Raw genomic sequence first — 144,179 nt, forward strand, 5'->3', positions numbered from 1 at the left:
TACCAACAACACAGCATCACCACTCCTTCACGGAATGGAGTCAGTCAAGAGTACCGCAAGAGTTCCAGTACCTTCTAGACTTGGTGGTCACAGAAGAACTGGAATCCCCATTACTTGGGCCATGGTATCAAGCAAGACTCAATGCTCGGATTCACCAATGACACTGGGCCATTTGCCACCAGCACCCCAGTCAGTACCTCCCTTACCCAGTGACGAATCAGATAGTGACCAGTTATTTCCCTGGCCTCTCACCAGGGTCTGCTGTCACAATATTGGGGACCTCCCAAACTCCACCAAAATGACGACTCAAACCTGATATGGGCCTCCTTGGGCACCTGCACCACCCATGCTATCCCACTCCAGTGGTTCTGTTGGGATCCCTGGGCAATTTACAGATACCACACTTCCCAGGCATCCAGTATGTCTCAAAGAGAGTCTGCCAGATGCTTTCCTCTGACTTCAGTATCCTGAGCCCCTGAACCTGAGGAGGAAACTTCTGAGGGGCAGGAGGAAAGCCCAAAAATTGAGGCTACTCTACCAACAAACCTCTACTTCTCATCATCAGATGAGTCTGTGATGCCCCCCCATCTCTAGCAGATGATTTTAGACATTTTAAGGATCCTACTAAGAGGGTGGTGGATGCACTTCAACCCCTAAAGGAGGTAGCAGATACACATCTCAAACTGGTTGATATTCTGCATACTTCCTCCTCGTTCAGAATTGCCCTCCCAAATAACAAGGCACTTCTAGATCTTGCCAAAGTCATCTGGCGGACACCAGCCTCCATCGCACCAACATTCAAGAAAGCCAATAAGAAATACTATGTCCCAACCAAAGAGGCAGACTTTCTTTTTCAGCATCCTCAACCCAACTTGATTGTAGTAGATTCAGTCAATGCATGTGGCAAGCAACATCATGTCAAGTCAACCTCATACAATCAAGATTGGAAAAGGCTAGATCTCTTTGGAAGGAAAGCATACTTGCCAGCGATGTTGCAGTTCAGAGGTATGAACTACTAGGCTGTAATAATGGCCAAATACGATTTTATTAACTATGGGAAACTTGATGCGTTCATTAGACATTTACCAAAGGTGCAAAAAGAGCAGTTCCAGGCTATTGTCAAGGAAGGCCAGTTAGTAGCCAGAACTGTGCTATAGACAGCATTGGACACAGCAGATACGGCTGCCCACTCAATCTCCATGGCAGTTGTGTAACCAGGACTCCTGTTGCAATACCTTTCTGGGTTGCCCAAAGAACTTCATACAACAGATGAGGCTCGCCCATTTAAAGGGCTCAGGCTCTTCACCAATAAGACTGATGCCTCTCTTCACACTCTGAAGGATTCTGGTGCCAAATTATGCTCCCTGGAATTTATATGGCTGGGCAAAAGAGAAAATATGGCTCTGAACCATAGCACAGGTCATGACCACCTTAATACCCACTGTCACAGTGCTATTATGAGCCACAATGTAAGAGACCCAGGGTGCAAAAATGCAAGCATTCAGTCCAATCCATGACCTCTCAACCCTACTCCTCTAAGCACTTTTGACAGGTTAACTGAGGGCCCAAATAGCTATCCCTTTCAACATCAGCTGCCATCTGTGCACCTGTCACATCCCTTCTGAACTTGCCTGACCCTCTGTGATGGGATAGACTAGGTCAAGAGGCCCGGTGCTGGAGGCCTCAGGGTCCTGCCACACCGGTCCCAGGAAACGAGTAGTGGAGCTAAGTCCTCCAAGCAGCTTAGAGAGGCTGCGTGAGAATCAGTCAATCAGGAGGGGAGCCTGCAAGGGGCTAGCCAATCAGAGGGGTGCAGGCTAGTATAAAAGGAGCTGCAGTGCAGACCAGAGTCAGTTGCTGCTTGGAGCCTGAGGCGTGAAGGCAGTGCTCCTAGTAGGCTGAAAGACTGCAGCACCACAGATAGCTCAGTGCTGGCAGGGACCAGGGGAGCAAGAAAGCGCTCTTGGCTGGCTGCTGGGCCTCAATTTAGAAGAGCCGTGAGATAAGGTGAAGCTTTGGAAAAGGCTGGGGCTGTGGGGAACTGGACCAAGGAACTGAAATGCAGTTAGTTATAGGGAAATGACACATGGCTGCAACTTATATGTTCCCTGAATTAGGGCCTGGAATAGTGTGCAGGCCTGGGTTCCTCACAACAGCCACTGGGGAGAGGCCCAGGGAAGGGACTGTACATGAAACCCCAATTTTGGATCCTCCACCTCCAGGCTCAACTCCTTCTTGGTTCCAGAACTTAGAGGTAGAATACTCTGATGAGGTGAAAGACGTTATTACACAGCAGAAAATCGACCACTTAGCACACTTCCCTGCAAAAATGAAAACTATTCCAAATTTGGTGTTATTCTAAGCACATAGACAGAACATCATCCTCCCTCCCTCTGATTTTAGAATATATTTTTGGACCATAAAAAATCAGGACTCCCTTTCTCAGCTCCCTTAAAATACATCTAAGTGGCCATAATGGCCTTCCACTGTCAAGTAGACAGATACTTGGTGTTCGCTCACTGGCTGACATGTAGATTTCTTAAAGACATTGGAAACCTCTTCCCACATGTGAAACCACCAGCTCTAACCTGGTATCTTAAGCTAGTTCTCAGAACTTTGACTAGCCCTCTCTTTGAGCCTATGGCAACTTGATTTTTCTTACACCTGTCCATAAAGACAGCATTCCTGCTGGCCATCACCTTAGCTAGGCGCATAGGAGAAATAGTGGTCCTGATGGTACATGTGCCATTCACAGTCTTTTTAAAGACAAAGTAACACTGAGGCCACATCCCAAGTTTCTCCCTAAAGTAGCCTCCACTTTTCATTTGAATCAATAAATCCATCTTCCTGTTTTCTTCCCAAAACCACATACTGTTAGGAGAGCATTAGCATTTTACTTGAACAGGACTAAGGATTTTACAAAGTCTGCTACACTCCTCCTTTAGTTTGCAGAAAGATCCATAGGTGCCGCAATATTGGCTCAGAGACTATCCATATCTGGTTGTATTACTCACTGTTACCAAGGACACAACCTCTTGCCTCTGTCCAGAATCCACACACACTCCTCAAGGTCACTTTCTACCTTTATTGCATTCCTTAAAGATGTCCCCATCTCATAAATTTGCAGAGCTGCAACTTGGGCCTCTGCCCAAACTTTTCTGGGACACTATGCGATCACTGGAGACTCGGCCTCTGACACTATCTTTGGCTCCACACTACTCTCCATAATAATGGACTCTACTCTCAAGCCTCAGAGCCCTCCATGGGGAATACTGCTGTGAAGTCACCTACAGTGCAGTACCCATAGTGACACTACTCAAAGAAGATGAAGTTACTCACCTTGTGCAGTAATGATGGATCTTTGAGATGTGTCCTCCATGGGTGTTCCACAACCTCCCCTCCACCCCTCTACTATTAGATAGCCTCAAGGCAAACCATGAGTGAGGGAGAGCGCATATGCAGGCCGAACAGATGCTGCTACCTAAAATCTCTGATTAGAAGCATGGGCACAAATATACCAACACCCATAGGGATACACATCTCAAAGAACCATCATTACTGCACAAGGTGAGTAACTTTGTTTTCTCCCAGGCTTTTGTTAATGGTAGCTGCTGGGTGAGTGGTTCATTGCTACGTTCACTGGGAAGTCAGTAAAATGACGTTCAGTGACCAATTGATGACATTGGTATGTTGATGGATTTTCACAAAACACAGAGCACAAAAAACACCAGCACTTAACTGAAGCACCATGTGAAGGTTGTCGTCTTGCTCCCAATCATCCTCCAGATTGGCCTGGAAGTGCCTCTTCTGTGGTCTGTGCCAAAGCTGCATTGGAATTTCCACAAGGCTGACTTGTCCACCTACACATCAGAAACAGAATCTCAGATCCCAATACCTAGAAACTTCGGTCATCCTAAAATTTACCACTAAGAAGTACATCCCTCATGGTCACTGCAAGGCTTTCACCCCCTGCTGGACAAAAGAATCTGAGTCTCTCCAGAGGGAATATGAAAAGAGCGGCAACCCAGATAAAGCCATTGCACTGCTTGAATCCTTGAATTTGGCGCACCTGGAAAGGTGGAAAGAGACCATTGAAAGCCTCGATTTCACCCATTCGAGGCGTAAGACATGGACTTTTCTGCGGCAATTTGGAGGATCCCAGCCAGTAATTCAATGGTCAGCAAAGGTGACAGCAAATGCTGTTGCCTCTCCTCTTCTTTCTAACAGGAAGATGCCGACAGAGAAGATTACATGCCAGGAGGTCCAGTGGGAACTCCACAGAAAACTTCAACAATGCCTGGAAGAATCCCCACTCTCTTCCCCATATTCTGTGAAGGAGATCAATGTTGTGCTGTTGGAAACCAAAAGCCAGAAAGTTTCAGGGGTTGAAGGCATTCCACCAGAGTTTCTCAAGAATCTGGGGAGATGGGGATAGGAATGGCTGGTGGTGCTTTTTACTGTCATGCATAGAACCGGAGAAGTGCCAACAAGCTGGTGACAGACAACAGTGGTTGCCCTACTGAAGCCTGGGAAACCCTCAGAAGACGCAGCCAGTTACCGCCCCATCTTTCTCCTCTCAACCACCAGCAAGCTCATGGAATGGGTGCTGCTTCACCATCTGTCTGATATTATTGAAGACATCCTCCCAGTGGAGTAGGCAGGATTTTACTTGAAGAGGAACTGTTGTGACCAAGTAGCTTCACTTACCAGCCCCATTGAGGCAGGATTCCAACGTAAGTTGAAGACAGGAATTGACCTTGTTGATCTGTCCTCAGCATATAACACTGTCTGGAGACAGGGCCTCCTCCTCAAGGTCTCCCACATCATTCACTGCTGGCAAACGATCCGCCTCTTGGCGGCAATGACAGGGGACTGCCGCTATAAGGTACATCTTAATGGCCAGATCAGTAGACCAAGAATTCTTAACTCGGGCATCCCTCAGGGCTCTGTTCTGGCCCAAATACTTTTTAATCTATACACCACAGCTATACCAGCAACGGAGTCAAGGAAATTCATGTATGTGGATGATATTGCCCTAGCTGTTCAGCATACAAGTCTCCATACCATCAGCTGCACCCTAACCTGAGATCTTAGCACAATGGCTGATTATTTCCAATGCTGGAAACTTAGGACTAATCCAAAAAAAACATGGTAATTCCTTTCCACCTGAACAATAAAATGGCTAATACCAAACTTGATGTGCAGTTCTGCGGTGAGAGCGTCAGCCACTAAGCTAATCCAAAGTATCTTGGCGTTACACTGGACTGGAGTTTGACCTTTCGACAACACCTTGAGAACACCCGCGATAAAGTCAGGTGTCGTGTCACACTTATCAGAAAATTGGCTGGAACATCCTGGGGCTCCAGTCCACAGACCTTACGAACTGCAACAATTGCCTTGGTATATTCTGCAGCTGAATATTGTGCACCAGTGTGGTCTCATAGCAGTGACACTAAACTCCTTGACAATCAACTCAATAATGTTATGCTCATAGTGTCGGGGATGCTCAAATCTACTCCAGTTGACTGGCTCCCGGTCCTATTGCACATCTAGCCTCTGCAGATTAAGAAAGCAAGATGTCTGACCAGCTCTTCTAATCATGTCAATGAAAATACGAGGCTCCCTCTTCACCATGACCTGCAGAACCTGCCAAAAATGAGATTAAAATCCTGCTACCCTCTATGAAACTGTATCAAGATCCCTACATCCAACTTTGATGCTGAGGCTCAATGGAGAGTCACATGGAGCACTTCAACTGCTCAAAACAAACAGTTCATCATTGTTCCTGTTGAAGAACCAACCTGTTTTGATTTATGTCAGAAAGCCTGGTGCAGATTGAATCGCATCAGGACATCTCATGGGAGATGTGGACAAACCCTCCATAAATGGAAAATGATGCAAACACCTGTATGCAACTGTGGTCACCAGGCACAAATGATAGAGCACATCGTATCTGAATGTCCCCTTCGTTCTTTTGCTGGGAGCCTGAAGAACATTCACCAGCTCACTGCTGCAGCAATGTGCTGGCTATCAAACTTAGATTTACATTTGTAGTTGTTGCTACCTACCCAAGCCATACGAAAGAAGAAGAAGAAGGTGAGTGGTTAACTAGGGGAATGTGGCAGGGAATACCTTGTTCTGAGGTTAGAGAGGTGTTTGATTGATCCAAATTTGCATATCCAAAGTTCTTATGTTTATTTTAAACTTGGTCTGTACCTAGGAAATAACTAACCCTTGTGCAGAGTGCTGACACAAGCTTTACATACTTACTTCAGCCCTGTAAGTACACTACATATACATTATGCTAATCCTCTGCTCGGGGATGAATTTCACCCCTAGAATGTTACTGATAGGAATAATGAATAAATCTACATGTCAGATTGAAACAATATCTACTGTAAACTTATTCTGTTTTTTTTTTCCATTTTAGTACGAATTACTCAGAAAAAGGAATGTATTTTATGTTATAAATTAAAGTAGGGAACATTTTTCACAGCTTAGATGTACTGAATTATATGGAAGGTTTTGAAAGTGCTCTTATCCACTTTATTCATCTTTAGAAACACTAAAAATCAGAAATGATCACCAGAGCTGCACAGTTTCAATAAAAAGAAAATATAGCAATTAAGAATGCCAATAACCCACTAACAAAACTGTATTCATTATTCCATCCATGACTCAGACCCAGTTTCCCTATTTTTTCAGTCAGATATCTATTGTTGATATTCATGTAGATAACTTTGAAATCCATATGTATAAGCATGTACTAAAGAACAGAGCCATGGCAAAACATGAATTCAGCTTCATGGCAAATATTGTAAATGGAAACAGAAAATGCTTCAAATATAACAGAGTCTCATGAGAATTTAAATATTATAATCTTTTGGTTGTCCTCAGACATACATATTTAATAAATGGTGCTCTACCATTAAATAAGAATATTAAAAAAATTGGGAAAACAAAGGTTAACCCAAACATCTCATTAGTACATGGAGTTTATTTATAAGTTAACCTGACTAGTAATTTAACTTGAACCTACAGTATTTGTGTCATAGTTCTCTTTCTATAAGCTTCAATCATTGTGGTGCTTTTGCTGACATTCAATGTAAATGTTGAGCTGTGATTGGGGTCTATAAACCCCATCACACAGACTCACACTAAGGTAAAGGAGTGGTAGAACAGTATTGGACCATGAAGGTCGCACCCCTCATCAGTTGCTGGGCATGATTTCTATGGAGGACCTGCTTAAAGGGAGCTCTGGCTGGGGGAAGAGTTGGGTGCAAGAAGGTGGACAGCTGGTAACTGCTGGAGTAGGGTAATCTGGAGGGGGAAGACTGGGTCTGTGAGTAAGACTCAGACCTGCCTCTTTTCCCCCCTTCTTCCTGATAGGGGAAGCAATTGGACTCTGGGAGTGATCTGGGAAGGTCCCCCTCCCAGCTGGGGCTCTGAATTGTTGAGACTGTGCAAGGAGAAGGCTGGGGCAACACCACAAACTGAAGGAGAGCCAAGGAAGGCAGGAAGTGGCCCAGGGGAGGTTGATCTGGAGTGGCAGCCACAAGAGACTGAGCCCCTCCTTGTTCTCTTCCCTTGAGCCCTGGGCTAGAAGCTGGTGGAAAGGGAAGACCTGGTCCCTCTATCCTTCTCCCTGGATGCCTGAGAGATCCTGGAGGACTTGTGGGGTAAGAGAAAGATGACCTGTGTGCTTGGCTGCTAGCACCCACAGACTGCCTGGAAGAGCTGTCCCAAGACTTGGAGAGACTGGTTGGATATGGATTGACCTCTAGGCCTGCTGTCCCCAGAATGAAGCCTGCTACAGTTTGTTACTAGATTGAAGAGCACATTGTGATAAATCAGTTTAAAGATACCTTTTAAGTTACCAATCATTACAGCTGGCTGACTAATGTACTTGATTAACTTAGCCATTTATTACTAGGAGAATACAATTTTCTCACATTTATTCTTCATTCAGAGTTCCTCAAGAAATATTTAGTTATATTTTCCATGTATGGGATTATTGAACAGTTTGCATACAGAATTCAAAAGTCAATACTCTAAATTCAAACTGGTTAGTTAGTAAGTTGTGACTGGTTTCATAAGCAGCATTGGCAACCTCAAATTTTCAAATACTGTGAATTGGACCCCAATCCAAGAGATTTCTTAACAAAAACATATTGGACTCTTCATTTTCCTTCTGGTTTTGGGGGCATTAAGATTCACATTTTCAAGTTTCTCTCTGTAACCATGAGGGCTATAAACTTCTCTTTTTCAAATGAAAGCTGAGAGACTCATATAATTGCAGGATTCCAGGAGCTGGGGCTTTAAGAAGGACATCAAAGGTGAAATCCTGGCCCCACTGAAGTCAACATCAAAGCTTGTATTAACTTCAGAAAAGCCAGGATTTAAACTCAGATAGTCTGAGACTTGTGATAAAACCACCAGACTTGATTAAATCTCATAGAATCGTTTTTGCTTCCTGACTGGATGGTAATATAACCAGGAGGAGGACTTGAAGCAGCCACTGTGTCTTTGAAGATCTGAAAGAGGAGAAAAGATTTAGGGAGAGGTATTAGGTAAACTGGAGTAATATTTAGAAAATAGCTAGACTCATAGAATTTAAGGCCAGAAAGGATCATCAGATCATCTAGTCTGACCTCCTGTATATCACAACTACCAACATCACTCAGTGCCAGCGTTCTAAACCCACCACCAAAATTTGGCCAAAATATTACAGCCTACAGGAGACACAACTATTATGTGCCACACCTCTTCCTGCCCCTGCCCCACCTCTTTCCCTCCCTGAGCGCGCTATGCCCTCACTCCTCCCCCTCCCCCCAGTGCCTCCAGACGCTGGAGGCTAAGCGACTCAGGGGAGCTAACGAATAGGGGACCACAAACATGGGAGTTTGTAGGAGGGAGTTGTAATATAATCGCTATGGTTAGGAAGGGCCACATCACCAGTCCCAACGCTGCTTCTGTCTCCTCCACCTGCGCCTGTATCCAAACAGAGAACCTAACCATGGGTGCCTCTACCCAGATCCTGGTGTAGATTTGCAGAGACTGTGGCCTGCATTTCCCACTCACAGAAAGCCAGGCTGGAGGGACCATCCAGTGTGAAAGGTGCCTGCTGGTAGAATCTCTCAGGAAACAGGTGGGAGAGCTACAGGAGGAGGTGGCTAGGCTGATGAGCATCCGTGCCCATGAGGAATTCCTCAAGAGTATTCATATGGAGACATCCAAGGCTGAGGAAGCTATCCAGCTACAGAGGATTGCTGTCATGCCAGCGGGGGAGGAGGATATGGCTCTGTCAAAGGGAGGACACTGGCAGTTGGTTATTTCTGGCAGCAGGCAGTGCTTCACCCCTACTCCCAATCCACCCACCTGGTGATGGAAAACTCATATGCTGCCCTGGCAACAAGTGATGAGGAATCACCCCCAGAGGAGGAGGAGAAGCCATGTACTCCCAAGGCTGGGAGGATCACAGCCACCACTCCCAGGAGTAAACACAGGGTAGTGGTGGTTGGTGACTCTCTTCTGAGCAGGACAGAGTCACCCATCTGTCACCCTGATATGGCATCCCGGGCGGTGTGCTGCCTGCCAGGGGCCCATGTATGAGACATTACAGAGGGATTATCGAGGATCATCCAGCCCTCTGACTACTACCCGATGCTAATCAACCATGTGGGCACTAATGATACTGCGAAGTATGATCCTCAGCAGATCAGAAGTGACTACAGGGCTCTGGGAGTACGGGTGAAGGAGCTGGGAGTGTGGGTGGTGTTCTCTTCAATCCTTCTGTCAAGGGTAGGGGACCAGGCAGAGACAGATGCATCCTGGAGGTGAATGCCTGGTTGCGAAGATAGTGTCGCCAGGAGGGCTTCAGCTTCCTTGACCACGGGAAGCTGTTCCAGGAAGAAGGATTGCTAAGCAGAGATGGGGTCTACCTATCGAGGAAGGGGAAGAGCATATTTGGATACAGACTGGCTAACCTAGTGAGGAGGGCTTTCAACTAGGTTCGAAGGGGGCAGGTGACCAAAGCCCACAGATAAGTCAAGAACATGGAGACCTGGGAGAAGGTTCAGAATTTGGGGGGAGCATGGGCTGTTATAGCAGGGATAAAGGAGAGAGATAAAGACAGAACTGGGGGAGCGGGAATCAAATCAGTATCTTAGATGTCTGTATACTAATGAAAGAAGCAGACATGCCAAAATCGTGGGGGGGAAAGCAGAAATTGGGCATGTTTTTGGCTTAATTGGCTTGTGAGTTACTTGTTGGCTAGTTTTTGGCTTGTAGCTTGTTGCTTGTTTGGCTTGTAGCTTGTTGCTTGTTGTAGCTTGTTGCTTTTTTTTTTTTATCGGCTCCTGCCAAGCTGGGCCAAGGGGGAGGGGGCAAGCAGAGGTAAGGAGCAGGGGCAAGGGGGGGAGAGAGTCAGGGGTGCACAGCGGGCCCACCAAAGTCCCACACTGCACGTCGGGGGGGATCTAGTCTCATAGAGTGTTGGGGTTGTTAGGGATTGGCTTGTTTTGGCTTTGTTTTGAACTGGGATTAGCTTGATTTTTGGCTTATTGTGAAAGTTGGGGTGCTTATTTACCACATGAAAGTTGGCAACAGTGTCAAGAAGTATGGGGAATAAGCAGGAAGAACTCAAAATGCTAGTAAATAAACACAACTATGACATAGTTGGCATCACAGAGACCTGGTGGGATAGTACACATGACTGGAATATTGGTATAGAAGGGTACAGCTTGCTCAGGAAGGACAGGCAGGGCAAAAAGGGAGGAGGTGTTGCCTTATATATTAAAAATGTATATATTTGGACTGAGGTTGAGATGGAAATAGGAGACAGACTTGTTGAAAGTCTCTGAGTAAGGATAAAAGGGATAAAAAACAAGAGCAATGTCATGGTAGGGATCTACTACAGACCACCTAACCAGGAAGAAGAGGTGGCTGAGGCTTTTTTTAAACAACTAACAAAATCATCCAAAGCACAGGACTTGGTGGTGAAGGGGGACTTCAACTACTTAGACATCTGTTGGGAAAACAACACAGCAGGGCACAGATTATCCAGCAAGTTCTTGGAATGTATTGGAGACAATTTTTATTTCAGAAAGTGGAGAAAGCTACTAGGGGACAGGCTGTTCTAGTTTTGATTTTGACAAATAGGGAGCAACTGGTTGAGAATTTGAAAGTGGAAGGCAGCTTGGGTGAAAGTGATCATGAAATGATAGAATTCATGGTTTTAAGGAATGGTAGGAGGGACAACAGCAAAATAAAGATAATGGATTTCAAAAAGGCAGACTTTAGCAAAGCCACGGAGTTGGTAGGTAAGATCCCATGGGAAGCAAATCTAAGGGGAAAAACAATTGAAGACAGTTGGCAATTTTTCAAACAGACATTATTAAGAGCACAAGAGCAAACTACCCACTGCATAGGAAAGACAGGAAGTATGGCAAGAGACCACGCTGGCTTAACCAGGAGATCTTCAATGATCTAAAAATCAAAAAAGAGACCTACAAAAAGTGGAAACAAGGTCAAATTACAAAGGATGAATATAAACAAATAATACAAGTATGTAGAGACAAAATTAGAAAGGCCAAGGCACAAAATGAGACCAAACTAGCTAGAGACATAAAGGGTAACAAGAAAACATTCTGAAAATACATTAGAAGCAAGAGGAAGACCAAGGGCAGGGTAGGACCATTACTCAATGAGGGGGAAACACAATAACAGAAAATGTTTCGGTTTTCATCAAGAAGGTTGGTGTTGATTGGACATCTGACATAGTGAATACCAGTGAAAATGAGGTAGGATCAGAAGAGGCTAAAATAGGGAAAGAACAAGTTAAAAAATACTTAGACAAATTAGATGTGTTCAAGTCACCAGGGCCTGATGAAATGCATCCTAGAATACTCAAGGAGCTGACTGAGGAGATATCTGAGCCATTAGCAATTATCTTTGAAAAGTCATGGAAGACGGGAGAGATTCTAGAAGACTGGAAAAGGGCAAATATAGTGCCCATCTAAGAAAAGGGAAATAAGAACTACCCAGAGAATTACAGACTAGTCAGCTTATCTTCTGTACCCAGAAAGATAATGGAGCAAATAATTAAGCAATCAATTTGCAAACATCTAAAAGATAATAAGGTGATAAGTAACAGTCAGCATGGATTTGTCAAGAACAAATCATGTCAAACCAACCTGAATGCTTTCTTTGACAGGGTAACAAGCATTGTGGTTAGGGGGGAAGCGGTAGACATGGTATATCTTGACTTTAGTAAAGCTTTTGATACAGTCTCGCATTACCTTCTTATAAACAAACTAGAGAAATGCAAGCTAGATGGAGCTACTGTAAGGTGGGTGCAAAACTGGTTGGAAAACCATTCCCAGAGAGTAGTTATCAGTGGTTCACAGTCATGCTGGAAGGACATAACGAGTGGGGTCCCGCAGGGATCAGTTCTGGGTGAGGTTCTATTCAATATCTTCATCGATGATTTAGATAATGGCATAGAGAATACATTTATAAAGTTTGCGGTTGATACCAAGCTGGGAGGGGTTGCAAGTGCTTTGGAGGATAGGATTAAAATTCAAAATGATCTACACAAACTGGAGAAATGGTCTGAAGTAAATAGGATGAAATTCAATAAGGACAAATGCAAAGTACTCCATTTAGGAAGGAACAATCAGTTGCACACATACAAAATGGGAAATTACTGCCTAGGAAGGAGCACTGCGGAAAGGGATCTGGGGGTCATAGTGGACTACAGGCTAAATATGAGTCAACAGTGTAATGCGGTTGCAAAAAAAGTGAACATCATTCTGGGATGTATTAGCTGGAGTGTGTAAGCAAGACACGAGAAGTAATTCTTTCACCCTACTCTGCGCTGATTAGGCCTCAACTGGAGTATTGTGTCCAGTTCTGGGTGCCACATTTCAGGAAGGATGTGAAAAAATTGGAGAGAGTACAGAGAAGAGCAACAAAAATGATTAAAGGTCTATAAAACATGACCTATGAGGGAAGATTGAAGATATTTGGTTTGTTTAATCTGGAAAAGAGAAGACTGAGCGCGGACATGATAACAGTTTTCAAGCACATAAAAGGTTGTTACAAGGAGGAGGGAGAGAAATTGTTTTTCTTAACCTCTGAGGATAGGACAAGAAGCAAAACTTGCAACAAGGGAGGTTTAGGTTGGAAAATAGGAAAAACTTCCTAACTGTGAGGGTGGTTAAGCACTGGAATAAATTGCCTAGGGATGTTGCGGAATCTCCATCATTGGAGATTTTTAAGAGAAGATTAGACAAACACCCATCAGGAATGGTCTAGATCATACTTAGTCCTGCTATGAGTGCAGGGGACTGGACTAGATGACCACTCAAGGTCCCTTCCAGTCCTATGATTCTATGAAACAGCTGATCTGCGGTAGGCGCTGGGAGGTAGGGGGAGGCGCTGATCGGCAGGGCCCGCCGGCGGGCAAGAGGTGCTGGGGGGGAGAGAGGAATTGATAGGGGGGCTGCCGATGGGTGCTAAGCACCCATCATTTTTTCCCCATGGGTGCTCAAGCCCTGGAGCACCCACAGAGTCGGCACCTATGAGTGTAATATACCCAGCTGATCCTGGCCGGTGACCTGCACTCCGTGCTCCAGAAGAAGGTGCAAATCCCCCAAGGACACTGCCAGTTTGACCTGGGGGGGGGGGGGGAGGGAGATTTCTTCCCAATGCCACATATGGTGATCAGTTAGACCCTGAACATGTGAGCAAGAGATAGGAAGCTTAATATGTGAAAGAGAGAATGCTTGGTGCCACCTCAGAGCCCATCCTCTCCAGTGTCCTGTCTCCAGCTGTGTCCACTCCTGATGTGTCAGAGGAAGGAGACCAAAAAACACACCAGAATACAAAGGTGAAAAATATCCCTTACTGACCCCTACTGGTGACTGTCTGTCTGAAGCCCTGAAACATGAGCTTTAGGGACATAAGATGTAAACCAGAAGGGCTCACCAGGGCTGCGAGCCCTGCCCCCCACCATCACAAGATACCCCATCATACAAGCACAGTCATAAATGTGGCCAGTTCTTCCTTAAAACTAAGATGTTTGCCTCCACATTCCTATTAAAAGGCTGTTCCAGAACCTCACCCCTCTGATAGTTAAACCTTCTTCTAGTTTCCAGCCTGAATTTGTTCATGGTTAAAGCTTTTCCCTTCTAGGTCACACAGGCCGTGCCTGAGGCAGTATTGCTAGAAAAAAATAGGCTTCAGTAATATTTATTGGCTGGGTGCACAGTTTAAATGCAATGTGTCACATTGCCATGAAGTAGTTGTGTGTGAATGCTTAGTTCTAGTTGTGAAGGATGCAATCAGACCCTTGTCTGGCTTGTTTAATTGCCTCTAAGTCAAGACTCTGAGGGATTTGGGGAATCTTGCTATTCCCAACAGTGTCTCATCCCATATAAATTATACTCAAGCGTGCGAGTTTAACAATCACTTTCCTTAAGCATTTGTACAACTCAAATTCAATTACTTGAATGTTTACAGAAGGCCAACTTAAAAGGGGTGTGAACTTGTTTGTCTGAAGTGAATTCCTTTTTAAATTCACATGAACACTCATGAGAATTTGTTGTTATATTCATCCAGCTCTAGAAATCACTCATCCAAGAGTTTATTGGAAGGGGTGGAGGAGGGATTGCTCTTCAGTTATGAGTATTTCAGTTCAAGGATGACTGCTAATACAATAGTATCATTACTGTGCTTCCTAGTTTAAGCAGTAATTTCTTAGAGGATTAAAAAGGATTTAGCATATTGCATACTGTATATGCAGAAAATCTAATGACAAGAAGTGAATCTTAGGGTTATGCAATATAAACTTTGTCTGTTAGTAATGAAGTGAGACTTGCTTAAGTATAAGGATTCATGCTGAGGAACTAGCTATACCTCATTCGTAAGCATTATAATCAGAGTCTGTGAGGTTGTTCAGAGACCTATTTGTGGCAAATAATTTCACTATTAGCACTCTAGTAGAGCAGGCTACTCCTCACTCTGGAGGTGTTTATCTTGAGTAAATTCTTCCCCTTGCCTCTAGAGGCATTTTTTTCTTTACAAAAATAAAATGTCCCTCTCACAGGTCTTGCCGGCATTAGAAAATGTTATCCTGTTTGCACATGATTTAGGATGCTTGAGTTAGATGACACAATGCTGATTATGACTGTGCAGTCAATGTAACCAAGACTAGCTGACATACATGCTCAGTAGTCTACTTGTTTTAGTCTTCAATGACTGCAGAATTGTGGCCAGAATGATGTTTTCTAATTCAAATGTTCCCAACTGTATTTAAACATATCTAAAGTGCATAAAAATTGCCCATTCTGTGCATGTGTGTATTTCCCTGAGATATGTCTATTTTTTGACAAATTAACCATTTTCTGTAATATAGATACTTATAAAGAAAAAATGGCTACTTTGTAAAAATTAATTGGTTTCGGTTTTTTTACCTGAACCCCAAAAAATTAATAGAGAAAATATGATAAACAAAACAAAAAAACCCAGCGGACTCTAACACTAACATTTTCTAATACAAACCCTAGGATGTTTTAGTACTGTCAGTGGTCATTTCAGTTTGTCTATGACTGAACAAGAAGTTTTGTATTAATGGAAGAAAATCTTGGTCCCATTGAAGTCAATAGGAGTTTTGCCATTGATTTCAAGGGGGCCAAGATTTCCCTCATAGAGTTTAGGAGGGAAACTTTTGTTTATTGAATAGGTCTGAAGTTTTCAATGGCTTCTACAGTGAAAGACCTGGGGGAGGGGCAGGGCCGGCTCCAGGCACCAGCCGAGCAAGCTGGTGCTTGGGGCGGCAGCTTGTAGGAGGCGGCATTCCGCCCAATCCTAGGGCGGCACGGCCGCTTTTGTTGTTGTTGTTGTTGTTGTTATTGTTCCGCTCCGGCCGCCCTGTAGGAGGCAGCGGCGTGGAGGACGGGAGCGCCCTGCAGCAAGCCTGGCAGGGCAGCCCGCATCCTTCCCTCCCCGCTGACCGGAGTGGTGTGGAGCCCTCCCGGCAGGGGGCACGGCGGGAGGGGACGCATGGCAGCACCCTGCTGAAGCCCTGGCCGCCCCCCTTCTCTCTCTCCCCCCGCTCCCTCCTCCTCCCCCCGCTTGCCGGGGCACATCTGCAGGGCAGGGAGTCCCCCTGCACCCTGGCTCTGGCCGCGCCGCAGGTTTTTTTTGTTTTGTTTTTTGTTTTGCCTTGCTGTTCTGGCCGCCGCGGTTTTTTATTTATTTATTTATTTATTTATTGCTTGGGGCGGCCAGAAAGCCAGAGCTGGCCCTGGGGAGGGGGAAGATGAAACACTTAAAAATATTTTAAAGAGCTTTTGTTTTCTGATTTTTTTTCTTCTTCTTAGCGAATTAAGAGCTCTTTTGGCTGGGATTGTATATGGTCCTCCATAGTTTTACCATTTTGAAACATTAGAATCTCTACTTTGCTGAAGGGGATTTTGTCCGTTCGAGGCTGAATTCTATTAAATATCATTGAGCTGCCATAAGAAACTCCCTTTTTTCAGGCCTGGTAGTTTTTTAAAGCTCCAGGTCTGTATATTACTTGTGTTGTCTAGTTGCAGTGGGTACAGTTTTCATTGTAAGCCATATCACACAACCTTGGACACACAACATTGATATTTCAGTTTTTCCAGTAGCATTTGTGTTAATATGTTCTGTTTCTTAGTAAAATTCTTTTTTTCCAGGCTCCTCCATAAGACATGACTTTGTAACAAATATTAGTTTAAATCCATGATGTAAAGGAGAAAATTATAAAAACAGAACAGCAACAGCAAAAGCCATTCACAAGTACTGGCAGTACTTCTGCTACTGTTAGAGATAGGGAGGTTACAGTTTCTTCTGTTCTCAATGCCTTATTCTTATCAAAGGTACTGCCCAGACCACAGGCATCGACTTTCCAAGTGTTGGGGGGTGCTCGTCCCCCAGCTCTGCCCCAGGCCGCACCCCCACTACACCCAAGGCCCCATCCCACCCCCACTCTTCCCGCCCCTGCTCCACCCCACCCTGAGCATGTGCTGTGTCCCCGCTCCTCCCCTTCCCATCCCCCGCCCCGCCACCTGCATACTGCGAAACAGTTACTCGCAGGCAAGAGGCACTGGGGGGGAGGGGAGGAGCTGACAGGGGGGTTGCCGGTGGGTGCTCAGCACCCACCATTTTTTTGCCCGTGGGTGCTCCTGCCCCAGAGCACCCACAGAGTCAGCACCTATGTTGAGGACTTTTTAAAAACACCATAATAGAGCTAAATATATAACCCCAATCAGAAAAGATAATAAAAGGACCAAAAGAATGCCACCATGGCTAAACAGGAGAGTAGTGGAGGTCATTAGAGGCTGTCAAGGCTGCTTCCCCACTCTGAACTTTAGGGTACAAATGTGGGGGCCTGCATGAAAACTTCTAAGCTTAACTACCAGCTTAGATCTGGTCCGCTGCCACCATTCCCAAAGCTAATTCCCTTCCCTGGGAAGCCTTGAGAAACCTTTCACCAATTCCCTGGTGAATACAGATCCAAACCCCTTGGATCTTAAGACAAGGAGAAATTAACCATCCCCCTCCTTTCTCCCACCAACTCCTGGTGAATACAGATCCAAACCCCTTGGATCTAAAACAAGGAAAAATCAATCAGGTTCTTAAAAAGAAGGCTTTTAATTAAAGAAAAAGGTAAAAATCGTCTCTGTAAAATCAGTATGGAAAATAACTTTACAGGGTAATCAAACTTAAAGAGCTCAGAGGACCCCCCTCTAGTCTCAGGTTCAAAGTACAGCAAACAAAGATAAACACTCTAGTAAAAGGTACATTTACAAGTTGAGAAAACAAAGATAAAAACTAACACTCCTTGCCTGGCTGTTTACTTACAAGTTTGAAATATGAGAGACTTGTTTAGAAAGATGTGGAGAACCTGGATTGATGTCTGGTCCCTCTCAGTCCCAAGAGCGAACAACCACCAAAACAAAGAGCACAAACAAAAGCCTTTCCCCCCCCAAGATTTGAAAGTATCTTGTCCCCTTATTGGTCCTTTGGGTCAGGTGTCAGCCAGGTTACCCGAGCTTCTTAACCCTTTACAGGTAAAAGGATTTTGGAGTCTCTGGCCAGGAGGGATTTGATAGTACTGTACACAGGAGAGCTGTTACCCTTCCCTTTATAGTTATGACAGAGGCAAAAAGGCATCCTTTAAAATTTGGAAGTAAAATCCTTATGAGGATAATAGGAAGGTGCACAAACTCTGGCAGGTATAAAAGTATAATGAGGCAGGCCAGGAAAGAAGTCAAGGTGCAAAACTCATAGACGTTAAGGTGAGAAGGGACCATCATGCTCACCTAGTCAGACCTCCTGCACATTGCACAGAATGTTTTTTAGTTTATCAGGAGCAGGAAGCCTGTCAAAAAGTCAGTGGGGCCACTAGATTATCCAGGTGTTAGAGAAGACAAAGCCATTGCAGAAAAGCTAACTGAATTTGCATATATAACCTTTCTGTCAGGTGGAGTTGGTGGCAATGAGGGCCAGGTTCAATATCCAGGTGTTCCTTTTAACAATGCAAAACAGAACTGGCTTGAGTCCCCACCCAGTAATCTGGGCAAACTCAACACTACCCTGGGATGCCTCTAAGAGGCAATACTTGCCCACTTGTAAGCGCTGAGTCTGTGTAGAACAAAAGAAAACTTTTAGTAAAAGGAAAAGGAAACCCAGCATTAATTTGGGAAAACACCAGAACCATGATTCAAAAGCATGTAACTATAAGCAAAGACCCACCCCACAGTACGTGGGGCAGTGTCCTTTACCTCATTTTCCCACCTGGTGCTGTGAAAGTTTGATGAATGAATGCCCCTTTTACAAGCCACTCCCATTTCCCTCCACTGCATCCTACTCACAGATGGCTGTCCTTAGTGTAAACCAGGAGTTCAGAGGTTCATTCGTATGGGTCTACCTCCTATCCCTGAAAAAAGGGAGGGAGGCATCGAGCAATACCTCTGCTACTGTTGTCACATCTGCAAATGGCTTGCTGTCGCTGCTGCTGCTCACTGCTCACTGCCATGTCTGTGATGCCACATTTTGAGGTTCCCCCACTTAGGCCAGCATTTAGTGATTTCAGATCTATTGATTTCTGTCGGTAGAAGGGGACTTCTTTGCTGATGCCTTTTCATTGTCTTTCACTCAACAGTGTTCCCATACCAGATCTAAGGCTTAACCCCTGCAGCAGCTCATCAGTGATTTCAGCTCTAGTAATCACTGAACAGAAACAAGGACTCTGAGTCCAGTCAACTCCTGTCTTTAAGCACTAGAACAGAGAGAGTCAAAGGGTGTCTAGGACTCTTAATGCAAAGTCCACATCAGCAGGCGGGAACACCTGTTCTAACCCCCTTTCAGTGGGATCTGACATGCCTGCCCCCTTCTTGGCAACTGAGGTTCAGTTTAGGGTGACACCCTCAATCAGAGCATGCTAAGTATAGTTCTGCTGCCCTTTACTCATTCAATAAGGGTAAGAATATTTAATTCCCCTGCATTCAATCCAAAACCAGCCAAAGTTGACCACTTTGGTAAAGCAGGTCTGTCGGCTGAACACTTATACAGAGTAGGTGTGTCTATGAAAATGCAGTCTGCTCCTGAAGTCTCTTCCCCAGTGTGTTGCTACCCGTCAGGGGAGAGCTTATTTAGACCCAACTTACACATCTGTTTTCACTGCAGAGGATGTGGGAGAGATACCCACATCAGAGTTTTATTTTTTGGGAGACAAATCTAAAGTACTATCCCACACTGATGAGTCAATAGAGGTTTTGTAACAAATTGATAAATTAAGCAGTAATAAATCACCAGAACCAGATGGTATTCATCCATGAGTTCTGAAGGCACTCATATATGGAGTTGCAGAACTACTAACTGTGATATGTTTCAGAGTGGTAGCCGTGTTAGTCTGTATCAGCAAAAACAACAAGGAGTCCTTGTGGCACCTTAGAAACTATTCAGTTTGGCCAATGTACATGGCAGAGGGGCATTTACCATGTATATTGGCCAAACCGGACAGTCTCTACACAAAAGAATAAATGGACACAAATCTGACATCAGGAATTATAACATTCAAAAACCAGTAGGAGAATACTTCCATCTCCCTGGTCACTCAATAACAGACTTAAAAGTGGCAATTCTTCAACAAAAATCTTCAATAACAGACTCTAATGTGATACTGCAGAACTGGAATGAATTTGCAAACTGGACACCATCAAATTAGGCCTGAATAAAGACTGGGAGTGGATGGGTCATTCAAAAACTAATTTCCTTATACTAATTTCCCCCTACTGTTACTCACACCTTCTTGTCAACTGTTTGAAATGGGCCACCCTCATTACCACTACAAAAGTGATTTTTCCTCCCTTGGTATTCTACTGTTAATTGAATTGTCTCATTAGACTGATCCCCCACTTGGTAAGGCAACTCCCATCTTTTTATGTAGATATACCTGCTACTGTATTTTCCACTCCATACATCTGATGAAGTGGGTTCTAGCCCATGAAAGCTTATGCCCAAATAAATGTGTTAGTCTCTAAGGTGCCATAGGGACTCCTCGTTGTTTTAACTGTGACATATTGCTGAAACAAGCCTCTGTATGAGATGACTGTAAAATAGGTAATGTAACAGTGGTTTTTAAAAATGGCTCCTGGTGATCCTGGCAATTACAGATTGATGAATCTAAATTCAGTACTGGGCAACTTGGTAAAAACTAAAGAACAGAATGATCAGACACATAGATAAACACAATATGTTATGGAAAAGTCAACAGCTTTTTGTAAGGGGAAGTCATGCCTCACCAATATATTAGAATTCTTTGAGGGTATCAAAAAGCATGTGGATAAGGGTGATCGAGTTGGTATAGTTTACTTGCATTTTCAGAAAGCCTTTGACAAGGTGCCTCACCAAAGGCTCTTAAGGAATGTAAGTCATCATAGGCTAACAGGGAAGGTCCTCTCAGGGCCGGCTCTAGGCACCAGCAAAACAAGCAGGTGCTTGGGGTGGCACATTTCTAGGGGCGGTATTCTGGCGCCGGCCATCATAGGCACCGACTCCGTGGTATGGAGAAAAAGTGCCCCCGCCGCCCCAGCTCGCCTCCGCTCTGCCTCTGCCTGGTCCCCTGAATGCGCCGCTGCCGCTGCCGCTCTGCTTCTCCCCCCTCCCTCCCAGGCTTGCTGGGCGCAAAACCACTGTTTCACGCAGCAAGGCTGGGAGGGAGGAGATGCCGAGCGGCGGGGCGCTCGGGGGAGGCAGCGGTGGTGGAGCAGAGGTGAGCTGGAGCGGGGAGCGGTTCCTCTACCCGCTTCTCCCCCGTCCCTCACCTGAGAGGGAGGGGGGAGAAGCGGAGCGGCGGCGCGCCTGGGGGAGCAGGCGGAGCGGAGGTGAGCTAGGGAAGGAGGTCATGGGGGAGCCACAGGAAGCAATGGGGGGAAATGCGGCACCCCCGGGGGAGGAGGTGGGGCCGGGGATTTGGGGAAGGGGTTCAGAAGGGGCGGAGTTGGGGCGGAGCTGGGGGCAGGGGGGGCATGAAAAAAAGGGGGGGAGGCCAAACATTTTTTTGCTTGGGGTGGCAAAAATCCTAGAGCCGGCCCTGGGTCCTCTCATGGCTTAGTAATTGGTTAAAAGATAGGAAACAAAGGGTAGGAATAAATAGTCAGTTTTCAGAGTGGAGACTGGTACTCCCCTATGGATCTACATTGGGACCTGTGCTGTTCAACGTATCACTAATGATTTAGAAAATTGAGTGAACAGTGAAGTGGCAAAGTTTGCAATAAAACAAAATTTTCCAAAGCTGACTGCAAAGAGTTACAGAGGGATCTCATAAAACTGGGTGACTGGGCAACAAAATGGCAGATGAAATTCAATATTGATAACTGCAAAGTAATGCACATGGGAAAACATAATCCCAACTACACATATATAACGATGGGGTCTAATTTAGTTTTAACCATTCAAGAAAGAGATCGTGGAGTCACTGTGGACAGTTCTCTGAAAAATTCAGCTCAATTCACAGCTAACAGAATGTTTGGAACTATTAGGAAATGATTCCCATGTCACAGGCATCCACACCTTGAATTCTTTGCCCAGTTCTTGTCACTCCATCTTGAAAAGGATATAGTGGAACCAGAAAAGGTTCAGAAAATGGCAACAAGGACGATCAAGGGTATGGAACAGCTTCCATACAAGGAGAGACTAAAAAGATTAGGGCTATTCATCTTACAAAAGAGATGACTATGGTGGGATATGATGGAGGACTACAAAATAATGAATGGTGTGAAAAAAGTGAATAGAGAAGTGTTATATACCCTCTCCTACAATACAAAAACCAGTGGCCACCTGCTGAAATTAATAGGCAGCAAGTTTAATACAAACAAGATAAAGTACTTTTTCTCAACACATATATAACCTGTGGAAGTCATTGCCATGATATGCTGTGATGGCCAATAGCATAACTGGGTTCAAAAAATAATTAGGGGAGCTCATGAAGGGAAAGTCCATAAATGGCTGTTAGCCAAGATTATCAGAAATGCTACACACGGGGGTGACCCTAAACCTCTGACTGCCAGAAGCCAGGAAGGGAAGCCAGGATGGATTACTCCAATTGCCCTGTTCTGTACACTCACTCTGAACTTCTGGTACTGGTCACTGTCAGAGGCAGGATAGTGTGCTAGATGGACCATTGATCTGACTCAGTATGACCATTCTTATTTTCTTAATATGTTCTGAGGAATAGTATAATGTCATGCATACTGGCATCTGGGCAGAACTGCTCATATAGTATGTAATGACACCAATGGATAACTTGACCTTTTCCCTCCTCCATTCAATGAACCAATAGATGGCCATTGTAGCAATGTGAAATTAAGAATTTGAAAGATGAGCTATCTATGATAGCAGCAGCAGTAATTCTCATGATAGTTCAGAAACAATTTTTCAGGCATATAACCACCTATACTTGGGCCAAGGAGTAATTTCATCCTGTTCATTCTATGGCATTTGCTCTCTATGCTGTTTACATGTGTAGCCTTTGAACATATTGACATAGGTGCAGGTGTTTTTCCCCCCCCTCTCCTCACTACCAGGGGCGTTAAGTAATTTATCCTGCTATTTCTGGAGATTAGCATGAAGTACAAGTTGTGTTAATTTCACATTAAGTCATTTGTGTGATAGTGATGAAAATATGAGAGATGTATTAACATCCTTTTTGCGTCCAAGTCATTACCGCTTTAAGGTTATGAGTCAGACACAACCCAAGAGGCCTATTTAAACCATTAAGGAATTAAACTAAAGTAGAAGTACACAATACACTATACTGGTGGCATCTCTAGGTGCCCTACCGCCAAAAAAAAAAAAAATGTAATGGGTGAAATCCTATCTCCATTGATTTCAGTTGGGTCAGGATTTTACCCAATGTATTTTCACAAACTTATGCATAGTAGTATCTGTGCATCTTATGCCAATATTGTGATAAGGTTTATAGATACAGCATTTAGTTAATCTGGATTCAGGAAACACTTTAATATAATGCATTTTACATGATGCAAATAACTATATTTAAAAAGCTAAATAGTATCTAAAAAAAAAGTGAAAATAATGTTATTTCCTAGTAGTTCCAGAACACAATACTCAGAAGGGATTCTGCCAGATGTTTTGGTTATCAGTTCACAGTGTATTATTTGGAAAAGAAATAGGTTTATGAGAAGATCTGAATTTATTCATCCAAGAAATTTGATCTCAGTGTTTTTTGTCAGGACTACTCTATTTATTAGAATGGACTCCATGCTGATGATTCCAGAACTTCAAATGTGTTTTAATTTTGATTAAACTAACCTTATAAGATTTCATTGATTAACAAAATGTATTTTGTATGCATATCTTCAAAAAAAAATCTACAGAAATAGCCTTCAGACAAGGTAGCGAAAATTGCAGATACTTCTGTATGAGGAGAAATGTAAAAGACTGAGACTCTTGTTTGGAGAGGAAAGGTGACATTCAATGAAATTGAAAGGCAGCAAATTTAAAATGGACAGAAATACTTTTTTACATAATGTATGCTAAACCTGTAGAATTCGTTACCACAAGATATCAATGAGGGCAAGAGCTTAGTAGGATTCAAAAAGATTAGCTATTAATATAGACCACCCACCATTAAACGAGTAATTTTTTATCATTATTATTTTGATGAAGGATATAGTCCTCATTACTTCTGGACATAAGACAGCCCCAAATTAATGGGGATTAGAAAGAGATTTCTTCCAAGGCAGTTTATTCCATTCAGTTGAGGTTTTCTTGCACCTTAGTCTAAAGCATCTGGTGCTCACCACTGTGACAGACAGCATATTGGACTAGATGGACCCACTGGTCTGCTCTGGTTTGCCAGTTTCTCTAGTCATTATGACACATTACCCATAATCACCCAAGAATGAATTATTGTTGCATGACTGTGGAGTGCACTGCTCATCTAAATCACTTTATTAGGTTTTTTTTAAAAAAACAACGCTCCAAAGCTCATTGCGATAAAGGGTTCTACAGGGCTAACAGTTCACATACTAGTGCTATCAGGAAGCATATTATGGAAGTGCTTAGATGTGAATCAGTTCCTCAGGCTAAAAGTCAGATTGTACAGGGTAAACTAGGACTAGAAATGACTATTTGAATTATTTCATAAACATTTTTTTGGCATGGGAGAAATACAGATTCAACAGCTTCCTGCAACAGATATGAAATCAGTTTGTATAATAGGCTAAACTGGAACTGAACTCTGACAAGCGCAGATTTTGTCTGAGACTATCTTGGCTGACAGTATGGATATAACAGATTAGTGCTAAAAGAAAAGATATTCTTGAATGATTTAAGCTTTGAATTTTTACATGCTTCTTTTGGGATTTTATTCTTATCAACCTGAAAGATGCTCGCATATTATACTTTAGTGAGGGGCAACCCGTGAGAACCTGAATAGACGGCAATTCATTTGAGGACAGAAGTGTGCCAGAATTTTATACCAAGAGACAATTTGTATTGTGGTCTTATCTACATACTCACCCACATCCTAGCATTTTCAGGAACATTACATTATAAAAACAGCACTTCTGAAAAGGAAGGAACTTTGCCATCTTACCAAATGACATCCCTTAATGTTTTGAAATACACTTCACTCTGGGTGGCAAACTATCAGCTAAGATTTTTCCAGTAAATGAGGTAGATTCTTGAGTCTGAGGACTTAGCCCTGCATTTGTCAAGGACCATTTGTCAACCACATTTTCAGAAACCATGACATTTTGATAACCGTGTGGATAACATTTTCACAAAACTCCAAAAAAACTTGGCTGTAGGAGGATGGAAAACTAGTGAGTCTGCCAGACCTGGGGCTATTGACTTAATTTTGCGGGATAGCCCTGCATAGAAGGAGATCTCAGTGTCAATGCAGGACAGAGAAGAGGAACCTGCCACAGTGGCTGGCTCTCACAGTATCAGCCTGGAGGGGGTCTATAAAGTCACCTTCTTCTCTCCTTAGATGGAGTTGTAGGTCATCTATGAAAAACAAAGGAAAAATTTGAAAGATGTAGACTTCCCGGGTGCTGCTCTCCCTGTCCTACAGATGTGATGTTTTCCTTGATACTCCCACTCTTCCCTTGTTGCTTCCAAGCTGCCTCTCAGATGTCATAGAGGCATGGTGAGTGAGGTAATAGCTTTTATTGGACCAACTTCTGTTGGTGAGAGAGACAAGATTTCGAGCTGCACAGAGCTCTTCCTCAGGTCTGGGGAAGGTACTAAGAATGTCACAGCTAAATACAAGGTCAAACAGATAGTTCAGCATAAGTAGTTAGCACATATTCTAAGGTGAAGTGGCCTGTTAATACCCCTGTAGTCATAGGACAAAAAGTGGGTTAGTGAGTTACAGGTTGTTGTAATAAGTCATAAATTCAGTGTCTTTATTAAGACCATGATTTTTAGAGTCTAGCAAAATTATGAATTTAAGCTACCAGGCTCATTTCTTGAAGGTGTTATGCAGGTTTCCTTTGAGGATGAGGACTGATAGGTCAGATATAGAGTGATTTCTTTGTGAAAAGTGTTCAACCACAGGTGAAAGTGTGTTTCTCTATTTTATCATTTTCCTGTGAGTTCATTCAAGAGTGTTGTGATTGTCTGGATTTACCCACATAGTTGTTATTGGGGTTTTAGTGCACTGGATGAGGTACACCACATGTTGTGATCAGAATGTGCAGGATCCATGGATCTTGAAAGGTGTGTTGAGGGGGGTCATTGTAGCAGTAGAGATATAGCTGCAGATTTTGCATCTGTTGTTCTCCCATGGTCTGGTGTGCTTTGAGTTGGTGTGTCCTGGTCAGGGGTGTTAATGGGCCCTTTCACTTTGAATGGTCACTTAGAAAATGTGCTAACTACTTATGCTAAATGATCTGTTCAATCTTGTTTTTAGCTGTGACACTTAGTACCTTTCCCAGACCTGAAGAAAAGCTCCATGTAGCTTGAAAGCTTGTCTCTCTCACCAACAGAAGTTGGTCCAATGCAAGATATTACCTCACACACCTTGTATCTCTTACATCCTGGGACCGAGATGGCAACAACAACACTGCATACATCTCAGATGTCATAGCAGATTTGGAGCTTATTCCTTTTTTGGAAAGGGGACCTTGAGGTGCTGCTAACATTTCATCTACTCTTCCCTAGGGAAAATATAAAATATGTCACACCCACATTGGGCAATTATTGACTTTTTTTTTTACAAACTGAAGGTTAGCATAATTTAAGAATCAGACTTTTCAATTAATAATGAAGAACCAAAACCATAGGGACTAGATTTGCAAAAGGATTTAGATACATAAGTGCCACTTTAGGTGCCTAAATCCCCAAATCAGGCCCCACTGGGATCAACAAAACCCTCGATTAACTATTGCCAAACTCTGTAGGTGCCTAAACTTACTCAGTCCTAAATTTTTGCAGTAAAAATTTGCTCTCCAATTGGGCTCAGTGGAACAGTCCTGGACCTTACAAAAGAAGAGCTACCATGAGCAGAAGTCTCCTGCAGAATACCCCAGACCGGCAGAAGGTTTTGGTCTTGAAAACTAGAACCACAATGCTGAGCTCCAGCTAGGAAGGGCTGGGAGTGGTGGCTTCATGAAGATTAGACTGAGCCAGAAAAGCTCTGGGTGTGGTGGTAGATGACAGAGCTCAGTATGGATTTTTGTGTTGTGGTGATGGACTTTATTTCGAGGATTGTTGAACTGTTTCTGTTATTACATCAACCTGAGGTGGGGGTGATGTTAGCCCCAGGAAAGACTGTATGGAGTCCTTAAGGGGCCCTGAAGAGGGGATACAGAGGCAGGGCACTTCAGGAGCCATCCTTGGCTATGAGTCAGTGACCACCCTGCTACCCTTCCTTTCTCCTTCTTTTGTCTACTTTTTCTCTTCAGATTGTAACCTCTTTTGAGACAGGTAAATCAACATAGTGAACAAAAGTTGGTAGAAAGGAAGTATCCCCATTTTACAAACGGGGAGCTGAGACTCAGAGATTAAGTGACAGGTTTCAGAGTGGTAGCTGTGTTAGTCTGTATCAGCAAAAAGAATGGGAGGAGTACTGGTGGCACCTTAGACACTAACAAATTTATTTGGGCATAAGCTTTTGTGGGCTAAAACCCACTTCATCAAATGTATGCAGTGGAAAATACAGTAGGAAGATATATATACACAGAGAACATGAAAAAATGGGTGTTACCATACCAACTCTAACAAGACTAATCAATTAAGGTGGGCTATTATCAGCAGGAAAAAAAAACTTTTGTAGTGATAATCAGGATGGCCCATTTCCAACAGTTGACAAGAAGGTGTGAGTAACAGTAAGGGAAAATTAGTCTGGGGAAATAGTTTTTACTTTGTGTAATGACCCATCCACTCCCAGTCTTATTCAAGCCTAATTTAATGGTGTCCAGTTTGCAAATTAATTCCAATTCTGCAGTTTCTCATTGGAGTCTGTTTTTGAAGTTTTTGTTGTTGGAGAATTGCGAATTTTAGGTCTGTAATTGAGTGACCAGGGAGGTTGAAGTGTTTTCTGACTGGTTTTTGAATGTTATAATTCTTGACGTCTGATTTGTGTCCATTTATTCTTTTGCGTAGAGACTGTCCGGTTTGGCCAATGTATATGGCAGAGGGGCATTGCTGGCACATGAATGGCATATATCACATTGGTAGATGTGCAGGTGAATGAGCCTCTGATGGTGTGGCTGATGTGATTAGGTCCTATGATGGTGTCACTTAAATAGATATGTGGACAGAGTTGACAATCCAGAAGTCACCTACTCCAGTACAGGTTCAACAAAGAAAGTAACAGAACGCCACTAGCCGTCACCTTCAGCCCCCAACCAAAACCTCTCAAGCGCATCATCAAGGATCTACAACCTATCCTGAAGGACGATCCCTCACTCTCACAGATCTTGGGAGACAGACCAGTCCTCGCTTACAGACAGCCCTCTAACTTGAAGCAAATACTCACTAGCAACCACACACCACACATCAAAAACACTAACACAGGAACCTATCCTTGCAACAAAGCCTGTTGCCAATTCTGTCCACATTCTTCTATTCAAGGGACACCATCATAGGATTAGCCTAGGTTGCTAGTCACATAGGAAGTTGTTAGATCCATATCTACTGAATACAACTATAATACTTTAGGCATAGTTTATACTTAAAGATTTACGAACATAGCTATAGCGGCAAAAAAAGCCCTTTTTCTGGTATAGCTTGTTATGTTCAGGGAACTGGAATAAGCTGTACCAGCAAAAGAACTCCTTAGCTGGATATAAAGTGGCCATCAGTAAGTTTAGACTTGAAATTAGAGGAGTGAAGTTCTGGAACAGCCTTCCAAGGGGAGCAGTGGGGGCAAAAGACATATCTGGCTTCAAGACTAAGCTTGATAAGTTTATGGAGGGGATGGTATGATGGGATAGCCTAATTTTGGCAATTAATTGACCTTTGACAATAGCAGTAAATATGCCCAATGGCCTGTGATAGGATGTTAGAAGGGGTGGGATCTGAGTCACTACAGAGAATTCTTTCTTGGGTGTCTGGCTGGTGAGCCTTGCCCACATGCTCAGGGTTTAGCTGATTGCCATATTTGGAGTCGGTAAGGAATTTTCCTCCAGGGCAGATTGGCAGAGGCCCTGGGGGTTTTTCACCTTCCTCTGCAGTGTGGGGCAAGGGTCACTTGCTGGAGGATTCTCTGCACCTTGAAGTCTTTAAACCACAATTTGAGGACTTCAATAGCTCAGACATAGGTTAGGGGTTTGATACAGGAGTGGGTGGGTGAGATTCTGTGGCCTGCGTTGTGCAGGAGGTCAGACTAGATGATCATAATGGTCCCTTCTGACCTTAAAGTCTATGATTCTATGAACTATGTCTGAGCTAGGACTATTTGCTGGTTAATAGCTTTGCCAATATAGTTGTACTGACAAATCCTTTCTAGTGTAGATAAGTCCTCAATCACATTACTATTCTTCCTGCCAAAAGAAGCAGAAGGCTGCTATAACATTTGAGGTTTGCAAACATATTTAACTTCTGTAAATAATATTAAAGAAAGCATTGATGGTTTATATTTATGTCTTGGCACTATTTGAAATAATTCATTATTTTCCATTGATACTAATTAACTTAAAGTTCACCAAACCTAATGATGTTTGTTATTTCTATGAACTAATGTGTTGTGAGGTTAAACAGCTGTGTCACATTAATAGTCCCTGAGATGGTTACCATGTCAGCTTTTCCATAGACAAAAGCTTCTTCACTAGCATTTGACATTGCAGCTAAGCCTAGTGTCTCTCCTTTTGTTGTTACTGGTTTGCAATTCTGCATTCTCCAAACTTTGAGATAATATTAATATGTTATTTTTAATGCCCTTTTCCTCCTTTCAGAGGGGTAGCCGTGTTAGTCTGAATCTGTAAAAAGCAACAGAGGGTCCTGTGGCACCTTTAAGACTAACAGAAGTATTGGGAGCATAAACTTTCGTGGGTAAGAACCTCACTTCTTCAGATGCAAGTAATGGAAATTTCCAGAGGCAAGTATAAATCAGTATGGAGATAACGAGGTTAGTTCAATCAGGGAGTAGTTGGATAGCCATTCACAGTCTTTGTTTAATCCTGATCTGATGGTGTCAAATTGAATGGCTATCCAACTACAGAAGCAGTTTCTTCTCCCTTGGTGTTCACACCTCAACTGCTAGCAGAGCACCTCACCCTCCCTGATTGAACTAACCTCGTTATCTCCATACTGATTTATACCTGCCTCTGGAAATTTCCATTACTTGCATCTGAAGAAGTGAGGTTCTTACCCACGAAAGCTTATGCTCCCAATACTTCTGTTAGTCTTAAAGGTGCCACAGGACCCTCTGTTGCTTTTTCCTCCTTTGTCATTTTGGAGCACTTGGGACATAAGCAGAGTAATAAACAATTTACAAACTCTTAAAGTTCAAACAAATAATGTATCTAGTAGACAGGTCTGATACAGAGACAAGAGGAACAAGTGTGTCTCAGAGATAAATGGGGAGACAATCATAGGCACCGGCAGCCCCCTTTCAGTTCCCCACCCCCAACCCAGTGCCTCCTGCCTGCTGGTAGGCCCACGGATCAGCCCCTCCCCCTCCCTTCCCGTGCCTCCTGGCCACCACAATCACCTGTTTTGAAAATGGAATAAAAAGTCATTTTGGAGACCGTCCTGTTTGTCTGTTTATATTTTTCTTACTACTTCATAGGGTCTAATTAGCAAAATCTTACTTTCTTTTGTTCAACAAAAACAGATATAATTTCTTCAGAAACAAAAATTGGAAATTCTAGAAAGCGTGTATATATAAGCACATAACAAATAACTCCACTCATTAATTGACATGTTATATATTTTCCATATTTAATCATTGTCAGGAAATGTATTATGCCAATAGATGCATTATGGTTGGAAAGAATGGTTTACATTTAAATGGAATGCTACTCAAGTGTATTTCTTATATTTTCATTTTTAAAAGCTTGGGAGTGGAGAATGGAACATTAAGTTGTTTGAGCTCACTTGGGCTTCCTGCATTGAGAGGCTGCATTTAGTTGAAATAAGTGTCTTCCTCTTTTTATTTTCTTAATTTGACCGGCTTATATGTGACATTAAGTATCTTGCGCAATATGAAACTTCTGGTTTAATGATGCCACTTTCCAAAAATGACCTTTAAACTGTATCCTTGAAAAAGACGGGTGGATTTGTAGCTTCAAACTTAAGAATCTTGAGATCTTTTTCTGAACTGTCTGGAAACATCAGTAAATTATAATTGCTAAGGACCTGATTTTGATCCCAATGAAATCAGTGATAAAACTCCAGATTTCACAGTAATTAAAATGTTAAATAAGATTGGTCCCAAGACTGATCCTGAGGAACTCCACTCATAGCCTCCCTCCAGCCTGACAGTTCACCTTTCAGAATGTCCCTGTTGTAGTCTCCCCTTTAACAAGTTCCTCATCCACCTTTCAATTCTCATATTAATCCCCATCTTCTCCAATTTAATGAGTAATTTCCCATGTAGAACTGTATCAAATGCCTTACTGAAATCCAGGTAGATTAGATGAACTGAATTTTCTTTGTCTAAAAAAATTAGTTATCTTCTCAAAGAAAGAGATCAGGTTGGTCTGGCATGATCTGCCTTTTGTAAAACCATGTTGTATTTTATTACAATTACCATTCACCTCTATGTCCTTAGTTACTTTACCTTTCAAAATTTATTCCAGTTGAGGTCAAATTAACAGTCCTATAGTTTCCTGGATCACTCCCCCCCCCCTTAAAAATAAGAACTATATTAGGAATTCTCCAGTCATAGGGTACGACCCCTGAGTTTACAGATTCAATAAAAATCCTTGCTATTGTGACCATTCCTTTAATATAATCCATGCCTCCTGATTTAGTCCCATTAAACTGTTTTGAGTTTGACTTCTACCTTGGATGTGGTAATTTCTATATCCTCGTTGCCATTAGCCACCCTGCCACTACCCCTAAGCTCTTCGTTAGTCTCATTAAAACCTGAGGAAAAGTATTGTTTAGGTGTTAGACCACGCTTATATTATCTTTAATCTCCACCCCATCCTCAATGCTTAGTGGTCACACTTCTTTTCTTTTTATTCATATGGCTATAGAGGCTTTCCAAGGTCCAACTCTGCTTGTTTTTTGTCGGGTCTGACTTTATCCCTGCACTTTCTGACCTCCAAGAGGTAACTTTCCTTGCTGATCCTTTCCTTATAGGCTTTCTGCTTTCTCTTAATAACCTGTTTGAGATGCTTGATCATCCAGTTTGGTCTGCTACCCTTCCCTACAATTTTTTTTCCTTGCTTGGGCTTCAGATAGCTTCTGCAACTTTCACTTAAAGTAATTCCAAGCCTCCTCCACATTCAGATCCTTGAGTTCTTCAGTACAGTCCATGTCCCTAACTAATTCCCTTATTTTTTTAAAGTTAGCTCTTTTGAGATCTTGTTGCAAATCTATTTTTGTTTGTTCTTCCATTTAGTTTAAACTGAATTAGCTCATGATGACTTGAACCAAGGTTGTCCTCTAAAACCAGTTCTTCTATGAGGTCCTCACTTCTCACCGATACCAAATCTAAAATGGCATCACATCTTGTTGGTTCAGCAACTATTTGGTGAAGAAATTTGTCATCTATCACATCTGAGAAAATCTGGTCCCTACTATGATTAGTAACACTTGACCTCCAATCTATATCTGGGAAGTTAGTTTCCCATAATCACACAATTCCATTAAAGAGGTCTTGATCCATATCCAGAGCGAATTCTGGTGGTCTGTAGCACACCCCAACCATTATATCAGGGGTATCTCTGGTAGCTTTCTTTCCCAAAGTGATTTTGGCCCAAACAGATTCTGTCTTATCCATTCCATTACTTCTAATTTCTTTACAGTCTACCTCATCATTAATATATAAGGCTACTCTACCACCTTTGCCTTTATTTCCGTCTTTCCTGAACAGCACATACCCTTCAATACCTTTACTGCAGTCATGACTATTATTCCACCATGTGTCTATTATCCCTATAATAGCTGGTTTCACCTCCTGCACTGATAGTTCCTCCATTTTGTTACCCAGGCTCCTTGCATTTGTACAAACATGTTGATTGTTGCTGTTTGGCTTTGCCCACATTCCTTGCCCGATTGGGTACAGTTATTTTACTGCCAGTATTGCCTATCTGACTGGTATCAGCACTATCCTTCCTCTTAATGTCCATTCTCCTACCTTCTGCTGTTCCTTTCACATTCCTGCATCTTTTCTCACTTGATTTTCCTCCCTCTCAATGTTAAAATCAGGTATGGAAATTACATGAGCATCTCACAACCATATCCCCTGAGTTCCTATTTTAAAGCTCTTTAAATAAGTTGTGCCAACCTCCATCCCAGAACTCTATTTCTCTCCCTACACAGATGGAGTCCATCCCACAAGAACTTTCCACTGGCCATTAATGTGTCACAGTGGTCAAACATCTCAAAGCCCTCCTTATAGCACCTGCCTGAGCCATCTGTTGATCATCGTGATCTTGTCTCGCCTTCGCTCTCCTCCTCTAGGGACAGGCAGAATCCCACTGAAGATCACCTGAGCCTTCATTTCCTTAAGCATCTTCCCCAGCCTGGCACAGTCTCCCTTGATACATTCCAGTGAGAATCTGGCTGTGTCATTTGTTCCCACATGAAGGACAATAAGTGGATTCTTTCCTGCTCTCATTAGGATCCTCTTTAGCCGTAGGTCCAGATCCCATATCTTAGGTCCCAGCAGACAGCACACCCTTCTGTTCTCCAAACCAGCTCTAGTGACAGACCTGTCTGTCCTTCTTAGCAGGGGGTCCCCAATCATATATACCTGCCTTTTCTTGGTGATGGTATGATTCTCCATCCTTCCTTCTGTTATTTCTGGTTGCACGCCCTCTTGTCTTTTATTCACCCTTTCAATCTTCTGCAAGTCATCCTTTATCCTCCTGGGGCTTTGAGCTCTGGGTATCTCCATTGGCTCTTCTTCTCTTCTTACAGGTCTAGCTGCTCTTCTTTTCTTCTTTGCCCTTCCTCCTTCAGTTACAGCCTGCTGTACCCCTTCTTCATTTTCCAACTCAGGAAACCTGTTCATGAACTGTATTTCTCCTTCACTATCTGGTCTTTTCCTCTGCCTCATTCTCATAATCACATGCTTCCACTGACTGTTTCCTCATCCAGCAGCCTCCCCTTGGAGTTCTTCAGTCCAGCTTTCACCTGCAAGTCTAGACTTGTCCCTTCAGCCTCCGCCTGCCTTTGCTCTGTCATCTGCTTGAATCCCCTTTGAAACTCAGCCATAGTTTACACCTGCATCTCCAAGCCTTGGAGGTTTAGCAGGTGGCACTTCATACAAACAATGTTCTTTTCAAGTACCCATTCTAGGATCATGTACATCCTGCAGCTTCAACATCTGGTCATCTTTATTGTCTCTTCCATTTCTTGGGTCACTACTACTGCTGCCTCTGTATCTGTCGTAGCCTTCCAGCCTAAACTCCTGTCACGGAAAAAGAAAAACCCAAACAAAAGCCAAAAAGAAAACATCCAAAAATCCAAAACAAAACCAAAACACCACACACTCCTTCCCCACACTCCCTTTCAAACTCCCCTGTTCACAGCTCTGTTTGCTGGCTCCTGTGCTGCTGGCTAACAGTTTGTCTGTCTTTATAGGCCCCCTAATTATGGAAGCTGTGCCTGCTAATCAGGGCTCTCCTTCTCTCACACTGCACTGCCCCCTATAAGCCTTCACAAACTGAACAAAGGGGGAAAAAAACATACAAAACAGAAAAAAACACACAGATCATCCACAAAAAGATCCCTCACTGCCCCTAAAGACCAGTCTCCTCCCTTCTCTTCCAACAGAACTCCCACTCAAGCTCCCCTGCTTACGGATCTATTCGCTGACTCCTGTGCAGCTGCACCTGTTGCCTGAGGCCCAGCTTTGTAAAGCACTTGGCGCGGTCCAGATTAAATCAACAAGATGAAGTTCAATAAAGGCAAGTGTATAGTACTGCACTTAAGAAGGAAAAATCAAATGCATGAACATAAAATGGGAAATAACTAGCGAGGCAGTAGCACTGCAGAAAAGGATCTGCAGGTATAGTGGATCACAAATGGAATATGCGCCATTATTATGATGCAGTTGTGAAAAGCAAGAATTCTGGCGCATATTAACAGGAGTGTCCTATATGACACAGGAGGCAATTATTCCCCTGTACTTGGCTCTGCTGAGGCATTAGATATAATATAGACTCCAGTTTTGGACACCACACTTTAGGAAGGATGTGGACAGGTTGGAGAAAATCTAGAGGAGACCAACGAAAATGATAAAAGGTTTAGAAAACCTGACTTTTGAGAAAAGGTTAAACTGGGAATGTTTTGTCTTGATGAAAGAAGACTGAAGGGGGACCTTCTGCATTCTCCAAACTTTGAGATAATATCAATATGTTATTTTTAATGCCCTTTTCCTCTTTTGTCATTTTGGAGCACTTGGGACATAAGCAGAGTAATAAACAATTTACAAACTCTTAAAGTTCAAACAAATAATGTATCTAGTAGACAGGTCTGATACAGAGACAAGAGGAACAAGTGTGTCTCAGAGATAAATGGGGAGACAATCATAGGCACCGGCAGCCCCCTTTCATTTCCCCACCCCCAACCCAGTGCCTCCTGCCTGCTTGTAGGCCCACGGATCAGCGCCTCCCCCTCCCTTCCCGTGCCTCCTGGCCACCACAATCAGCTGTTTTGTAGTGTGCAGGAGGCTGGGAGGGAGGGGGAGGAGCGAGGATGTGGTGTGCTCAGGGGAGCGGGCGGAACTGGGCGGGAAGGGGTGGAGCAGGGGTAGGAAGAGGCGGAGCAGGGATGGGGCCTTGGAGAAAGGGGTGGAGTGGGGGTGGGGCCTGGGACAGAGCTGGGGGTCATGTACCCCAGACACTTTGAAAAGTTGGAGCCTGTGAAGACAATTGTGGTCAGACTAGAAAATAATCTGACAGAAGGAAAGAGAGATGAAAAGCCATGCAAATGGAATCAGAATGAGCGACAGGATAAATTGGAATATTTATTTTAATTGAGTGAAACTAGAGGAGCAAAAGATGTTTTTCTTCCATTATGTTATTCAGTTTCTTTTACTTTTATGAGACTTTAATATAATATACTGATATATATTGTGTATGTGTATAACTATATATAGTGATAGACCCAGGCCAGTTGGGTACAGCAGAGTAGTCGAAGGCAGATATACTGGCCACTGGATAAGCAGTTTTCGGTTCCCTGACTGACCAGAGCAGGGACTGCTCCAGGCTAGGGTGGACACCTGACTCCAATTAACCTGCAAAGAGTCAGGTGAGTCCGTTAAGCTAATGTGAACACCTGACTCTAATTAAGGCCCCTCTGATACTGTAAAAGGGCTCACTGTGGTCAGTCCAGGGAAAGCCAAGGAGCCAGAGGAGAGGAAATACTGCTGAAGGGCTGGGTAATGAAGATACACTCAAACCACTGGAGAGGGAGCCCTAAGGTAAGGGTGAAGAAGGCGTTAAGAGAGAGAAGCGGGAGAGCTGTGGGGGATGATAAAAGAAGACTGAAGGGGGACCCGATAAGTCTTTAAATAGGTCAAGAGCTGTTATAAAGATGACTGTGATCAACTGTTCTCCATGTATACTGAATGTAGGACAAGAAGTAAAGGACTTAAACTGAAGCAAGGAAGATTTAGGTTAGAAATTAGGAAAATTTTCTAACTATAAATATAGGTAAGCACAGGAATGGATTACCAAGGGAAGTCGTGAAATCTCTATCGTTGGAGGTTTTTAAGAACAGGTTAGAAAAACATCTATCAGGGATGGTCTAGGTATACTTGGACCTGCCTCAGTATGTGGAGGGTGACCTAGATGATCTCTCGAGGTCCCTTCCAGCCTTACATTTCTAAGATTATATGAAAATGGTAAAAGCTAAGATTTTTTTTATTGTGAAAATTTGGAAATACGTTTTGATATATCAGAAATGCATGATAGAATGTTTACTTACAGAAATGTTTATTTCCAATGAATACTGATGTCTTACCACTATTATCTAATTGGTAACTGAAGCTCCATAGAATGGGAGCAGAAATCTAAGAAAGATACATGTGAATCAGGGCAGGGGATCATAGAGCTACATGATTCTATTTAAAAGGTACATGTCTGGCTATAGAAGAGATGATAAACATATCTAAAAAGCCCATTAGAAATAATCTATCCTGATGACAGCAATAGCTGAGGGATGTGCAGTCCACAGCATGTAAATGTGAAGGTACTGCAGGAGCATGCAATTTTAGCACTTCTGTGTTTGGAGAATCAGAATCTCACTTAACTGCATGAACTAATAATGGTGGTAGGCATTCCCTGTGTGCTCAGGAATCAGATGAATTTTGTCACAAATATCAAAACTATGATAAGGAGCCCAAAGGTTATAGATTATAAGGCCAGAAGGCACCACTGGGAGTATGTAGTCTGACCTCCTGGCTAACACAGACCGTAGGACAGGGACCGGCAACCTTTGGCACGCGGCCCATCAGGGAAATCCGCTGGCGGGCCGGGACGGTTTGTTTACCTGCCACATCCGCAGGTTCGGCCAATCGCAGCTCCCATTGGCTGCTGTTCGCCATTCCAGGCCAATGGGGGCTGCGGGAAGCGGTGGCCAGCACATCCCTCGGCCCGTGCCGCTTCCCGCAGCCCACATTGGCCTGGAGCGGCGAACCGCAACCAGTGGGAGCCGCGATCAGCTGAACCTGTGGATGCTGCAGGTAAACAAACTGTCCTGGCCTGCCAGCGGATTTCCCTGATGGGCCACATGCCAAAGATTGCCGATCCCTGCCGTAGGACTTCCCTGAATTAATTCCTGTTCGAACCAGTGGAATCTTTTAGGAAAAAACATCCAATCTTGATTTTAAAATTGCCAGTGATGGAGAATCCATCACAATGCTTGGTAAATTGTTTCCAAAATTAATTACTTTCTATTTTAAAAAGCTTAATCTTATTTCCAGTCTGAATCTGTCTAGCTTTAACTTCCAGCTCCAGAGCATCAGAAAAACCTTGCCACAGGGCAATAGAATTTGGGCTGGTATGCTGCCACTTTTTTTTAACCACACTCACTTCTGCTATGTGTGCTACTCCCATGCTGCATCCTGCATCTTGAAGACCTCTGAGAGAAAGACCCTCATTGTGGGATCATGCCATCGAGGCAGTGGCGCTAAATGCATTTCTAACCATTTCTGTAGTAACTTGCTACAAACTGCTGTCGTCCTCCACTAGGCATGGAGAGAAGCATATGACCTTATATTAATCACTGATATCAAATTTGGGCTTTTTTATTGTATTTGGATTACTGAAATGACGTAGGATTTGGTTTTGAATGTTAAGGAGCTAGATAATTGAAGTAATTTCAAAAGACTTCTTTTGAAGTAAAACATTACAGAACAATTTGTTTCAACAAAAGGTTACATATAAACACAAAGAGCAAATAGATTTAATTTAATAAAAATAAGTTTTAAAATAAAAATCTTCATAACATTTCATAAAAATAATTTGTAAAATACGACTGCCATAGTCAGTCTTTAATGTATATACACTACTTTGAAAATGTAAAGTGCTATTTTATTACATATAACTTCAGACTCCTGGTTAAATTTTGACATTGATTTTAATATTGGTGTAACTTAATAGAAATAAAGTAAGTGCACATGTTTCACCAGAAGTAATCATATCAGATAAGAACACTCACTAATCACGTCTGCCCCTGAATACTGAAAACAAGAAACCCTTGGTAATATTTGTTATTTAACTAATTATTTTTTAACAATGGTAGTTCATGCTTAAATTGTCATCTCAGAAAAAAAAAGGAAAAGGTGTATCAATTTTAAGGCATTGAGTCAATAGTTGAAAGGAAATGGATATGAGAAAATTGCAATATGAAGAAATCAGGTGAAAAGAGCAAGATATAAGAAGATTGTGTTTGAAAAGTTGACAGATTTAACATGAATAACCTTCCCTCTCACTATCAAAAATCATTTTTTCTTTAAAGAATGTGTACAGAGTGGAGATTCAGAAGTGGTATGGGGCTAAAGGGGATGGATATCAGTTGGGGAACACGAATCCCTCCAACACCTCCAGGAATTATTTTATTCCCTCCAAACACCTAAAAGTCCTAACATAGCAGTGCTGACAATGAAAGATGATCCAAATCATGGCTCTCCCTCAAGTTCTAGTTATAGCTATTTTAACTTACTTCCAACTCCCACTAAATGTATTGGGCTCTTTGTGGACCCGGATTCCCAGTTGCCTGGGTCTAGGCTTCCTCTACTGTTATAAAGCAGATGTATTTCATTCAGATAAGGGTCCCTGTATCTAGAACATTAATTGCTACACATACAGACGCTCCCCGGGTTACACAAGACCCGACTAATGCAAATTTGCACTTACAGAAAAAGTTCCATAAACCAGAAATAGGATTTTCGAGTTGCGGAAATTTTTGCGTAATGTACGGGTATATGTTTCCGACTTATGCAAAATTTGAGTTACGCAAGGCTTTCTGGAATGGAACGATTGCGTAAGTCGGGGGCGTCTGTATTCAGAATCTGTTAATGACAGTACAGAACAACTTTTACAGCAATCTCCTAAAACAAATTTCTCCATCAATGTGAAAAGTATGACAAACACCGTAATACGATCAATCTGATAAGTGTGAAAGCAGTCCTGACAGACCAAAAAATCAATATCAATATATTGTTAATATGGGTGTTCATTCAAAACTAAGAACTCCTGGAAACTTACATCTGATTTCCAACTATATTTGAAGTCTGAACTCTAAAAAGTTGACTTAAAAATGTTAAACTTAAGTAAAACTAGGGACTGTAACAAAAGTACACATGTCTTTAATATATGATATGATGGAGTATGAAAAGCAGACTGATATAAAACTTTATTTTTTATATATATTTTCAATCATGGTGACTTATTTCAGATTCCAGCAAAAAATAAATAATAAGTCTCCAGAAGACAGATATCACAGTAACTTGCTTTGTATTCCACATCTGAAATGAAACAAAATGGGAATTGCCTTTATTGAAAGATGCAGAAATAATGAGAACATTTCCTTTCAACTATCTAGGTAAGCACAACAATTTGCAAGATATAATGGGCTGAATTCAACCCCAGTGTAACTCCATTGACCTAACTGGAGATGCACTAGGGATAAATTGGGTGCTAAAATCCAAATAAAAGCCCAAGTCCATATTCAGCACTGCAAGCACAGTGAGAACTAGTACTGCGTCACTTCCAGATCTGAGTAACCTCAGACTTGCACTGGTTTGTTTGAGATCACTATCTGATCCTATGGGTTGATTGCTAGAATCAAAATGTTATATTATTATGTCAAAAGTTGGGCATATTGAATGTTGTATTGCCTTCTAGATTTTAAAGCCTGGGCTATACAATTTGAATTCTATGTATGCTATTGAAGCTGATCTTCTGTAGTAGATTGAGATTGGGATAAAAGAAGAGTGCTTCTTAATCTTAGCCCAAAAATCAAACCACATCCCAACTCAAATATTTTGAGGTGCAAAATAGTTAACTTTTTTTCTTCATTATTTTCCAATTTTGCCTGCTACCGCTCCCTGCAGCCACCAGATGCAAAATTAGAGAAATTTCACATAGATGTTCTTTCGATATTTCTACCCCAAATAGAAGGAAGACAATAAGTTCAGAGTTAGTATGCACACTTTAGAATTGTTTATCTGAACCAAAACACTGAACCATTTGATGTTCACCCATCATTAGTCAATCTACACATTGGACCTGTTAATAAGAGATTATACAGGAAAAAAATTACAAATGAAATTAGAAACCGAGGTTTCCATCTCCCTAGGCAAATTCCACCTCACCTCACTGAAAAAACAGTGACAATTCTTGAAATTGATATAAGTTCACATACCAATTTAAACACTAACACAGAGATCTAATTGCTTTCATATGGTTAACTAAGTTAAGAATTCAGTAAATACTAACCAGTAGTCTTGATTAATGGCTGTAATTGATGTTGAATGCTGTAATAATTCCAGTTATCTGATACACTATATTAACATTAAGTTGGAGAACAGTAGTTTGAAGTATTTTTTGCAAATCTCTGAATGTTCATTGCATTGCAATGAATATCACATGGTATAGTTTTGGCCATATCTGAGTTTACAAGCTCAATTTGCTTCAAGTGCTCTAATAACATGCTTGGTAAAGTGTATTTTTACAGTTTGTCTAGCTCCTGTAGACCAGCTATTCTATTATTCTACTGTCAAACTACATTTAAAGTCTTCTGTGCTTCAGCTTCTTTTACTTCCTGGTAAATTCCTGCTGAGCATGAGAGACTGATTTTCCCTGGGAAAGGACTACCAAGCACTGGGAAAACTAGAAAATATTCTGTGACAGGTGAATTATGTATATTTTTGTTTAATTTAACAGTTGGGTAGACCCTATCACCAAGACAAACCCTTCCTGAAACTTTGTTTTCACACCTAATCCGTTCCTCCCAGTTACCACCTATGACCCAGTTCTCATGCTTCAATGTATTTCTAGAGTTCCTTCACACCCCTTCCAAATAATAGTGTTTTGTGTCTTCACTAAGGGCCCAATCCAACCTCTTTGACTTGAGTGGAAACTGGAACAGAGCCTAAATTTCTCATACTCTACATCCTTCCCATCCTAACCACACCCATCCTGAAGGCTGACACACATAGCTAGGGTGACAAGATGTTCTGATTTTAAAGGGACAGTCCTGATATTTGGGGCTTTTTCTCATATAGGCGCCTGTCCCGATTTTTCACACATGCTATCTGGTCACCCTACACTTAGCTGTGAGGTTGACACATTCAATATAATATCAATATATTTGATGTTACTTCTGATTGGTGTATTGCTATATTTGGTGCAGAAATTAAGCCAGACCTTATACAGAGTACACATTATCTTGAGTGGAAATAATTAATGCTTTTATTCTAGAAGGGGCTCTAGAAAGCTACAAATGCAAGGTGGGTATAATGGGGCAAATCCAGATAATCATAATTTAAAGAGTCATCATGAGAAATCTTCAAAACGTTCAAGTTGAAGACCTTTCTGACATCAAGGCACTCATTTTCAGAAATTTCTTCCCATGTTTTAATTTCTGGGGAGACTTTCTTGAAAATAAAAGTTTGTTATTCAGAGTCTGCTCCTGCCCGCTTTCATTTGCTGCTTCCTAATCCTGTCTTTGTGGCAACACAATTTGCTTGTTGAGAAGTTGTTAAAATGTTACAAACCTAGAATGATTTCAGGTGAGGGATAACTAACAGGAACATATCAATTATTAACAAAAATCCTATTCCAAGCACAGAATGTAAGATACCTACAGATCAGTATGTACACTTCTTCCAAATAATATTTTTCATGTTTTCCTCCATAAAGTACCATTGGTTCTTTAAAGCTGATTATCTTTACAGTCCATATACTCTTTTTATTATTCACATCAGAGACTATATGCAATAAACTTGATGAATTTTGAGGAAGAACCAAATACTTTACAGAACAAGGTATGGGTTTAATTTACCTGGACATATGAAAAGCTTTTGATTTCATGATGCACAAGAGACTAATTTGCAAGTAGGAATTTCAGGGGTGAGCTACTTCAGAGGATAAAAAAAATGGCTTGTCCTTTATATTGAAATTAGAGAGTACTGTGCTTATGAGTGAAATCAATTTGGGACTAAGGAAAATGACTAATGGAGTGCCAAGGAAGATTGGTGTTAGGTAGGGATGGGTGAATTCATTTTGTCTAGTTTTGAACCCATGTGAAAATCTTGGGCTTGAAATGTTAGCTCAAGTTTGAATTATTGGCTTTGTGGTCCTCTAAGGAAATCCTGTGATAAAAGGAGCAGAGCGATAAAAAGCTGGTGTGTGTGTGCGAGTGAATATAGTGAAAAACAAAAGAGTGGGGACACCGTAAAATAATAGTAATGATGTACAGAGACTGCAAAACAGGAGTCAGAGATAAGAGGAAAAAATTCTGGTGAAAACAGTATTCATGATGAAAGGACTCAATTTCCTCCTAAATCAAAGTTGAAGCTAGCTTCCCATTATATGCCTGACTTGAACCCCCATCCTAGCTTTCCTGGAACCTGAATTAGCCTGCCTGAAATTCCAGATACATGATCTTAGGCCATGGTATTTCTTTTTGGACAGACTTGTGAAAGCATTTGGGTGATGGATTTAGTTGGAAATTCAGATAGTGTTCACTTTCCTAAATGTATTTAATCTTATCATTATTGTCTCCAAGATGGCTTGATCAAATGTGTTAGGCTTGGCAAGGAGCATGGGTTTTTGGAAGGGAATTACTGAAAGACTCAGAGCTGTTTTCACATGCACAGTGAAGTCCTTCAGCTTAGCGCATAAACTAGTGTGTGCATTACAATCTTTTTGTTAAACCGGAAACACCGATTGAAAGGTTTGCAAACCTTGAGCTTCATGACATTCTTCCACTCTTTATACTGGGGCTAATTTTATATCTAACTTGTATGGAGCACTGGCTACAGCTATGTCTTAGGTTGTGTCTATATTTCTACAATGTTGTCTTTTCTGTAATTCATGACAGTTTCACCTTTCTGTATGAAATATTTTAGGTCTGGTTTCTGCACAGTCACCTATGTGGCTCCCTGAGCCTGGTACACCAAGGCACAATTGGGAGTAGCCCAAGGGGTTGTTCTGGCAGACAGGGATCATCAGAAAACAGGGATGTTCTGGCCACCTCTCCTCCTCCTCCATGCCCTCCCCCTCCAGACATTCCCTCTGTGCTGGGATGTAGGTGGGAGAATGGGGAAGGAGAGTCCTCAGCCATAGTAAGGTGAAGGATCTGACCCATGGAGTCAAAGTGAGGGAGGTGCTTAGCAGTCATGTAAGGAGGCAAGGTTTGCCCCAAAGGGATTATAATATAAATAGGCAAAATGGATAGAGGGGAGGGCTGCAATATAAAAGTGAAGTGATATTTGGCATTAAATCTTGTCACTTCCATAATGTTTCTATGTGTTTCCACATAGTTTTTTAGCTGTGAGCTACTATAGATTTTGATGATTGTCGTCTTCTTTTTTTTCAGGAGCAGAGACACAGGGACTCGGATGTTCCACACCACATGCTGTGCTGCCCTGAATCGTCTGTGAATCTTACCATGCTGGCCCCCAGCTATTGTCAAATGGATTTGGTCTTTCTTAGGCAAGATGCTAAAACAACTATCTAAGCTGGTGTGAAATGCAAGAACTTGAGGGCACTGACTTGCGCTACAAAATGATGGCTACTGAAGGAGTTCAGGCAGGGGTTATGCATCGAGAGCATAGCTAGTACAAAGAACAGTTGCCTTTGTGTTTTGCTACATATAATCACAGCAGGTACAATACATTTTGCCTCTATTTGCAAGGGGAAATAGACAACTATGTGGAGGGTCCAACTGTTCAATATAAACCGAGCACCAGATCATCTCCCTGTCACCTTCTAATTTCAAATTTCCTACATTTCTGTAAAACTGTTTTCCTTATTTATGTTGATTTAAGAAAGCCAAGAAGACACACTGGAGAAATAAACAACATACTTCCACATTTTGGTGGTAACATTGCTTTTGTCAGCTGTTATTTTTTTGGGGGGAAGGAGGTTAGGCATGTCTCAGACTCAAAGCACGGTGGTTGTTTCAATCTGATATGTTGTGTTTAATTTGCCTAGTATGTTATCTGAAAACAGCTTTAAATCTTAATGTCCTTAGGCTTTTTGTCCCCTATCAAAATCCTCCTCCCTTGGCCCTGTAGGCTGTCCCTTATTCCTTCCTCGTGACCTGAGCCTGCTGATATAACTTCATACTCCCTAGCCACCTTAACTTCCCCATCTATCAGATTTCAAGGAATCATTTTGTGGCTCAATGACTATACTAACTCCCCTCATTCTTCCATTGCCCAATGCATTCTTTTGACGGCTTCTTATTGTGAATAGTTGAGGTTTTGGTTTGGTGGCTGAACTGAAAAATGGGGCTGGGGGGGAGGATCTTGGGTTTACCTGAAAATGAAACTTCAGTTTTTCTCACCAAAATGAAAAAACAAAGTAATTGGTTCAGGTAAGAACATAAGAACAGCCATACTGCATCAGATCAATGGCTCATCCAGCCTAGTATCCTGTCCCCTGCCAGTGGCCAGTGCCAGATGCTCCACAGGGAATGAGCAGAACAGGGCAATTATCAAATGATCCATCCCTGGTTGTCCAGGCCCTGCTTCTGTCAGTCAGAGGCTTGGGATTGCATCCCTGACAATCTTGGTTAATAGCTGTTGATGGACCTATCTTCCAGGAAGTTATCTTGTTCTTTTTTTTTGAACCCAGTTATAATTTTGGCCTTCGCATTATTCCATGGTAACAAGATCTACAAGTTGACTGCGTATTGTGTGAAGAAGTACTTCCTCATGTTTGTCTGCTACCTATTAATTTCATTGGGTGACCCCTGGTTCTTGTGTTATGTGAAAGGTTAAATAACACTTCATTTTCACTTTTAGGAGGCCTATCCTGCAGTCATAAACCTTCCCTTCTTTCCAGCACAACACCCCAGCTGGCCTTTTTCAAACTGTTAGGCACTAGCTAAATTTGAAGGGTTAAAACCTCTTGTGAATGGCTACTATCCTAACACTGACCAGTTAAGACACACACATGAGATATTTGTAATTTCAGTGTATGACAATGTAAATTTTGCAATGAAAAGTTTGGGCTGGAAAGTAACTCTGTTTCTGAAAAAAACTCCAAAAAAACCCTTTATATGAAGGGGAAAAAAACCACCTTCAATGCTTATGAATCAGTGTCCTAACAAATGAAGTACTAAATGGAGTATTAGTTGGTGTATGCAACAGAATACCAAATAACACAAGGAAACAGGTTGACTGGGTTCTTATGTACCTATCTGTAATTTTAGGGGGAAATAGCTGTGTAATCATGGGGGACTTCAAGCTGAGTGACATATGGGGGTAGTCTCAGGAGGCCAGAATTAAAACACCCTTTGAATTTCTAAATATGATAACTGGCAATTTCCTAACTCAAAAAGTGTTGCATCGAACATGCATCCAACATCCAATATTAGACCTTGTCTTGACAATAAAGAGGAATTGATCACAGAACTAAAAATTAATGGTAGCTTAGGTACAAGTGATCATGACTTGATCACATTTATAATGAGCAAACAGAATAAAGTGCTGACCAGTGATATAGAAGAAATTGACAAGGTAAGCAAGAGAAATCTATAGCCAGCAGAGTTTAACACAATAAGGAGGAGGGCTTTTAAAGCTTATTAGGGAAAAAAAGAATCTTAACCATGGTATTGGTCCAATATTATCCATAATAATGCATAAAATGCAGAAGTGTTCAATAAATATTTGTTCTGTAGTTGGAGGGAAAAACAGATGATAGTTATATCATGATAACACTCTATTCTATTAGTATCTCAGGAGCATGTTAAACAGCAGTTACTAAAGTTAGATATTTTAAAATCAGCAGGTATGTATCACTTGCATTTAAGAGTTTTAAAATAACTGGCTGAGGTGCTACTAGACCATTGATTTTCAATAAGTTTGGGAACACTGGGGAAGTTCCAGAAGGTTGGAAGAAAGCTAATATTTTAAAAAGGGTAAACAATGACCCAAGTAATTATAGGCCTGTCAGTCTAGCGTCAATCTCAGTAAAAATAATAAAGCAGCTGGTATGGGACTTGATTAATAAAGAATTAAAGGATTGTAATATAATGAATGCCAATCAACACAGGTTTATGAAAAATAGATCCTTTCAAACTACCTTGATTTTTTTAATAAGATTACAAGTTTGGCTGATAAATGTAATAGGGTTGACACAATATACTTATACTTCTGTAAAGTATTTGACATGGTACTTCATGACATTTTGATTAAAAAACTAGAATATAACATTAACATGGCACACATTAAATGGATTAAAAACTGGCTGAATGATAAGTCTCAAAATGTATTTGTAAATGGGGAATCATCATAGAACATGTGTTTTTCTAGAGGGGTCCCACTGGGATTGGTTCTTGGCCCTACTCTATTTAACATTTTTATTAATGATCTGGAAGAAAACATAAAGTCAGCACTTATAAAATTTACAGATGACCCAAAAACTGGGCGAGTGGTAAATAATGAACAGGACACGTCACTGATACAGGGTGATCTGGATTGCTTGATAAGATGGGTGCAAGCAATAATATGCCTTTTAAAATGGCTAAATGGAAATGTATACATCAAGGAACAAAGAATGTAGGCCATACTCACAGGATGTGGGGTGGGCTCTATCCTGGGAAGGAGTAATTCTGAAAAAGATGGGGGGTTGTGGTGGACAATCAGCTGAACATGAGCTCCCAATGTGATGCTGAACTGAAAAATGGGGCTGGGGAGGAGGATTCTTGGGTTTACTGAAAATGAAACTTCAGTTTTTCTCACCAAAATGAAAAAACAAAGTAATTGGTTCAGGTAAGAACATAAGAACAGCCATACTGCATCAGATCAATGGCTCATCCAGCCTAGTATCCTGTCCCCTGCCAGTGGCCAGTGCCAGATGCTCCACAGGGAATGAGCAGAACAGGGCAATTATCAAATGATCCATCCCTGGTTGTCCAGGCCCTGCTTCTGTCAGTCAGAGGCTTGGGATTGCATCCCTGACAATTAGCCAAAGGGCTAATTCAGTCCTTGGATGCATATACGTGGGAATCTTGAGTAGGAGTAGAGAGATTATTTTACTGTATTTGGTACAGGTACGACCACAGCTGGAAGACTGTGTTCAGCTCTCGTGTTCACAATCCAAGAAGGATATTGATAAATTAGAGAGAGTCCCGAGAAGAGCCATGAGAATGGTTAAAGGATTGGAAAGCGTGTCTTATAGTGATAAGCTAAATACATTTAGCTCTTTGAGTCTACAAAGAGAAAGTTAAGGGCGTGACTTAATTAGTCTATAAGTATGTACATGGGGAACAAATATTTAATAATGGGCTCTTCATCTAGCAGAAAAAGGTATAACATGGTCCAATGGCTGGAAATTAAAGCTAGACAAATCCAGATTGTTAAAAATGTATGTCTTGTTACCTATGGGAGTAATTAACCATTGGAACAGCATACCAAGGGTCATGGTGGATTCTCCTTCCTTCATTGACCATTTTAAAATCAAGATTGGATATTTTTCTAAAGGATCTATCTATCTATCTATCTTTAGAAAAAAATATATATATAAGATATCCTAGGAATTATTTTGGGGACGTTCTATGGCCTGTGTTATACAGGAGGTCAGACTACATGGTCCCATCTGGCCTTAGAATCTATAAATCTCTGAAAAGTTTTGTATAAAAAGAGCTTAGGTAGTAAAAAGAATTATATACTAGAAATAGTGATTTTTCAGCTCTTTATTGAAAATATTTAATTTACATTAATGGAGCAAAAACAGTTGTTGTATTTGTGAACTTTCCCTATCTTCATAATGAAGCATTGAAGCTGCCATTGACACTGCTTGCTTAAGTGTTTTCTATGAAATCATCAATACCTGTTAGAACCAGCCTGGGATTAAGCTCATAACATCTGGCCAACAAATATAGTGTAAGATTGTTGAGAAACTACTAATCTAGAGCAATGTTTGTTTTCATAAGGCATCTGATGCACAGCTATAACATCAAGAAAAATGTGTATTATAATACCAGAACTTGGATATTACTAAGTTTTGTTTACTTAAACCTGCATTTGATTATAATGGAAACATAAATATTAGATATGGAAGGGAACCAGTTAAAGTGGGTGTCATTAAAAATTTAACCTTCATTCCCTCAGGAGCCACAGGATTTTTTGTAAAACTTACAATATACTTCACATTATGTAAAACATTATGTAAAACAAAATAAAGGACTGTCTTTCAGTGTTTGTTTTTATTGTTACATACAGACTAGAGATGGGCCCAAATCATGATGTTTGGATCACAATTTTGATATAAATCTGAAGTCAGTAGGAGTCTTTTCATTGACTTCAGTGTGCCCGGGGACTGGTACTTTATAGAGGTTGACCAAGCTAGAAAGGTTTGAATCTGGATTTGAACTTCCTCATAGGGCAGCAGGGCTTGGACCTGGTGTTCAAAAGAGGTGGTGTTATAAAAATGACAAAACAATGATTGAACATTATTAATAGGGATAGTCAGACTGGTTAAAATAAGAATTAGCACAACTCTTTTTGGCATTTTGATTTTAAGTTTTGAAAAATGTGGGTAACTTGCTTCCTCTTATAGAATAGTTTGTTGTATGTTTTTACACTGCCTCATTCTAGGCAGGACTGAAACAGAAGTGCTGAAGTACATAATCTTGTGAGACTTCCAGCCCAGCTGTGCAGAATCATGTACTTTTTGACAGTTGAGATATAATTCAGAAGAGCATCCACAGTTTTTGTTGCTTATCCAAGCATTGTACCTTTTTGTGGTTTGCCTATCGCTCTTTATAATGCACTGGAAAGTAAACACTTTCTGTCAATGAATAAAAGTGATATGAAAGTAAATGTGATCCTGCAATCCTCTTGCATGCATGATTCTGATTTATTTCAATGGTAGTTACATATATGGAATGGCTGCAGGATTAGGCATCTGCACTGTGAACTAGATAATTTGTAGTAATGTGTGTTTTCTCTCTGGAATCAATTAATAGTGAGAAAAGAAAACGGACTATAATAACTTTCCCATGGATTCAGACTTTATGGCCTCTGCAATTCATCTATAAAATAGTTTTATTTTGTATAGTTAAGTCATTGCAGAGGGAGATAGAAATTAGGAGGTATAGGCAAGAGAGAAAGCAATGTTTTCAGCCAATATTAGAAATGAAATGGAGAGTTGATGAGGCAGAGAAATAGAAATGCTTGGTTTACACAATAGGGGCTGCAAAGAAGTCTCTTCCCATTAGTCCCAGCATTGTCTGGAGGGGCAGATAGGAATCCTCTCTGAGTCAGATGGGAAATTCCACTGTGTGTGTTTGTGACACTGAGACAGTGAGGGTTAAGCAACTAGTGGGCCAAGTGACCTAAAATCAACCTTTAAGGACATATTAGAAAAGTATTGAAATGGTAATCAGGGCCATTCCTTGTTGATAATTATCAAAGCCATGTTAAATTGATTAGAGTTCTGTATTGTTAGAGAATTAGAGGTAAATACTAATTGTATTTGTCTGTGTTTACCTATATCTTGTTAAAAGATTCACAATGTGATCTCATTAGCTTGTAGATGATAAAATTCTGTTCCTGTCTGTTACTATATTCTATTGCTGCAGAGATCAAAAGGAAATATTAACATTTAGATGAAATTTGTGGCATAATAATATCATTGTCTTTATTTCTCTTTGAAGTTTGTAGTAAACTATGAACTGCTTGAATGGTTAATTATCTTATGCTAATGAATAAATTTAATCAAAGTAACAATATATATTACCTATTGTTCATCCAAGAAATGCTTGCTGTGATGTCTGCTGTCAAGAGGATATTATAGAAACTATAAAAAAGGCCTCAGGCCTGATCCTTACCATCTCAGATCTGCTTAAACTTTGTCAGGGGAAGTTCAAGCCGCAAGACTGACGTCTCCAGGTCTGTCTGGATCAGCCCTGCAATTTCTCATGGAAGAATTTAAACAAATGCACATGGACTGCCTATTGAATTGTTTCTGGAAGAACTTTAACAAAATCAGCTGCTCACCATCTCTGCTATGAAACTGACTTAAGAACTTTATTCATGTATGTATAATAATCTTTTAACCACAGTAACTCTCTTTTCTTTTTAAATAAATCTTGGTGTTAGTTAATAAGTATTGGCTGTAGGCCTGTATTGGGCTAAAATGTGAAATATTCATTGACCTGGTGTGTAATGTATCCGGTCTCTTTGGATTGGTAGAATTTTCTATATGGTGAATAAGATTTTAAGTAACCCTCTGTTTGACTTGGCTGTCTGGGTGGGAGCCCAAGGCTGGATTGCTTTAGGGGAGCTGTATTTTTGGGCTTCTTGGTAACCAGGAAGGTATTACAGAAGCTGGTTTGTGACTGGTTTGGTGCAGCTAATTATGAGAATAAACCACTAGTTTGGGGGGATCATCTGCCCCATTCTTTGCAGCTTGCCCTGATTGAGCAGTCTCAGTGTGGCCCCTCCAACAGCGACGCTCACAGTGTAATAAACAATGGGACAGACTTACCTAAATCGGTACAATGAAGTCTAAGGCTATGTCTTCACTACCCGCCGATACGGCGGGTAGCAATCGGTCTATCGGGGATCGACTTACCGCGTCTACTGAAGACGCGGTAAAATCGATCCCTGATCGCTCTGCCGTCGACTCCGGAAATCCACCTCGGCAAGAGGCGGCAGCGGTCGACTTTCCCGCGTCCTCACCGCCAGGTAAGCCGATCTAAAATACGCAACTTCAGCTACGGTATTCACGTAGCTGAAGTTGCGTATCTTAGGTCGGACCCCCGCTGCAGTGTAGACCTAGCCTAAATGTACATCTCTCAGAGACAGCCTGACCCTTTGTGTATTATGCGGATTCACCACCATCTGTTCCCCATTAGGGGGTGACTGCCTGGGAAGGACATCTTTGAGTTGCAGCCAGGACTCCACAAGAACCCTGCCAATGGTGGCTGAATGTCCATAGGAGTTGCACCAACAGAAGTTGCCACAGGGATCTGCTAAATTAGAGCATCCCCTGGCCATCCTACCCGTGTACCCATTGCTTTGGGCAGTGCTAACGCACCACAGGTTCCCAGTGGAGGAGAAGTTTTCTATTTTCCATCACTGCATGCAGACCCTCAGTGGACTTTCCACCATTTCAGGACTCACTGGGATTTATGCGGGCTGAAAGTTATACAGATACTTGGATGAATATGGGTCAGGGAAGACAATTTTGAACTGTATCCTGAAATAAATAGGGAGCTAATAAGGTTTTGGTGAATGTTGTCATGCCTCCTTGTACATGAGAGAAAGTGAGCAACTATTTATGCTGGAGTCAATAGAGCTTAGACTTGGGGATACCAGGGAGAAGCATATTGGAATAGTCAGGACTAAAGAAGGCATGAAAGAGGATTCCAGGAGAGGTGGAGGCAAGATAGTGGTATACACAGGAAATGTTGTGGAAGTGATTATGCACAGCTATGTGAATTATGGGAAGAGGAGTGTTCAAAGTCAAGAATGACTAGAAGGTAGTCCAGTGCCTCATTATGTACTTAATCCTGCACTAAACAAAATCCACAATTCGTATACATAGCCACATATTTGGTTTTGTAAAGAGATATCTGACTGGGCCATAGAGAGTGTACAGATCCCCTTCATAAAGTGCCTTTTGCACCAGTCATACAGTCCAGGACTGGTGGTAGCTGTGTCATTTCCTTGTTGTGGGAGACATAATCTACTTTTCTATTTACATGGACATTTGCTTTGTGATAGTGTAAAGAGCAGGCAACAAAAAGCAGTGGCATTTGAGATTTTAAAATAATATGAAACTGCATGTAATTTAGACAATAGCATTTGGAATATTAACATAGCAAATGTACATGTGAAAATACATCAGCTGTCTTTAGAGTCCCATAAGAAGTTACTGCATAGGGAAAATTACTGTTGGTCTGGACTAGTTACTCTACCCAGGAAAAGAGATGCATAGTTACTATTGTTGTAGTAGCATAGCTTACCCACACATCTATTTGTACTTGATACACACTTTTGTCATGTCAACCATTTCCTGTCCACTGTTCTGAAGATAGTTACCCAGACAACCCAGGGGATGCAGCCTTAGCACAAAGCTATGTAAAATATGAAGTCAATACTGCTGCAATGCCTGGCCTGCTTGCACATTGGAAGTGAAGTGTAAACCGATGTGCTACATGTAATATACACTAGATAGTAGTGCATATCTTGTTTCTACTAACTCTTAGGCCCAGTACTTTACTATTTGAACACAGAGGGCAATTGCCCGTATCTTAGTAAATATAAAAGTATTTCATATCATGCAGATGACATTTTAAACCATTTAATGGGGTTTATTATCAAAAGTAATTAAAATATATCAGTTTAAAAAATAATTTAATCTGTCAGCTAAATAAAGTCCAGTTCACAGCTGGAACTATTTTGTTCTTTGAAATACTGCTAACCACACTGCTGGAGAAAGCATGAAGTGAAATTCTTGAAAACTTTTTTTGCTATATAATTTATTTTTCTTTCTATTCCAGACATTTTCCTAATTAATAGTTTTCCCTTTTGTGAGGCGCTTGGAATGACTTTTCCTTAGATAGTGCTAAAACATAACTAAGGTCAGAATTTAAACTCAGATAATTTGGCCCTTGGCAGTAGTTTATATTGAAACCAAACCCCAGTACAATACCAAATGTATTTCCACTTAATAATGCTATCCTGAATGCACATTATTACTTATGTTTGGAACAAAAGAGGGAAAATGTTAAATGCTGCTCATGAAATTATTTCAATTTTATAAATCACACAGGTTTGTTTGTTTTTTTCATTTTAAATCATCAGTGTCAAAGGCCACGTAGATTTAGCACTGACTGTTTAAGACCTGCCAGTAGAACAAAGAAAAAAAATAAAGAGAGAGTGTTTCACACAGAAACTTTCACTGCTAGATTTTCATCATCTATTACTAGTCAGATGAAACCAAATCGATAAATAGATCAGGACACTAAGCCCGAAGAAAAAAAATGATTGTGGCAGAATGAATTTTTTACACTCTGTTAATGTACTCTACTGGGTCCACCAATCATAGTGTATGGCACTGTGGAAAAATTTACAGTCTGAAGGTCTTATTTCTGAATCCACTGATTATCCTTAGATTGAATATCTATGAAGTATTTATAGGTCTGACATTAACTATTAACCTGGCACATCAGTGTAAGTGGTATGGCACATAAAACTGACTCATCCTGTTTAAAACATTTCAGAGATACACTAGAGTTTGTTTTACAGGTTAAGTAATCACAGCTTGGAAAGCTCTGTGGGTAATGCTATGATGATAGTCAACCAGCTGGATAGAGCAGTAAATTATAACACTATTCGGTGCTGACAGTTGTGATGACCCCACTTTCTGGCTGTTATATCTTTCTGAGAGCTGAGTTGTCCTTGCTCTGCCTTTCACTTAAATAATTCCAAATCTCCAGGCTTGTGTAATCCAAAGAAGGTTTAGGTCAGGAAAAGTAAGTATTGCATGTCTGGTCACATTTTTTGTTTTTTACACTTTCCTAATGTGCTGTCAGAAAAGTGACTCTGTAAACATTGAACCTTCTTACTCTGTTCCCTGTGTGTATTTCTGTGTATCTACTTACCTTGCCTCTTTTTGCTGAAGAAAAAAGGCAGGAAGGGGAGAATGAGCTGTATTCTATTCTGGCTCATACATCAACAGAATTGTTAACAAAATTCCAATTGCAGACTCTTTACATTGAGTTCTACACCTCAACTACTTCTATATAGTAATTAGTTAGTTCAGGTTTACTAGTGATTTTGCATGAGTCGGAGAACCCAGCTTGTCTTTCAGATCCCAGACTGAGTTGCAGGGCAGATTTTGTAAAAAAAAATTGTCAACTGGAAAAAACAAATGGTTTGGAAGCCATTCAGAAATCCTAAACATGGAAACCAACAATTAGGACTGTGTGAATATTAAAGTTGGGTACAGGTATAAAAAAAACAGATTTTTTTTTTTTTGATCAGCCCAAAATGAAAAGTTTTGAAGTTTTCAGTAAACCAAAATGTCAAATAAAAAAAAATCCTTTGTTTTGTGTTGACTGAAATGTTTCAGTTGAACCAAAATGAAATTGTTTTGATTTTTGAGTTTTTAGACACATTTATATAATTGTTTTTTAAATAAAAATAAGGGACATTCTATACAAAATGTCTTCTTGAAATGAAGTTAAAACGCTTAGTTTCAGAAATGCCAAAATGAAGCATTACAATATTTCCAAATTTTATTTTTTTCAACCAAAACAATTCCTTGAAATGAATCAGAATTTGTCAATTGTTTCAGTTGACCCAAATCTGCATTTTTCAGTGAAAAATATTTTGCATTGAAAATTTCACCCAGTTCTACCTAAAATGCCATTGTTATGGGTTGTTTTTCAGAGCTGAGCTCTGCTTCTGGATCTGGATGTGTTTAGATAATGTCACAGTAAGAGCTGACCATATGCTATGCCAAAAAACAAAGAAACAAAACAAAAAGCAAACCCTTGTGAATGTATGTTTGCATTAGATGTGAATCAGTTTTGCAACTCCTTTTATTCATTTTTGCAAATATATAGTTGAGTAAAATTTGGTGTTAAGTAGTGTTTGCTGAAACAGATAATGAATGCAATATACATATAAATATCTATCTAAGGTACTTACGACACTCATTATCATAGGATATGACTGTCTCATAATTCTTTTAATGTACGTATCCTCACAACAACCCTGTGAGGTAGGCAAGTGCTATTATCCCCATTTTACAGATGGGGAACTGAAGGAGAGAGAGACTAGGTGACTTTTGCAAGGTAATCCAGGAAACCTGCTGTGGGGAAGGGAATTGAACCCAGGTGTCTTAAGTCCTATATTAGCACCCTATCCACTGGTCCATCATTGCACTCTCATGGAGATATGAATGAAGGTATGCATTCATCTTTGGGTATTACATGTAAATGTTTGTACAGCTCTCTTGAAAATTGTGGGCTTGGGAATCATTCAGTCACAAAGCAGAAGTGGTATCATGTGATTCAGGTAACCAGTCATTCACAATGAATAACAAATTACAAATAGTGAATACTCCAAGCAACAGTTGAGGCAAATAGTACACATGGAAAATAAACTGTTTAAATTAACAAACATGCCCCTAAAAATCTGTTTGTGGATAATCTGTGAATAGAAAAAGAGGCAAAATTTCTCAAATTGTTGCCTGCAAATAATTTGTCAGTTCTTAACCAAATACCCCTCATTTTACCTTTTGACCTCTTCCCCCTCAACATTCCCTTCACTGTTTACCCTTTTCCATCTGAGTACACCCTTAGCTTTTCTTACCGTAAAGAATTTCTCTCAGACTGTGGTGGCAGGAGAGTAGTCACATAACAGGCTGTTTAAAAATAAATAAATAAATAAACAAAGCAAGATTCAGTTCATTTTAACAGTCTCATAGGATTAAAAGCTCACAAGTCTGGAAACTGGTCAGAAAATGAGTTAGAAGAGGAAACAGCACAAAGTAACCCAGTGGATTTATCTAAACAGCTTTCCTCCTTTGGAAAGATTTTAATTTTTACTCTGAACATAAATGAAAAGTGTTTGAGAGATCCAAATTCCCATGGGAGCAGCGAAACGACAAAATAAAACTAACATATAAGGGATACCATTGGCAGTGTCTGCTAGGACAATGTCAGGAATGATTATACTTGGATCAACCTTTCACCACAGGAAAGCCTTATTGAGTTTATTGGTATTGCACTGTTGAGGAGTTGCAACTGTAAACTATAACAGCATATCACACTTAGCCAAGGAATGAAGTAAGGCATTTCTTCTAACAGCATTAGCCCATCTTCTTTCACTTAAACCAAATGCAATTGATTAAAATTAAATTAAAGCAAAAGAAATTAACTCAGCTAGGAACAGTACAGGAAACAAAAAAATTGAAATTAGATGGAAAATATTAAAGTAGACAATTAATTAGTATATTATTTACCTTCATTTAACTTTCAAGGCTGACTGATACCCCTAGCCTTACTTTCAATTAAAGTGCAGGTCATGTTGGGTAATAGATGGGCTTGTACCATTTTTTTTCTGAACAGAAAGAGAAGGAATTGCCCATAAAGATCCTCATGCAGAATTCCACAGCCTACCCAGAAGGCCACAACTTTCTGAAGCTCTTTCAGCCCCGGTCACATCTCCCCATCCCGTTATCCCCAGCAGGCAGCTCGATTGGATTTGAGCTACCAGGAATTCCCCTGAGAAAAGCCCCCCATGGAGGCTCTGAAGAAAAAAAAAACCCTCATTGATTTTTTTGGCAAAATTATTTCTTTATTTTTCAACCAGCTCTAGGGAGAAGGTTGATGGTGCTGCAGAGTTGGCTCCTCCCTCCTCCTTTTTACATGCAGAAGATTCTCCTGAGTACATGGATCTGGGGTGGAGGCACACAGAGCTTCTGTCAGCAGTAGGACTGGGATAGCAGCAGGAAGAGACAGCTAATGCTGCCTAAACTCTAGCAATGTCTGAATCCATCAGCAGGAAAAACAGCTGATAAGAGTGGGGTTCTGAGGAGAGCAGCATTTGTAGTGCTAGAGGAGGGGATGTCAGTGAAGCACCCTAAATCCTTCAGACAGTGGGAATTTCTGAATAAGGCTAGGTATTAGCAACTGTGACTGGATAGGAAAACAGGAAGCAAGGAAGATGTTGCTGGTCTCTCTAGGATAGGGGTTCCCAAATTTGGTTCATGGATTGTTCAAGGTAAGCCCCTGGCGGGCCACGAGACGCTTTGTTTACCTGAGCATCTGCAATTTCAGCCACTTGCAGCTCCCAGTGGCCGTGGTTCGCCGTTCCCAGCCAATGGAAGCTGCGGGAAGCGGTGGCCCGGCCCGCGCTGCTTCCTGCAGCTCCCATTGGCCGGGAATGGTGAACTGCGGCCACTGGGAGCTTGCGAGCAGCCATACCTGCGGACACTCAGGTAAACAAAGCATCTCACGGTCCGCTAGGGGCTTACCCTGAACAAGCCGCGAACCAAGTTTGGGAACCCCTGGTGTAGACTAAGCCAAGAAAACATAAATTTTAAAAAGACTCTGCCGGCTCATATGAGAGGAGCACAAATATACAGAGAGCATGTAAGAGTGAGACTAGAATAAGGGCAGGAGAGCCACAACTTTACTGAGATAAGAACATCGACAAAGCAAACTGTATAAAATATTTAATCTTCAGAGTGTGCTGGTAGCTTTTTTATTGTTACTGTGTTTTATTGCTCTTGTAGTACTAGGACTGTTTGTTCTGAGGTGTGAAATTAAAAAATAGCGAATAGTTTCTACCCTGAATGTTTTTTAAAGTTTTTTTTTTAAATCTAATTTTTCTGCTTTTAAAGATATCATTAAAATGGATAAGACTTAACACAAAACCTCATGTCATTGCAAAAGATATTTTTACCTGGTCCTCAGCAACAACATAAGAATTTAGTTTTCAGTAGATATGTAGTGTTTGGATAGTCAAACACCTTTACAGCTATGGACAACACAAGAAAAATTGCACAAGCAAGGAAAACAAATGTATTTCTTACCCTTTTGAAAAAACAGGGTAGAAACCAATGTTTACCAAGTTTTGTTTTAGATGTAAAATTGTAACAGAATCAAGTTTTAAAAGAAAGCCCTGAAGGGAGTATCTTTTCCAACAACTAAAGCTCTGCAAGTTGTTGGCTAGGGCTACATTAAATCAGTATGTCATCAGTCTGAGCTCTCACCATTAGAACTCAAACAGATGTGCTGCCTGTGAGCATTTAAAGAAGCTGCTACTTTTCAAAGTCCATCCAACTGTGCTACTATTGGCAATTCTCCCTTGCTCGCCATCAGACAATTAACCAAGGATTTTAATAAAACACATATAGAACACTTAGCACACTTCTGGACACAACTCAAGCACATTAGTGTTAGGATACCCCTCCTTAGGTCACCTGTCGGGGATTGACCAGGGACCATATGGATTGCTAAAGTCAGTGGGAGTTTGGCACCTGCTTTTGTTCATCCTCCTACGTACCTATTTGCATCTTTAGCTGTGTAAATACCTTGGTAAATCTGGCCCTAAGACTATTAGTTCAGAGACAGTAGCAGTCTCAAACTTGTAAATGTGGTGTAGCTACCACAGGAAGACAAAGAACCACATTGTGTAAGTGGATTAAATTAATTTATAATTTAAGCAAATTCCAGCTATTAGTACAAATTTGAAATCATTACTGAGGCGCTGGACCAAATAGTGTCTAAACCTTCCATACTCCACAACACTAGTTTACTAACATCAAAGCTTTTTCAATTTTCCAGTTTTGCACCCAAGCACCTGGATTAAGAAGGATATTTCTGGACCCTCCGACATTCTGTGATTATGTACAGATGAGATATACAGTAGAACCTCAGAGCTATGAACACCAGAGCTACAAACTGACCTAATGTGTCAACAACACATCTCATTTGGAACTGAAAGTATGCAATCAGGCAACAGCAGAGACAAAGAAAAAAAAAGGCAAATTCAGTACAGTGCTGTAAAGGGAAAGTTTTAAAAAAGATTTGACAAGGTAAGGAAACTGTTTCTGTGCATGTTTCATTTAAATTGAGATGGTTAAAAGCAGCATTTTTCTTCTGCATACTATAGTTTCAAAGCTCTATTAAGTTAATGTTCAGTTGCAAATTTTTGAAAGAACAACCATAACATTTTGTTCAGAGTTCCGAGTATTTCAGAGTTACAAACAACCTCCATTCCCGAGGTGTTCATAACGCTGAGGTTCTACTGTATAAGCATTCTATTTCCATGCACCTATGTCCAGACTCTGCTGTCCCCAGGTATTTGTTAATGTGAGGGTGTTGGAGAAAGAGTTGCTCCGTCCTTCCAAAACAGATTAGGACATGTGTGTGTTTCGAGATAGGAAAGGGAACAGAATTCACCCTGTGTGGGAACAGGCAGGAAGAAATCATGACTGGGATCCAGACTGGACAAATGCAGTGAAGCTGGCCCAATGAGCTTCTTCCTGAGCTCCACCAGGTCTTCAACCTAATCTCAGATCCAGAGTCAATAAATACTCTGTCCCTGACTTCCCAAATGGGTGAGAAGGAATTAAGGGAAGAACCACCAATAGGGCTTCTCCCATCCGTAGAGGGGGATGTTGCTACAATTAAGTTATTCAGTTTACAGTTAAATGATTGGTGTATCCATTTGTAACTTTAGCGCCCTCGTGGCCAAGATGGAGTCTGCTCTGCAGGCAGCTCTGGCCAAGAGAAAGAGTGCTCAGGAATGCAGCAGGAGAAATCCCTTCCACCCCAGGGGCACCTGTTCCAAACCCCCCAGAGTGAACACACTCACCCACAGGAAAAGCACAATAGATATAACAAAGGGAAATATTTATTTACAGAGGAATGAGAGGAGAAAAACAACAAGGGGAAATATAGGGGGAGCAGTAGAACAGGGTTGCATCCAAGCCAAGGCCCCACAGGCCCCGTGGTAGCACAGTCTGGAAGGGCAGACACTGAGCAATGTGTCTGCACACAGAGTTCAGAAGTCCTGAGCAAAGTTCCAGTCCAGTGGTGAGTCTTGGGTGCTCCTGGTCGTCTTCGGTGCCAGTGAACTTTCCCCCAACAAACCCCTCCGGTGCCCTCTTCTGCCGCTCTCTGCAAAGCCACCCAGAGCGACCACCTCCCCACTTAACTAGCTACAGCCTCCCTCCTTGTTCCCAATGCAGAGTCACAAGCCCCAGTACTCACAGCCCCATGCAGCTCTGGGCAGCAGTGATACTGGGTCCAGCTCCGGCCTGTCCTTCTCGGGCAATTCCTCCCTGGCACAGTGCTCCTCCTGGCTCCTGTCCTGGGCTGTCCCCGATCAGCCCTGTCCTTCCCAGGCTTCAGGCAGGTTCTCTCTGCTTCACTTTTCCAGGGCCTGCAGGCTGCCTCTCCCTCTCCTTGGAGCTCCAGTGCTGCCCCCTGGAGTTTCCCTCCTTTTTTCTTACTCTCCCCCTCCCCCTTAGGAAAAAGATTTAAAGGGCCATGCTCTCTAAACCCCAAAGGGGTTACACATTTATGTAAATTAGAACAAACAGTCATTGGAAAACAGAGCTGCGGTGGGTGAGAAGTAGGCATCTCAGCTTAGGGAGCATAGCAAACTAATCAATTTTGGGGGCAGGTGTTTTTGTTTTTGGGGTGTTTTTTCAATACCAAACTATTTTTTCTAGTTTTTTCATTTCATTTTCTTGTTGGGTGTTTTTCACTTTTGTGTGTGTGTTTTTAAATAAATATAGCTAAGTTCTGAAATAGAATGTTTAATTTCAAAATGGTTAAAAACTGTGATTTTGACTTTTTAAAAAAAATCTTATTTTTTTTCCCAGCCAAAAGTATTTGCAAAATTAGTGAATAGTTTTGAAGTCCTGAAAAAGTCATTTTGGGGCAAATTTACTATTAAGCATAATACAATTCAACCACTACTACTGGTAATCCTGTAAAATGGGGATAATAGCACTCCCCTACCTCTCAGACTACCATACGTTAAAGGATAGGACACCTATGGTAGTAATAGGAGCCATAGGAGTATAAAATATCTAGGAGTTACAGGCTACTCCAAGTTATGCCAACTGGCTGTGTTCTCCAAAGGACCATATGCAAGCTGAGAATTGATATAGCACTACTCTGTCCCCCAAACAGCTCCTCCTACTTGGTACAGGATCTAGCTATACCAGTTAAGAACTCCCCGACACCAGAGAGTGTCAGAATAGGAGGAGCAAATCTGGCCCAGTATTTGCTTGGACCTGAAGAACCTACCCTCTAGCAGCCAATGCTGAGGCAGACATGAGAGGAAGAGATAACGAAGAAGAGGATATTTGAGTTTTCCATGGGGAGGGCCAGTTTCTTTGCCCTAGCTACTATAAATGGGTGTTCCCTTCAAGCTCCACACTTCATGCTATTTTTGACTGAATGCTTTTGTTTTGACCACTGCTCCCTTCCTACTACTTTCAATCAGCCTGACTGGAGACTGATTCCAAGGACTCCTGTCCAAGTAGCTTCTAGTCCTCTGACTAACACGTCAGCTGCTGCTGCCATCCTTTGCAGGGGAACTTAATTCCAGCTACTCCTCCCAGTCACTTCAAAATTTAGTTAATTATAAGTGGGATTTGAGGAGGAACGAGTAACTAAATAGGTTTCAAAGTAGCAGCCGTGTTAGTCTGTATCCGCAAAAAGAACAGGAGTACTTGTGGCACCTTAGAGACTAACAAATTTATTTCAGCATAAGCTTTCGTGGGCTGCAGCTCACTTCTTCAGATGCATAGAGTGGAACACACAGACAGAAGATATTTATACATACAGAGGCCACCTTTTCATGTTCTCTGTATGTATAAATATCTTCTGTCTGTGTGTTCCACTCTATGCATCTGAAGAAGTGAGCTGCAACCCACGAAAGCTTATGCTGAAATAAATTTGTTAGTAACTAAATAGGGTAGCCCCAAATGAATAGGCTAGCCCACATGTACTTGATCCAGACCTGACTAGACCACCACATGCTTGACCTGAATACATTAGGGTACAAGTGTTTTAGATTAACTGATTATCTGCCTGGAAATTTACAGCTGAGGCTGAAACTTCATCCTCCAACCCAGTGTGATACACAAGTATTAATTAATGGGGTTTCCAACCAGTGAATTTTTTTGACATACCACAAGTGTAGCAATACCGAACTAAAAATGTAGTGGGCTTATGTATGGAGTTACAGTTTGGACTAGAAATTGGATGGGGTTTGGCAGTTGAGACTTCTAAGGTTATTGTAACAATTTGGGGGTTTTAAAATTTGATTTGGCTTTTATTGAAAGGGAACTATGTTTTAAAGAAAAATCATCAGACTACATCATCTGGTAGGGGGGGGAAAGCTCATAATTCCTTTTCAGTTATACAAACTGAAACCTATATTTTTAAGTGATAAATATACATTGCATTTTTCATGTGCTTTCATTCCCAACAATTGATATGTATGGGAGCTCAAAGTGTGCTCTGGACACAAACACCAGTAAATGTTTATGAATTTTAATGAGTTAGAATTCATATAGTGCTTTATATGTGCAAAATGCTTTACAAACAGTAAAAGTCTTGGATAAGGGAAAAAAATTAACATATTTAGTGCTGGAATGAGGTCTAGAATGGCAACTTTGCTGCGTGTCTATTTGTACAACTAATTTCTTCATTGCTGAATGAAAGGTTTTATTAATGGACAGGCTGTTATAACTAGTGGTACTAAGGAATACTCTTCCAAACGCATTGTTCACTTTTGTAAAGAAAATGATTTAGACTACTTGTCTAATATTGCAATGTGACCTTATTCTAGCCCCCCACCTTCACTCTAGGAGGGGGCAGAGTTATTTTCATGCTTGTTTGGCTGCAAACAGCCAACATCTGAAAAGCAGTAGAGAATTCTATAAAAAATAAACAGATGAGAGCTGTTTGCAGCTGGCAACCCATACTACAGCTGCCTAAAAAAATCCACCAAAAGGCAGAGGGATTTAGTAATAATTTCTCCAGCAGCTCAAAGTGTGCTCTGGACACAAACACCAGTAAATGTTTATGAATTTTAATGAGTTAGCATTCATATAGTGCTTTATACGTGCAAAATGCTTTACAAACAGTAAAAGTTATTCTTTATTAGATTGAACAGGACTGTGGAGAGAAAAATGAAAAGGGTAGTATGATTACTTAACTTGGATATGTTTAGTGTCCAGCTTCTGCTTCTGTGACGTAAGTGGCTTTTGGCATGGACCTTAGGTTAGGTGGCCAACAGCAAACTTCTGTCCAGATATCTGGAGGTTTCTATGGCAATAAGAAGCTATACGTTTTAGTAGTATTAGTATAGCAGAAACGCCTAACTCTCTGCCTAATAAATTTTATGTAATCACCCAGGTGGAGGATGCATTACTACTGAAACTTAGTTAACGTTGCTATTAAATCTGTGGCATTTGCTGATTTTAATATAATATTGGTTTTGTAATCAGCAATTTTAAGATTGACACACTTTAGATGAAACTAAACTTCTTGCTTTGCCCTTGTTCTTTTTGGGCATATGATGTTTAAAGAAATTCCCCACAACACATAAACCACAATTCTCATATCAAGATGAGCTTGCAGTGTTCCTTTCATTGAGTCTGGAAAAGTTTATTAAACACTACTACAGGCAGAAATGGAAACACATAAAATGCCATGTGGAAATACAATATGTTGTACTGAACAACTTCTGAATATGGGAATCCATTATTAGAGTTCAGGACCAATTGAGCTCCTTGGACAGGTCCTCCACTAGTGCAAATTGTATAGTGACATTGACGTCAAGTGAGGGATGGACTGCTAAATCAAAGCCTAACTGTAGAATCTGGCTCTTGTTGAAGAGCAGAATATAAAGCAAAGGTGGGCTCCAAAATGTGAGGATAAGCAGACGGACACAAGTTATAGCACAAATGCCCGGGGACGGTCATGAGGAGGGGAAAAGCTACTATAAAGAATCTATCATATTAATGCATAGCTACAAACAGATTTTCTGTAAGGTATCGGTACCAGAACCAGTATGCATAACAAAAGATCAGCTGTCATAATGGGAGGAAGGAATCTGAATAGACCTGCTTCCAGTATGTGGTGAGTTACCTTTGGCAAGTAGCATAATATCCCCCTCTAACCTGTAAGATAGCACAGACAACAACTATAGTCCAGGAATTAGAAATCGTTCCTGCAGCTCATGATAATCATGTGCTACATCTGCCACAATCATCTGAATAACCTTAGGAAAGCAAAAGGCCAGCAACATGTTTGGAGTGCACAGTACCAAACACAGTGGGACCTCTGAGTGGGATCTTGGGGAGTGTTAAGGGACACACCCTCACTCTGGTGGAGAGAAGAATTAGGAGCTCTTCTGGGCCTGTTCAACACCAATGAGGCACATTCTGCAAGGCTTATTCTGCCTAGAGGTGGGGGGAGGGGAGCTTAAAAGGAAAACCTGCTACAGGAAGAAGGTTATCCTTGCCCTCCATCCTCAGCTGGATCTGCAGATGCATGATCTAGCCTCTAAGCAGTATGACCCCAGAGGAGAGGCTGGAGGTAGACCCCATTTCATACTAATGGCCAAAGGGTTGTCCCAGGAAGACTGCCTGCTATTGTGGTCACCCTTGCCTTTCTTTGTTTTCCTGCAGACTCCCCTCTCTCATAAGGGAAAGAAGAGGGGAGAGAACTTTTTGCTTGTTTGCTTGAAGGAACCCCCTTGGGTGTCTGCTGGTGGGAAGAGAAAGATATTGTAAATGAGTGGAAGTGGGCTCTGGAGGGGACATGAGGAAACTCTTGCCTCACCCCTCCCTCCAGGGAATTAGTTCAATACAAAGAATAAATAATAACGTGTATACCACAGGTAGTTTTACTGGATCTATCTGGTGCCAGCAGATCTGTGAGGATGGCATCAACCAACATAGATTCCCTAGACACTGTTTACACTTCCCCTCTCTTTATAATTTTCTTTTCAGCTATGACCCCTTTTCTCTCTTACTACTTGTAATTTGCTCTTGTTGGAAACCATGGAATGGTTCATTTTCTGTATCCCTGTTTCATTAAAGGATACAATACGGCCCTTAGTTTTCAATTCATACCGCATATTTGAGCAGTATGTCTAATAGAGACATACACTTTCCATGTCATCTGGTCTATTTAGATAGTGGGAGTCCATTAAATTGGTACTTAGCAAATCTGTACCCGTGGGATTCTTCTCTATTTCTGAGCAGGGATTTAGTACCTGCTGACAATTTTTCTTTTAATTAAGATCCATATCTAAACCTTCATGAACTGCTAGCAGAGAGCTACTTACTCAACTGATAGCAGAGGAAAAAAGAAAAAGAAAAGAGAGCTGCTGCATCAGAATATGGACTGTAAACATAACAAAATGGTTATTAAATGGTGCTGTCCTTGAATGCCTATGCTCATATTAGCATATTGCTATTTAGTCTAAAATCAAGTATGAAAAGAAATGGGAATTAGAAAACATTTCTGAAGGCTTAAATTATTAACTCATTTTCTCATGTCTGCAGTGAAGAAATACAGTGGGCATAGTTAAAATCCTTTAACCCTTTCACTGGGGTTTCAATGGGTGAATACTCACATGCTTAAAGTTAGGCATGGACCAGATTTTCAAAGGTATATAGACCCAGTGTCTAGTGGGATTTTCAAATGTCCCTTGGTGCCTAACTCTCATTGATGGAAGTTAAGCACCCAGGCACTCATGAAAATACTGCTAAGCACCTGCAGATTTAGGTCTAAATACCTTTAAAAATCTGGCCTTATGAACCTAGCTGGACTGGTTGGAGCAGGCATCCCTACCTGGGTAATGGGGAGCACTGCTCTAACCAGTCACCCATTCATAAAAATATAAAGCATTGCTTTTAGCTATGAACTTTGCATAATGACACTCTTTCACAATATTCCTGTGCCAGCCAGAAACAGGAAGTACTGGTAATTATATGTTCTTGGAGCCAAGTTTGAATTGCCTTTCCTCTTCCATACACTCCTCACGAAAAAGGACTGCTATCAGACAGAATGCCCAGATACTGAAGTATTGCTGTTATAAGAATTGGAATGTTAGGTCATTATTCTAGTACCTTTTGTCTAAAGACATTCATGTGGGCTGCTACCAAACATATTAATTATTACCATGAGCGACCCTATAAAAAGTAATTGGGACTTGGTAGCAAGCACTACACTCAGTAGTGGATGTTTGCAGGATTGAGTCTGTGATGGTAAGATTCTTCTTTGCAAGAGAAGGGGCTGTAGACCAGCAAGTAATGAAGGAGATAAAAGCATGAGGCCAATAGTTCTTTAGGGGAGTAAATAAATTGCCTGATAGCTAGTGAATAATGTTTAATAACCCATTAAGAAATGCAGGAAAATTTATTTTTCTCTGCCTTGATATTCATTCTTTCTGAATAGATAGGTTTCTTTTTTAAAATAACTCTACTGGTATTACTTAGAGAAATTTATTCTTTACATTTTGTCTTTTAATGACCTTACAGTATTATTTAAGGATCTCATTACCATGAATATCACATTGTGTTTCTCTGGTTGCTGCTCTGATTATTTTTCTGAATACCCCTGCTGTGTATGAAATTCTCAGATTACCTCAGTCATACACATTGTAATTTTTATACTGGCTGATGGGAAAATTTCACTGACTACACACAAAATATTAATTTTCAGATTTAGTGACTTGTTTTTATCCTGGTCTCAGATACTGGACATTCAGAAAATACATTTTCTCATCTGGAGTAAAGTCAATGTGATTATTAACATCTGCACAGGCACAAGTGAGTGCCATATTTTATTTAATTTTATTATGAAGACGGATCTGCTTTCCAAATATCATATTGGCCCAAGTCATGTCTTTGGGATCTTCATGCAGCTGTTAAGGTAGTAATAATGAAAACCTGCTTTCCCAACTGCCAGCAATGCACAGATGCTGTGGACGGCACTGTGGGAGCAGAAACGTCCTCCAAACTGTTGAAAATCAAATCAACAGTATAGCAAGAAGTTAAAACTTCACAAGGAAAACTGCTGAAAGAGCAAATGTAAGCAGTTCATGAAACAGACAAGTAGAATATTCTATTACCCTCCTCCACTGACTTCTAAAAATGTTTCTTCTGATCCCCTGTCTGAAGTATCCTGTGGACTAACAAAATAATCAGAGATCACTGGTAGACAGCGGGGCTAAATTCCAAGCTCTCAATACATGCAGACTTTACATGTTCTTGTTTAACCATTCATTTTTCTGGATCCATGACCCTATTCTGCTAAAGAATTAAAAAGTAGTCACTGATGTTTGTGCACATCTGTCTTCTACAAAGCTTCATTCCAGTCAAGTAGTTACTGTATATACAAGGGCCTCACTGTCCAGTGGGTTAACATACCCTTTGCAATTAAAGGTCATTTTTACTAGCATATCACTATGAAATTTAGTGTGTACCATATTTAAGGGTAGCAAAGGGACTGAAGTTGGATATAACCAATGCCCAATAATAAAGTGAAGTATAATACAAATTATTTCATCATAGTAGCCTGCATAGATAGTCCCTTAAAGCTTTACAGTTAGTCACAAGTTTAAAGAAAAAGTCAAGAATTTTAAAGTGAGCTTTGATGAGGGGAATTGGCTCAGTGTATTTGAAAGAGGTAGAGTGAGAATTCCAGATAGATGGTGAGGTACTGCCAGTAATACACATTCAATGTGTACCCACAAGCAAATCTAAAACCTGTCACTCTCCACTATATTATTGCTATATAACAGCTGTTTACTGAAAGAGTATAATTAGTTTTGACACGCAAATAAGCATGACATGCATTTCACTGTACATGAAAAGTTCGACACAATATAGCTTTTATAAATGAAATCATTTCTTACACAAGAATGTTCATTAGATAATAGAGTCCAAACTTGCCAAATAAACAATATGCAAGAAGAGAAGTGAAAACTGAGTGAAAAGAACACAGGAGGAAATATAAGACAATAGATGGCAGGCCAGCTTTCCAAAGGTCCAAATTGAATTTCACAAAAATCTGAGTTTTTAGGCAAAAACTAAATAAATAAATCAAACCATCCTTTTCCGTTCCCCAGTAGCACAGCTAATTTTACTAGAATCTTCTTGGGTGCCATTGCACCTGGCTAGTTAAAGAGAAATATACACCTTCAGGGGCAGATCATCTTCCAGCTTGTGTAAATTGCCATAGCTCCACTGAAGTAAAAATATCTATTTGATTTCAAAGGAGCTATGACAGTTTACATCAGCTGAGGACCTGCCCCTTAGTGTCCTGTGTGACTCCTTTGACTTCTGCATGGTTAGTTTGGCCCATCCTTGGTGAGCCACCTTCTTGGCCAGGAAGATAATGAGTCAACACTCAACCTGTTGCCCATCTGGGAGGAAAAATTGGGAACAAAAAGTTTCCCAAGGAAAAACAGTTTAACCAATTAAACTGGAATCCTCCTCTGGATGACAGGCTGCTACCTAAGAAGCAAAACAACAAACAATCCTTCAAGAATCAGTATTTTTAAAATTACTGTTTGCTTGATATTTCAACACCTAAAATTCTGGTGAGAACCCGAATATCTGCTACCTAGCAAAATTGTTGCTGAAATCCATTGAAAAGGAACGTAAATTCTGTTCTCCACCAGGAAATGTTGATGTCCTTTCTAAAACAAGCATGCAGGAAGATATATAACCTTATCTGTGAATTGCATACTACAACAGAAGCAAGGCTAAACCTGTGCAAAATAATTTTCACTACCAATGAAAATAATGCAATCTCACATTTTTGCCGGTTCCTGATATAGCACAATATTTGTTTCTTTACATTTCTAGTGAAAATGAAGAACAACTTTTGCAAACAAAAATCTTTGGGGGAATGGAGATCGTGAAAGAGAGAAAATTCCTCTGTCAGAAAGTTTTTTTCGGTCAGAACAATTTAATTATTTTTTTTTGTTTTTGCCAGAGTCAGAATTCTGGCATTTAGCCCCCTTCTTCCCAGTCCCCAGAAAATCTTGCCTTGGGACATTCAGTAATTGACCTATCAATGATTTGCATATCTACACCTGCAAATACAAATTTACAATGAGCCCACATAGCCACTGGAGTCTGCCTGTGCAGATCCAGTTGCAAAACTTGGCCATTAGTTTTGCAGTATTCTTCTCATGTTTGAGGTACTTTAAGCCAGAGGGAAAAGAAGAAAGACAAACCCAAATATTGTGTGGCTTCTGCTTATTGTTTCTGTTTACAAAATTATGGAGATACTCTTGTGCATCTTTAATTTTTATAAAGTAGAATCATTTCAAAGAATAATCACCTAAATAGATTTTAATTCAAGTATATTTGAATCTGATAAAGAATTTGTTCATCTCTAGATGAGATCAATACTTTTCTCAGGAGTCGTAGCTATGGGGATAAAGGAGGGAAAAGTACTGGAATTGCTTCCAGTCAGGTTTGAACTGTATTGGCAGCACTTTCAATAATCTAACTCTAGTGCCAAGAGGCCTGGAAAGAAGGTTTAAAGGCTACTGCTCCTGACAGGTGCTGTTGGATAGATCCAAAGATCTAGGTCCAAGTTGTAGCCCAGTGGGCCAGCTTACCTCTATTATATTCACTGCTTTGCATTATATTCCGCTTTATTATATTCAGCAGTAATGCAAGGAACCTACAGGCTTGTATCCTGTAAGACGTTGGCTTCAGCAGTTAGCATGAGGCTTGAGGCCTATGAATTTTGGGGAACTGGAAGTAGAGTGTAGGGTGAAATTTTGTCCATAATGACATCAGCCAATAACAGAATATGAACTGACACCAGCTTCGGGAAGGTTTTGGACGGAACATCCACCACAAGAGTGCCATGGCAATGAATTGACATATATGATAATGGGGTAAAATCATAAAAACACTAACCTTTAGAAAAAGGACACCTTAACATTGGTAAGGGGATGAAATACAAATAAGGAAGAGGGGAGAAACCCCTGCTGAATATGCATTAGATATGGTAATGTCAGCGTAACATATTATAAAAATGGCATCCCAACTTGGGGCAATAGGAGAGAGATAGATGTAGCCCATGGGAGGGGCCAGAATGATGACCACTGGTGAAGATGAGGAAGGTGACGGTGTTGAGTAAGATAATGGCTAACATTTCCGGTTGTTCTGCAACGGATGGTGTGAGTACGGATGTTCAGATGTACTTTCTGTATTATCTCTAGCTATCTTACTGAGTTAGAGTGTGTGTGACTTTGCTAAATGTATTAATAAATTATTTATTTGTAAATATAAGAGTTCCTATAGTGTGAGTGTTGCACCTGTGCACATCAGGGTTCCCAACTATATAATAATTTTAACAATACTGGCCTTGATCTTAGGACAAGAACCTGACAACCCTCAAAGTGATAACTGAGAATTTTTATTGATAATCTATAGATCAGGCTACATATGTCCTCAGCAGGGACATATTCCTTACATTGGCGCCCAGTTAGTGGTTACAGTTCTGCATGTGTTGAATCTGATGCAGATTAGTGCACACTGCACTGGAATGCTATGTATGTCAAGAATGTAATGTGTTGGAACAGTTTTTTGTGCTTGGCACTTGGGATGGAACACTTTGTTAGAGCAGGGATACTACTGTACATAGGCCTTGGCTACACTTGCAGCTGTACAGCGCTGTAAGGTAAACCTGTCTTCGTGCAGCTGAGTAGGGAAAAGCGCTGCAGTCTGTCCACACTGACAGCTGCCAGCGCAGTGGTGTGGCCACACTTGTAACATTTGCAGCTGTGTAGGGAGCGGTGCATTATGGGCAGCTATCCCAGCATTCATGTGGCTGCAACGTGCTTTTCAAAACGGGGGCGGGGTGTGTGGATTGTGACAGGGAGTGTGGGGGGAGAGAGAGTGCTTTTTGGAGCATGTCATCTCTCTATTTTGCAAGTTCCGAACTTCACTCACTCAAAGCAAGCTGCAATCTGTTTACTTTTCTCTGTGGTACGAGCTTTGAAACCGGCACTTCCGCATTCCTGCAGCCAGTCACAACAATGGAGAGGATTGGCCACTTGACAAGGTGATTAGTGCAGCGCTGCAAGCCGTTTACACTCACACCCGTGAGTCGTAGCCACTCCGCTGCAGCTGTTATTCCTCTGGGGGAGGTGGAGTACCTGCAGCGGTGTACCCAGGGAGATACAGCGCTGTAAGTGCCCTGCCAGTGTGGACGGGGAGTGAGTTACAGCGCTGGGGGAGGCTTTACAAGGCCATAGTGTCAAGTATCAGGGGGTAGGCGTGTTAGTCTGTATCTACAAAAACAACAAGGAGTCTGGTGGCACCTTAAAGACTAACAGATTTATTTGGGCATAAGCTTTCGTGGGTAAAAACCTCATTTCTTCAGATGCATCTTTAAGGTGCCACCAGACTCCTTGTTGTTACTGTACATAATGGTCTTGCCCTCTTGTGTACAGATACACAGAAAAGAGCTGAAATGCTAAAATTAGAACAAAGGGAGAATCTACTTGACCTCAAATGGTAAAGCAGATGCATTGGGACATTAGAGTCCTTGCACAGGACATATCTCTCAAAAGCTTTGTATGTTTGGAGCTTTATCCGTTTAATACGCTAGTAAGAAGCATATGATAAAAACCCAGGCAGTGTAGATAACCACTTCCACATTACAAGCACAGGTTATTCCTTCAGATCCAACAAAAACCTGTATCTACCAGGTCAATTTACTTTTCCTATTTCTAGTTAGTAAGTATGTTACAGTGAAAAATGTAGATTTGGTGATAACAAAATGTTTTGCAAATTCATGTTGCTTATGTTGAATTTAGGGCTGTCGATTAATCGCAGTTAACTCACATGATTAACTCAAAAAAATTGATCGCAATTTAAAAATTAAGTGCGAGTAATCACAGTTTTAATCGCACTGTTAAACAATAGAATACCAATTGAAATGTATTAATTATTTTTGGATGTTTTTCTACATTTTCAAATATATTGATTTGAATTACAACACAGAATACAAAGTGTACAGTGCTCATTTTATATTATAATTTTTATTACAAATATTTGCACTGTAAAAGTGATAAACAAAAGAAATAGTATTTTTAAATTTTCACCTCATACAAGTACCATAAGGCAATCTCTTTATTGTGAAAGTGCATCTTACAAATGTAGATTTTTTTTTGTTACATAACTGCACTCAGTCCACTCAGTCCTACTTCTTATTCAGCCAATTGCTAAGACAAACAAATTTGTTAACATTTACAGGAGATAATGCTGCCGTCTTCTTATTTACAATCTCACCTGAAAGTGAGAACAGGCATACACATGGCACTTTTGTAGCCAGCATTGCAAGGGATTTACGTGTCAGATATGCTAAACATTCGTATTCCCCTTCATGCTTCGGCTACCATTCCAGAGGACATGCTTCCATGCTGATGACTCTCATTTAAAAATAATGTGTTAATTAAATTTTGACTGAACACCTTGGGGGAGAGTAGTTTGTCTCTTGCTTTGTTTTATCCGCATTCTGCCAGGTATTTCATATTATAACGGTCTCAGATGATGACCCTGCAGATGTTGTTCATTTTAAGAACACTTTCACTGCAAATTTGACAAAACACAAAGAAGGTACCAATGTGAGATTTCTAAAGATAGCTACAGCCCTCAACCTAAGGTTTTAGAATCTGAAGTGCCTTCCAAAATCTGAAAGGGACGAGGTGTGGAGCATGCTTTCAGAAGTCTTCAAAGAGCAACACTCCAATGTGGAAACTACAGAACCCCAACCATCAAAAAAGAAAATCAACCTTTTGCTGGTGGCATCTGACTCAGATGGTGAAAGTGAACATGTTAGTCTGCACTGCTTTGGATCGTTATTGAGGAGAACCTGTCAGTGCGATTAATTGTGATTAAATTTTTTAATTGCGTGATTAATCGCGATTAATTTTTTTAGTCAGTTGAATTGTTTATTTTGAAAAAAACAAATGGTTTGTTTCAACATTTTCTAAATGAAACATTTCAATTTGATATGAATTTTAGTTTCAAAATTTCCTTTAATTTTATTTAATCTCCCCAATCATTAGTCAAAACTGAAACAAAACAACTTGTGATTTTATAAAAATGAAATGTTCCATTTGACCCAAAATGATGTTTTGTTACTTTCTGAAATTGCCGAACCAAAAAAAAATCTGCTATTCTCCAGCTCTAATACCCAGTAATGTGATCTCAATAATATGTTTTACACACATGCTTTGCCCTTGAATATTTTCGGAAGGAATCAAGTTTGGGACACCCGTGATTTGACATGCCCTTTTTCATTTGTTTGATAAAGTCCATATAATCATTTGTGTTTGGGTCAGGGTCCTTTCTCCCGCCAAAACAAACAAGCAAACATACAGTGTTTTCTTCAAAACAAAAAAAGCCAACATTCTAACACCCATGTGTAATCTTACAATGATAAAACTAATGTGCTTTCACAGGAGAAGGAAGAATACGAAAATGTTATGCTTACAAGAGGTTATGAGAGAAAATATTTCAAAAATATTTATATTTTTTGAACATTTTTAAAATGTCCTTAAAGATTTATGGTGTAGATGAATTCCGTTTCAGCTTAGTTTTGAGATAGTTTGCGATTTATGTCCTGGATGATTTTGTTCATGAGTCCAGGAAAAATGGCCTAGTACTTTCTTCCTTCAATCAGTCCCACACCTTTGGAATGAGGGCTATTATATGTTGTAAACCTTGGATGTTTCTCATTCTAGAAATTCTATTTCTCCAACAATGTCAGGACCAAATTTTGTGCTCCTTCCTCTGTTTTCAGCCTAAATTAAAAAAAATAATGATTAATGATTTGAGTGCCCAACCTGAGGCACCTTTATGGCATGGGCATTATTTGAGGGAGATGAAGGGGGGCACTGCCCCCCCAAATAGAGGCATGGTGTGGGGGGTCACACAGGGGTCATGTGCCGCTACCCCCCCGTCCCCCAATTTTTGCAAGTGCCGAGCTGCCCTGCAGGGCTTGCTCTGCTTGGCCTGCAGGGAGAGGGAGCTCTGTCCTTCGGACCCTGCGCTCGCCCCTTCCTCCCCACCCCCCTGCAGCCAAGTAGAGAAAGCCAGGCAGCTAGGTCAGGGCAGGGAGCAGGAATAAGCAGAAGGGTGCTGCCTCCTGGGTCCTGTACAAGGTGAGTGCCCACAGGGGGTAGGGCAAGAAGGGCAGGGTGGGGCTGGGGGAAGGGGGCTAGGGGCAGGGGGAAGAGAGGCGATGGGACAGTGCGGGGAAGGGATAGTACAGTAGGTAGTGGGGAGGGGAAGGGGGATGTGATGGGGAAGAGAAGGGAATACAGAAAAGGGGCAGAGGGGAAGCGGGAGCCAGCATGGTATGGGGTCCCCTCGCTAGCAGCAGCAGCCCCAGCAGAGAGGTGGCCACAGCAGCACAGGGAGGAACCAGAGCAACCACATTGCTCCTGGCCAGTGAGCCAAGGGAACTGGCTTCAGTGTGCACGTGTGTGTATGTGTTTGAATGTGTGTGCATGCGTGGCCACGTCTCCCCCTCCCCAAATACAGCAGTCAAATTATGCCTATGCTTTATGGGGCCTGATTTTCAGAAGGTGCTGAGCCCCCACCCTGTGAAAATCAGGCACTTTTAAAAGGGTCTCAATTTATGTCCCACAAAAATGAGGCACCTACAATCAATAGTCACTTTGCACATCCTTAGCCTCAGTCCTTATTCCAGCAAATTTCTACTGAAGTCTAAGGATGGAGGGGAAACACATATTTTCAACATCAGTCTGAAAACATATTTCTTTGTCCTGACATTCTTGTAGCTAAATACCTGAGTTTCAATATAGCTCTTCTGTAAAACACCTTGGCAAAACGTTATGAAAGAGATTCTGGTACTGCGGTCTGGTTTAATATCTGGACATTTTACTTCACTACTATTATTTCTTCTGCCTTCTTACTGTCTCCCCTTTTCTCAGAAAATAAACTCTTTTCATAACTGTATATTGTCTTTCCCTTCCTTTTGTCATTTATTTGTTTAGTTTCAAAGGGATAAAGGTGAGAAAAGAGATGAATCAGACATGATGGAACCAAAAGAAAAAATATGTATTATCACACTTCAGAGATGATAATAGCAACTCTTGGACAAAAGTTGTAACAAAACAGCAGAATTAAGTCATGTGTTAACAGAAAGAGGAAGTGACCTCTTAATATTTATTGTATATGTCTTTGAAATGTTGGCAATCTTAATTTAAATGAAATGGAAAAATATAGTGAAATGCTGTCAGGACATAACTTAGGTATGTTTGTGTAATGTGTCTTTGGCTGTAAGGAATATTGCAACATCCCACACACATAGCGTGAGAGTAGAGACTGGGTTTTTGTAAAGTTAAAAGCTGATGATGTATATTTTGACTTTGTTAGCAATGCCACACATCACTGTGAATTTAAGATTTATCATATGGATCTGAACAATATTAAACAATGGATGGATCCAGTTAATAGAATATTACAAATATCCTCAGTTTGTACTTCAAAGAGCTGAGAGTAACCAAGAACTTAGTCACATTTGCTGAGGTTTGTGACTATCAAGAATTTCAAAATGTATTGTGATCCATAGGGAATGTGACTTATGATCCTGCAAGTACATGAATTGTGAGGCAGTTGATTCAGCTGTTGTCTGGAGGGATTTGCTTTCACAAGAGGACAGGTGGTGTTTGAACTATGATCTTCCCGGGGGTTTGTGCTTGGAGAAGGCATCTTTAAAGTTCAGCTGCCAATAGAAACTGATTTGGAGACATGATTTGCTGTTTTCCCCCAAAGGGGTATGTCTACACTGCAAATAGACACCGATGGCTGGCCTGTGCCAGCTGACTCAGACTCGAGGGGTTTGGACTCCAGGGGGGTGTTTAATTGTGGTGTAGTGTTTGGGCTCAGGCAGGAGCCTGTGATGTGGGAGGGTTCCAGAGTTCGGGCTGCAGCCCCAGCCCAGACATCTAAAGTGCAGTTAAACAGCCCCTTAGCCCAAGCCCCATGAGCCCGAGTTAGTTGGCACGGACCAGCTGTGGGTGTCTAATTGCACTATAGACATACCCCGAGAGATATTGGCTATGCCCCCTCTTAACCAGTACCATCCACTTTTGTGGTAGCACTTGACAGTTATGGTGAACTGGTGGAGCAGTGATTGTGGATAATTTTTGCCACCAGAATTCCGCCTCCAAGTAAACTATCCTCCACCTCTGATCCTGCACCGAGGGTTTATCCTGTGCCCTGGACATAGCAGAAACCTGGCATTTACCAAGCCTGACTTATACTAAAAGAGTAGGCACTCTGCATGGAGTAAGCAACTGACGTGATTGTATGTTTGATTGAGAGGCTTCTATAGCAGCTGGGATGAAAAGAAAGAGAGAATTTAAAAGAAACTAAACCAGTTCCCAAATAGGGAGTTAAGGGCTGAACATATAGACTGAGAAGGGGAGGGGAAATAGATTCATAACTATGGGGTCAGATGATGGACAATTCTTGTGTGGGTCTGCAAGTGGGAGGAGGCAAAAAGAGATTCCTCACCCCTGTCACCAGTTGTACCTCCCTCACACAGGCTGGATATCATTGCAATCTGTGTGCTTCCTTGAGCACAAGAATTGCTCCTGGCTAGCATCAAAACAGGCTGGAAGGGCAGGAGGTGGGATCACAGCCACTTCCACTACCAGCAGCCCTGTTTGGCCAGGGAGGGGAGAGCACACTAAATACCCTTAAGGGATACAGAGATGGGCTGGCTCCCCTTGAACACTTGGCTGTTGCAGGTGGTATCAGTGGGCCAATGCCCTTAAATGAGCAATTGAGCCCAAAATAAGCTGTAGGACTCATTATAGATCTGGTACATGTGAAAGTGGATTTGGGTAAGATGTTAACTAATTCTTGGTTGGAGCTTCACTGACATGGCATGAAGGCAGAAAATAGAAGACAAAATAAGAATGGGGAGATTTAAACAAAACGTGTAAAGCAAGATGTTCTACTTACTGTGCTCTCTAATGACTCCTCCTCTCAGTTACAGATGGGCTGGGATAAATGTAATGATGAATTAGATGTGCAATGCCTTTTGCTAATAGAGTCCCTGCCTATCACACACACACACACAACCACAGCAAATTGTCATACCTCTTTGGATTTGTTTGTTTTATTGCAAATGATTTTTGTAAGAGGACTGGGAAAAGCGAGTGAAGGAAATTGCATCCTTTCATTTTTAAAAACAAAAAAACACAGTAACAATTTGCCAGGTTTTAAATTGAGGGCCCCTGCCTTGTTGGCCAGTGAAAATCCACTGAGGGCTTTGAGTGGCAGCTGTATCTTTCTGACTCAAAAGAAATTTAGTCCAGCCTGAGTAGCTAGAGCCTTTGGCCTACTGCCTGGAGGTACATTGGCATATGTTCAGATCACATATTTATAAACACTATCAACCTGTATCTGTCTGGATACAAACAATAGGACCACAATTCTTGTCCATATTTTCTGGTATCTTGTCTTTCTAAAATGGCAAATAACAATGTTTGCTTATTTAATTATTTTATTTATTTTAAAAATATGTTACTGGTTGTGGAGGTGGAAGGAGTGTGGTGGAAAGATGCAATTTGAAGTGATGTCTTTGCCATAAAAAATATGTTTAACAAGAGAAAAGAGAGGCTCTTATAAACAGAGGCCTTATATAAGGGAGGCAGGAGGTGGTATTGTTTAAAACAAATACTTTTTCTTTTCCCCCCTCACCTATTAAATATAATGGGCATAAGATATATTTTTGAATGATGAGGTCTCCACTATGCTCCATTGAGAGATAGTACCTCAGAAAGGTCAAATGAGAGTGCAACTTTGGACAATCAGTGGACAGTGAAACCTGGTCGAGTGAGGACAATCAATGGGACACAATCATTCCGGGGTACAAAATATATCAGAAGGACAGAACAGGTTGTGGGGAGGGGGAGGGAAGTGGCACTATATGTGAAAGAAAATGTAGATTCAAATGAAGTAAAATTTTTAAATGAATCCACATGTTCCATAGAATCTCTATGGATAGTAATTCCATGCTCTAATAAGAATATAACAGTAGAGATCTATTATCGACCACCTGAGCAGGACAGTGATAGTAACGATGAAATGCTAAGGGAGATTAGAGAGGCTATCAAAATAAAGAACTCAATAATAGTGTGGGATTTCAATTATCCCCATATTGACTGGGTACATGTCACCTCAGGACGAAATGCAGAGATAAAATTTCTCCATACTTTAAATGACTGCTTCTTGAAGCAGCTGGTACAGGAACCTACAAGGGGAGAGGCAATTCTTGATTTAGTCCTGAGTGGAGTGCAGGATCTGGTCCAAGAGGTAACTATAACAGGACCACTTGGAAATAGTGGCCATAATATAATAACATTTAATATTCCTGTGATGGGAAGAACACCTCAGCAGCCCAACACTGTGGCCTTTAATTTCAGAAAGGGGAACTATGCAAAAATGAGGAGGCTAGTTAAACAGAAATTAAAAGGTATAGTGACTAGGGTGAAATCCCTGCAAGCTGCATGGACACTTTTCAAAGACACCATACTAGAGGCCCAACTTAAATGTATACCCCAAATTAAAAAAAACACAGTTAAAGAACTAAGAAGGAGCCACCGTGGCTTAACAACCATATAAAAGAAGCAGAGAGAGATAAAAAGGCATCTTTTAAAAAGTGGAAGTCAAATCCTAGTGAGGTAAATAGAAAGGAGCATAAACACTGCCAAATTAAGTGTAAAAATGTAATAAGAAAAGCCAAAAAGGAGTTTGAAGAACAGCTAGCGAAAAACTCAAAAGATAATAACAATGTTTTTTAAGTACATCAGAAGCAGGAAGCCTGCTAAACAACCAGTGGGGCCCCTGGACAATCGAGATAAAAAAGGAGCACTTAAAGACGATAAAGCCATTGCAGAGAAACTAAATGAATTCTTTGCTTCAGTCTTCATGGCTGAGGATGCTAGGGAGATTCCCAAACCTGAGCCATCCTTTGTAGGTGACAAAACTGAGGAATTGTCACAGATTGAAGTGTCATTAGAGGAGGTTTTGGAATTAATTGATAAATTTAACAGTAACAAGTCACCGGGACCAGATGGCATTCACCCGAGAGTTCTGAAAGAACTCAAATGTGAAATTGCGGAACTAACAACTATGGTTTGTAATCTGTCCTTTAAATCAGCTTCTGTACCCAATGACTGAAAGATAGCCAATGTAACGCCAATCTTTAAAAAGGGCTCTAGAGGTGATCCCGGCAATTACAGATTGGTAAATCTAACATCAGTACCGGTCAAATTAGTTGAAACAATAGTAAAGAATAAAATTGTCAGACACATGGAAGAACATAAATTGTTGGGCAAAAGTCAATATGGTTTCTGTAAAGGGAAATCATGTTTTACTAATCTATTAGAGTTCTTCTAAGGGGTCAACAAACATGTGGACAAGGGATCCAGTGGACATAGTGTACTTAGATTTCCAGAAAGCCTTTGACAAGGTCCCTCAACAAAGGCTCTTACGTAAATGAAGTATTCATGGGATAAGAGGGAAGATCCTTTCATGGATTGAGAACTGGTTAAAAGAGAACAAAGGGTAGGAATAAATGGTAAATTTTCAGAATGGAGATGGGTAACTAGTGGTGTTCCCCAAGGATCAGTCCTAGGACCAATCCTATTCAACTTATTAATAAATGATCTGGAGAAAGGGGTAAACAGTGAGGTGGCAAAGTTTGCAGATGATACTAAACTGCTCAAGATAGTTAAGACCAAAGCAGACTGTGAAGAACTTCAAAAAGATCTTGCAAAACTAAGTGATTGGGCAACAAAATGGCAAATGAAATTTAATGTGGATAAATGTAAAGTAATGCACATTGGAAAAAATAACCCCAACTATACATACAATATGATGGGGGCTAATTTAGCTACAACTAATCAGGAAAGAGATCTTGGAGTCATCGTGGATAGTTCTCTGATGATGTCCACGCAGTGTGCAGTGGCAGTCAAAAAAGCAAACAGGATGTTAGGAATCATTGAGCCCATGAACCCCATCCTCTTCAGCATTTCCCTGTCCCCTTCTGCTCCTATCCCCCACCCATCCCCCAGTTCCCATCACATCTCCTGCTGCTATCTCCTTGGATCTTACCCTTTGCTTCACTCTTGCCATTGTCCCTAGTTTCTGCGTATTCTCTTCCCACCCCTTACAGGTCCTGACCCTCTTCCCCCCTCCCAATCTTCTGCCTCCTTTGCTCCAGGCTCCTACCCTCCTCCCTGCACCATACCTCACCCCTTATGTATTTGAGTAAGGCTGCCTTCTTCTGCTCCATGCTGCCTGGGCACCAGCAAAGGAGAATGGAGAGCTCATGAGAGATAGTCTCCCAGCTCTCAGTTCTTGTTCTCAATTCCACCAAGGTCCCAGGCTGTGGCCATGAGCAATTGCAAAGAAAGTCCTACTATGCTCCTGGATGGAGCATGTTCAGTGAACACAGGCTTTTAGGAAAAGTTGGGTGCCAGACTCAAACAAGTCTTTACTGAGTATGTACAAAATTCAATTTTTTTCCAGAGACATAACTTTTCCACATGTAGATGATTTTTTTCACAAGTATGTCAAAAGGCACATGCCTAAGCCCATAGCAACCGCTGCCTCCTGCCAAATTTCAAGTCCCTACACCACAGCATGGAGGCACTAGAGCTTCTATGTGAAATGGTTGAAAGTGCTTTTTTAACATGAGCAGTACAATGCATCTTTCCCTAACCTTTTTCTTGGAAATGGCTGGATTGTTTTATCTGAAAATGTCCACTCAAATTCAGCCCAAGGCAGACACCTGACATAGACAATTTTAGCCCAATTTAAGTTTGACAAACTTAAAAGCAACTAAAGTCAAGATCTTATAACGGAAAGTGTTGGGTAACCTTTACTATAGGTGTAGCTATCTGTACCTCCTATAACAACATAAAACTAAATTGCCCAAAGTATAAACTGTGTTTTTCACTGGTATACAGTGCTGTGCAAACAAGTGATGAACAGAATAAGTTCCAAGTTTAACAGACATTTCCTGTTGTTTAGTTTGGGGCTCCTTAATCTTTGTGGTTTAAAATTATGATAGTAGGGGACTTCTTAATACATTTTTGGCATTGGAAAGGGCTTTTTTCCTAACGTCGTTGGTGTAAAATATATGGTTATGTTGTTTTTGGATTTTATCCAGACTCCAGATTTCATAAGTGAACTTTCAACACCTTTGACAATAATAAAACATAACGGGCAGCTAGGAATTTACTTAGACTGCACCAAACCAAGCCATCAAAGTCATGGAGTCACCACTGAAATGTGAAGTTTTCACATCTGAAAAGCAAAAAATACTTTTGAGATTGCAAATTTACTTTCCCAAATGCTGGGACGCTGGTATGATGATGATACTGGGACAAAAGCACTGCTGGGTGAGCAATGAATGCAGTGGAGTTGCTTTGTTTTGTGCCATGGCTAAATTGGGCTCATTAATTTGAAATAGCTAGAGTCCAGTATGAAATAATCCCAATGGCTACAAACAATTTACCACATGATCATTTCTGTAGGTTAATAAAGTTCAGTTTCACAGTAGATAGAATAGAACTGAAGTGAAGAATAACATATAGGAATTAGAGCTAGAGAACCCTCCCCTTCATACTTTAAGAAGTATAGAGGAGGAGAACTGATTTATGACTCTTGAGCCTCTGCCACAGGATTTTATTTTGAAGATGGCTAAATGGATCCATGAAGTATTATGGCCATCATAAGGTGTGGAGTAGGAATACTTAAAAATGATAAATATTTTCTGTGGAAAATTTTCAAATGTAACTCTTTTTGGGGGGTAATTTTTTTCATTGAATTTTGTTTTATTATTATTTGTATTTTTTTCCAGTGGATTAAAGGGGAAAAGGTAGAGAAAGGGAGGGTGAAAAAAACAAACAAAAAATTGAAAAATGTTTTCAATTCATATTGAAACAAAACAAATATTTGCATTTGGATTAGTTTAAAAAAATCTTCAGATTTAAAAGGGAGGAAACCTTTGTCATGATCATTTTAATTTCCTGCCAAAAGCTACTGTTCATAAAAACAAGAGTTGATGAAAATGTCAAGCAGCGCTAGTGCAGACACTGTCATCCAGATGAAGAAATTTGTCAGTGATATCTCCTTCTCCCCCTGAGGCAAAGCTTAATGGTGCACCACATTGGTGCTTAAAAAGGAATGGTGGAGGAAATTACTGCTGCTTCCAGCATAGCAAAAATACCTTATAAATTAGAGCTGGGCATATTTTCCCCATCCTATGAACATTGCTGAGATTTCAAAAAATGTCCCATTCTACACTGGGACAAAACCAAGGCCTTTCAAATTTTTCATCAAATATCAGAGACTAGACAATAGACTCGTGATTAGGGTCCTCACTAAGTGTGGAGGGGACTCAGCTGGACCCAAATCAGGCAGAGCAGGGGATTTAAATCCGGATCTCTCTCATCCCAGGTGAGTGACCTAATGAGCAGGCAACTGGCTAGTCTGGGATCTCTCATTCTGGCTTTGGGCAGAAATTCCACCCTGGACCTAAGAAACCTCTTCTGGCGAAAGTTTCATTTAAACTGGTATATGTCTCTGCTAAATTTTTGTTTTGATGAATCATCATTCTCTGAAGACAAACTGCTTCATTGAAAAATTCCTGACCAGCTCCAATTATGATGCTTTGAGTGCTGTACATCACTATGATCTTTGAGGGAAAAATGCCATGTAGAACATCTGATCCTTCAGCTCCTCTCTGCTTCCCAACCGTGCACATCAGGGCTTGATCTCAAGAGCTGTAGGGGGGAAAGGTGGTGAGTATATGGAGGGTTACAGTGGAGGGAATGAAAAAAGCGATGTATTGTCATATACATACAATGCAATTTATATTCCTATGGCATTGTAAAGGGGTCTCAAGAGACTGTAAACTACCACAGCTGGTCGGGAAATTTATTTTTTCCTCTGCACAAGAATGATGATGAAAGAGTGATTTTTTGTTTGTTTGTTTTTGAAAATTTCTTTGCATCTTTTGAATTTTTATGGGAAATTTGAAAACCAAACAGAGAAGTTTTGGACAAATAACTGATTTATTTTCACAAAAAATGGTTTTGTCAAAAAGCAAGTTTCTCTCATTTTTGGGGTGTGTGTCTATGTATGGGCGGGGGGTGGGGGGGAAGCTTCAGTGAAGATCTTTTGACCAGCTCTATAAATTCTTTTTATATCCACTTTAAGACCCCTTTACTCTGCCAGAGCCATATAAAAAGGCCTTTGCATAAATGGGAATTAGTTCCAGGGACTTTCCCTTCCACATGCCCTCATGACTCCATTTGAAAAGATATTGATCTGTTCAGCTATCTTCTTTGTTTTATAAGTAGAGTGGAACACAAGTGTCCCATTGTTCAGATCTTCTCTTCTTCTTCTTCTTCTTCTTCTTCTTCTTCAATGCTTAGCCGACGAGTCAGCTGTAGCGATGGTTCACCATGTTGGTCTGTTCCTTGTGGCCATGAGGGCTTGATGGGCTAGGAGTCCAATGTCGTAACAGACTAGATGCACCCATGTAATAGGGGGTCTGCCTTTGGGCCACCTCCACCCCTTGGGTGGTGGAATTTTATCTCCTATGTTACAAGCCCTGGAGAACGTCATTTGCCAGACCGTCTTGTGGCATTCTGGCGACATGTCTGAAAAGCATTAGATATGCTGTGGACAATGTCATCTGTGGACAATGGCCCCTGTAGTCTGTAGATAATCAGCTCTGTAAACATCTGCATTACAAATGAAGTCATTCCACTTTATGCCCAATATACGATGTTGATATTTTGTGTGTAAAGCCTCGAGCTTTGCCCAGTCTGCATGGCATGGTGTCTGTGTTTCACAACTGTATACCAATACAGAGAGGATACAGCTCAAATAGATCCTGAACTTGGTTGTCATGCCGAGAGGATGTTGATTCCATATTCATTGTAAATGACCCATGGCAGACACCACAATGCCAATGTGGTAGACAACCTCTGTGTGAAAGTTGGAGAAACGGTGAGTATAGAACCCAAATAGCAAAAGCTGGAGACTGCTTTGACATTTTCATTATTCAAAGAGATTGAAATCACGGGTGGAGCTGATCCTAGATTTTGCAGCTTTGTCTTTGACCACGAAACATGGAGACCAACCTTAGCTGACTCCGTCTCCATTTTCTGGAGCGCCTTAGGAAATCTGTCTGGGCTGTGTTCTAGAAGAACAATGTCATCAGCATATCAAGGTCTGAAAGCGAGAGATCATTGATCTTAATTCCTATGGACCTGATGGAATGCTGCATTAAGTAATCCACTGCCTGATATTTAATAGTTCATAGTTAATAGTATCATAGCTTCTCCAGAGCATCTTAAGGTTCTGTTTTATGGTGTAGGAGGTGTGGAGAGTACAGCTGAATCAGGAAGCTGTAATTTTATACTATGTATTTCTAGAACTTGCTTGTGATAATGCATTTTTAGCCCAGAATAGGTGGTTTGCTGGACTCCTATTATCTTAATAGAATGGAGAATTAGGCTGTGGAAAAAAATTGTTATTTTTTCTTCTGTACACATTGATGCTTCAGTTGCAGAAAACTAACTGATTGCTTGAAAGTATCATCAAATAGGGAAAGCTGGAGGGGATACAACTAGACAAAAGTGTATAACATGATGTTCGGTAAGAAGGTAGACAGGGAAACTAACAACTCTTGCAATAAAAAGCTATGTAATATTTATTGTCAGTGCAAAACAGACAGACTGCTCAATTTAATGTTTCATCCAAAAGATCCTGTGACAAATACTTTGCATGTAATAAGGTACTGTTCATTCTCACCCATAATATGCTTTTCCTTTGCTTCAAAAACAATAGACACCATGTATCAGAGAGACCACCTGGGGTGAGACTGAAGAACCTCCTGCAGGAGGAAAACGCCAATTTACATTTGAAAGTTCTCTCCTCCCCACCTCTCCCCCGAAAAGGGATGTTTTCCCAAGGGACTTTCTTTGAAGATACAAGGGGTGAAATTCATCACTGATGTAACTCTGTTAATTCCAGTGAAGTTGCATCTGTGATAAAATTGGCCAAAGTTGTCAAAGATAGCTAGTACAAGATTGTGTATTCAACCTAAAAAGACAATTCCTGATGAAACAATTCTCTGAAATAGGCCAACAGCTTTTTAAATATTTATTGCTTATTACAAGGGCCTCTGTTAGGCTTTTGTAGGAGAGAAAACAGAACAATAAACTTAATAAAAGAAGTTGTAACATGGAGATATTTTTCTGAAGATGTAAATGTGTATAAGTGCGCTGATTTTTAAGATATAAGCTGGTCTTGTGTTTGATGAGTTCATGGGTTCTTTTAAAAACTAGTTTTTAAAGTCCAGTAAGTAGAAGCTGGTTACCAAAAGAAAAAGATATCAATTACATGAACTATTGGAGGGGAGGGGAAGAGAGAGAAACTATAATTATGTCAAATATGACTATTATAAGCCTTAGCACAGGTAGTTTGAAAGCTAACAGACTCCGTGAGTTGTGGACTGAGAGCACATGAGGTTGCTGTTAGGATAATTGACAGAGAAGGTGGGTAAGGTAATATCTTTTATGGGACCAACTTCTGTTGGTGATACAGACAAATTTTTTAGCTTACACAGAGCTATTCTTCAGATTCAGCCCCAGACATGAAAAGCTGTGTGTAGCTCGAAAGCTTGTCTCTTGTCTCTAATATCCTGGGACCAACATGGCTACAACTGCAAACATAATAATTATTTAACTCCGCCGTTAGACTAGGTAATCCTACCCATACTATAACAGCTTTTTTGGTAGCTCACAAATAACTGAGAATATATTTCAAGGATTTTCTTTATTTGTGTGTGTGTGTTTTATTATTTTTTGTTTGCTTGCTTGAATGAAACTGCAAATTCAATTTGACTAGTACTATGGTAGCGACATTGCTCACTGAAAAAAATCCCCACTTGAGTCTATCCTGCTGGAATAAACATCTATCGGTCTATGAAATATAGGTGCTTGTTTCTTGGGCCACTAAATCATATTCTCAAAAGGGATAGATGAAACACCTGTTATAACTCTACCAATACCTATCTTTGGAATTTAGTGTCCTAGTAGCTTTTGATGTGGAAATCAGATGTAGTTATAGACTGTACCATTGATAAAAAGAGAGAGAGAGAGAGAGAGAGAAAGAAAAATTAATCACATCATATTTTTAGGAAAATAAGTTATATATAAATAATTGTCCTACTACTATTGCCATTATAAAAACAAAACAAAAAAATCCCAATAAATGAAAGCTTAGTTTTATTTTTTCCATGTTAATTATGGCTGGACTTAGACAAAAAAGGGAAGTATCTGTAGAGAGCAGTACAGACTTTTTTGGCATCATGGGACAGAGTTTGCTATTTGGGGTGAAATTGTTTTTCAGACTCAGCACAAAGCCTAAGGGTCATTTAAATCCCAAACAAGCCTTACTGATTTCTGTGGGACTTAAGTGGTGGCCTTCTACAGAGGGTTGCATTCTTGCCAACATCTGACCTGCTAACACTCCATAGCATTTGTGATTTGAAGACATGATGAAGCCAAAAATAAAATCTTTCTAGAACAACTGTCAAAATGAGCTGATGGGAGACTTGATTATATGATCATGTGTCCGGCGTTAAATTCAGCTAAATAAATAGTATCAAATATATAGAACAAACTTTAAGGCCATCTTTACAATGTAAAAAGAAAATCCACTGAAGAAAATGTAATCATGGCTCTCACGCTGACCAAGAGTGAAAACATGATTCACAATGAGAAGCAAATGGGGAACCTTTGAAAAAGGGATTACAAATTAAACTTGATTAAGAGGAAATTAAAAACAAAAGTAGCCCCAGAGTCTTAGTAGCACAAAAAGCCGACTGTACAAAACAGAGATTTTCTAAGGAAGTTTCATTTCACTTTTGTTCATAACACAATCGATCAAACAAATAAATCTAACATGGAAGGGAATGGAGCACCCTAAAAGACACTGCAAAGCAAACACAGTAGGCCTCTATTTGGCAACCAGACACAGAGCGATTGAATCACGGCCTATGAAGAATACATAGCTAACGCCAAGTTGTGTTGGAAATAGAAAACTGGCAAGGACGTGAAACATGATTACATGGTTGGAGTCAAATCATGCAAGAATAAAGCAGCATTAAAAAAGAAACAGGATTTCTTGACTCACTGAAGAGATTATATAACTACTGTACGTCAAGACTAATACAAATTGTAAAGGAAAATTTTACCTGCTGAAAAGCAGTAAGATCAATTAAATATAGTAAATGATTCCAAAATGAATAGCTATTTTGTATCCACTTTTAATGAGAAGTGGCATAGCTGTTTCTCTCTCTATCTCTCAAGCATAAATTTAGTCTTTGGAATTGTGAAACCACAATAAGATAGGAAATTAAACATATGTATCAGAAAGTGTCTGTCTCTCTCTTTGTTATGTACACCTGACTCTTGCGGAAATCATTGGACAAGCTACTGGTTATTTCACTTTCAATTATGAAAACCTGAGTAGCTTCCAGGGCACTACTGAAATGTCTGCGGTGTACTAGTCTGTGAAAAAATTGCAGAAAAGGGCAATTCTGTTATATTTACCAATGCTATCTCTTTGTTAAATGGAATAGCATACATCTATAAATAAGATGTCAGTGGGAATCTGATGTTTCTTCTATAATTTGTTTTCAATAGAGCTGGTTGAAATTTTTCTGAAAGCAATTTTTACATGGAAAATGCTTATTTGATTAAACTGAAACATTTCATGGAAACATATTGAATTCATTGACTTTTTTTGTGAAATTATCAATGTTTTGAGAAGGTCAAAATGTTTAATTTAAATGTATGTTGTTATATTATAACTTATAATATATTTAATAACGCAATAATCAAAACAAAAAATTCAGAATATTTTTTCTTGTGAAAAATTTTGAGATTTCAACCTTTTATCCCAATTCAGGATGAAACCAATTGTGTAAACAGAATTTCTCAAAGCACAGAAATTCCATTTTTGACCAGCTCTAGTTTTCCTCCCCCCCCCCCCCCCCTTGCTGATTGTGACGGGTTCGGTCACAGAGACCCCCTTGGGACTGTCACCTGACGTGCTGAAGTAACCTCTGAGCCTGTTTTCCCTGGCAGCTTGGGACTCCAGAACCCAGCCTTGTTGAGCCAGACACACTAGCCTGCTGCAACACAGACCCAGATCTGGTCCACGCCCCCAAAGCTGCAGACTTAACTGAAAACCACTCAGCAGGTTACATGCCTCCAGCACCCAGACACCCAGTTCCCAATGAGATCCAAACCCCAAATAAATGTTTTACTCTGTATAAAGCTTATGCAGGGTAAACTCATAGATTGTCCACCCTCTATAACACTGATAGAGAGAGATGAACAAATGTTTTCTCCCCCAGGTATTAATCACTTACTCTGGGTTCATTAATAAACAAAAGTGATTTTATTAAGTATGAAAAGTAGGATTTAAGTGGTTTCAAGTAATAAAAGACAGAACAAAGTAAGTTGCCAAGCAAAATAAAGCAAAAACATGCATGTCTAAGCCTAATACATTAAGAAACTGTTTACAGGTAAAATCTCACCCTCAGAGATGATTCAATAAGCTTCTTTCACAGACTAGACTCCTTCCTAGTCTGGGACCAATCCTTTCCCCTGGTATAATCCTTGTTAGTTCCATCAGACATCTTAGGTGGAAAGCTGGGGTGTTCTCATGACTGCAGCCCCCTTTGTTCTTTCCACCCCCTTTTATAGCTTTGGGACAAGGCAGGAATCTTTTGTCTCTCTGGGTCCCCACCCCTCCTTCTAAATGGAAAAGCACCAGGTTTAAGATGGATTCCAGTATCAGGTGACATAGTCACATGTCCTGTGGGACCCCAGACTCCATTCTTCCAGGGCTGGCCCACACTCACCTAGGAAGATTTGCAAGTAAACAGACCATTTACAACCAATTGTCCTAGTCAATGGGAGCTATCAAGCTTCCAAACCACCATTAATGGCCCACACTTTGCATAATTACAATAGGACCTCAGAGTTATACTTCATATTCCTAATTTCAGATACAAGAATGATACATTCATATAAATAGGATGAACACATTCAGTAGATTATAAGCTTTGTAATGATATCTTACAAGAGACCTTTTGCAAAGAGCATGTTCCAGTTACATTATATTCAAACTCATAAGCATATTTCCATAACACATTATGGAGTGCAATGTCACACTGATGTTTTTCCTGTGTTTGAAGTTGTTCTGTCACCTCAGTTTTTTTGGATACCTCCTCTTCACTACTTGTAAAGTTAGGATCCCTTGACAAGGGGGTTGGGCTCTAATTCAGGGAGAACAGGAGTTTAAAGAGGAGTTTAAAAAGCCTTCTTATAAGAGAACAGAGGAACTAGCGAACAGGACAGTTTTGTTAGGGAGTTTAGAGAGGGAGCGTGAGACCCAGATGCATCTAATAAACATTCTCTACATTTAGGCCAATAATCTCTCTTCCCTTCCCTCCCCCCACCCCCCCTCCACTCCCCACAAAACAATCAAACAAAAAACCCTGAAAGAGTAAAAAACAGTGGAGGCAGAAGTCCTGCAGCAGAATGGGGACTATTCATTTTATTGCACTCAATGCAGTGTGTATGAATACCTGTCTTGTGTGCAGGTGGTATGTGTGCGTATTCGGTGCAAGCAGCTCATGACCCTCAGAGATTGAGCATGGGCTCTTGAGACCAGAGTGGTTGAACTGAAGGAGGTAAATGAGACAGAGAGGTACCTAGACAAGACTTTCCAGCATACAGTAGAGGGGTCACACCCCTAGTCCAACAGCCTCTGTGCTGATGAGGAGGATGAAAGTCTCAGGGAATGAGAACATCAAGCTGGTGCAGAGGGAAACAATCCCATAGTTGGGACACTACTTCCAGATGATGTTATGGTATCCTCTCGTACTGAGGATACCACTCCAGGGGAGTGGACCCCAGTTATTAGGAATAAACAGGCAATAGTAAAGGGGGATTCAATTATTAGAAATATAGACAGCTGGATTTGTGATGACTGGGAGAACCACATGATGAATTGCCTGCTGGCTACAAAGGTTGCAGACCTCTCAAGACATCAATATAGACTTACGTGCAGTACTGGGGAAGAGTCAGTGGTCCTGGTACATGTAGGTACCAGTGACACAGGGAAAGGTAGGAGAGAGATCCTGGAGCCCAAATTTAGGCTGCTAGGTAAGAGATTAAAATCCAGGACTTCCATGGTAGTATTCTCTGAAATGCTTCTAATTCCACACACTGGGCCAATTAGATAGGTGGAACTGCAGGGTCTCAATGCATGGATGAAACAATGATGTTCAGAGGAGGGATTTAAATTTATTAGGAACTGGGGAACATTTTGGAAAAGGAGGAGCCCATACAGGAAGGATGGGCTTCACCTAAACCAAAATGGAACCAGATTGCTGACATGTAAAATTAAAAAGGTCATAGAGACATTTTTAATCTAAGGGTTGAGGGAAAGCCAACAGATGTAGAGGAGCACATGGTTCAGAGAGAGACATCCTTTAGGGGAGGATTTATTAAAGGATATACTCTATATCCTAGGGAAGAGGAGAGGATAGAAGTGGACAAAGTACTTGTAGGAGCTAAAGAGACAGTCAAATGGAAAAGAGTCCCATTCAATTACATCACATGAAGGCAGACAACTAAATATTGACAAATGTAATAAGTGTTTGCAGGGGCAACGGATTCCTCCTAAAAGCCCCGCCCCACCCCTGCCCCTCCTCTTCCATCCAAGGCCTTGGCCAATCTGGAGCCAGGCTGATGAGCCCGGACCCCTCCACCTGCCAGGGGTTGGGGGCCCAAGAGCAGCCCCTGGCCCTTGTTCCCGCTCATGGCAGGTGGAGGGTCCATGGCTCCCCACAACTGCCCTCACAGCTCTTACCCTGACCCAGCTCTGGCTTCTGGCCTGGCCTTGTGACAGGATCTCAGGAGCCAAAGAGCTGCAACCAGGCCATGGTAATAGCTGCCTGGGCAGGAGTGGGGAGCCATGGACCCTCCACCTGCATTGGATGGAAGGCCTGGGGGGTGGGGCCAGGGGCTGCTCTCTGGCCCCCCCAACCTGGGCTGCCTGGGCTCCCCGGGCCAGGATCCAGCTTCTGGCCTGGCTAGGGGGTGGGGCCATGGGGGAAAGAGGAGGGGAAGGGGGCCAGGCCAGTGGTGAAAAGTGGACAGGCCAGGCTCATCCACTTTCAGAAGTTGGAGGGCCATGACCCCTTGTCTCTCCCTGTTCCGTCGCTCCTGAGTGTTGTGTACAAATGCAAGAAGTTTAAATACTAAGATAATACTAATACTTGAGCAGGGGGGTCATGTTATTGCTACCTTTACTTCTGTGCTCATGCTGATGGAGGTGCTGCCTTCAGAGTTGGGCAGCCGGACAGTAGTAGGCAGAGTAGATGTGAGGGTCACTTGGTATGGGAGGGAGTCATCCCTTTTGGGGCCAGCTTTATGTGTGGGTGACCAGCCAGAGCCCCATGGTCAGAGGGGTGCTGTGGTCCCCACATACACACCCAAGACTCCTTTAACTCCTGAGCACTGGGCCAGGATCTAGGAAAGGACAGGGCTGACCCCAAGGGTGCCGGAACCTTTGTAGAAGTTGGGGGTCACTGGTGCTGGACCCGATGGAGGGTAGGAGCTACACTCTCCACTTTTTAATATGGGCATAATTTGGGGGTAGGGGTGGCGCTGCCCCCACACACTGCAAGCCTCGGGCAGGCACAGGGCAGCGCCAAAAGGGGCTGCATTTCATGGCAGTTTTGCCCCCCCCCCAAAAAAAAAAACCTGCAGGACAGTCATGGAATGGTGTCAGAAGCCTCCGCTGGCACTGCTTTACACCTGCCTGATGCTTGCAGTTGGGGGAGGCAACGTCATCCCCTGCCCCTCAAACTATGCCCTCCCCAGGTTCTGCCGCCATTGGCTGGAGGTTCCCCAGCTAGGGGCTTCTACTGTGTGCTTGGCTCCAGCTGCTAGTCCTCGCTGGGCTGGGGAAGGATGGGACTTCCTCTTCTCCTCCAGGGACTGCTCCCAGGTCAGACCCACCTCCACGGCTGCTCCCTGAACAGTGACCCCTCCCTCTGCTGCTGGAGAGTGATCGGGAGAAGAGGAAGTCCTTTCCCTCCCCAGCCCAGTAATAGCTGAGCTTGTGCATGTTAGGAGTCCCCGTTGGGGTGCCCCCAGCCCTGCCTCTTCCTAGCAAATTTTACAGGGGAGATCAGATTTCATGGTCCATGATGAACACGTTTTTCCATGGCTGTGAATTTGGTAGGGCCCTAATAATAATACTGAAAGTATCATAATTCCACAATCTAAATCCATCGTATGCCCATATCTTGAATATTGTGGACAGTTCTGGTTGCCCCATCTCAATATATATATATATATATTAGAATTAGAAAAAGTCCAGAGAAGGACAACAAAAATGAATAGGGATATGGAACAGCTTCTAAATGAGGAGCGATTGAAAAGACTGAGACCGTTTAGCTTACAAAAGAGGAGATTAAGGGTTAGATACAATAGAGGTCTATACAATCATGAATAGTGTGGAGAAAATTAATTAAATTAATAGGTTTAAAACAAATACAAGGAAGTACTTCTTCACACAATGCATGTTCATTGCCAGAAGATGTTTTGAAGGCCAAAAATATAATAGGGTTAAAAAAAGAATTAGATACATTCATGGAGGATAGGCCCATCAATGGCTATTAGCCAAGATGGCCATGGATGCATCTTTTTGCTCTGGGTGTCCCTAAATCTCTGACTGCCAGAAGCTGGGACTGAACAATAGAGGATGGATCACTTGATAAATTGTCGTGTTCCATTCATCCTCTCTGAAGCATCTGGCACCAGCCAGAAGACAGGATACCAGGCTAGATGGACCACTCGTCTCATCCAATATGGCCATTCTATTCTTCTATTCTTAATTTCTTTCCATCTCTACTATTTCCATACCCTAACTCTGTGTCTTTATTATTTATTTACCTGAAGCTTGACCTATTTTTTCCCCTCCATGTCTTTTATGAAAAGTCTCTATTTGGAAAAATATTTAAGAATAGACCTAAGTGAGTGATGCAAAAAAATGTACAACAAATGTTTATTTGATTTTTTTAAATACACATTCAGCTGTATCTATGTTGCTTTTTTGTGAATGAATTTACTGTTGATAATGATCATGAAAACATCTTTTAAGCAGCTACTGGATAACATTTACCAAGGTTGAATCTGAATTTACAAATCTGAGTAGCAAGGAGCAGATTTTCCATAGTGCCATATGCATTTCAGAGCTAGAGGTAGATTCCTTAATGAGAGCCTCATGCTCATAGTTTTCTTGATTTCTAATTTGCTCCTTATTTTCCCCTTTTCCCACTTGAAATATACATAGCAACAAGAAATTGTCTACCTGAAAAAGGAAATGACTGCACCTCCAGATTGTCTTATGCTGCTTCCTTCTATGGACTTAATTCTTGCAGTACATACTCAGAAGGTACTGTCTCCTCTCCTACTCAATCAAGATCTCAGTTAGGTCTCTTAGAGTGCTGTAATGTTATACAGATTTCTTGGGCTGTGAAAAATTCATTGTTCTTTACAAATGTGTAAAACTGAAAACAAAAAGACCTTTTTCTTTTAACATTCAAAAGTATTTTCATGTTACCACACACCCTTGGTCTTAGCAAATATGTTTGGAAATGAACCTTAGAAGCAAAGCCAACACACTGAGAATGCATCCAAAGTTCCAGTCTACATTTGTGTTAAATTTGTGCCAACACACGTTTATAATTAAAATGTAGCTGGTTCAAGTTAAGCAGAATTTAAAATTTAACATTGTAAAGAACTGGAAAGTTTCCTATAGGCTACCTAAAATGATGTGCTATAGAATGTGAAAGGTTAGTTTATCCTCTTACTAAATAATTCCACTATTATTTGTATCACATAAAGGGTGTACTTTATAATTCTATTTCTTACTATACGTGATGGGGTGTAAACCCCACACTGGTACTAGGATGGTTAACAGGAGCCTGAGAACTCAATTAACCCATCTACTGGCATCATTAGTAGGACCACCTGGAAAGGAGCCAGGTTTTCTTTAAAAGGAATGAAAAAACTCAACTAGAGAGAAGAGGTTGGGCATTTTTGAGCTCTGTTGAGTATTGTGTGATAGACTTTAGGAGAGAGAAGATATGGGAAAAGTTACAAGAGAGGAGTTAGCTCCTGGGGTATGTGAGATTTATAATGGGGGCAAGACTCCAGGAAAGCAGCCCTTGAGTGTTCAGCTGAGGAACAGGTATAGAGGAAGACTTGTGAAGGATTAAAGCTCAAGCCTGGAGAGGATGGAAGTGGTTTAAGTTTATATTTTTGGTTTGGGATTTGTTGCACAACTTGGGGGAGGGGGGAATCCTGTGAGCCATGGCCCTTAAGGAAGGGAAAGCCTGAACCCTTGTGGGGCCTGAGATGAATGCAGGTACACAGTGTGCCCAGGAAGGGGTTGTTGCATAGGTGCTGGAACTAGGGGTGTGGCTTGAAGTGGTTTTCATTATACACAGGATTTACAATTTGGCTCAGTAGCTCTCACCACCTGAACTATAAAAATGTTCCTGCACCCCTGGATTGTTGGGAAGCCTGTGGGTGACCAGGGTAGGAAGTAGTCCTGGGAAGGTGTAGGGGGCCTGAATAGGCAGACCTTGCCTGCCCCCTACCGAGTCCCTGGAATTCAGAGAAGAGAGAGAGCCTGGGTTCTCCTAGTGACCACTGGAAAAGGGGTACAAAGACCTAAGTGATATGGAGTAGAAGGACTACAGAATTGGGACTCAGCTTCAGGATTACTGTTTGGACTTCCTGTTACCCTGGAAGGGATGGGACTAAAAGTGGTCTGGCTTAGGGACTGAGTCATGAAAAGAAGCAGATGACCACAAGGCCAGAGTGGTTGTCATCAGTATGGGATGCTAGATAAGGAAAACCTGTGGTGCCACACCAACCATGAGGGGATGTGCCAGCAGTGAGCCCACTATTTTATGTATGGGGGAGAAGGCAGGTGGGTCCTGCAGGGACAAGACAAAGCAATGGGGTAAAGAGAAGTTGGGGTTAGAATTCCAGTGTATCTCCTGGAGGATGAAAAAGGGGGATTTCATATATGCCTAGTGGAGGCATCCAGGACAAAAGAGATTTTCTACTTGAGAAGCTGGACAAACTGTGTGCTATGTCCCATACCTCTAAGGTAGAAAGGAGGGAGAGAAACTATAAACCCCACACTGGTAGTGACAGGATTAATGGGAACGGGAGAACACACTTAGCCTGTTCTGGGCACCTGGATGGGAGACATGTAGTTCAGGATTAGACCCAGCTGGGGATAACCAGAGTGGGTGGTTGCTGAAATGGAAGGGTTTCCAGGCAGAAGAGGAGATTTAACAGAGAACAGTTGGGAGTTCTTCTCTCTGGAAAAGAAACTACAAAAGAGCCTGCAGAAAGGAGCCTGTACTCTGAGTGTCTAGGGTTGCCAACCCTCCAGGACTGGCCTGGAGTCTCCAGGAATTAAAGATTAATCTTTTATTAAAGACTATATCATGTGATTGTATGTCCAAGAATACATCCAACCAAAATTGGCAACCCTATGAGTGTCCCTGAAGAGAGAGTGCAGCTATGAAGGAGGCTCTTAAAGTAGGCTTGGGAGAGACTCCAGGGAAGAAACCCTGAAGGTCAGTGATTTGGGAGGAGTTGGGCCCTGAGGGAGAGAACCTTTGAAGGCAGCACTGTGTAACACAGAGGGGAATAACTCTGTGAAGCCTTGAAGAGGGGTGAAGTGGTTGTGGAGGACTGAGCCCGGGAAGGGTGACAGATTTTGTTTCCCTGAGTTTGGACATTGTTACCCTCATGAGGGATTGGACTCCTATTGTCAGCTGGCTGGAGGGCAGAGTCACCATACAGACCAATGAAGTCCAGAGGAGGAGGGTGAGACAGAGGGTGCAGTGCCAGGTCTCACCATGAGGTGGTGTTCCAAGATGGTGAGGCTATGACATACATGCTGTGATTCAGTCTGCAATGCTGTGCATATTTTATAGATCAATTAACTCTAAGTCAGAAGCTGACATACTGTATCCAATTTTGTTTTAAGAAATTCTACCTCTATTTTGTGTGCAAACTAAAAAGTGTAACTACTTTGAACTGATCTCCTGACAAACAAGAAACATTTAATGTGCACGTATCTCTATCAGGATATTGTCTCCAAGATTAATTTTTAATATCAAGAATAAACCCCATTAAGTGTTTATACTATGTGCAGAGACCTTGATAAATATTTTCATAGGACCTACTTCTCTGGAATACAATAGAAAAAAGTCCTTACAAATTTTTGAGAGTCAAAGGTAAATAGAAATTTGGATGAGATACCAGACCTGTCAGCCAACTAACAATCTGTCTCTCTGTAACAGCACCAGATGACCTAGTAACAGAGGTACAGCCAGTTACCCAAATAATTAGTCTTGCCAAGAGAGTAGTTAGGGAAATAGCCACAGATGCAAGTATCTCTGCTGGGGGAAAAATATTCCTTAGTTTTTTTAAATTGCAGATCCTATAGCAGTCAAGCATCTCCTGTTCTACGTCTGTTAGAACAAACTGAAGAAGAAGAGGGCAATAGTGGGCATAAAGTTATCATAACCACTAGCAATAGGGGAAGTTTCCAAGCTAGAAGATAAATTATACTAGACAAAGTATTTTAAACTGTGGGTTGCTTCTTAATGAAGCACATGTTGAAAACGTACTTGTATTTTTCTAGCCTGGTGATCAGACTGATGTAAATGGGTCTAACATTTATCACCAATAAGGTCAAATGTGTCACAAGATCCTTGAAAAATGATGGGTTTTTTTACCACATTTTATCAATTTTCTAATGTTGCTCTAAAAGGAATGTTGCGGAGAATGCAAAGTGCAGGGTGGTAACTCTTCTAGAAAAGTAGGACCTGACCCTCCAGTGGCATAAGGGAGTTATGCGGACTTACGCCAGCTAAAGATCTGTCCTATGATCTTCAGCAGGCTTTGAAAAATGAGGCACTTTTGTGCATGTTACTTAGTTATGCAAACTCCCAGAGCATCTGAACAAGCTGATGTAACCTGACAGGAATCTACTACCGGTTTCTCACTCATTAGGCTTGAGCATTGCCATTCTTGCCAACAAGTCTCTTGGTGCTGTAACAGTGGTGAGGTTCTCATAAACCAGTCCTATTCACTCCTTTAGCCCACTGCCAATCCCTATTCCTATCTGATTTTAAAAGCCCGAATATACAAGAAATCAGGGACCAGAATTTAGAGTTCATTAGCAATTTGAGCTGTCTGAAAACCAGATACTTTTTTTTCTTTAATTTCTTTTTTCATCAAAGGAAAGTGAACATGTTCTGATCAGCAATTAAAATATGAGCTCCCCTGGGCTTGTCTCACATGATGTAATGAGAAAGGTACACCTCTACTGCCCCAGTGCCTTTTTATGTATGAGGTACAGAACATATGGAGCTAGCACCAATATTCAGCTTCACTGACAGAAGGAAAAGAAATATCAGTTTGTTTTTTTCAGCCTCACTGCAGATGATAGCACTGATACCTGCCCACTGGTAAATCTTCCAATATAGTGTCAACTTTAGCCCCATTCCTATTTCCACTTAAAGACCACTGTTATGACTGGGAGTAGGAATGTGTGACCAAATGCACCCTGTATTCACACTGTACGCACTATTCTAATAATCTTTGTACAAAATATGGCTTATGGCTTTGAAAACTAATAACTCACTGGTCAATAATATCATGGTGTACAACATTACATAAAAAGTTACGACTTCCTCCTGTATGATGGTAGTAGCATATGTTCAAACCACATAGCCCTGATTAGGCAGGAGTGGTTAAGCAGATCTATCTTAAACAAAGTGAAGTGTTTACCTCAATTTACATGTAAATAGTGGACAAGGTCCTTGATACAGCATGAGGGAGACAAGGCAAATCTGCATTTCAGCATATGCAGGGGAGGAGAAAAAGTATGGAGGCACCTTCACCCTCAGACTCCATCTTGAAGCCTTTACTGTTTGAATAAACGTTGCTTTAAAGGGTAATCCTCAGAAGAACTCACTTCAAAGGGGGACTAGACTATAAAAGTGAGGGGGGAAATACCTCAATGGACCTATCTCTGTTGTGCTCTCACACCTAGGAAAACAAAGGAATCAGGCCTTTGGAGTTCAGGGGAAGATCCTGACTTGAGAACTTGGTCAGCTATGTTGGTGGGAACATGTAGTAAGGATCTTACCTTGAACCAAGTCTAGTTTAAGTCTTAACTACTATGAAGTGTCTTATCCTTATTTCTCTTGTAACCATTTTTGACTTTAATACCTTGTACTCACTTAAAATCTCTCTCTTTGTAGTTAAATAAACTTGTTTTATTCTTTAATCAAAACTAATCCATTGTTGTGTTTAAACTGAGCTATTTGGTAACTCCAATTAAAGTAGGGAACTGTTGTACATTGACCCCTTATAGGGCAGTGGACCTCTAAGATCTGAACTGCCCATGGAGAGCTGGTCAATGTAGAATGCACATTTGTGGAGCAAGTTTTGGACTGGGTCACCCTGCAGGTAGTAACCAAGGCTGCGGGAAGCCAGTGTGTGGCTGATGTGTTATTGACAGGCTGCTGGGGTCAAAGTAGCTGGCCCAGAACTGTAGCTATACACAGACACTCAGAGTGTGACTTTCATGCTGTTTGAGTGGCCCACATTGGGAGCTACAGCAGCAAAGCATTCCAAGTCACCAAAGGTTACAGGGCAGGTGGTGACAAAACCCCTCACTTGTCTGGATTGCATCTTGGAATGTGATAATAATAAATAGTAAACCACTATTGCTTGCTGACCATGAAGGTTCTGCATGGAGTTAATTATTTGAAGGCACAGGGATATGAGCTGCAGCCTGGTATCCCCCTACTCTGTTTCTTACGTTCCTAATGTGAGGATCCTAAATTCATGTTTAAGCACCTACAACTGAATATCAGAAGAGCAGCGCTCCTAGCAGCTTCTACTGCCTCCTATATTTGAAAACCTTTGGCTAAAAACTGAGAGTTCATCCTCTTGTCCAAAATTTCAGGGCCATCTCTGACTGTGACCATTTATACATCACTTCTATTTCAGCAAGTCCTCTTACCAGTAATGGAAAGAGGGGCAGTACTATAAATTTCCCATATGTAGGGAAGGAATCTCTGGAGTAGACAGCCTGCTTGTAATTCAGGTACCTATTAATTGCCAAGGAGAATGCATCATGGGCTGCCTGAGCCAAAAAGGAAAAAGGTGGGGGGGAAATCTGTGTAAGAGAGGTTGTTTTTTTGCCCGAGCGTTAATTGTAGGGAAATCCTCACTCCCAGCACCATCAGCACAACACAATGGAAAACAACACAAGTGAAATTAACATCATTTTAGCAGAACTGTAGATGATTTAAGCATTATGCATTGTTTTTGTTTAATCTGAGTGAATTTAATGCTCTTGAAAATGAGAGAATAACCTGGCTAGGGACTGGCACGTTACGGGCAAGCACTCTACAGAGTTCCCCAGACAGCGCTGTCAAATGCTAATGCACTTCATCCCTGCCCTGGAACACCTGGTTCTAGTCTCTCTTGAGCAGTAACTGCCAATTGCAGTAGATTGTGCCAAATTGTTTGGTGGTTTTGTAATGTGGATGAATAGGGGGTTTAGATTTTGGCAATTTCAATCTCACTTGTGAGATTGAATCCAGGTCTGTGGGGTGAAAGTTAACGTGCTGCTAACCCATCTTGTCCCCTATGCCACCCGGCTACAAGCTTAAATATGTAGTTTTTATTACTTGTATTCTTTACTTAATTTTACAGTCAAATCCTGACTAAGGTAAAGCAAATGGGGGACTGTGCTCATATAGCATCTGATGATGAAAAAATAAAGCATACAACTTAACCATTAGCCATCTATGTGTCAAAGACACACAATGTACCACATATGAGACTACCAAAGTGAAGAGGGGTGGAACACACCTCATTTCCCATAACTCCCATTTAAAAAGCCAATAGGAAGGTTCTTAGCTTTGATGTGTAAGTGCTGCTGCTAAGAAACCCTGTAGAATGTAAAATGTAACTTAGTATTTGAACTATAGGTAGGATGTGTGAAATTCTGGCCAAATTTCCATGTATATTTCCTGCAAAAATTATTTAAAAGCCATTTTGAAATGGGCTTATGAATCAGACCTCTGCAGTGGCAGTAATCACAAGTTGTTTAAGAATTTCATATTATAGTTTAAATTCCATCCTTACGTACCCAAACATAGCTCCTTTGAAGATCTGCATGCATGTATCCAAGGATGGATTTGATCTAGGATTAAAGTATTGTAGCCAGTAATTCTGACTGGAAAAATCAATCTGAATAGTTACCGACTTGATATATGGAAATGTAAAAGATACACAGTTGGTATCATTGTATATCACCCTGTGGAACACACCAGTGTGTCTATTACAGAGAGTGTGTTATACATGTACCAAAATAATGAACCGTGATTAAGTTTTCCTGTGAAAACTGAACCTTTCTTAAATGAAATTATAGATAACGTTGTTTTGAGATAGTGTGGTTCTATTTTTCCATGTGTGAAATATTCTGTGGGCATAATTCAAAGCCCATTTAAGTCAATGGGAGCTAGGCCCTATGTTTTCTTGCTTGTTAATTTGTAAAAGCATTGTTTGCAATGGTTCTCCCATCAATAGTCTGAATTAATGAGGTTCTAGTGTAAAGAAAACTCATTGGTGGATATAATTCTCCCTTGCCAAGACTACCTAATAATAAAACCTAAAAAGTTGTTATGGAAAAATAAGGGATCCTAGCATATTCCTGATGTTCAGGGAGCAAAGATGATCTGATATCTCATCCTGAATCTATTACTTCACCTACAAAAAGTGAGTTGTTTCTTCTTATGCTGAGATACTAAACACGCATTACATATGAGAGTATATATATTTATATCTATATATCTATAGCTATATCTCTATATAAAAGCAGCTTAGACTGATCCAAAGAACAAAAAGTTACTAAGTTTGGGAGCAGAGTTTTGGTCCCAGTTCTTTCCTATGGACTCAGCTCCCTGGAGGACTCCATCTCCCATGATGCAGTGTGGATTCTCCTCTGCCCAAGCTGTAGAGGTCATCCAGGGAATCATATGGCTGCAGGTGCTTCGTGGGAAGATGGAGTCCAGCCAGGGCACCTGGCTCATAAGAGAATGGGGGCTTCAGTCTCCCAAACTACAGCTCCAATGAGGCAATGTACTACACTAGGGAACTGCAGTCTAATGTTAAACTGACTCAGAATGAACTGTCTAGATCAGTTCAACAAAACACTTCAGTTTTGGAATGTCAAAATGTTTTGCTATTTCTGATTTGAAAATTTTGGAAATATTCTGTTCTGTGAAAAATAGATATTTCAACTCTTGTCCCTATTTGGGGCAAAAACAAATGTTAAAATATCAGAATTTCCTGTTGGACAGAAATTTCAAATTTCCCTTAGCTGTAAAAATTGAGTTATTTTATAGAGTCTAACAACTGAACTTGTTGTTTTTACCAAAGTGCAGGTTGCCTTTTAATAGACGAAGGGCTTGTCTTCACTACCGGGGTAAGTCGACCTAAGTTATACTACTCCAGCTACATGAATAACGTAGTTGGAGTCAACGTACATTAGGTTGACTTACCCCACTGTCTTCACTGCAATGCGTCGGTGGGAGACGCTCTCCTGTCAACTTACCTTACTCTTCTCAGGGAGCTGGAGTACCGGAGTCAACCAAAGAGTGCTCTGCCATCAATTTAGTGGGTCTTCACTAGACCCACTAAATCGACCTCTACTGCATTGATTGCAGCAGTGTTGATCTCCCCGGTAGTGAAGACAAGCCCTTAGAGAGAGGCCTGGATGTCTTTGTCCTAAGGTGTAGTGAAAATGACTGAGACTGTGATCCTGTAAAAACTTGTGCATGTAGTTTAAGCACGTGAGCAACATCACTGAACTCAATGGGACTACTTGTGTTTTGAAGTTAAGCATGTGTGCAAGTTTTTTTTACAGGATTGGAGTCTTTACTGTTTCTAGCTATTGTACAAGCGTTTTGCAAAATACATATTTGTAATGGCATAGGATACGGTGTAAGCTTTTCAAAGGATCATTTGCAGTAGTTTTAACCAATACATCCTTGGTATTAACAACTGCAGGAATTCCTGAAGTCCACATTTGTAGATTCAATAGTTTTCCATAAGTTCCAGTTTACAATATCTTTGACAAGGTCTCCATTTACAGCAGACAGTTTGTTTACATTTGCATGGCCACCTGCAGCTCCCAATGGCCGCGGTTCACCGTTCCCGGCCAATGGGAGCTGCGGGAAGTGGCGTGGGCTGCAGGGACGAGCTGGCCGCCACTTCCCACAGCTTCCATTGGCTGGGAACAGTGAACCACAGCCACTGAGAGCTGCGGGCACCTGTGCAAATGTAAACAAACTGTCTGGTGGCCCGCCAACAGATTACCCTGCTGGGCTGCAGGTTGCCCACCACTGATTTAGAGTGTTAGTGGTATCATTCTGTTAAGAGTGAGCTTATCAAACTCATTGACTTTTAGTGTGGTGTTCTAAGCTTATTATTTTATTTGAAACTGTCTAATTTAAACTTGTATGTGTCAAATTTTGTTTGAAGCGTTTTTACTGCTGAGAAAATCATTGCCATTGAGAAATTAGAAGTTCAGTGTGGTGAAGAACTAGAATCAGTTTTCTGTTCTCATAATTTATCCACATATAAAAAAGATATAGCCAGCAGTGATCACTGAGGGGAAAGAGTATATCTACACACTGTATTATTAGGTCTATTTATGGCCACAATAAAATCAGTGGTGAGAAACTTAACCAAACAAACTCCATCTTTCTCTTTCTGCCTTCTCTTTGACATAATGGTGAAACAAGAAGGAAGAAAAGAAAAGGGATCCCCACCTCTTAAAGCTCAGGGATGAAGTCCTGTTGAAATCACAATGGCAAAATTCCCATTAACTTCAGTGGGAATGGATTTCAATCAAGGCAATTAGGAGATAAAAACTCATATCTCTGTTAAGATAGAAGTATTTCTCCATATTCTGGCTCCCTGCAGAGAATTCTTCTGGAATATCAAAGAGAAAAAAAAAAAACCTCTAGAAAGTGAAAAAGACACACACAAAAACGTTTTCTCCCTAGGTAAGAAAAGATATATTGGTAACAAGAGAAAAAGGGTTCTTGTTTTGATGTCAGGTGGTCAGAGCTTGATGGAAAGATCTTCAACTAGTTCCTTATAAGTAAGGCCCTACCAAATTCACAGCCAAGAAAAATGTGCCATGGACTGTGAAATCTGCTGGGGAGGAACAGGGCTGGGGCCGCCTCAGGCGGGGCTCCTATCATGCACTGAGCTCCAGCTGCTAGACTTGGTGTGTCTAAGGAGGGACATGGCTTCCTTTTCTCCTGAAGGGGCCGGGTCAGACCCATCCCAGGGAGCCTTCCGTGGATGTGGGAAGCTCTGTACCCCTGCCCTGCTTCCTGTCCCCATCGCACCCCAGCTGTGGGGGAAGGGGTCACTGTATGGGGAGCAGCCGCATAGGTAGGTCTGACCCAGCCCCTGGAGGAGAAGAGGAAGTCCTGTCCCTCCCCAGCCTGGCTGGGACTAGCAGCTGGAGCTTGGCGCATGGTAGGAGCCCCAAGCTGGGCCAACCCCAGCCAACAACACCAGAACCATGGGATCCAGGGGGGCATGGCCCCACTTTTAACGTGGGCATAATTTGGGGGTCAGAGATAGCATTGCCCATACCACCCAAACTGCAAGCTTCAGACAGGTGCAGAGCAGTGCCGGCAGGCGCTGCTGGCACCACTCTGTGCCTCCCAGAGGCTTGCAGTTTTTGGGGGGGGGGGGGGGAGGAGGACAATGCTGCCCCTGTCCTCCAAACTAAGCCTATGTCAAAAAGTGGAAAGCATAGCCTCCAGCCCCCTCCCACTTCCAGCACCATTTCTACAAAGGTTCCGATGCCCCCCAGGCTGTCCTTCCCTAGCTAGGTCCAGTGCTAGGGGGTTAAAGTAGCTTTGGGCTGACTGTGCATGTGTGTGTGTGGGGAACACAGCCCCACTCTGACTATGGGGCCCTGTGTTGTCACCCACCCATAAGGCTAGGCTGGCCTGCCCCCCTAAGAGTGATGACCCCTCCCATACCATGTGACCCTCATGTCTGTGCTTCCCCCTGTTCTCTGGCTGCCCAGCTCTGATGTCAGTGCCTGCATCAGAAGCAGTGCAGAGATAAGGGTGGTAATAACATGAGCCTCCCACAGCCCTCTTTTGAGTTGGGATCCCCATGGTCATAACACCCTGAAAGTTCAGGAGTCAATATCTGAAACTGTGAAATTGACAATTTTTAAAGTCCTGTGACTGTGAAATTGTTTAAAATGGACCATGAATTTGGTAGGGCCCTACTTATGAGCCCTGGGCTTGGTACATGTACATGTAACATGAAATATGTCTCTCACAATATATTAATCCAGTAAATTAATTTTGTACTCAGAAGTGCTGAAGGGGAATCCGTGTGAATAGTTATATTCCTAATGGACTGAAGAGCCAGGTAATAGACATTATATTCTTGAAGCTAACATTGTAGACTTGACTTCTGATTAATTAGCCTGGTTTCTCACATTGCATCATGCTGAGAGCTGCAGATTAGGTCAGGGATGCTGTTTTCTAAATTGGTTAGTCTGCATTTTTCATATCTCCCTCCGTGAATATTCCTTTTGTTTAATAAAAGTGAAGCACTTGTTACTGAAACCCAATGGGGTGGATGGTTTGTGACTGTAGTACACAGGAGCCAAGATTTGGGGGGGGGGGGAATGTCTGCCTAAAGTTAGGCTACTAAATCCATATTTCCATATTTAAGCACCTAATTGAATGACCTTGTGCTCAAATGTGCTGAGTACGTAACAGAGGGAGCTGCTGTGTTCTCAGCAGTGCTGGAAAACAGGCCATATATTTAAATGCTTAAATATGGCTTTAGGAAACTAACTTTAGGAACCATTTTTTCAAAAATCATGGTCTACAGCTAAAGTGAATCAAAGAGGGTAATTAAAGGGTCCTGTTCTCTAGGGAGCACATTCTTTGATTTTCAGGGAATAATTACTACTCCAAAATACCTCGGCTCTCACAGGGCATCTGAAGATACCTCAAGTGTGGAATCAGTTCAGGAAGGTGATTTTTTTTTTTTTAACAGCTGAAAATTTTGTAGCAAATACTTTCTCCTATTAAAAGGGATTCAAATGCATGTGAGATAAAGTAATAAATCTGTGCTGAGTTGACAGTAAACGTCTCTGCAACAATAATAACACATAAGAGAACTAAAGTCAAGCTGGGGGAGAAGGAGCCCACAGCATACAGGAAGTCAACAGAAAACTATGCCCATTTAGTAAAATGGTGGGATGCAGCACTTGAAGAATGACACTCAGTAAAGTCCTTTGCATCTGTATCTGACAAGAGATTTCAGCTAATCAGTAGTGCACTCATTGACAGTGAATATGCCATTTCTTCCTGACATTGTTGAACTGTTGCTGAAAGCCCTATAATAATATAACTCCATCTGCGTTCACTTATCACCCCTGGTAAGAGCTCACCTTGTCCCTGATTGAGCTGTCCTTCTCCACTTCTCTTCCTCCTGATGGGGCCAGCTGGTGTACTATTCTCTCACCTGAGCACCTTCTCTTTCCCTCCTGACTGACCCACAACCCTGGCATCCTTTCACATCTAGGCTTTTTTACAGACAGTTACAGGTTCCTTCCTGTAACAGGCTTCTTTCCTTGGCCAGAAAAACTTTGCTCCCCCCCATCCGTGAATGTTCCACCAGCTTTCAGTGCCCCGACTCTCATCTGTAAATTCCCCTTCCAATACCCTTCCAAGTTCTCTTGTCCATGTATTCCAACCTTCCTAGACAAAAGTCATGTTGTATTTCAGCAAGAAGTTGATGCAAGAAAAATTATCCTTTCTTTCCACTCCAGAAGACATACCCTTGGCAGATGAGACACCAAATAGCCTCCTCTCTGGTCTTCTGTCCGTTAGATATGGCAGAGATTTGACTTGGAAAACAAAGCTTTGGATGGGGCATGACTTACCAATGGTTTGTTTGAGCGGGAGCTTTGTTGTGGAGAAGGTTTGGTTGGTCAGAGGAAGGGCAATTATTGTCAGGTGCCTTGTTAATGCAGATGGGTCTACAACTAAATAAAAAAAACCAATAGCAAACATACATGGTCAAATTTTGCCCTGGTTAAAACCATACAAACCCACTAATGACAATTAACTTGATTCTCACCATCCTTACACTGATTTACAACTAGTGTAACTAAATTGGAATTACCTCATTGACTTCAGAGGACTCACTCCTGATTTACACTGGTGAAAGAGGAGAATCAGGCACAGTATCTGTTCTTTCAGTAACTTTGCAGTAAGTGTAATATGGTACAACCAGTTTCTTGTCAAGTTTCCCAAAGTACTACAGACTGGATTTTTGTAAGATTCATACAAGCAAGGGAGCGAATTTTCCTCTGTCTCCATTAAAGAAAGTTTCTGGTGGTAAGGTGGCATTGTTCTTGTCATATGAACAGGGGCATTTCATCCTTCTCCATCCTGAACCAAATATAAGCACAAACAATTCAGAGTTATTCCTTTTCTTTATCTGAAAAACTCTGTGCTGAATTGTAATCTGCACAAAATAGTGATGATCAGAAAATCACGTTAGCATGCATTTAAGCCCATTCCTACTTAAGAACCTGTGCTTAACTTTAAGCATTTGTTTAAACTCCATTGACTTCAATAGGAATTAAGTTCATGCTTCTAGTTAAGCATGTGCTTAAATGCTGTCTTTGTGGCAATGCTTTCCTGAATAGGGCCATAGTGAGTGAATGGATGGAGATAGCTCTCTTCCATGTATCTCCAAACAGCAATTTCACTTAGGAAATCTGTGCCTATTTTAGTTATGGAGTCTTACAATGGGGATTAATAATCCTTAGGGTAGTTGTATGAGGAATAACTCACACTGAACAGGTTTGTGATAGTAATGACAATTTGGATTTATATAGCCTTATTATACAGGGGTCTTTCCAAAGGTTTTCTAGTATTATAGTGAAATCTTATAGTCCTGAGTTCGTGACTCACACAGAACTCTTATTGAAGTCATTAATCCAGCATTTGCTGAATTAATGAACTAATCCTTATAACTTGCTTTTGAGATAGGTACCTACTATTGTCATTTTTCAAAAGGGGAAACTGAGGCACAAATAGAAGGCGTTGACCAGCATCACACAGAAGAGCTGTGAATAGAATTTGTATTTTTATTTATTTTTACTCCCAGTCCTATACTTTAACCATGCTTTCCCCATCTCCCCCAATCAACCACAGATCATTGTTTTTATGGAGTAACCTTAGCACTAGTTTGTAATCAGCTCAGTTTTGCTTTTTCACTGCTTACTCTATACTTCCATCTATTGGAAGGATGTAAATACTGCATTCTTCTTTTACTGTTATCAGAAAGTATGGGTGCAGACTTAAGGCACACTTACATACTGTCATCTTTTCTGTTCTTTCACAGGTATTTTAAGCTTTGAACAAACATACATATATGTTTTACTTGATTTCCTGTAATTTTACTGACATACTCTGTAATCCTGCAAATTACACCATAGTGGCAGGCTCCACTGAAGTAAATGGGACTTAGAGTGGGTGCAGGGATAACTGTGCATTGTAAATTTGCAGGATTGAGGATTTAGAACACAGCAGTATTTTCACTGCAGTCTTGTTTTGTTTGATGAAATTTACTTGTTCTTGAATTTGGGAAACTTTCATGAAACTGAAGCAAATTTATGACACCTCAGCTATTCCAATGAAATGCCAGATAGTGGGGAAATGTTTACATGGGAAAGTGAGTGAGAAGTTAAATGCTTTGATTTGGCTTTGGGTTTTTTTTTTGTTTTTTTTTGTCTACAGATTTTTTGGTACAAAAATAACATAGCTAAAATCAGGTGACCTTTAACACTTTAAGCATAGTATGTACTAGTCCAGAATGAGGAATAGTCATTTTACTTTGGCTGTGATCATGCAACTAGATTTGTGAGTGGTGTCCTCAATGAAATCAGTGGGGCTCCGTGATAATATGGATCTGTCCATGTGCATTGCAGGATCGGGGCTTAAATCTGAAATAAGGGGAAAAGACATTCATTTTAAATTTCATATAATGCCTTGCCACAAATATAATAGGTTGTTTCAATATCTGCATAGCAGTGAAGTTTTAAAAAAAATGGAGTAACATAAAATAAAATTGTGCAATTCTGTAGTGCTAGTTAATACAGCTCTTGGAGTTTTCTGCCTTTTTTTTCTGTTGGAAAATATCAGTTCTTGCAAACAGTACAGTTTCAACTAAAATATTGGCTTTGGATTTCCTGATTTTGGGGGGGGGGGAGGAATCACAATTGTCTACATTTCCTGTTTCAACACTTGCTAAACATTTCATTTTTTAAAATTTTATAATGCATTTTGTTTTAAAAGTTTAGTTAATATATACTAAAAAAAGAGGCTAAAATAAAGGCCAAAATAAAAATGAGACAATTTGACACTCTTAAATATATTTCAATTGACCCAATGTAGTTTCTTCTTTTTGGGAGGATTGTGAAAACTTTCGAAATTTCTACTTTTTGTCCAATTTCAGATCAGGAGAAAATTTTAAATTCTTAAACTGTCACAGAATGGGAAAACAATTTCCTGTTGAGCTCTAATAGTTGGTTTCTCTCTTCTCCCCTGGATCCTATTTTTCTGCCTTTAATATCAATAATGTTGAATTATTTTTCAAAATTATTTTTAGGTCAAAAGTGGTCATCTACAAAAGGGGTCATAACTGACCATTCCTCCTCTACCATCAGCACAAGCTAGATGGGGTTGAACTGAGTAGATGTAAAAGTTGACCTGTATTTTAAATAAGCTGATTAAACAAAAAGCTGTGCGGGAAGTGTTGTTCTACTATTTTTCTTTTTAATTGGCCTCAGAGTATACGTAAAAACATTAGAAAGTACAAACTTGTTAAAATTGTATTTGTAAAGATTTAAAACTCTGTTGTGCCTGGGCTGAGCTGAGGTCTTTCACATAAAGGCCTTGACCCTTCAAAGACTTACTAGGGTGTAGAACATTAAGCATGGGAATAGTCCCATTGAGTTCAATGGAACTACCTCAGAGATGAATTTGGACCAGTGAGTTCTCAAGGCAGAAGACAAAATGAACACTACCAGTAAACAAGGTAGGTTCCATTAAGGGGAGGAAGAAGTGTTTCTACTCCTATAATTCAGTTACAGTCAACTTTACCTATGCCTTCCAAAGCATAACACTACACACATTCATGGATCTCTGGCATGACACTTTAAATCAATGCTTCTCATCGTCATTTAAGTAATTTGTATGGTGGGGAAGATGATGGGCTATAGAGGGAGGAGTATAGTGGAATCCACAGCAGCCAATAGAGCAGATCTCCTCTTAATTTGTGGGGCTCAAAGAGAAACACTTGTTAAATATCTCCATCTCATCATCCTGCTGCTGCTAGCATTCCCTATACTTCTTGCACTTCAGAAGTATTTCCTGCACATGAGAATAATTCAAAGCTTAACATTCTTTTTGTGGTGGCCTTTTTGATCTCCTTGACATTCAGAAATCTGGGATAAATGATGAAGGGAAGAAAAGGAACACCCAGGCAGATCTCAGCTGCTAAGGAGTTACTTCAGTTGCAATAGCAGTTTTATAGAAGTGAGTGATACATGGGCTAACTGTAATGCTGGCTCCTAATGTACTGTAAGAATTTGATCTGATTTTTCACTCCATGGATAGCTATTTTATGTTTCCCATTCTCAGTGTGTATATTTGAATGTTTGCATGTCTCTGATTCTCTTTTTACCTCTGAAAGTGTTTGTTTATAGAATGCTTAATGGTGCATGTGTTCTTCCTTGTGTTTGGCTAATGTCTTTATTATATATCGGAATTATTGTTTTTATTAATTCCTCAAATGTATATATTTGAAAGGGCTAATCAGGAACAAGGTACCCTATTCAATATTTGTTCTTTATTACAAGTAAAATCTGGAGTAAAATCAGTGAACTGAGTTATTTTTTCCTCATTGTACCTCATTTGTCAAACATACTAGTATATTTTTACGTTATTTATCCTGGAATCCTGACTCTCTAGGCCTTTGTTTAGGGAAAAGCACATTACATTAAACTTCTACAAAGAGAGCGCACATTAAAAAAGACCCTCCTGAATTTGGCTTTCAAGCCACATACAAAGTCACCCGTTGGCCATGTCCCTGTTATTCTTACAGTGATTCTTTATTGCTGTAATTTTAGATATGTTATTACTGCTCTTTTACTATTGTAATGTCTTTCCAAAAATTATACAGTATTTCTTTCATTAATCTCCAGTCTGTCTTTGGGTGAAAGGGGGTTTCTGTTGGTGTTGGCTTAACAAAGGCCTTTGAAACTTTTCCTCAACCATTATAAGAATCTTCACTGGTGATATCCCAGTTAGCTGCCATTTGGTTGCAGTGTCTATTCCTAAGCACAGCAAGTTATTCATACTCTTTCAACACCTGACACATGGCAGAAGCACCTGTGAATGATTAAGGTTTAAATAGTGATGCATTGTTAATTATTATAATAAATAAGCTTTCCAGTGCATAAATTCCTGTAAGCCTTTGATATTTTTCTAGCAGCAGTTCTCATTCCTTGGCTTGTTTAGAGGCTGGCTCAGCAGCTTACTGCACTGTTGGCTGTAGAATGGCTTCTGGGACTGTCAAGGGGCCAGGTTGTTGTGAGGTTGGCTGAGCTTCCTCATATCTTTCTGAATAACATTTTTTCTTTTAGTTTGTATTAGTATCCAAGGAATTCTTACATGGTTTTATATGAGCAAATAAGGCCCCATGCAAATTCCACTGTTTGAGATGGCCTCCAAATTAATGTGTAGATCAAACTTAATAATACAGATTGCTCATCAAATCCTTATTTATGTTCAATTTGGTTTGAGAGATTCACAAGCACTGCATTCTTGTATCAGAGTGCTTGGTACTTGTCTGGATGAAATACTTAGTATAGAAAATATCTTTCTCCATGTTTTCATATATATTTACTGTGGAGCAATAGAACATGCATCTCTAAATATAATATTGTTTTACAGAAAGACTTTTCTGTTTACTCATGAGAATGGTTTAAGAGGCATGCCAAAGTAGCTGAAAACATTGCCAATAGCTGGCAAAGCATCACGGACACATGGGCAGTGTTAACTCTTTCTACCTATTATGTTATCATTCCTCTGGACCTCATTACTAGACCACTTGCAGTCAGTTAATCATAATTCCTTTTAAAATTTGATCTCACTGATATGTGATTTTTATTGGTTGTGATTTACTGGGTTTTTTAATCAGACAGTTCATATTTTCAAAGTGCAGTTTTATGCCTGATACCTACAAGAGCTCTTTTAAAACAAGATGAACATATGCACTATATTATCAGCATTGATATCCCGAATATTAAATGGTGGTATTGTAATTTTAATGTATTTGCTAGTATTTTTAGCATATGTCTTATAATTAGACTACCCCTTCTGTCAACATAAATATGCAGTGAATTCCATTAACGTGCAATTAGATAAGCAAACATAATTGTTTTCTATTCTATAATTCATATAGAAATTAATGGGTCAATCTTGGGTTCTGGGCTGAATCCCATCCTCTGTGCACAGTTCAAATAAAGAAGATTTGTGTGGGAATCACTCCTGGCAGAGATCAGGATGAGCCCAAACTTTGTTTGTGTGTTACAATAAGGATTTCCCTCAATAGCAATGCAGTATCATCAAGGAGCACATAGCTGGAGAAATTTTACTAGATTCAACCAATTTGATATAAGCTGCTTAAATGTGGTGGGGTAAAGATGAAAAGTGATTCCCGTTACAGAAAGAAAACTGGTGCCCCTCTTAACTCTTTTAATGGTGCCTAGATACAACATCAATATAATATGTATGTAATAAAAATAATGGGCCCAGATCCTCAGCTGAGATTGATGATTGCTTGGCATAGCTCGGTGGGGTGGGGAGTATACAAGTGGCTTTAAGTCTCCTTTTATAGATTCATAGATTCTAGGACTGGAAGGGACCTCGAGAGGTCATCGAGTCCAGTCCCCCGCCCTCATGGCAGGACCAAATACTGTCTAGACCATCCCTGATAGACATTTATCTAACCTACTCTTAAATATCTCCAGAGATGGAGATTCCACAACCTCCCTAGGCAATTTATTCCAGTGTTTAACCACCCTGAGAGTTAGGAACTTTTTCCTAATGTCAAACCTAAACCTCCCTTGCTGCAGTTTAAGCCCATTGCTTCTTGTTCTATCCTTAGAGGCTAAGGTGAACAAGTTTTCTCCCTCTTCCTTATGACACCCTTTTAGATACCTGAAAACTGCTATCATGTCCCCTCTCAGTCTTCTCTTTTCCAAACTAAACAAACCCAATTCTTTCAGCCTTCCTTCATAGGTCATGTTCTCAAGACCTTTAATCATTCTTGTTGCTCTTCTCTGGACCCTTTCCAATTTCTCCACATCTTTTTTGAAATGCGGTGCCCAGAACTGGACACAATACTCCAGCTGAGGCCTAACCAGAGCAGAGTAGAGCGGAAGAATGACTTCTCGTGTCTTGCTCACAACACACCTGTTAATACATCCCAGAATCATGTTTGCTTTTTTTGCAACAGCATCACACTGTTGACTCATATTTAGCTTGTGGTCCACTATAACCCCTAGATCCCTTTCTGCCGTACTCCTTCCTAGACAGTCTCTTCCCATTCTGTATGTGTGAAACTGATTTTTTCTTCCTAAGTGGAGCACCTTGCATTTGTCAGTGTTAAACTTCATCCTGTTTAACTCAGACCATTTCTCCAATTTGTCCAGATCATTTTGAATTATGACCCTGTCCTCCAAAGCAGTTGCAATCCCTCCCAGTTTGGTATCATCCGCAAACGTAATAAGCGTACTTTCTATGCCAATATCTAAGTCGTTGATGAAGATATTGAACAGAGCCGGTCCCAAAACAGACCCCTGCGGTACCCCACTCATTATGCCTTTCCAGCAGGATTGGGAACCATAACAACTCTCTGAGTACGGTTATCCAGCCACTTATGCACCCACCTTATAGTAGCCCCATCTAAATTGTATTTGCCTAGTTTATCGATAAGAATATCATGTGAGACCGTATCAAATGCCTTACTAAAGTCTAGGTATACCACATCCACAGCTTCACCCTTATCCACAAGGCTCGTTATCCTATCAAAGAAAGCTATCAGATTGGTTTGACATGATTTGTTCTTTACAAATCCATGCTGGCGGTTCCCTATCACCTTACCACCTTCCAAGTGTTTGCAGATGATTTCCGTAATTACTTGCTCCATTATCTTCCCTGGCACAGAAGTTAAACTAACTGGTCTATAGTTTCCTGGGTTGTTTTTATTTCCCTTTTTATAGATGGGCACTATATTTGCCCTTTTCCAGTCTTCTGGAATCTCTCCCGTCTCCCATGATTTTCCAAAGATGATTTTTATGCCCTTCCAATCCTAGGACTGTGATGCCCAGCATCTTAGAAACCTGAAAGCTGCTTTAAATTGCTCTAAACCCTAATGGACTCAAGGGGTTGTTTTGGTAGGTGGGGATCATCAAAACGTACTGTCACTCTAATTACACCCCCTCTCTGTTAGAAGCAGTGAGGTGAGGCCCCAATCCGCTATCCACAACTCCGTATGTAGCAGAGATCCTCTTGTGGCAGGATAAGGCAGCTTTAGTGCAGTTTTACACTAGTGGAGCTAGTGCAAATCTGCCCTAACACAGATTAAGTCTGGGTCAATTATTTTAATGCATGTTATCATAATCACCAATATCCCAACTACAGTTAATCAAATATGCCAAAAAACATGTTTGCTAATATTTAGTTCGGTTCATCTGCATTCATGCTCTTATATTTGTGAATGGATTTTTTTTCACACAAACATTTGGACAACAGCCATTCATTTGAATATCCATATTCCTATTCAAGCAAGACTATTTTTAACTAATTGTGAGTATGCAGGTTTTGTTTATTACGCTCCTGTTAGAAGTTTCACTCATCCAGGAAGGGATCAGCAACCATACAATGTGACTGGGATAACCAATCACACATCAATAGCTATAAGGAAGCTATGCAGCCCCCTGTAACATAGAATATAAATGCCTCACAATCTTTAATGTATTTCTCCTCAGAACACTCCTATGAGGTAGGGAAGTTCCATTATTCCCATTTTACGTTGGGAAACTGAGGCACTGAGACACTAACTGACTTGTCCCAAGGTCACAGAGGAAGCCTGTGGCAGAGCAGGGAATTGAGCTTGGGTTTTCCAATCCCAGGCTAGTACCTGGGCCATCCTTTCTCTAAAAATTAGTAACAAATAGTCTAAGAGTACATCCACACCTTGAGCTGAAAGGGTAATTCCCAACTTGAGGAGACATATTTGTGCTAGCTCTAATCAAGTTAGCAAACTAAAAAATAAAGAATAGCCGTGGTATTGGGAGCAGACAGCTGCCCTGAGTACCTATCTGGCACATACTTGGAGAAACTAGCCCCTCCCACCACTCAGGCCGCCCTGGCTAAGCTCTATTTTTAGTGCACTAGCTTGATTAGAGCTAGCGTGGGTATGTCTACTCAAGCTGGGAATTACACCCTCCATTCAAAGTGCCGACGTACCCTAAGTGAATAGTACTCAAATCGCCCACAGGCTTAAATTGGTTCACAAACTATTTGCCTAAACCAAATTGTTTACAAACAATGCGCAAATGGGAAAAATGGTTGAATTCATCAGCTTATATATTTTCAATTAATAATTAAACTAGCTCTGTTACCAATTTAAGTCGCTGAACAAAATAGAAAGCTAAAGTCACCCTCTTACAGAAGTAATTGCTATGTATTCCAATAAGTGAGAGGCTTATACAAATTTACTTTCCTTATCTCACACTGTCCAGTAGCTCATTCTAGAATTTACACCAAGTTGACATAGATGAAAGAGCAATACATGTTGTTATATACTAAACAGAGAGTAAAATAGACTTGACCTTGTACTTTCTTTACTTTAACATTCAGAAGCTTCCCTTGATTAACAATTGTTCAGTTCATACTTTTCACAACTATGTACATTCGGAGTGATACTATGATCACAAGAAATCTCCTTAAATGAGTCTCATAATGGAAACAACAATATTTATGACTTTTCACATTGACAAAAAGAATTTAATTAAGTTAGCAAATTAGGCAATTATTAAACTCTTGTCCAGAAACAGTTTGTTACCCAAGTTTCACAGCATCTTGGCAATGCATAGAAAGATGCTTTAAGGGACACAGTTTTTCTGCTTATGACACTAACTGCTTCCTGTTTTGGCTGGCTGTCCTAGAATTATCTCCCAAATTATATAGCAATGAAAAGGAGATTACTCCATTGTATTTGCAAGTTGGTGTATATGTGTATGTGACATTCCTCAGGGTACAATCTGGATGGATGCACAGCTATGTCCTCTCAATTCTCCAACATTGTTTCTCACAGCCTCCAGCATGTAAATCACTTTCAGCCATATTGTGCTATAGCCAGCCACCTATGAATTACACTACAGGGAAACACTAGCAAACTCCCAGTTCCAGACTGTCCCCCAGAAATGTGCATCTTGTACTGCCCAGCACCCTCCTCAACAATTCAAGCTCATATAAAGTATGCCATTTCATTACTAGAAAATGATATCCATAAATCTTGTTCTCGGAAATGAAGTTTCCCAAACACTTCAATCCACACATACACTGTTTTAGATAAAATAATAAAATAAGATTAGTAACTACAGAAAGATTTTAAGGGACTACAAATAATGAGGCAGAGAAGTTAGAATTGGTTACAAGAAAATAAAAGTTAAAACACCATTAATATCTAACTTAACAAGCTAAATTAATTCAAAGCAAAGGTTTCTCTCGCCACATGCTCTAGCAGTCTTACTGGCTGAAATCCTTTCAGTCAGGACCCCTCCCCCAATTCAGTGTCCTTGTCCTTCAGATATTGATGCCTTGAGCAAAGAGAAGGAAGGAGTATTTTGGGGCATCTGTTCCCCTTTATCATAGCTCTTTTTCTTTGAAAATCATCTGCAGCTGAGGTTCAGTAGACAGCAGGTCTGTGGAGACAGACACCTCCAGCTGTTTCATTGACAAAACGTAGATTTCTTGCTTGCACCCTATTTCTTGCTGAAGAAAGACTATCATCTGGTTAAGTGGCCAATTTAATTTTGTTGACATTTGGGTGAGATGTCAGTTTGCCTTTTGTCTTTGAGGAACTGGTTTTTGCCTGCTTCTCTAAACTTGGAACAAGTCTTAGTCATGTTATACTGTAGAATCTTATAACTTTACATACAATGGTACTACACATTTTAACTGGATAATAATGATCAGCAAATTATGAGTTTTCAAATGATACCTCACAAGGTATCCATTATAAAATCCATTATAGTTTTATAAAAAGAGCGAACATAGGGATACAGACTGTCACAGTGTAGTAGCACCCTGTTTTTTTCTTCACCAACTGTGAAATCAGGGATCACACAAAGCATAAGGACTCTGAAGCACCATAAAAATTAAAACAATCTAATTCCCAAAGATTTTCTTTTGGTGGCTGGCTACAATTCATACTTGTACACTCCTCTTCTACATCGATTTTCAGCAAAATCTGGTACCATGCTGTCCAGTTGCAAATAAACTTATCTTTAATAGAAGCTATTATGACTTTGGCACTTAAGGGAAATTAAATGTATAACCTCAAAATATATGGATAATGCTAGCAAAGCAATCACTTCCCTTATAAAGTGGCTATAAATGATTGCTAATGACATAGTAGGGAAAGCAAAGGCGCTTCTTAGTGTTGACTTTCATTGTTGGAAAGGCTAATAAAATGTTTCATTTTAAAACTAAATTTACAGGGGCATGGATGGCTCATGATGGGATACAGATCCTTGTACCATTAGATCTCTGGTTCAAATATACCATACTACGTAGAAAGCAACAGAGGGTCCTGTGGCACCTTTAAGACTAACAGAAGTGTTGGGAGCATAAGCTTTCGTGGGTAAGAACCTCACTTCTTCAGATTTCACTGAACTGGTGTTGGTAAGGGTGGCAGCCTTAGTAAAGGCAAGGCTTTGGCTGCTAGCATAATTTTTAGCACCATTTCAATTAGTCTGGATCCTGTGAACACCCATTCAGCAGGTAATTTCCCTTGTGCAGATAAGGCTTAGATGGCTGTTTTGTGGACTTGGTTAAATGTAGGCTTTCCAGAGTTCCTAATGGGCAAATGCCCACATAAACCCAAACTATTACCCAAATATGCATCAGTTGGTGGTTCTTGACAAAATCTGCTTAGAATCTGAAAACTGAGTGGTCATGAAAATATTCTACCTAACTCTTGAGGTGGTCCTTCCAGATCTAGCTTTATGTAGAAAATCTGTATGGAGAATGTGCCTCTGCCATCGGGTGATGTTTGAAGAGCAGCACATCTGGTACTAGTTCACTTCAACAGAAATAAAAAAGGAACAAGATTCCTTCCATAGTTCTATCCTGTTTTCTTTATTTCATTCCACTCTCACTGGTTAATTTTATAACAAATGCAAATTAATTCAATGGTAGATAGATACAATTTATGCAATTGGGTGGGAGAATGTTAAGTGATGGCTAATCTATAACAACTCTATGAAGACATCCAATGAGACTGGTTTGTTTTTTTCTCTTAGTAAAGGACAGGTGCACATAATCAGGAAAACAACTTGTATAAATTAAAGCACTAACTGCAAATACTTGTTAGTTTAAAATGTCAAATGTGTATTGAATACATTTCTGTTGAATTCTGGCAAAGTTAAGTGCATTGTTTTCAATTATAGATCAATTAAGAGGACACCAAAAATATACCTTATGATTAAATGAAGGATTCTTTAGACGTATGCTATGAGTTTGAACAAACCCACAAAACCAGGGAGATGCCTGGATTCTCTGCCCTTTAGGTTAGGCTCAATTCTGCCAGCCTTATCCATGCTGATCATTCAAACCTTACTGCATCAGTTGACACATTGAGTAATCCCATTATCATGTAGCAAGGTACATGCAAGTGACAAAATGGTCTTCAGTGAAGGTCTTCATGGTTATTCCTAATGGCCTTTTCAAGGGTAAATGAAATGTGCTTTTTTTCCTTCATGTGTGTAGCACAGCACAGACTCACCCCTGCGGCACCTCCTGCTGGTCATCTCAGGGAATTAGTTCTTCGACCCAGTGATCTGCCTGCCTTTGGCCCCCATGTCCCTCACAGGACCCCGGTGCCCTTGTCTTGCCCCCTGGCAATACCCCACTTTCTTTGTGTTTCCCCACCCAGGGGAACCCCCACCCACTATCCACACTTCACCTCAGTTTTGGCTACTGCCCAGTCTCCATCTAGCCCCCATTCACTGGGGCAGACTGCAGTATCAGCCACTCATCATAGGCAAAGGGGTTTGGACTGGCTGCCTTTACCCACCCTCAGGCTACCCCTCTGCAAGCCCAATACCTAGGTGGGCCTAGAACTAGGCCCTGCCGTCTGGGGAGTTGCTGGCCTAGGGCTTCCCAGCTCCTAAGGCCTTTCCCCAGCCCTGCCTGCCTGCCTCTAGGTCCCCTGGGTGAATTCCCCAGCAGCCAGGCCTGTCTCCCTCTCCAGTCAGAGAGAGACTGCTCCCTCTGGCTTCCCTGGCCTTCTTATAAGGCCCAGTTGCTTGGTTTGGGGCGTGGCCCCAGCTGCAGCCACTTCCCCAATCAGCCAGGGTTTTGCGCCCTTTCGCAGCCCCAGCCCTCTGCAAGGCTTTTCCAATCCCTTCCGGGTTGGAGCGGGTGGTCACCCCGCTACAATGTGCATATTCAGCAGAAAATAAACAAACTAACAGATGAACATCCCCATTGTGAGCTTTCTTGACTTGGTTGCTCCCTGCTATGCTCCAGATAATAACTTTTCCCTTGTTTTGGGTTATAGAGACCCTTAGTTTGTTCCAGACACTGACATATATAGAAACAAAACAATGGATAGGATGTATATTCATAGATAGCCTTTCCAAAAGGTTAAAGCATGATTGGCACAACTCAGATCAAATGCTTGTATTTAATATTAAAGTTAACTTTAACATGAAATTAACTAAGTACAGTAGTTTGCAGTTTATATTTGAATAACAGCTAGTAGAAGGATGTAAGTGCTTTTAGAAAATAATAGGATTTAACCACAAATAAATTGTGCAAGGAGATAGTAGATGGGTTCTCACAACAAAATTTTGGTGGCCTCAGAGTATGGCCACCAACTCTTGCTGGTGGCCACTCTGACAATTTTTCCTAAAAGACTTAATTAACTTTAGGAAAAAACAAATAAATATGGACATATACATGTCCAAATCATTGTAATTTATTTATGTAGTATTTTTTGAAGATTCAATAATAATAATGTACAGTTGTTTCTGGTTTTGACTGGGCATAAACAGAATAGAAATGCAAATAAGGTGCTTTGCGTGTTTTTGCTTTTTTGGTTGATTTTTTTTTTAACTTGTTAGCTAATAAGTCTACTACTGTGAAAACTGATATTTGTATATTTGTTAATATCACTTTTCACAGCAGACTTAGCTCTGGCAACCTGAGGGACAAATTAATCCCTGGATGGGGAGGTGGGTAGGGAGACTGGGGGACCAGGGGTAAGGGGGCAGGGGGGGCTAGAGGATGCAGCGTGGGCCAGGGGTGACATAGGGGGTTGAGCCTGGAGCAGGAGCCTGAAGCCCTGTGGCTGGGGGGACAAAGCTCACTGTTGCATGGCCAGAGCCTGCTGCCCTCCACCCCAGGGATGAAGCCAGAGTCCCACCGCCACTGGAAAGGTGGGGAACTTATACCAGTCACCTGTTCCTATAGTGTTTGAGGCTCCAGAAGGGGGCAGGGACCAGTCTCTGCTAGCAGCCCTGGGGGAGGAGCCGCTGCTTTGCCCCTCCTCTCAGTCACCACCTTGAAGGCTGTGGCCACAAGCAAAGCCCCTAGTGGCCACATTTGAGAAACGCTGGTATAGAATGTAAAAGTTTACATTTTGCCTCTAATAATCACACATAACTTGTAATGCTAATATCCATAAAAGAAACTTAATAAATGTGCTATCAGCATTTATTTTTAAATGCAGAGCACATGGCTTCAATATTCCTTTGCTTTTGGTCAAATACAATTACATGGAAGTGAACGCCATTCCCCATACGGAATTACTTCTCACATTCTCTTGTGCACAAATTAATGAGACATAAAACCTAGATTGTTTCCTTGTGATGGTAAGCCACTCCTTTTTATCAAACCTGTGTCCTTTCCAAAGGACCTGATGTCATTAGAGAAACATCATGATATTTTACGTGGAATGTTTAAAGTTGTAATGTGAAAAGCCTATTCAAGTATGTGCTGAGAAAATAAATATCGACAAAATCTGATATCGTTTTTGTGCCTTTAAATTGCATGCAAAGCAAAAAACTTAATGTAGGAGAAAATTATCTGTCTTTTTTTTTAAAATAGAAAAGCTACTTTGTTCGAGAATTAATTTAAACTTTGTGAATATATTTGCTTTATGCCACATTTACACATTGTTTCATTGTTATTGAAGTGCACAAAATATTAGAGTTCATAAAACTTCAAAAAAGAGACATAACTTTATTCAGAGATGATTAAATATCCAACGTACCAAGTAGGGATGGGCCCAAATCACAACATTAGAAACACCCCAAAGCAACACTTGTTTCCAAAGTTCAGGAGGGATGAGTGTTTGGATCAAACCATTGAACTGGCAAAGTTCAAATATAGACCTGTTTTTGGACTCTACTGCCACAACATTTGAGGGTGGTTCAAATCAGGCAGTTTGGCTTATGTCTAGCTCTAATTATAATCGGTTACAAATTATTTGGAGCATTTGAGCACTGTGAAAGCACATGGTGACCTGAAGACAAAAATCTAAATTCATGTCTGTTAGCTAAAGGGCTAACAAGGTGTCACAATCAAGTAGAGCTGGTGGTATTTTAGCTCATTATTAGTAGAATGATAGAACACAGCTTCTTCTGAACAAGACCTTTTTATTATAAATGAAATTAAAATAACATGGGTGCACTACTGGTTGAAAGACCATATTCGAAGAGCGGTTATTAATGGTTCACTGTCAAACAGGGAGGGCATACATAGTGGGGTCTCGCAGGGGTGATATTGGTCTGCTACTAGTCAATAATTTTATTAATGACTTGGATAATGGAGTGAGGAGTGTGCTTATAAAATTTGCTGATGACACCAAGTTGGGAGGGGTTTCAAGCACAATGGAGGACAGAATTAGAATTCAAAACAACCTTGACTAATTGGAGAATTGGTCTGTGTTCAATAAGATGAAATTCAATAAAGACAAGTGCAAAGTACTACACTGAAGAAGGAAAAATCAAATGCACAACTATGATGTAGAGAATAACTGGCTAGGTGGGAGTACTGCTGAAAATGATCTGAAGGTTATGGTAGATCACAAATTGAATGAAAGTCAACCATGTGATGCAGCTGTGGGGAAAAAACCCTAATATAATTCTGGGATGTGTTAACTGGAGTGTTATATGTAAAATACGAGGTAATTGTACCACTCTACTCTGCACTGGTGAGGTCTCAGCTGAAGTACTGTGTCCAATTCTGGGTGCCGCACTTAAGGAAAGATGTGGACAAATTGGAAAGAGTCCAGAAGAGAGCAACAAAAATGATAAAGGGTTTAGAAAATCTGACCTATGAGGAAAGGTTAAAAAAAAATGGGCATGTTTAATCTTGAGAAAAGAAGATTGAAGGGTGGATCTGATAACAGTCATCAGATATATTAAGGGCATATTAAATAGGACAGTGATCAATTGTTCTCCATATCTACTGAAGGTAGGATAAGAAGTAATGGGCTTAAACTACACCAAGGAAGAGTTCAGTATGATATTAGAGAAACATTTCTAATTATAAGGGTAGATAAACTCTGGAACTGGCTCCCAAGGAAGCTTGTGGAATCTGCATCATTGGAGGTTTTTAAAAACAAGTTGGACAAACACCCAGAGAGAGAGACTAGGTTTACTTGGCCCTGCCACAACGAAGGGGGCTGTATTTGGTGACTTCTCGAGGTCCCTTCCAGCCCTACATTTCTATGATTCTGTCTGCCAGCAGGTAATCTGGTCCAGCTGAACTGCACTATGTGCAAAGTTTGAAGTAGAGGGAGAGGGAGAAAAGTGGCTCTAAAGCACATTTATAAATGGTGGCTCTAGAAATCCAGGGGCTGATCTGCATTAGCCAGGATCCTGAGCAAAAATTCTGGTTTAATATCAAAATGTCAGTGAGATTTAAAAAAAACAATAAACAAAAAAAACAACAACAACACAAAACTAGTTTTAAAGAAAAGGTAGTTCAGGATTTTAAACATTATGGTCACTGAAAAATGGCAAATGCATCCTGACCTGGAACTCTCTTTCACTCTGTACCATCCCCCTGAATCACAACATGTTTAGAATATGGCTTTCAGAACCAGAGGTTTGATCCCATTATGGCAGGGGTGGCCAACTTGAGCCTGAGAAGGAGCCAGAATTTACCAACGTACATTGCCAAAGAGCCACAGTAATATGTCAGCTGCCTCTCATCAGCTCTGCCAGCCCCGCTACCAGTGCCTCCTGCCCACTGGCAACCCCGCCAATCAGCACCTCCTCCTCCCTCCCTGCACCTTCTGATCAGCTGTTTCGTGGCATGCTGGAGGCTCTGAGGGGGAGGGGGAGGAGTGAGGGCATGGCAGGCTCAAGGGAGGGGGCGGGAAGGGGTGGAGTGGGTTAAGGGCCTGTGGCAGTGTCAGGGGTTGAACAGTGAGCACCCCCCAGCACCAGGGCCACTCCAGGCACCAGCAGAGCAAGCTCGTGCCTGGGGTAGCACATGCTAAGGGTCAGCATTCTGTCCATTCTTGGGGCGGCAGAGTCCGGGTGGCTTTTTTTTTTTTTTTGCGCTTCGGCAATTTGGGTGGCGGCAGTCCGAGCATTTCTTTTTTTGCTTGGGGCGGCAAAAATGGTAGAGCCGGCCCTGCCCGGCACATTGGAAAGTTGATGCCTGTAGCTTCAGCCCCGGAGTCAGTGCCTATACAAGGAGCTGCATATTAACTTATATGGTTAGACTCAGGCCTGGTCTACACTAGGAGTTTATGTCGAATTTAGCACCGTTACATCGAATTAACTCTGCACCCGTCCACACCACGAAGCTATTTAGTTCGACATAGAGGTCTCTTAAATTCGACTTCTGTACTCCTCCCCAACGAGGGGAGTAGCGCTAAATTCGACATGGCCATGTCGAATTAGGCTAGGTGTGGATGGAAATCGACGGTAATAGCTCCGGGAGCTATCCCACAGTGCACCACTCTGTTGACGCTCTGGACAACAGTCCGAGCTCGGATGCTCTGACCAGCCACACAGGAAAAGCCCCGGGAAAATTTGAATTCCTTTTCCTGTCTGGCCAGTTTGAATCTCATTTCCTGTTTGGACATCGTGGTGAGCTCAGCAGCACTGGCAACGATGCAGAGCTCTCCAGCAGAGATGGCCATGCAATCTCAGAATAGAAAGAGGGCCCCAGCATGGACTGATCGGGAAGTCTTGGATCTCATCGCTGTGTGGGGTGATGAGTCCGTGCTTTCCGAGCTGCGATCGAAAAGCCATGGCAGAGAGAGGATACAGCTGGGATGCAACGCAGTGCCGCGTGAAAATCAAGGAGCTGAGACAACGCTACCAGAAGACCAAAGAGGCAAACGGACGCTCCGGATCCCAGCCCCAGACATCCCGTTTCTACGAGGCACTGCATTCCATCCTAGGTGCGGCTGCCACCACTACCCCACCACTGACCGTGGACTCTGAGGATGGGATATTGTCGACGGCCGGTTCCTCGGAGATGTTAGCGGATGGGGAAGATGAGGAAGGAGATGAGGAGGACGAGGCAGTCGACAGCGCTTACAACACTGATTTCCCTGACAGCCAGGATCTCTTCATCACCCTTACAGAGATCCCCTACCAACCGTCCCCAGGCGTTAACCCAGACACAGAATCAGGGGAAGGATCAGTCAGTAAGTGTTTTAAACATGTAAACATTTATTTTTAACAGAACAGGAATATTAACAATATTAACAATGGGTTTTCATGATTACTTTGCCCTAGGCGCTTAACGTTTCAGTCCTTGGCAGTGCAACTACTGAAAAAAAATCTAACAATGTCCGGTTTAGCATGATTGTTTTGCCCTAGGCGCTCTACTGTTTAGTCCCTGCCAGTGCAGCTACAGTAAAATCCGGTCTATATGGGGATAGAGCAGAAATCCTCCTGGGACATCTCCACGAAGCTCTCCTGGAGGTAATTGGAAAGCCTTTGCATCAGGTTTCTGGGGAGAGCGGCCTTATTGGGTCCTCCGTGGTAGGAAACGTTTCCGCGCCAGGAGACAAGCAAGTACTCGGGGATCATTGCCTTGCAGAGCATGGCGGCATACGGCCCTGGTCTTTGCAGGCTTTCCCGAAGCATCCTTTCTTTCTCGGTCTCTGAAATCCTCATCAGAGTGATGTCGCTCATGGTGACCTGCTTTGAATTAGGTAGGGGAATGTTAGTATTGGGACTGCTTGCCTGTTCCTTTACAAAACTGTAACTGGCGGTTTACAGCCACGCGGTGGAGGCGGGAGAGGAGCAGCATACAGGGATCTTTCCCTGGGACAGCCGCGAGGGGGTGGGACAGGGGCAGAGTTCATGCTTGCCGGATTGCTGGCAGCAGGGACTGGCATTGCTTTGAACGTGAAAGGAGGCCAGTGCTATTATTAAAGTTTTAAGCAGCCACAAGTCTACGGCTTACCATGTCAGCCTGTTACCCAAATTCCACTGTCCTGTCCCGCTTGTCTGATCTGCACTGCAAGACCCCAGGCACTGAATGCGAAGGCCGAAAATTCGACCTTGTCCTGAGTGCGCATGTGATAGGTGCTGTGCATGGTCTTGTTCACAGAGAAAGACTATGTTCTTTGTTCAACCAAAAATTTATCTTTCTGAGGAATTCACTCCCTTTTTCCTATCCCACAGCTGCGACTGTCTCCCGAACTACCCTGGCATCACAGTCCCAGAGGCTAGCGCAGATTAGGCGTAGGAAGAAGAGGACACGGGAGGACATGTTCTCGGAACTTATGGGCTGCTCCCGAGCCCAGGCAGCCCAGCAGACCCAGTGGAGGGAGAACTTGTCCCAAATGCACCAATCATACATGGAACGGGAGGAGAGGTGGCGGCAGGAGGACCAGCAGGCGACTCAAACGCTGCTTGGACTAATGAGGGAGCAAACGGACACGCTCCAGCGCCTTGTGGATGTTCTGCAGGACCGGAGGGAGGAGGACAGAGCCCCGCTGCAGTCTATCTCTAACCGCCCTCCCCCGCCACAAAGTCCCATACCCCCCTCACCCAAAGTCCCAAGAAGGAGGGGCGGCAGAGTCCGTGAAAACTCTCACTCCACCCCTGCAGACTGCTCAAGTACCAGAAGGCTCTCATTCCCCAAAATTTGATAAGTCCTTTCCTTCCCGCCTCACCCAAGCCCCCGTCCCAGTTTCATCCCGCAGTTTCATGTGTAGTTGCTAATAAAAAATATGTTTCTGTTAATTACTGTTTCCATCATGTTCTTTTAGAGGAGAGTCTGTTTGAAGGGGGGGAAGGGGCTTGGTAATTGGACAGGACAATCACCTTTACCAGGGTACAGACGCGGGGGCAGGTTCAGCAGCAGGGCACACACACATTGCATTCACTAGTTGCCCTGGTCAGTCTGGGAGGTGGTTTTCATGTTCTGTGGGGGGGACAGGGACTATGTGACTTTGTGGCGGGGGAGGGCGGTTAGAGATCTTATGCAGCGGTCCTTATCCTGGATCACAGAGCCACGCAGCAGGGGATCTGTAACCGTCCTCCCCCTGCCACAAAGTCACATAGCACCCACACACAGATTCCCGAACAGGAGGAGTGGCAGGCTCCGTTGAAACAACCAGTCCACCAGTGCGGAGCCTGTCATTCCTGGAGTTTAGAAGCGTCCTTTGCATCACTACACTACACCCGCTCCCCACCACAGTCTGCGTCCCAGGTTCAACACTTTCCCGCGAAAACAGTAATAAAGAAAACGGTGTTCATTAACAAATTTCAAGTGATTTTATTTTTAAACGTGTGTTGGAAGGGGGGGAACGGGGTGAACGGGGTATGTAACTGGAGAGGATAGTGAACATTTACTGGGTAAAGAAACGGGGGCAGGTTCAGCTTCTCTGTAAACAAACTTAATAGTCACAGGTTACCCTGCTCACTCAGGAACCTAGCTTTCAAAGCCTCCCGGATGCACAGCGCGTCCCGCTGGGCTCTTCTAATCGCCCGGCTGTCTGGCTGGGCGTAATCAGCAGCCAGGCTATTTGCCTCAACCTCCCACCCCGCCATAAAGGTCTCCCCCTTGCTCTCACACAGATTGTGGAGCACACAGCAAGCTGCAATAACAATGGGGATATTGGTTTCGCTGAGATCCGAGCGAGTCAGTAAGGTTCTCCATCTCCCCTTGAGATGTCCAAAAGCACACTCCACCACCATTCTGCACTTGCTCAGCCGGTAGTTGAAGAGTTCTTTTTCAGTGTCCAGGGCGCCTGTATAGGGCTTCATGAGCCAGGGCATTAGCGGGTAGGCTGGGTCCCCGAGGATGACTATAGGCATCTCCACATCCCCAACAGTTATTTTGTGGTCCGGGAAGTAAATACCTTCCTGCAGCCGTCTAAACAGACCAGAGTTCCTGAAAACACGAGCGTCATGAACCTTGCCCGGCCATCCGACGTTGATGTTTGTAAAACGTCCCCTATGGTCCACCAGTGCTTGCAGCACCATTGAAAAGTAGCCCTTTGGGTTAATGTACTGCCTGGCCTGGTGGTCCGGTCCCAGGATAGGGATGTGAGTTCCTTCTATAGCCCCACCGCAGTTTGGGAATCCCATCGCGGCAAAGCCATCTATGATGACCTCCACGTTTCCCAGGGTCACTACCTTTGAGAGCAGTAGCTCAACGATTGCGTTGGCTACTTGCATCACAACAACCCCCAGGGTAGATTTGCCCACGCCAAAGTGGTTCGCGACTGACCGGTAGCTGTCCGGCGTTGCAAGCTTCCAGAGGGCTATAGCCACTCGCTTCTGGACAGTCAGGGCTGCTCGCATCCGGGTGTCCTTGCGCTTCAGGGCAGGGGACAGCAACTCACAAAGTTCAAGGAAAGTTCCCTTCCGCATGCGAAAGTTTCGCAGCCACTGTGATTCATCCCAGACCTGCAGCACTATGCGGTCCCACCAGTCCGTGCTTGTTTCCCAGGCCCAGAATCGCCGTTCCACAACATCAACATGACCCATTGCCACCATGATGTCCTCGGCGCGGGGTCCCGTGCTTTGTGACAGGTCTGTGCCACTCTCAGACTTCAGGTCCTCACCGCACTGCCGTAGCCTCCTCACCCGATTTCTCAGCATCTGCCTCTGGGAAAGGTGGACGATAAGGTGCGAGGTGTTGACAGCGGCCATAACTGCAGCGATGGTCGCAGCGGGCTCCATGCTCGCAGTGCTGTGGCATCCGCGCTGTCACTGACCAGAAAAGTGTGCGAACTGATTTCCCGCCGGTGCTTTCAGGGAGGGAGGGCGGGAGTGACTGTTGGATGACGACAGTTACCCAAAACTACCCTCGACACATTTTTTTCTCCAGAAGGCATTGGGGGCTCGACCCAGAATTCCAATGTGCAGCGGGGACTGCGGGAACTGTGGGATAGCTGCCCACAGTGCACCGCTTCCAATGTCGACGCTTGCCCCGTTAGTGTGGACTCACAAAGTCGAATTACTGTCCTTAGTGTGGACACACACGTTCGACTTTGTAATATCGATTCCACATATTCGATTTAAGTAAAATCGAACTACTCTTATAGTGTAGACATACCCTTATTCTTCTCTTCCGCAGACTAAATACTTCCAGTTCCCTCAGCCTCTCCTCATAAGTCATGTGCTCCAGCCCCCTAATCATTTTTGTTCAAAGCATGTTGTGGCCGGGAAGAGTTTGGAGGATGGGCCAGGACATCAGTTTCTGTGCACATTAGGAGAATGTTAACTGCAGTTGCAGCATCACTGTAAAAGTTCTCTTAATAAAGAGCCAGTTTAGTTTTACAAGCATGGAATCCTTTAAGTTACCCAGCTCTAGAGTATCTCTATTGGAGCTATTCTACTCTGTATAAATCATTAAATATTAATTGGGCCAGAGAGAGAGAGACTGACTGACTGACTGACTAACGCTATAGCCTGGTGGTACACTTCCACAAACAGTTTTGGTTTTGACAAATTCTCACTCTCTCATCAAAAAAATCTCAACCATGTCTACCCAGGAGTTCCTGACTTTCAAGCCTGGCTCCATTTACTAGATAACATTCCTTCCACAATTACAGCTTTTATTAACATGCCAGTATATGTAAGCTGGTCATATGCAGTATGAAAAAAAATGGAATAGGATCCACTGCATGTCAGAAAAGATTGTTTAGGTGAACTGTTCTCTGTCCTGTTGCCAAATGTTTGGAGAGGTTAATATTATACTCTATTGGAAAAAATTGTGTATGGTTATCTTGGATCATAAACTTTCCTGAGTCATAAACTTGGACGAGAAGAACAAAGTTCAATGGAGAATTTGAAATAAAAATAAACAGGGTGACAGAGAAAGAAGAATTTACTACTGGACTCAACTTGAAAAAGTGTTACAGTTTTGGCTGGATACGTAGACTGTAAGTAAGAAGCCTCTTTCTACAAAGCTTAGTAAAATAGTAAACAGTGGATTCTTTAAAAACTCTGTGTAGTATATACACACACACTTTCAGAACCTGGCAATATTCTGCTTCTAGCTGATATGTGCAGGGTATATTTTCAGGATAATGTGAATCATAGATGTTAAAAGGTCTCTCAGATTATCATACAGCTCATCTCTCTACTAATGAAGAATTGTTCCCTCCAGTACATTTTCCATGTTTTGTCCAATCTAAATTTAACTATCTGAAGAGAGGATAGTTCTGCAACATGCTTTAGATGATTGTTTCACATCCTGATAGATCTCACTGTCTGGAACCATTTCCTCCCATTCATTCTAATTGTTTCCTATCTTAATTTCATTCTCATTAATATCCGTTTCACCACCCTAAACAATTCCTCTACCACCTTGGTGTCCGTGCATTTATATCTGGTTAAATTGTTAATTGAGTAACACATTTGATACATTTTGTGATATTTTTAAGATAAATGTGAACAAATTTTCCATTATCCAGACAGCTAACAGTTAGCAAATAATTCAAAAATGTAGTCATTGAACTTTCATGAAATTTGCATAAAATATTCAAAATAATTTTCAGATATCCTTCCTCCTCTCCTTATATCTCTCCTTACTCATCTATTAGCCAAACTATTACATATTCAGACATTTTAATCTTTCTTAAGTCACTTCCTCCAGACCCATGATATTTATGTGATTTATTTTTGCTTCTGTCAGAAATCCATCCAATTTGCCTATATCTTTCAGATAATATAGTGCCTAAAACTGAATGCAGTGTTCCAGGGTCTGTCCTAACAGAATCATTGAGAAGAGAACTAATTTCTCTCTACTTTAATGTGCTGACTCAGTGTATGCTGCCCAAAACTCATTAACCGTAACTAACTGCAAACCTACTGCAAAATAAGGTTTTAAGCTTTCAAAATCAAGTACTCAAAAGTCAGGAGATACCAGAATTAAGGTTCCTTGTGCAATCAAATCCCCCCAACACACACACCTTTGTGCATATGCATTGTGATACCATCTCTAATTACATGATCACATATTACTTTCACATGCTGTGGCAGTTAAATGTTAAAAATATCTATTTGGTGATGCTCCAGCCTACATTCCATTCTCTGCAATTAATCAGAAAAGGAGGATTCGGATAGGATACTAAGATGAAATCCTGGCTCTATTAAAGCCAATGGGGGGTTTGTCACTGATTTCAATGGGACTGAGATTTCACTAAAGGTGAAAGAACAGTGAGGGTCAAATTCTTAGCTGAACTAGTGTAATTCCAGAATTCTAATGAAGTTAACAGAGAGCCTTTAGATTTACACCAATGTATCCAAGAGTAGAATTTGTCCCTTAGTATCTAATGTGATTGGCTTTTTCTGTTTACTAGAATAAGGTGCTGCAATAATTTTAAAGACAGGACTTTACACTCACTCCCTAAAGTCTAGATATGGGAAATCTGCATGGCAATATATTTAATTCTCTGAACTACTCCATCAAATATTAAGTTTCCTTAAACTCAGTCCTTCTTAGGCTAGAACTTGTGCAGTTATGCCATTCTCCTACAGACTAGGGCCTTCATAATGGGAAGAAATGGAATTAGATTATGAAACTGGGAGCTGCATGTCCTGAGCAAGCTGTTCCTTAATAAATGCCTTTAAAAAAACAACAACCAATCCTTACATTCTTTCCCCCCCTGTACATCAGACTTGTGCACCATAACTGTCTTCCAGTCACAAGGCCTAAATTATAGCCAGAGGGATCATTTTTTTCTGATCACCTAGCAAATGTACTTGAGCAATGTCAGACTTGTATACGTCTTGTGATTTTAGAACACTATCTCCATAGTACTCTGAGGCACTGCATGAGATAAAACTAGGCGTATGTGTACACTGCAATCAGAGGTGTCATTGTCAGCTCATGCAGGCATATCCACCCTAGATTTAATCCAGCTAGCATGGCTAAAAATAGTGACGATATGTTTTTCCTTTAGGAAAAGCAACCATACACTCTCTCATACTGCAAGTTGAGAAAAATCAAAGAAGGGCCTATTTAAAGCCATTACCTGGGATGCCATTACTGCTAACTGTCTACATAAGTGTCCCTTGCTGAACATGTTTACAAAAATCTGAAAGGTTTGATTTCATAGACTATTAGGGTTGGAAAGGACCTCAGGAGATCATCTAGTCCAACCCCCTGCTCAAAGCAGGACCAATCCCCAGACACATTTTTACCCCAGTTCCCTAAATGGCCCCCTCAAGGACTGAACTCACAACCCTGGGGGTTTAGCAGGCCAATGCTCAAACCACTTCTTTCATGCTTGTTTTCTAAATTAGACTTATCTAAGCTGGAAGACTTTTGATAGTGATTGGAGAACTAGTAAAACTTAAATCTCATAAAGGTCATGAAAATGAAGATGAGGAATTGATGAGAATAGGTTTTTATCCAGAATTTGTTTGGAGGGTGGTGGTGGTGTTAACACCTATTTTAAATCCATTTACTAATTAATATTTGAGAGAGAGGTTGTCTTTAATAAAGTTTTGGTACCTTGATCTCTTCGAATAAGGTGTAAGAACTCAAAAAATAAATGCTCTGTGAACATTTCCCTCCCCCCTTCTCTGAGGTCCTTCATCAAAACTAAGGTTTTACTTCCATGATGGTTCTGAAAAACCTTTCAGGATTTTATGCATCAGAAAGTAGCAAAAAAAGGGCATAAACCCAATTTTAAAAAATCCTTTCCAGGTCAACTTTAATCCAGAAAAGCTGCTCCATGCTGTCACAAGTTTGGCAAGAACATTTTAGGTTTTCAAAGTGTTTTTTTTTCTTTTGTGTTTTATCTTAGCCACCTGACAAATGTTTCTCTGCATGTTAAAATGCAGTACTGGTTCGGACAACCTAGACATGTAAAACTGCATGGTGGGAAACAACAATCACTTGTATTAGCTATATAACTATAGAAAATTCATGACACCACAAGATCTATATACATTTTAAAAATATGTTGAATAAACATTAAAATGTTGACTCAAGAAATACAGACTCAATCTGAACTGAAATGAATACTGAACTTTTATGAAAAATTACTTTAGTGTCAGTTATAGTCATAATATTTACTCACTTTCTAAATGTCAAGACCTTTAAAGCAACTGTTGTCAGGACTTTATTCTTTATTTGTAATATCATTATTATTTATTATCTCTAATATAATTGCTATGTTACAAACCAGAAAAATGATTGAACCACACTAAAATGAACTTTAAATATGCCTCTGTAAACCACAGCTATTGCCAAACCACTGTTGGGTTTTTTCCCCCCATATTGTATTCTCATTTACCTTGTCTATTTTAATTTCAAATTACATAATCCATGCAGTATGCACCACTGTCTAACAAAGACGTCACTGTTAAGCAATTTTTTGTAATATTCATCATGCATTTACCTTTTGATCCCTTGGGATAATCCATTCCCTCCTTGCTGATTATAGCCTTCAAATATCCACTCTTAGCCATTTAGCCAAGCTACATATAATGTATTAAATGGTGCAGTGGTTCTTACTCCACAGCATACTCTCACTTATCATGTTGGGTCCAATTCTCAGTTATCCTACTTCTTTATTTGGGCCAGGGATGGAGAGGTAGGGGGTAAAAATAGCCTTTAGACAGCTTTTGTGCTCCCTGTATTCTGGATATAACAGCGGCTGTCTGTCTGAAAGAACAGTGTTGAGGCTGCTCTAACATAAGGTCTTCTTTCTATGGGTCCCTCTGCAGTGCAGTCATTTCCAGCCAAACCCTGACTCACCACCACCACCAATCTGCCACTGGACTAGGAGCAGGACTGGTTTAAGGTCCCTTCATGCTGCCTTAGAAGAAAAGACAATCCCATTCAATCCCAGAAGAACTGATTTTCCAAGGACTTAATTGTGCCTGATAGCATGGCACCATGTTGGGTATGGTATGTTCTACATGGCACAGTGAGAGCTCCAGAGTGCAGCATTCACTTTCCTCCATGACTGTCCAGTTTCTTTGGGCATGGCTTTGCCTCCTCCCAGACCTCCATGCTCTCATTGCTACATTAGCTCTAGCCAGGTACACACTGATTTTCCACTGTTATCCTAGTTTTACATTAGTGTCCCCTAAATGGAGGCAGATTGGTGTAACTCAATGAAGGATCAGGCCCATAATCTTTCCATTCAAGTGTATTTACAATCTGTAGCTGTGTCCCCTGCATGGTGCTCAGAAGTGAGCGATTCTTTTTTGGTCTCTGTTTCCTCCCACTCCCACTTTCTTGCTTGTCCACATGGACACAGACCAGCCACAGGTTGGTGCTAGATTAGACAAACTTGGGAGATGATGAGAAAGATAAAAGATCTTATGGTATATAATACAAGGTGTATAAACTCTGCGTGTTTTCATTGAGAATACTGGGTGGAGTGGATGAGTGGAAAACACCAGAGTGGAGGTCAGCAGTAAAAAGCAAGGCAAAAAGTATGGATTTAAAGGAAGAGGCTTGGCAATCGCTAAAGGAGAAAGTATTAGATGACAGAAATTCCAGACACAGTGCATGTAGGGGGGAGGAGGGTGAGCAAAAGATGGAGGAGAAAAGGGTGTTACCAGACAAGAGAAGTAGTTGAAACAAAGAGAATAAGCAATAACAAGGGTGGAGATGTCACTGGGGTTAGAATCCTTAACAATCCTTCTGAAGCATATCCCTAGCACAAAGTTTACTTTTAGGGATAAAACCCTGGCAGTATCCTTGTGGCAATATTGGGGCCTATAACATTGAAGTTTGGTGTGTGTGTGTGTGTGTGTGTTTTACTTGGCAGAGAACAATCTATTAAGGTTGTAGGGGATATGTTCTGTAGATTCAATAATTTAAGATAGAGTAACCTATTAAAAAAATAAACAAACCTCTGATGACATATCAAACATCTTATTTGGGAGGATAAAGAAATAACTGTGAACAATCATACACGCTAAGCATCTGTTATAATTTTTGTATTTCTCAGTTGCTGCAAATTACGGACTATCTATGACTGATATAGTGGCACAGTATGTGTGGACAGTGCTGAAGTGAGCAAACCTATCTATTTCAAGCAACAAAGAGTCCTGTGACACCTTATAGACTAACAGACGTATTGGAGCATGAGTCTGACGAAGTGGGTATTCACCCACGAAAGCTTATGCTCCAATACGTCTGTTAGTCTATAAGGTGCCACAGGACTCTTTGTTGCTTTTTACAGATCCAGACTAACACGGCTACCCTTCTAATACTATCTATTTCAGCCATTCATACTGTAATAGATGGATACAGTAACAAATGACCGCTCTGCACCTTTAAGCAGGGGCGGTATTTGGCTGGTCTGGCTGAGTGACGGGAACAGTGCTTTATGGCTTGCGGGGCGGGAGTGGGGGGAGATGAAAACTGCTGCAAAAGGGGCAGAGTGGTCGCTGACTCATCCCCTGGGAATGCAGGCTTTGAAAAGGAGCAGTGCGGTGCCTGGAGCCTTCCTGTTTGAACAGGCTGTGGGTGACAGAATGCAGGCCAGTGCAAGGGGCCAACTTCAAGCAGTGGAATGGGCTAAGGCCTCCTGTGGGACTACCCCAGCAAAACCAGTGGGTCAAATTTGTGGGCTGTGTTTTTAATGGGGGGTTCTTATCCCCTTTATGTAAAATAATAATAATGAAAGTCAGGGGGTGAGGTTTGGCCATGTTTTAAGACAATAATTCTACAAGAATGAATTTAGGGTACAGTGGCAGGACCATCCAACCAATTGCCTGTGCAAAACTTGTGTGTTTTGCCCTGAGGCTTAGCCCCCAGAAAGGTTCCAGGGAATTACAATGCTTGATAACCTCTCTGGGGTTGACAATGGCATAGCACACGCCTTGTCTCATTTTCAGGTCAACGGATTTCTGGAGTTGTCACCAGGAGCCAGCCGGGAACTCAGGCAGATGCCGCTAGCACTTGGTGCAGAATGGTTGCCAGTGTGGTGCAGAGATCAGTTGTTCCACACACATGGCAGAGTTATGAGAGTTTTAATGATTTCATGCAATTTCAGGATCAGGAAGGTCGGTCAGCAGTACCGGTGGCCCCAGGGTTGATTCCCATCAGCCCATCATGGGTTACATACTCAGAGATCTTGTGCAGATCCTTGGTGACGTGTGTCAGAGTGGAGAGGAGGCGGCCTTGTTCAGGGCTGCATTCTTGACAGCAGTTTTTGGTACTTTCAGGATCAGTGAACTAGTATCTGGGTCCAATAGGGACTCAACAGGACGGGCTTTGCAATTGTGGAATATACAATGGCATGAGCATTCAGCGATATTACACTTGCAACGGTCAAAGACAGATCAAGTCGGCCAGGGTGAATCTGTGATCATCCGGCAGGGTGGTGAGCCTGGATCTGCCCAGTTCGGGCTTTTAAGGCCAAAAGGGTTATATGGCTGAAGGGGAAAGGGCCACTTTTTATGCATGGTGATAGGAGTCCCCTCATAGCATATCAATCTGTTACCGTGTTGAGATGGGGGCTGATGAGGTTGGGTCTGCCAGCCCATGAATTTGGTGCCACTCAGTCAGAATTGGGGCAGAAACAGCAGCAGCACAGCTAGGTAAGGGAGCAGAGGCAATCCAGGAAATCGGGCATTGGCATTCTGAATCGTACCGAACATATGTAAGACCTCAGGTGGTAAATCAACATTAATTTGTTATTATCTCATTACACACGTTGAACGACCGGCCATGCAGATGGTGGTGTGGATCTGTGGGCACAGTATTGTCTTTTGGGCCATAGGCACGCATCCAGGTTGCCCTAGGGTTCGCAGCTGGGTATTGGTGATGAAGCGATACTCAGTTGGCATGCAAGGAGAGGCATGTTATGGAATCCACTAATACCAATGCTATATGCTGTGTGGTCCCATCAGCAGCCCGCAGATATAATTGCGTCCAGCACATCCCTGCAGCCCGTGCCGCTTCCCACAGCTCCCATTGGCCGGGAACAGCGAACCGTGGCCACTGAGAGCTGCGAAAGGCTGTGCCTGTGGGTGGTCAATGTAAACAATGTAAACAAACTGTCTTGTGGCCCGCCAGCGGGCCTGAAGTTGCCCACCACTGGTATACAGTGACCAGATAAATGGCTTGGAAAAGGACTTAAAAAGAGGTGTTCATTAAAGGAATGAATGGGGGGGCAGTTGGGGACTCCTATGATTGGTATGGCAGGGAGCCAATCCCCCATTCTTATAGCACACCTTAACCCTCCTACAAAGTAAGGTCCTGGCAATGGATTTGCTGGAGGGACCTGGATGGAAAAAGAGGGGGAGCTGGTAAAAGCCTCCCAGGTAATTATGGAATAAATGTGGGGTTGCCTGCACTGTACACTGTTATCTGCTGGGTAGTCTTAGAAATCTAATAATAAAGTTGCGGCCTGATGAAACCCATGTCAAATGTCTCCTGTCCTTCTTTCGGCATAGCCAGACAATGAAGGGACTCCAGGGCAGGAGCATGAACTTGGATATTGTCTATTCTTTTCAACGTAAGCAGTCTTGGTCCTGCTCCCTGAGTCTCCTGGACGTTTCAGTGGATATCAGTGTAACCAAATGCATGTCTCTAATGTCAGTGTATATACTAACCCTTCAGGGGTGGGCAAACTTTTTGGCCCGAGGGCCACATTGGGGTTGCAAAACTGTATGGCGGGTAGGGAAGGGAAAGCTGTGCCTCCCCAGCCTGGTCCCCACACCCTATCTGACCCCTCCTACTTCCCACCCCCTGATTGCTCCCCTCAGAACCACCGACCCATCCAACCCCTCTGCTCCTTGTCCCCTGACCGCCCCCTCCAGAGACCCCCCACCCCTAACTGCCCCCCAGGACCTCACCCCCTATCCAACTCCCCCGCTCCCTGTCCCCTGACTGCCCCAACCCCTACCCCACAACCCCTGACAGCGCCCCCCCCCCCGGGACTCCCAGGCTTATCCAACCCTCCCCCACCCTGTTCCCTGTCCCCTGACCGACCCCCCGACCCCGAACCTCCGCCCCATCCAACCGCCCCCTGCTTCCCATCTCCTGGAACCCCCTGGCCCTTATCCACCCCCCCAGCTCCAGTCCCCTTACCATGCTGCTCAGATCAACATGTCTGGCCTCTGCACCACCTGGCCAGAGCCAGACACGCTGCCACGCTGCCCTGCAGGAGCACGCAGCCCAGAGCGCTGCCCGCGTGGCTGCAGGGAAGGAGGGACAGCAGGGGAGGGACCGGGGACCATTAGAATCTTTACAGCAAGTAAGGGTGTTTTGTGTGGTGGGAGGGAGGGAACAAGCCTCAACAGAGGAGGGAATCAGGGACCATATCTTAATTACGGTCTTGAACTTGCTCCCATAGAAGTCAATAGCATCGCCTCCATTAATTTTAATCGTGCAGGATCAAGTCCTATGTGTATATAGCATTTTGAGGCCCAATCCCAATACCACAAGACAAATAATGAAATTAAATTAACTAAAGAAATTTAAATTGTTAATAGAGAGAGGATAAATTTAAATTGTAACACTATTCACATTCCTTTCCTGTATACAGTGGTTGCTTCCAGTTGTGTCATATTTTAAATTGTTTCTGAATGTGCTGTCTTTGCAACAATAAAATATTTCATGTTCATGGGTTTCTACTAAATGGAATACTTAAAGGATTTATAATTTATTGCATAACACCTTCATTCAAGAAGCCACTTTGCACTTGCCCTACTCATGTATTTACTCTTTATTTTTTCTGCATCTCTCTGGTGGCTAGAATGGAAGAACTTCACTTCCAACTGGCAACACACACAACATGTTTCAATTGCAGTAGCATCAGTTGACTTTCCAAACAGCATATGTTTCCTCCAAAATGGAAACTAAGATTATATTTCAGTCCTTTCTTACTCTCAGGAATATGTATTATCACTAATTGTAATAATTATAATTAATAAAACACACACATATATATATATATATATATATATATATATATATATATATATATATATATATATATATATATATATATGTTTTTTACTAATATACCAGGAATCTAGAATGCTGTCTGCTGTGATATTTCAAACAACCATAATTAATTATTTAGGCCTTAGTTCATCAAAGCACTTTAGCATGTGCTTAAATCCTGTTGAAGTCAATGTGCTTACATAATGTGCTTAAAGTTAATCATGTTTTCAAGTGCTTTGCATAATTTGGGCATGGTGGGGGTGCGTCTTAAACACTCTTCAAGAATACACTGTGAACCAAATGAATTCCTGATGTAATTATTGCCTTATATTATATTAAATTATACAGGAGATGAATTTTGCCCACTGTCTTGTAATCTTCTTTGGAAGTGTTAATTGGACAAATAGAGAGAACATGGCCTGCTACTCAAAGTATGAGCATAGGAATCAGGAGATGCAGATTCTGTTCTTGGTTTGGCTACTGAATCACTCTGTGACCTTCATCTAATCACATTCTCTGTGCGTCAGTGTCTCCCTTTGTAAAACGAGGACAATGATAAATACTTTCATCACATAGGTTGCTATGGCTAATGTTTAAAAAAATGCAAGATTCTGCCTGAGGAATGTAGGGATGGAGAATGATGGTTATCAATACATAAGTGTAATATATTATAATTATTTATTTATTGAAATCTTGGGTTAAATTAAAATGTAATTTAGATGGGAAAACTCATGTTCTAATTTTGTGGCAGGCAGAGTATAGTGATAGGTGTTTTTTAATCACAAAGGGCCTGATAATTTAAAAAGAAATGTTTCAGTTGAATTCAATTCAGTGGGTGTTTTGCTTGAAATGAATGCCTGCTAGAAATGACTAAGCCACTAAAATTTTTGATTCAGGCTAGAAGAGTCTATCAGTTAGGATGCAAATCTAAATCTTTATAGAACTACCCAGAATTTTGAATCTGAAAAAGTGAACTGAAAAGTTCATAGGATATGGAAGAATATCTTTTGGTCAGTTTCTGGTGTTGGTCAGGACAGCAATACCAAGAGAACAACTTTTCACAAGCTATTTGGCTCTGCTACTTCCAGTGCTAATTGGAGGTGCATGAATTTGAAACGCAGATTTATGCAATTTCAAATATCAACCCAAAACTCAAACTTTATTTTTATTTTATCCAGACCATTTCACCCATCACAGAAGATGGCCACAGAATATTTTAGTTGAATGATGTTATTGCAGATGCTGCACCTGTACCCAGTAGAGATGATTTGTGAATTTGCATTAGTGAGTCATTTCAAAAAGCTTTTTTTCCCCTTCCCCCTGTGAAGGAATATAGATAATTTGTGCATTGGAGCTGGAAATTACTTTCTTTCATCTTTTTGCCTCATTTATGACCTGCTGATGCTGACAGCTTTAGTGGAAGTCTCTTAATTCATGCACAGCATGATAGGTATTTAATAGATTCAAGTAGATAACATTTTGACACATTAGTATTCTGCTCACCATTTGCCACAGTGGAACAGACCAGTCAGTCTACCATAAGCTGGTATCTGCCTAAAACAGTGACCAGTACCAAATGGTGTAGAGAAAGTTACATTATGGGGGAATATTTGCGTCTTATTAAGTGATATAATGAAGGTGAAAAAATATTCCTGAGCACAGCTAATGTTCACTTTATTTTCTAAACAATTTTAGATTACAGTCTCTGTAATCTAAATCCTATCAACAGTGCATAGGGATAGAATGACTGGTCATAGCATGGTCTTTTTAGACAGTCGTAAGGGATTTGCTGCAATGCTAACCTGCACCAGGGAGTTCCAGGGAGGAATTCTACATTACATAAAGTGTTCTGTTTTATCAAATTAAAATGTATTATAATTTAATCAAAATTCTTCTTGGCTCTGGGTATTAGGAGGCAAGGATAATTACATTAGAGTTCAAGATATAACCAGTTCTTTACTATGTATTAATCCATAGAGCATAAACTAGTTTAAATGCTTTGTTGAGTTTAACTCTGCCTCTTTGTGCTTACCTTTAAAGTATGGTCTCCTAGAATTATAGATTATTTGTAAATTAATGCAACATACAATAAAATGCAAACTAGAATATTGTATGTAGCCTTATAAATATTAACAGTACAGTGCACACAGGCTTCAAAAAAGGTCTGGCTTGATTTTTAAGTGTCAATAAGATACACAAAACAAGTCTGAAGATATTAGTTCAGTAGCCTTTAATTTACAAATGTGTAAATCTGGCAACTTGTAACCTTTCCATTGTGTCTTTTTAGCTTATGTTAAAGCTATTGCAGAGCGGCTTAAAATTTAATTTTGAATCTGCTAAATTCTGTGTCCACCATAGACACTGATTGTCCTTGACAATACTTAATACTTCCTCATATACATCATTTTGTCAACATTGTTTAGTTAAACGTCACAAAACTCCTATAAGGCAGGCACATTACACTATTTAACCATCTATGAATTAGGGAGAATGACAGGTATTGTTCTTCAACATAATCCCTGAGTTGGAAGACTGACTCTTTGCTTGCCTCATCTAGGTTGTTTGAGAAACTGCAGACAATAGAATAGCCAATGGAGACTGTGTGTGTCTGGCAGAGCTGGGTGAATAATTGTGGGGAGTTTGTTTATTGCCAGTTTTTTAAAAAATGTTTTGGGCTGGACTGAAAATGAAAACTTTCAAATATCTTTGGCTAATTGAAAAATCATATGTTTTTGTTGTTGTTGCAGGTTGAATTAAACATTTTGTTTAACTTAAAATGAAAAGTTTCATTTAGATTTCAGGCATTTTTAAATGTTTTTGAATTTTTTTTTAGTAAAATGAAATGAATTTCAAAATAAAAAAGCAGAACCCCAAAACTGAAACATTTTGTTTAAAAAAATATGGAAACAAAACATTTTGATTTTGGATAATTTGGTGAAATGGACATGAACATGTGAAATGTTCCTGTGTTGTTGAAACTGTGTTTTTTCAGAGGAAAAAAAGTTTCAGTTAAATTTTTTTGCTCAGCTCTAGTGTCTCGGTATTCCTGAGCTATAAACATAGGAACAAAGAGATTAAATGGCTTGGCCATCACACAGTTAGTCAACGTCAGAACCATTTTATAACCCACATCTTCAAGCTCCTTGATCCATGCCTAATCATAGGGCTGGTCTTCACTTCCCGCCCGGATCGACGATAGAAAATCGATCTCTCGGGGATTGATTTATCGTGTCTCGTCGGGACGCGAAAATCGATCCCCGAATTGACGCGCATACTCCACCAGCCCAGGTAGGAGTAAGCGCCATAGACGGGGGAGCCGCGGCGGTCGATTTGCTGCCGTCCTCACAGCGGGGTAAGTCGGATCAGATACGTCGAATTCAGCTACGCTATTCGCGTAGCTGAATTTGCGTATCTTAAATCGAACCCCCCCCCTTAGTGTAGACGTAGTCATAGAAGACAATGTCTTGTCTGTTTTGTGGTTTTCTCATCAGGCCTACACTGTATGCATCACAGAGGAGCCATTTTCTGGGCCTAAGAACTAAGGTTCAGTGTGGTGGGGACAGCCAGTCCTATCATTTCTCTCCTCTTGCACAACAGTGTGATTTTGGAAATTGGACATGCACAATGTAGTATCCTACTGCATGTTGGTGCTATAGTTGACAATCCCCTCCCCTTTCCTTATCTAGTTTCATCCTGTAAAGTTGGCATAGTGAGTGTGCTCACAGGGTCTTTGTGCTCTGAAAATTGGTCCCCATATTTATTGGCGGGGAGAGGTCGTTATCTGTCCCACACATGTACCAAAGTGAGCAAATGAGAATGCTAGTATATCAAGTGTCGGCTACACATTAAGTGAGAACATCATGGCATGCGCTTCCCTATGAGGTATTGTAGGTAGGTGAGTAGTATCCCCATCTGACGGGCAGGGGTCCTGATAGGATTCTTCCGGGGGCAGGCTTTAGGTTCCTGGAATGACCACACTGCAGCAGTTCTAGCAAGACTAAGGGGAGAGAAGCAGCTACACCAACCCAGTTCCTACCAGACATATTCAGACCCTGGTCCCTGTGATATCATTAGGACTCTGTCTCAGTAATACAGTACCATTTATCACTGCAGAGGGCAGTTAAGTAACTTGTGTGAGGGGCAATGTGATCTAGGGCTTTAGGGATAGGGCTGGCTATAAATCAACTATACAATCCTGGTTCTGTTAACATATTTTTGCTGAAATTATCCAAAAAAGTTGTCTTTGAGTAGGGAACAACCATGAAAAAATTAAACATCATAAGGGATTTATTTGATACAGTTATAAACAATTGAATGGGGATGGAAATAATGCAAGTTGCGTTAAACTATGCTGGTTTCTATCACTCACCCTATCATACATTTATTCTACCTTTATTTAGTTTGTTTCTTTCTTAACTAGATACCCATCCTATTTTATGGAAACCATTACAGCTCCCACACCTCTAACTATTGGTAACGTTGCTTCTCCTATTGGTAACATTATTGAAATAATTGATTTTTTAAAACAGAGTCTTTTTAATCTTCCCAAAATGAAGGTCTATTTTTCTTATGAGAACTTAAAAGCAGATGCAGTATTTTACCGTGTGTGGCATGTTTTTCTAAGGTAGATGTCCTAGTTCAAATAGGAATCAATTCAGGGAAGTCCCTTGGCATGTGTTATACTGGAGGTCAGACTAGATGATCATAGTGGTCCCTTCTGGTTTTATAATCTATGAATTGTTTATTGGTAGTCCTGGAGGGATTGGACTTTTAATGGTAGAAATAGGTAAATGTTGATTTCACCATATACACACAAACTGATAAAAGAAATTTCCATCCATAGCTGAAATGTACTGATAGGCAAAGTGGGAAAGAGGCTGCTTCAGAATTTATTAGAGTTTGATTTAAGAATATTTACTTTGTATATATCCTTAATTTGTGTTCCGGTGGTTATGAAACGTTAACTTTTTGAATCTCAATGTCTTCTATTGTCATTCAATAATTATTGGCTGGCCCCCTCCTTATTTTCCAACCCCCCATAATTTCCCACGACTGTGAAAATTTAAATTAATTAAAACTGAAAAAATGCTTAAAACCTGTAATTTCACAGAACTGTGGAAGTTTAAATTGATAAATTCTAAATTGCATAAAAGTAAAGATTGCTCTTATCAAGGGCAGCCAAGCGATTAAAAATTAATTATGATTACTTACGTCATTTAAAAAATTAATCACAATTAATTGCATGATTAATCGAACTTTTAAACAATAATAGAATACCATTTATTCAAATATTTTTGGATATTTTCTACATTTTCAAATATATTGATTTCAATTACAACACAGAATACAAAGTGTACAGTGCTCAGTTTCTATTTATTTTTAATTACAAATATTTGCACTGTAAAAACCAAAAGTAATAGTATTTTTCAATTCACCTAATACAAGTACTGTAGTGCAATCTCTTTATCATGAAAGTTGAACTTACAAATGTAGAATTATGTACAAAAAATAACTGCATTCAAAAATAAAACAATGTAAAACTTTAGTCTATAAGTCCACTCAGTCCTACTTGTTCAGCCAATCGCTCAAACAAACAAGTTTGTTTACATTTGCAGGAGATAATGCTGCCCACTTCTTGTTTACAATGTCACGTGAAAGTGAGAACAGGTGTT

The sequence above is a fragment of the Emys orbicularis genome, chromosome 1 (genome assembly GCF_028017835.1).
Source record: "Emys orbicularis isolate rEmyOrb1 chromosome 1, rEmyOrb1.hap1, whole genome shotgun sequence".
Taxonomy (NCBI): Eukaryota; Metazoa; Chordata; order Testudines; family Emydidae; genus Emys; species Emys orbicularis.